Below are 144179 nucleotides of genomic sequence, written 5' to 3'. Positions count from 1 at the left end.
TGTCATGGATGACCTTGACCAGAGGGGCCAGCAGTTGATGGTGCAGGAGGCGTTGCTGAAAATCTTGAAGGAGTTGTCATACTTCTCATGATTCACACCCACTACAAAAATGGGGGCATCAGCAGAAGGGGCAGAGATGAGGACACTCCTGGCCCCACTCTTCAAGTGAGCCCCAGCCTTCTCTATGGTGGCAACAGCCCCAATAGACTCTATAACATTCTCAGCACCAGAATCACCCCATTTGATTTTGGTTGGATCTCACTCCTGGAAGATGGAGATGGGCTTTCTACTGATGACAAGTTTCCTGTTCTCACCCTTGACGGTGCCGTGGAATTTGGCATGAGTGGAATCATACTGGAACACGTAGACCATGTAGTTAAGGTCAATGAAGGAGTCACTGATGGCGACAATATCCACTTTACCAGAGTTAAAAAGCAGACCTGGTGACCAGGTGCCCAATAAAGCCAAATCTGTTTTCTCCAACATTTACCATCGGGTCTCCGGGATGCAGGTGGTACTGCACCAGAAGATGCGGTGTCTGTCAAATGGGGAGGAGCAGAGAACCTAAACCCAGATTCTTTAGTATGATTTATAAGACTGATAGAGATCCTATGTACAGAATGTTTTCCATAATTGAATTATGTCCATGAAAGTCTTTTACTCACAACCTCCCTTATGATATCATAACTTCCATAACCCTGCAACCAGAAGAGGTCATATGACTAGTTCTCAGCAAAAGCACAAGTGAACTGTGCTACTTGCTGGTTCAGACCTTAAAGAGAAAATGCTGGACATAGCACCCCAGCTTGACACATAGTTTAGACCCTTAACATGAAAGGAATCTGGCCCCTGAGCCACTGTCTGAAAAAGAGCTCCTAGTGGATCTGTAACACCCAACCTGGACTGTTATTAGAGGGAGAAATAAACCTTTGTTGTGTTTGAATACAAAAATGTGTATTAGATTTTGAGGCATATTTGTTACCATAGTTTAACCCCACCCCCATGCAATATACCCCAATATAAAATACCTTTTATAATTCAATCCCTAATTACATGTACAACTTCATCTTTACCGATTTCCAACCTCTCATATGTATCCTAAGTTTTACCCTTACCAAACTACTTAAAATTCCATAGATAAGTCATGCTCACTCTTGCTTTTATACCTTTGTTTTTGCAGAGTTATACCCTTTCTTACCTTATCCTTTAAGATTGCAGCAGATACTGCTCTTCCGGAAAGTGTGTCATTCTCTCTGGTATAGACTAAAGTGTGTTCCCCCTCCCCTAAATTCATAAGTTGCAACCCTAATTCTCAGTACCTCAGAATGTGATTGTGTTTGGAGATAGGGAGTTTACGGAAATAATTAGGGTTAAATGAGATCTTTAGGGTAAACCCAATCGGACTGGTGTACTTACGAGAAGAGGAGATTTGGGCACACAGAGAGACAACAGATACACTCACACCAAGAAAAGACCATGTGAGGACACAGCAAGAAGGAGGCTGCTGGCAAGCCAAGGAGAGAGGCCACAGGAAAAAGCAAACTTGCCAACATGTTAATCTTGGAAGTCAAACCTCAGAACTATGAAAAAGTAAATTTCTGTTGTTTAAATCAACCATTCCGTGGTATTTTGTTATGACAGCCCTAGTAAACTAGCAAACACTCCTTGAAGCAGGATGTTTTTTCCTCTGAAATTCGGGAACATTCTGAGATACCCCCTTTGAGCACTTATCATAGCTATTTTTCAATTGTTGGTTTACTTGTCTGTCTCCCTAACTCTTCTGTGAATCTTTGAGGAAAGCAGCTTTGCCTCACTTATCTGTTTCATTAACCGCTGATGATATGTTAGGATATTTGTGGGAAGTGAATAATCATTCTTTAGAATAGATTAACTTTTTCTCCGCAACTTGCAGCTTACCAGTAAGTAAGTAAATAAGTAGTTATTGGGGTTTTCTCTTGCTGTATATCCTCCCAACATATCCGGCCAGGCTGCCAAACATACAGCATTGATTTCAATACTGGATTTCCTTATTGGAGGCTCTGCCTAGCCATTTTTTTATATTGTTGTGTGATTATCACTTTGCATATTTGCTAAGGTCCAGAAGATGAAGATGAGTTTTAGAGAAAGAACAAGATCTTCTTTCAATAAAGTTGGTGGTGTTGTTGTAGTAGACTGCTTTTGGTGTTTTATCCACATTGCAATAGCTTCTTTTTTCCAAGAGCTACCCCTTTATGCAGAGGTTGGGCTTAATCCAGGCTGTGTACCACATTTGGTTGGACAAGAGTGGTCATCAGATCCAAGTCTGACAAATAAGATTGTATTTCATAAATTTTGAGGGTGAGAGTGAGATAAGGTATTTGGTCTTTTTTGAGTGGTTAAAACTAAGGAGATATAAATGCCAGAAGAGTTTATTTTGAGATGGTCATGTGCACCGAGAAACAGACATTTGACAAAGAATGAGACATATCCCAAATACAGAAGTTGTGCAGAGAAAAATAAAGACTAAAACATGGTTACAAATATAGATAGAGAGATAGATCAGTAGAGAAAGAGAGAGAGGGATATGGGGGAGGCCAGCTGTAATGCCAATTAATTTCGTTTCCTCATTTCAGTTCCTTGTGAGGTCCTGATACGTTCCTTGCTCTTGGATTCCATGAGGTTTTATAACAAATTCCATTTTGGTTTAAGCTAGTTTAAGATTGATTTCTGTTATTTGCAACAAAAGGGAACCTTGCTTGAATCAATTGGATAATATGATTAACATTTGTAATTTTTGATCTCCCAATTCATTCTTCTGAATTCTGGTAATAACACTTCAATCGTCCTATTTGGAGTAACTTCCCTTTCTTCAGGTCTGTAAGGTTCATTAGGGTCAACCCCAGGCCATAGTAATTAGTTCAAGAAGAGAAATATGATCCAAACACCGGGCGAATATCTCCATCGCCAATATTTGCTAGAACTGTTAAGAAGCTGTGAGAAGTTGGGGCGCCTGGGTGGCTCAGATGGTTAAGTGTCTACCTTTGGCTCAGGTCATGATCCCAGGGTCCTGGGATCAAGTCCCGCATTGGGCTCCCTGCTAAGCGGGGAGCCTACTTCTCCCTCTGCCTCTCTCTCTCTCTCTCTCTCTCTCTCTCTCTGACGCTCATGAATAAATAAATAAAACTTACAAAAAAAAAAAGAAGCTGTAAGAAGTTGAAACTTTTTTTTTTCCTACTGGAGTTACCTAACTAGTAAAGATGGCAGCCTGGAGCTTTTACTGGTCATCTTGCCACCATGAAAAGAGAACACTCCAGTGAATAAAACCAATGCAGAAGAAGGCAAAGAAAAAAATCCAGAAAAACCCAGATTGTCCAAATGTCATCCGAGCACCAAGATCCCAGACTCTTCAGTTATTTCAGCAATAAATGTCCTTTTCTAAAACCAGTCTGAGGTGCTTTTTGTTGTTGTTATTTACAACCAAAACATCCAGATAAGTCTGGCTATAATTTCTCTACATATCTTTGAGTTGGTCAAGTTTTATTGTGTATTCCAAGTCTTATTATATAGACCAAATGCCTAGCACTGTATCTGAAATACAGCAGATGCTCAAAAAAGTATCTGCTGGTACTGAACGAGGAAGACAAATGCTACCTAGTGTGTCATTTTGGGATATGTCTTTTTACAGTCTACCTCTTCATTTGAATATTCTGCCAAGTTGGTGCTCTATCATCAGTGGATTTTAGTCAGAGAGATTAAATAAAAAGGCTTATCATTTAAATCCTTGTTATTTCTTGCCATCACAGCCAACATTTGTTCTCCAAATGCCAAATCCTAAGTGGTTTTTCCTTCTCCTCACTCTCACCACCTTCATGAGAACTCCCCATCTGAACCAGTCTAGTTAGCATCTTGATTCATCCCTGTGTCTCTAGGCTCTTTTTAAAAATTTATTTATTTATTTATTTGAGAGAGAGAGAGAGAGAGAGAGAGAAAGAGAGAGATAGCGAAAGAGAGCACAAGCAGGGGAGAGGGGCAGAGGGAGAGGGAGAAGCAGGCTTCCCGCTGAGCAGGGTACCTGACATGGGGCTCGATCCCAGGACCCTGGGATCATGACCTGAGCTGAAGGTGGTTGCTTAACGGACTGAGCCACCCAGGCGAACCTAGATTCTTTTTTCTCCAATCCACTTAACACAATGTAATGAGAAACATCTATTTAGTCATGGTTTCTGGCTGTGGTTGTTACACAAATTACAGATAATATATATAAGGGAACTAACACTGTGCATGGCATATCAATTAATATTAAAATCTCTACCACTATGAAGATAGTATTAGAATATTAACAAGTACTGATTGTTTTAGTACTAACTATATACTTGGTGCTTTATCTAATTTATCCTTTACATTAACTCTTTGAGGTACTTTTGCAGGTGAAAACCCCCAAACTCAGAGAGCTTAAATGACACGTAGTTAACTAGTGGCTGAGATTGTATTGAAACCCAGGAAGCCTGACTTCAAAGTCTTTGCTTAATTTCCCTGTTATCTCTTGTATCTCTCTATGACACAATTTTTATGTTTTCTGAGCTGCAAAACAAATCAAACATGGCCCCTTCTAACTTGGAGAAACTGATAACAATGAAACACAAAAGCTGATTTTCGAAAATGCACCCCGACACCCTGCTGCAGATCCTTCATTTAATGTTGTCCTTACAGCTTTGCAGTTTTGTGAAAAGCAGCACATGAGAGATTTTGCTCTTGGCGTGGGATGTGGCCTTTACTACAAAATGCCTGATCTCACATTCAGACGGCATCTCTGCCCACCAGGTGTGTGCCCGTGCATACGAAAACCAGAGAGAATGACTCTAGTAGACGAAATTGGGATGCTTTCCAAGGACTCGGAGTCATGGGACAACAAATCTTATACAACCTAATCTGACTTGATTTGGCATAATAATGTTGTTTTTTTACAAAGCATTGACACTCTCATCTACTGATGAGACTGAGCAGATTTGGGTCTGTATTGTTACCTTTTGCTTCATGTTAAATTAAAAAGAGACATCGCAAAGCAGCTGTTCCTTCTTCACAGAAAGCTATCTTTATCTTTTAAAGTACTCGACTTATGTAAGTGCATGAAAAAAACCTGTAATGACCCTTGGAAGATCGCATGTCCTGTGTATGGGCTTGGGGCATTTGCAGAGATCTGTCCAGCACAGCCTGGGCACCTGGGTTTCTGCTTTCGTTTCCCTGTGTGACGGTCCTACTTCCACTAGGACTGAGGCCCAGACCTGAGTCCCAGCGCCCTTGGCTGGGGTCCTGACTATTTTTGCTCCAGGAATCAGGTGTGCGTGGTCATAGGTCTTATGTTTCAGGTCCTGCTACATTTTACTTTCATTCATTGATTTGCCCTCGTATGTCCTTGAGACGTTTTCATTCCAAGTGTAACGACATAAGAAGGGTTTCAGTGACCAGAAGTAGCATGATAAATTAGAAAAGGAATAAACTCCGGGGTCCCAGACCTGAGTTTGCTTCCTTGCCTCAGTAGTATGTTCTTGGGCAAGGCAGTTATCTGCTGTATGACTTAGTTTCCTCACTGGTAAAAATGGGGATAAGAATTGTGACTCTCAAGGCCATTGTTAGAATGAAACATGATATCATGTGGTGATATATCTAGCACTGTGTTTAAGCTAAAGTAGATGCTTGACAAATTTATTTTCTCTCACCTTCTGAAAATAAAGGGGAACATCATATGTTTAGAAAAATAACTCAAGTTGTGCATTAGACAATACACAGAGTCTCTCACATGGCTGGAGACAGGACTGTTGAGTTTCAGGCTGCATTTCTGAGACTCATTAAAGTGATGGGGTCGTGAATTGCTTTCATCAATGTTGAGTCCAGGCAACTAAAAGAAACAGCATGGTATCATTTAGAAATAGTTACACTCCACACACTTGTGTTTATTTATCTGTGTATACATGTTCTAAAAATTTATATTTATACATCCTATGGCTTGTTTTGTTTTGCTAGGATGGGTGATTGTTTGTGCTTGAGAATCCTAAGAAACAAAATGTTTTTTTAAAATATTTCATAGTCATCAAAACATACTGTAAGTGCCAGAGAACACAATCGTGGATTTCATCGGGGCTCTGGACATAGTGAGTGTAATGGAATAGTAGGCTTTTCCTGTAATGCCTGAGACAGAGCCTGGGGGGCCAGTAATGGCTGTTAGGCAAAACCAACACTCCCTGCAAAACTGAACATGGAGCTTTATATGTTACCATTAATTTGAAAATAGCTGTATACTAATTTACACTCAGTTTTGTGATATTTAAAGAAAGTGGAGGGACACGATCTAATCACCAAGAATGGAAACTGGTACAACTTCATATGCAATAGTTTAGCTAGTGTATCTGATCATTTTTTTATGTACTTCATTCCTGAACAGGATATTTTTTAATTATACAGAAACAGATGAGTATGTTTTACTGAAGCAGACCTTGCTTGAACTGAGGAAGAAAAATGATCAGAGGCATTTAATCTGAATTGTGAGTGATTTCTCAAGTCAGTCTAAATTCTTGGCTTAATTAAGATTATGAATTCTTGGTTCAAGTGTCTGAAAATTAAGATGAATATTCTGATCTTGGTCAAATTGGGATCTATTGAATGGGATTTGTGAAATCTTCATTATAGTTACTGCGTTTTTAGGATGATATTGCAACTATAAGTATATTAAGAATCTAAATTTTGTTTCCATTTTCTTATCAGTCTGAAACATGTGCATCAGAGTAAATTATCTAGTCTTGAGTAAACATGTCAGAAAAAGATCCTTGTACTTCTGTCATAAAGTGAAGACATTTCCTGCAGAAACTTTTGTCCTCGGTCTCTGTACCCCAAACATGGAGACAGGGAGATGATGAATAGACAGTGTAGGTGAGGTGTAAGCTCACGTTCGATATCAGTTCAAATGTTAGTACTAACATATTTTAGTACTAGGAGACATCTTCAGTGCAGGTACTCCAACTCTCTGGCATTCTTTGCTATAATTTGGCTTCGTCATTAAATGCTCTTAACCAGGTAAGAGTCAGGTGTCTATGCTGCTCCTGACAACCCTACTCTTGCTGTGGATGGTTCTCCTTCCCAAAGGTTTCCTCTAGCTAGAGATCACAAAATATAAGCAAGGACGTTTAGAGCATGGTTCTCAAAGGCTCTGCTAGTATTGAAATACTGTCTGAAAGTTAAATATTGGAATAGATTTAAATGTAGTTTGAATTTGCACCTTATCCTCAGAGCTCCTCCATTTTCTCTTCAGGTGTGGGGTATAGGGGTTAAGAGACGTTTTTAGTGATGGGAGTGAGTTACACACACACACACACACACACACACACACACATGCCTACAGATAAAGATACAAAATGTCTGTTTCTTACAAAACACTTGGAACAGTTTAAGTCCCTAGGGTTGAGACCTCTTCACTTAAAAAGCTTGGCATTTCATAATTTTCCATGTACAAAATACAGTTCCACATTCTCCTTATGCCCCAAATTGCTTTCTGATGTTGAATGATATGAATAGTCAAGCAACATTAAATTAGCCACACATTTCTAAGTTGTCCAAAGGGATTGAGCACCTCCTTTTAAAGTGTTCCACAGCCCCAGAAAGTACTTGAGACATTGATGAGAAGGGAGGAATATTCCAGACAAGGAATGGCAAGTTTAAAATTGGAGTCAAGAAATGTAAAGTAGTTGAGAAGAATACAGTTCAAGGGAAAGGAATGAAGAAGTTAGACAAATGGTAAAGGTCATGATGGATTTTGTAAGCCTTGTGAAAGAGTCTGGAAAACAACGATATGCACCATTAATTGAAAAGAGAAAAATGTCAAGGACATTTGTACTAAGACTTAGCTTGAGTTGTGTGGTCATTGATGCATGCCAATCTGGGCTGCTCATTTGTTGATCAGGTAATCATCTGTCGAAAAAAAACTGGTGGGAAGTCTAGTGAAGATAGGGATACTCCAGAGCAGATTCAATAGAACCTTCTATACTATCAGGTAACCACTAGTCACGTATGGCTGCTGAGAAATTGAAATAAGGCTCATGCAATGAGGATGGTATTTGCCTTTAGGGAAGTGGGTAATGGAAGAAAAATAGGGATAAGTTTGTGGGGGATTAAATGCTGGGAAATGTGGGCAGAACTCCAAAATTTATTCTGCAAATCCAGAGCAATATTAAGAATTTGGCCAACTTCAGTGACCTCAGGACACACCAAATCTAAAGAGTAAATGTGTCAAAGTGCAGAGGCATACTCCAGAACAATTTGGCAAGAGTTAAGGAGGAGGTCAGGATTGTAGGAGAGTCAGAAAAATTCTTCTGGACCTGATTCATTAAAGTAACATTGTTTCAGAAACACAAGGTGTGGTCTCCACTAGTTGATCTTTATTCTTCTTCTAAAAAAAAAAAAAAAGACTGAAATAAACACCCTGTAGCCAATGGAGGGATTATTAACCAAGAAGAAATCAAAACGAAAGACTCCTTAAGGGTCTTTCTTCTTGTGCATCTAGAACTGTTGGCTGTCCACTGGTAAATATTTCCCATCCCCAAACAGACACCATTTATAAATGAGTATTAGTTCAAAACTGGGAAGGATTACTTTTAAATAAATACTGGTATCTTTGCCTGCAGACCTCGCCTCTAAATTTATTCAGGCAACTGATGAGGAAGAACGGAGGCAAGCTTGTGGGACTAATTTCTTCACCTCACTGAGTCATAAGTTCCTCATACGTAAACTCAGGGAGTGGGCTTGTCCATCTTCCGGGGGCAGGGGGAGGAGCATGCTCTACGAGCAATCTCCTACTTTCAGACAAAATGAGACTAAAAACACGTAAGAAAGTCAAATATGCAAGAGATGGATATTAGAGTGGAATTCTGTTCCACAGAGAGAGACTGATATAAATTTCATAATTATGCCTAACCTTTTAGGCGTAATACTTGATAATAAATTCTAGCACTTCATGGTGTTCTTTAAATTTATTCTTTTCTTTTGTAAAGACATTATTAATCAATTTAATTTCAACATGTCCAAAACAACTAAATGTTAACCATCCTTTATATGCTTAATTGTTTTCACCTTTGCCTTAACTGTATTCTCACCCTGACTTTTTCTTTCCCAGTTTATGCATATTTATTTTTTAATTTTCCACTCATTTTTTAAATAATAAGAGAAAATCACAATAAAATAGTCAAATAATTTTGCAACACCACTGCTCAAGACAAATTCAAAGATACTGCATAACCTATAGGAAGAGATAATAAGAAATTTATTTTGTTAGCTGATTACAAATCTCCAAATTTGGCACAGGAAAGGTCATGTGAGGATATCAGTACATAATCCGCAAAAGCACAGATTTAGAAGAGACAAATGTATCAAAGCCAAGAGTAACCTCTTCTGTTCCCTCTATTTCACTATTTTTTACCTTTTAGTTTAGATTCCTAGGATGTTTCTATGTGATAAGGAATCATATCAGTGTCCCTCAAGCAGGGAGATGTAAAGAAGAGGTGTAGATTGATTGGACAGCCCTGGTAAAGAAAAAGGACCGGATACTGATATTTACTGAGCCCCACCTAGGTGCTTAAAGATGCACTGAATTATCTCACTTCCTCTTCACAACAACCCCTTCGCTCATCACACCTTCACTCATTTCTTTGGCACCTGCAATGTGCCAGGCTCTGTGCTTGGTAAAGACAAGGATGGACAAGATCAAGCCAGTCTCTGCTCTTGTTCAAGTACAGAAAAGAAAGAAAGAAGTAAACAAAGAAGGGAAAACAATTATAAATTAGGGTAGGCACTATGAAGGAAACAAATGAGCTAAGGTAGCGAATAATAAGAGGAAACAACCAGAGATAGGAAGCTTAACAAAGACCGCTTTGAGAAAGTATTTAAGCCATTAACCAAAAGAAGAAACAGAGCAAAAATGCAAGAAATAGGGGAAAAAAGTGGGATAGCATGTGCAAAAGTCCTCGGGTGAGTAATATCCCTGTGTCTACCTCGTAATGAATGGGCTGGAAAAAGAAGAGGAAAAATCATTAGGAGGCTATCAGTGGTGGTCTAGCTGAGAGATGAGTTTTTGCATGAATTAGGAGTATTCGAGATGAAGGGTAGTGAACAGTATAGAGATATATTTTGGAGGTAGAGCTATATTTTATGGTAGTACTTGCCACATGCACTTATTAATATCCCCCAAATTAACAGATAAGAAATAGCCTTAAAAATTAGGAAAGTAACTAAGGATCCTACAGGAAATAACTCCAGGATGGGGATATGAACCCTGCCTTCCTTAAAGACCTTTATATGCATTGCACTTCCTAGCTTTATTAATTCAAGGTCAATGTAGGTTTTACAGAATCCTAAAAGTAGAAGTTTTTACCAGTCTAATGATTTTGAATTAGAATGTGCTTTAATAGGGGAGCCTGGATGGCTCAGTTGGTCAAGCGTGGGACTCTTGGTTTTTCTTTGGGTCATGATCTCAGGATCATGAGCTCAAGCCCCATGCTGGGCTGGAGTCTGCTCAAGATTCTCCCTTTCCCTCCCTCTCTGACTCCCCTGCCCCAGCTCATGCTCTCTCTTTCTCTAAAACAGATAAATAAATAAAAATTTTAAAAAAGAATATGCTGGGCAGAACTAATAACCTGGACAGTGTACAGATGATCAGTTCACAAATCCATAGTCTGAAAAGGGCACCAAATTCTACAAGCCCTCCAGATACATCTGTTCTACACAAAACAATAAAACACTGTTGCATTTCTTCCAGAGATGTGCTGTGTTAACACCATGCATAAGAAAAATTTTCCACTTACTAAAGCAACAATGTCTAGTAATTGTGAACCATATGCTGTTAAATCTAAACTGGGTAATTTCCATGACCAACCTGTTTTTTTCAGCTTTGCTAAAAATATGCCTGTATCTCCTCATATTTAAAATGGTGCCAGTTGCTGAAAATCTCCCACCGTGCAAGTAAGTCAACACATGAAAAATGCTTAAAATAAGCAGGGCTTGGAACCAAACAATGAGCTGAAAGGGACCTTGGTTTCTAAACTCAGTACTCCTGCAGTTAATTTCTTCATTTTTATTCTATCTTTTCTGTTGAGACGCTGGGCTATTTATTAGTGCTGTTCACTAGTACTCCCACTTCTCCTTTTTCTCGGCACATAGTAGGATTATCTTCCTCACTCTCTTCGATTGGCATAGTCTGCTACTTGCTCTAGAAGTATGTGGGTGCTGCTCTATGCTCTGCTGCTCTCCCTTCCACCACTGCGGGGTCCAGAGATGTTGGAAGCCTCGGTTAGCCTGAGTCTCTGATGAGGATGACCTGCAACCGAGTCTCCACACCCAACTCTCAACAGGCAAGCTAAGTTAAGGCAAAAGAAGTTTGGCTGTTTTAAGAAACTAAGATTTGGGGTTTTATTGTTGTTGAGGCTGCCACTACTGTATAACGTTGTTTTCTTGCCTTGTAAAGCTTCCTTCACATTCTTTAGGTGAAGGGAAATACAAATTTCCAAATTAGGGAAGTATGATAGACAGTATAGTTGACAGAAGGTCAGGAGGTCTGCATTGAATGGACCTGTTTTTCTGTTTTTCATCATTCTCTGCACTTTGCCTGCTCTCTGATCCCTCTTTTTCTCAGCTGTAAAAAGGAGACAATAGCATAAGTGTGCTCGACAATTTGCCAAGTGCCAAGCCGGACGCCAAACCATAGATGTTGTTCAGTGACAACAGGCATTTTTGAGAAGGGTAATAACAAATAGACTAAAAATCTAGAAGAATATATCCATCTAGAAAGGACTGAATCTGAAGAACCTGCAGAAATGGGGGGATAAAACCTGCCATTTCTCCCCTCACTTCTCCTTGTCTCCCTGCAGACTGCCCCCTAGTCACGAGCACACTTCTCTGTCTCTTTCTGTGTGCCTGATGCTCTCTGCCCTCCTCCCACTCTGCTGTCACAAACTGCTTTCATTAAATCACTCATTAAAATAGCTGTGTTTTTGTAAGAATTAACTTATGTTAGAAGACAAAGCTCCAACGTGGTATTTTGAGCCTTAGGGTGGAGCGGGGCAAGGGGATACATTTCACCTGAACCCAGGATGACAGAGAGGATGCCTCTTAGCCTGTTAGGTCTGCTAAGCCAGACAGGTCTCCTGGTTAGTCTTTAGAGAGGACTCTGATGAAGCTGTCCAGAGTGTGTGGGGGTGGGGGGCGGTACCATGATAGTTCAGCAGGGTGTTCCCTGGGCTCAGGACCAGCGGTGCTAGAGTGGGGTGTCTGCGTGACTCTTAAAAATGTATAGGCACTTTCTGTCCGTCTTCATATCAAGCCTTACAGTGATCCTGCAAAAGGGCGTTAAGATCTTTGGTGCAGATGATGAACTGTAGCTTTAAGCTTTTAAGTCATTTACCAAGTTCACATAGACAGGAGGTGGAAAAGCATGTATCCCAAACGAGCACTTCTGATTTCCAGGCTACCACCCTCTTTCCCTTCACCAACACAGGACCTTCTACCTCTGGGTAAGGAAATTCAATACTGTCTCTTGACTTTAACAGCATATGCTATCACAGAATGCAGATGAAATTATGTTTTCTGCATTTATAAAATATAAAAAGAATTATAAAATGTTATAAATAAAATTATAAAATAAAATTATACAATATAAAAAGAGAAGGAAAAAAGAACAAGCATTTAAAAAAACTACAAATATATCATTGAAAATGAAATTGAGGTGAGGTATCCTGCACAACCCTGTGTTTTGGTAAAAAAATAGTCCCACAGCTTCAGAGCATTTTCACCTTCTCCTACATGAAGAGAGAAGGAGATGGGGAAGGGTGCTACATTTTTAAATCCCATCATTTCTTGAAGGAATTATGATTGCTTTCTTGTAGCTAACATAATTTCTAACATTTTGTCTATTTGCAGTCCATCTGGAAACATCTTGAAGGTTACAGTGAAAACACAAGATCTGTAGCCAAGCAAACTTGGGTTTGAATAGGAATTCCAGCATCTAAAGTTATAGACCTTGGGGAAGTGAGTTAATCAAGCCCTACTCTAGAGATGGGCCTCAAGTTTCTCACCTCTAAAATAAGAAGTTTGCAGTAATAATCTTGTGGGATGGTGGTGAGTGTTATATGGGATAGTGAATAAAGCACTTATATATTATAAATTTTAAAAATGTTACTTCTCCTTTCCTTTTGCATTATATAGATTCACATCATTCTCTAACTCCTATTCCCAAGTAACACACAATCAAGTGGATTTCAATAATTTAATAAGTATCTGAAGAAAGAAAGAAGGAAGGAAAGAGGAAGGAAGGAAGGGAGGGAGGAAGGGAAGGAAGGAAGGAAAGAAGGGAGGGAGGAAGAAGGGAGGAAGGAAGAGGAAGAAAAATCTTTATTAAGAACAATTCTAAGATGTGGTGGAGACATTTTCCTTCTCTGAATGATCTGATATTGTTCTATCAGCAGAGATTGGAAGCACTTGTAGTTACCCTGACCTTGTCCTCTTTCCCCAGAAGTGACAGAGAGATATAAAAACTTCTTGTAACACTTCTGATAATATCTTGAGAAATTGGGGCGCCTGGGTGGCTCAGTCGGTTAGGCATCTGCCTTAGGCTCAGGTCATGATCTCAGGGTCCTGGGATCAAGCCCCATGTAGGGCTCCCTGCTCAGCAGGAGCCTGCTTCTCCCTCTCCCTCTGCCCCTCCCCCCACTTGTGCTCGCGCTCTCTCTCTCTCTCTCTCAAATAAATAAAATCTTTAAAAAAATATCATGAGAAATTGGTCATTGGTTCACAAAGCAGAACCTCTTGCTTGAAAGACTTTTAGTTCTGTTTGATTTTTATCATCACTGAAATTGTTACAGAAATATATTTTAGGGCCACTGATCTCCTTTCTACACACAATTATACAATTATTTTTCAGACAAATAACCAGCTATCTAATGTAAACCCAAGAAACAGAGGAATTTCCCAATGCCCAGTCTAAGATTGGTCTTAACTAAACTTTTCCTGTTTATGGCTCCTCCAGTTTCTGTTTCCATCCTCGCCTAAGAGGAGAACATCAACAGGTTTGGACCACCATCTCCACCCTAAAGAAAGGCTCGTTTCTTTTATTGTTTCAGAGTCTGAAATGTGAAGTGTGAGATTATTAAGTACGTGGTGGGTGTCGTCAAATGGATCATATCAATGCAGTTCCTCTATTTCCTACCACCATTAGTGTATAGAGAAGTACCCTGGGTAATTATAAGCATTTATAATTAGGTTTTCATGGGGAACTGTTTCAAGAAAATGATTTATTCAGCTGTGAACCAGATTAGTAACAGCCGGTTGTTGGCAAGATCTCCCACTCTAACTGAAAACACAGCAAGAAGTTTTGATACAAAGAGAACTTTGGAACTATGCTGAAATTTGCATTATTTTGCCAAAAGCAATTGCATCACTTCCTTGGAACACAAGTATGTGCCTTATGAACCACTATTTAGCTTTTTTAAAAGTACAGGGGGGTGGTATGTAAATATATAGGGATGAAATAAAAAAGAACAGCCAATGGAATTTTATTGGCACAACCTTTAAGTCAGGATCGGATTAATAATATGTGCATCAGAAACAAAGGCCAAACAATGTTCAGTGATCATGGATAGCCTTTAGAGGCCTCCAAAGTTCCACCATGAACTGGTGTCAACAGTTGGACCTTGACATTAAAAAGAGTAGGAGAAGCAGTTGACCCTTAACCCAAGATGAGACTTTAATTAACAGATAAAGGAGAGGTATAATTGCCTGTTATGCTCTTTTGAAGGCAAATCTACATACAAGCATAAAATTGTAATTAAAAATCTCCAAATAAGCTAATCTAGCTCAAGAAGGCATTAGCTAGACTGCTATTACCCTCAGTGTTCACTAATAGCATGATATAACTATTTAAATGCCTCTTTCAAATGACTTTGTACATCCTTAATTATCCTCTTTTTTTATTTTTATTTTTTCTTCAGAGATTTTATTTATTTACTTATTTTGAGAGAGATTGCACATGCGAGCAGGGGGAAGGACAGAGGCAGAGAGACACTCTCAAGCAGACTCCACTCTGAGTGTGGAACCTGATACTGGGCCGATTTCATGACCTTGAGATCACGACATGAGCCAAAATCAAGAGTTGTACGCTCAACCAACTGAGCCACCCAGGCGCCCCTTAATTACCCTCTTTTAAGTGGGTAGCATCTAGCTTCCCTTAAAACTTCAACCTCTAGGTGAGTATATTGCTTTTATTTGGAAACTACCAGGGAAAAAATCTGACTGTTCAAAGCAATGAAATCAACTTGAGTTGATAACTTAAGTACAGTTAGTCCTACAACTTCCCACTCTTTCCAACATAAATAGAGCAAATTGACTTTAGTCTAATTTGATTGTTATAATCCGATACAAACAACACAAGTATCTTTCCTAACACTTGTTTATGAGTTTTGTATTGTTTATTTACTGGAAAAACTTCCAGATATTTCAGTGTCAGACATATGATCACTTTTGAATTATCTTTCCTAATCGGAGCCAGGGCTGGTATGCACATTGAGATTTTTATTCAATCCCTAAATCCATTAAATCCAGAAGCAACACCATTTTAGTTCTTACTATTTTGGAGTATACATGTGGCTTCCTCCCTAAATCAACCAACACATCTGTTAGGGGTTGAATTGTCTCCTTCACCCTTAATCAAATTCCTATGTTGAAGTCCTAACCCCCAGTATGTCAAAATGGGACCTTATTTGAAAATAGGGCCACTGCAGACCCAATTAGTTAACATGAGGTCATACTGCAATGGACTGGTCCACTATGACTTGTGTTCTTATAAAAAGAAGAAAATAAGACGTAAGACACACACATAAAGGGAACACTATGTAAGGTGATATGTCTACAAGCCAGGGAATGCCAAAGATCGTTAGCAAACCACCAGAAACTAGGAGAGTAGCATGGAACAGATTCTCCCTGACAGCTCATGGAAGGAAGCAACCCTACCAATTCCTTGATGTCTAACTTCCAGTCTCCAAAACTACAAGAAATAAATGTCTGTTGTTTAAGCCCCCCAGTCAGTGGTTCTTTGATATGGAAGCCTAGCAAACTAATATACCTTCTTCACTACTGTGCCAGCAAATAGTCTCATTGGCTCATTAATTATTCTTTTTTTTACCCCTGCTCCTGTACATTAAATGGGAATATTTGCATGTTAGGTGTGATCCCAGGAGTTAGCCTTCAAAATGATTGCTATTTTTAAAATGGACAATATCTCTAAGCAGTGCATTGGCCTTCCAAAGGATGAAAAATAGTGAGACTTAGAAGGAGAGCAAGACAGTTCGTCTTCTTCTTATACTTTCCTTTAAAAAATATTGTAGCAGCTCAGTCTGTACATACTAATAGTGAAAAACATTTTGATAGAACTATGAACATCTATCATAAATAGAGTCAATTGGGCTTTCAAACAATGTCCTTAGATGGGAGCTAAGCAACAGAAGGATTTCAAGTAAGAAAATAAATAATGAAGTACCATTGTATCAGGAAGGAGAAGGGGACATGGCTTTCATCATTTGGGAAACCAAATGAGATCCACAAAATCAAACTACTGCTTAGAAAATAGAAAAAAAGGGTAGTAATATCAAGGGAAGATCAACAGTCAGCACCTGGATTGAAACCATGACTTTCCAAGTCCTAGAAAAATTTGGACTAGGCATAATTCCTACTACTACCACTACACTCCCAGCTTCCAGGTCTTTGTTACCACCTTTGATATATGTAGTTCTCAAACTTTCATGTGCATGAGAATCAGCTGGAGGGCTTCTAAAACACATTTCTGGGTTCCAACCAATTTCAATTCGGTAGATCTGAATGGGACCAAAGAATTTCTATTTCTAATAAATTCCCAGGTGATACTCCTGCTGCTGGTCTGGGGATAATACTTTGAGAACTGTTGGACTATGTCAATGTTGTCAAGACTGTCTGATGAAAAGACTCATCTGGAGGAGGTTATTTAAAAAAAAAAATACAGAACCATAGGTCCCTTACCAGACTTTCTGACTCATAACTTCCAGAGGAGAGACCTGGAATTTCTATTTTAACAAACTTTGGATGATCAGTATAATTAGTTAAGTTTAGGAAATTCTACACCAAATCTCTGAGTTCACTTACAGCATCTATCATTTTCCCATGTGGTATCAATGGGGGGTTTTTGCAATATGGCGGTAATTGTATGATGAGTTAAGAGTAGCACAACTGGGTTCTGTAGCCCTAATCTATTTGCCCTGTAGACCAAACATAGAACCTCACTCCTTATTTTCATGAACAGATGGCCCCAGGAGACAGTCTTTCTTAATACCAACTGGCTCTGGTACCATGATGCAGTCCAGAGTCCAACCTGAAATAGGCCCAAATCGTGTAGCTTTTACTGGCAACTCTGCTACTTCTCTTCTGTTCCTTACTATCCCATAACCTACATCTTGCTCTGAATATTAATGGGGGCTCTAGCCTCAGGCTGTTTCCTCTTTAATGTCACAAGTACTTATGTGTGAGTTTTATTTCAAAACCACCTTCTCATTTTTTGCAGGAATATCCTTGCTGACACCTGCAGGGGACATCCCATTGGTTCAGCAGCTGGCTGATGGTAATTCAAGTTAACTCCTTAAAGGACAATTGGAGATTTGCAAAGAGCTTATAGCAAAATTGCCTGGGGCCCTATTATGCCTGTGTGCTGCTTTGGTGCACACATGATTCCTGTCTCTCTGATTCAAAGTCCAGCTGCTTACTCAAAATTGAGGTATCCTGTAAATGGCTTTCTTTGGGCCATCTTTTTACCTCTGGGGACTTACAGTGGTCTTAAGAATAATGGCCTCACATGTGTCATCTCTAATCTTTGCAGCAACTCTATAAGATGGGTGTTACTCTGTTTTACAGATAATGAAACTGAGGCTAAGGGAGATTAAATATAGAATCTTCAAGGTCACATAATTACCTAGTGTCTGTCAGGATTCAAACCCAGGACTATCCAACCTTAAAGACCGAGCTGCCTCTACAAGACTACACTATTCTGCCTTTGAAGAAATGCTGGATGAAGTTGGAAAGCAATATTTCAGTTTGTTTTTTCTCCTTGAGTTTCTAAGTTTGCATTTAAACTTTTGCCAAGTGAGATAAGATTGTGGGGCTCTTTCTCAGCTTTGTCTGTTACCTCCACAGAATCTCTGCCAAAGCCAAGTGTAAATATATAACTAGTTCTGTGACTGGAAAGCCAAGCATTGAATGGTTATTCAGAAAGTATGGCTAACTGCCTGCTTTAAGTAACATACAGATGGTTTGAATTATCCTGAATTACTGCTTTTGCTCAAACTCATAGCTCATTGTTGCACATATTCTTTGTGTTCTTTCTTTCACTAGCGAGGACTTGTTGAATGCCAAGTCTATGTCACACAACAGACACAGAGATGAGATACATATTCCCTGCCTTGTCCATGAAAGAAGATGGGTAAATAAGCCAGCGAGTTACAGCACAGACAGAGGTTTTATCATGAGGACTTCCTGAAAGAACTGATGCTTGAGCTGAAACTCATGAGAGGTGAGTTAGGTTTAATCACATAGAGAAGAAAAGGGAGTATCCAGCATAGAAGGCACAGCCCGTGTGAAGCAGCACAAAGGCGTGGGATGGCAGTCTGGCATTGCTGGAAAACAAGGCAGACATGAAAGAGGACACCAGAAGCTCAGGGGAGAGTAGACTGTAGAAAGTCCTACAGACTAAGTTGTTTTAACTTTATCCTGAAGGCCATAGGAAAATGTTAAGGATGTTAGGAAGGAAAATAACATGAACAGATTTTCATTTTATTAACAAAATATCACAATGGCAGCAACTGTGGGAGATAATGGAAGGGTCCAAGACCAGAGGTAGGACAAAAGTTACTGGGGTAATTCAGATGGGACATGATGGAGGCACAGATGTAGACCATGGCAGTGAAGCTGGAGAGACAAAATTAAGAAATACTTGTAGATTTAACAGAACTTAAAGGATGGTTAGATATACAGAAAAGAGATAACCTCAATTGTTTGTTTTCCTTTGTTCCAAAGTCTTATTGAAAATATATTATTATCTTTTCCCCAATCCCTGCTTATTCTCTTAGTATGACATTCACTTAACTTTGCTTGACTATCTCTTATTCTTCCCCAGCAGCAACAGCATCACCCACTACCACCATGGCAGCAATCAGCAAGAATTTATGGAGCACATATTACTGATCATACTTTGTCCAATCTTGTAACAAATTTACACCCCTCTGTTTTATTTCTGCATTTCTATGAGTAGTCTCTGTTTGGTTTAATCTTGTGTTTTTAATGGCATTGTGTTTTCTTGGTGTGTAATTTCTTTTTTTGAAAGATTTTATTTATTTATTTGACATACACAGAGAGAGTGCACGTGCACTAGCAGGGGGCATGGCAGGCAGAGGGAGAGGGAGAAGAAGGCTCCCAGCTGAGCAGAGACACCCCCCTCCAACGCGGGGCTCAGTCCCAGGACCCTGGGTTCATGACTTGAGCCAAAGGCAGCCGCTTAACCGACTGAGCCACCTAGGTGTTCTTCTTGGTGTGTAATTCCTTCTGCCCTTCCTGTGCTATAGCATTTCAGTGCTTAAGTTCTCATGTTTTCTGTATACACCTGCCATTTAAAAAATTATTTTCTCAAGGTAATGCCGCACAAATATTCCTTGTCCATTTTCAAAGCATTTAAAAGGATTCAACACTTAAGTTGTAAGTTAAATCAATAAACTGATGAAAACGATAATCAGCAATTACTAACTTTCATTAAGAAATCAAGTAAAGATGATTGTTCATTTACTAAGGCTCTGGTTTACTTGTTTCCAAAAAAGAGTACACTATAGTCTCCTCAAAGAATTCATAAGATGAAAATTTTCTACTGTCCTCATATGGGCAAATTGTGTTCATTTTACTTCACAGGCTATCCATTTTCAGCAATGCCTTAATTTATCTCTAGGTATAGAGTTAAAATCCAGCTCTATACTAAGGTAAGAAGAAATAACATAGCTAACTAAAAGACAAGTTATTTTATATGCAGACTTATATTTATCTCATTTATTCTTTTTCTAAAAGTAATCATCCCATACTCAACAAATATTTGCAGTTGTTTTCTTCAAGAAATATAAAAAAGACTCCCTTGTGCCACTCAAATTTACAGAATAGACAAAATGACATAACACAGACTCTTAACTATAGAGAACAAACATGGTTAACAGAGGGAGAGGTGGGAGGAGGGATGGGTGAAATAGGTGATGGGGATTAAGAGCACACTTATCATGATGAGCACTGAGTAGTGTATAGCATTGCTGAATCACTATATTGTGCACCTGAAACTCATATAACACTGTATGTTAACTATCCTCTAGTTAATTTTTTTAAATGGCATAATATCAAAGAGGAAGGGTAAATAGAGAAACAATTGTCCACCCTTACCCATAGTGCGCATACCTAGTTGTCTTAAGCATTACTCACATAGATTGCAGTCTGGCCACTTAGCCTCTCCATCAAGTTTTTATTGAGTAATTTCTATGAACTTAGTACTGTTCTAGGCTCTGTAGGTACAAGAGATACATAAAACATAAACATGGGTCCTGCCCACAAGGAGCTTACAATATGGTTGAGAACTTTGTTAAAGTATAAAAGCTCTTAAAAATACATTTTGTACAAATTATTTTTATATAAAAAGGCACTTCAGATAATAGAAAAAATAAAGCCCTAGAACCTGAATGAAATGGAAAAACACTTTTACCCATGGATGAGCTTAGGGATATTTTTAATTAACAAAATATTCAGTAAAAGCCTGGATGAATGAAAAATATGAGCACAAATATTTTTAAGACAGCAATTAAACATTGAAATAGTCATCGTCATTAAAAGTATATCAAGCTAGGTATATCTTATACAGATCCTTAAGGTACCTGAATAATTATCTTAGCAATAAGTTTCTTTTGAGTGTGCTTCCAACTACTGAAGATGTTGAAAAAAATTTTTTCTCTTAATAGTTTATGTGGCTCCTTTATAACCTGGTCTTATTATTTAATTTTTTTAAAGATTTTATTTATTTATTTCAGAGAGAGAGAGAATGAGAGATAGAAAGCACGAGAGGGAAGAGGGTCAGAGGGAGAAGCAGACTCCCTGCTGAGCAGGGAGCCCGATGTGGGACTCGATCCCGGGACTCCAGGATCATGACCTGAGCTGAAGGCAGTCGCTTAACCAACTGAGCCACCCAGGCGCCCTTATTATTTAATTTTTAAAAGTCATTCTTGTAGACAGTAAAAATGTGGAGTAATTCAACTCTGTCTGAATTTTCATATATTTCATGGACCAAAATCCACTTATAATTGTAAGACACATATACACATTTATATATAAAACATAACGACTCTAGTTTTCTCCTCCCTCCTTGGGAGAATTTGGATAAATGTAGCTTCTCACAGAAGCCTAATCCTCCAAACCTAATATTCCCTGTACGCCATTCCCTAATATGCCATTCCTCTACACAATACCCTCTCCTGAGAGCAGCATAGTTGGGTGTTTATTTTTGTTTGTTTGTTTGTTTGTTTGTTTCACACTGGCTTGTGGTGGTGCTGTAGGAAATCTGCAATCAGATGGAGGTGGGAGTAGGCAGGAATTCGTTCTTCCAACACAAAAGTCACAGGTCTAAAATTACACAGAATATATTATATGTGGTCAAGAACCAGGTCTGTACAACTCAGCTGCAAAGCATATTAATATCATGGATTTGTTTTGCATACATATTCCACAGAGCTCTACAGTAGGTACGTGTAACTTTGGCAGAAATTCATTTTATTTTGAGGGCTAGTTCTATTCTCAGTGTAACCTCATTACATAATTATGAGAATCAATGTTTATGGAAGATAATTTAAAAAATGAAGAGGAAAGCACTTGTTAAAAATGAGTGTGTTGCTGAATCATGATCCCGAATATTTGAGAACATATGTTACAGAACTTATTATTTTGGGTGAATTTAATGAAATGGATACATTTCTGTGGATTAAAAATTAAAGCTTCAAAAGTATTTTATACATACATATACCATCTTTCCATCAGATTTCAAACTAATTGGACAAAGATCATTCCTAATTGTGTGAGAAATATCTTTACCAAATAGTCATTATTTTTCTAACTTTTCTAATCATTTTATTACCTTATGACTTTCATCTATAGAGTTTTAATAAACATTATTATGTTAAACCACAAGTGACTATTCTGCCTGGATTAGCATTTTTATTTTTTCTTAAAGATTTTATTAATTTATTTGACAGAGAGAGAGAGACAGTGAGAGAGGTAGCACAAGCAGCGGGAGTGGGAGAGGGAGAAGCAGGCTTCCTGTGGAGGAGGGAGCATGATGCGGATCTTGATGCGGGGCTCCATCCCAGGACCCTGGGATCATGACCTGAGCCAAAGGCAGCCGCTTAACAACTGAGCCACCCAGGTGGCCCTGGATTAGCATTTTTAAATCAGGAAAGTTTAACATAAAATTTCCCAAGTTAAATAGCAACATGGAAATGAAAGGCTTTCTATCACAGTCATTTAAATTTGCAACTGCTAATATTGTACATAAATGTTACTTTTGTTGAGAATTTACCAGATAAGGAGCATCTTTCTTGGTGTCAAATACTGCACTAATGCTAAGAGACCTATGAAGAAAATATAAGAAAGGAGTCCTGTCCATCATGAAATAGAATTTTTGTTAAGGGAAAAGACATACATAATGAAAATATTTGAAGAATAATACAATAATCATCAAAATGAGCACTGTGTAACTTCAGAGTAGCATAGAGTTAAGAAGAGAAAAAAGATACTTTAATTGTTCAAGACCCAAGGACAAGGTCAAATTTGCACATGTGGGAGATGTGTAGGTTTTACATGGGGAAAAATAATCATGAGGTATTATAAGCAAGAACAGCATCAAGAGATTTGAAGTTGATTCTGTCCATGACATGTAAGCCTACACAATCAGAGAGCCAGTTTGTAGTTGAAATTGAGAACTCATATTATATTGCTGGAGATAAGTCTGGATAAAGAATTTATTGCAGTTAGTACTTACTGAGTATCTACTGTTAGACTCACTTTACATACATTATCACAATAACCCCAGAGGTAAGTATTATTATCTTTAATTTATAGATTAATTCATTGAGATTCAATGCAATTAATTAAATTTCTCAAGGTTATGGAGCTAGTGAGTGGCACAGCCAGATTTAAATCCAAGTTTCATTCCAAAACCCATGCTTCTATTACTACATCACATTGTCTTATGAATGGAATATTATTCAAACAGATCTCACATCCCCACTGTACTAGAAAGAAAATAAACCTGGAATCAAAGAACTTACACTGGATCTAAATTCTTACTTATATTAGCCATGTGACATTGGGCAAGCCCTCTGTAGCCTTGGGCCTCTTTTGTAAAAATAAAATAAAATAATATATGACAACTAGACAACCACATAGATGGGTGATGGGCAGATAGCAGTAACAGAAGCATGGGCATTCTTATGATTGCTGGCAAATTCTACTTGCTCAATAAAATTCATTGAATTTAAACCTGAATAAAGGGATTGTGTACAGCATCATCTTCGTATGAGTTACATAAAGCCATTTAAAATACAAGTTTGAATGAAAATAATTGTTGTTTCCAGCTAACCCGCAACTGATTCAACTATTTAAAGGAATGGCTCACTCTTTTGGTTTAAATCTAGTTGACGGGGAGGACAGTGGCGTCACAGTATAGGCTCCTATGGCAAAACTACTGATACCATATTATCATGTCTTCCTAAGATGTCCTTGTAGGTGACAGCATGGCCCTTAGTACGGTGCCTAAAGAAGGACACTCAATAAATATGTGTTGAATTAAGTGAATGAGGAGAGGAAAAGGAAGGAGGAAGGTGCAGAGTTGGGGAAGAAAGGCAAGAGAAAGAAAGATTGGTTGAATTTACAAACAGGTAAGGACATTAGCTGAAAGACATCCAATGACTCAAAAGTATTTGTAAAAAGTTCTCTTAGAATTGCTCTTTTCAATTCAGATAAAATAGATTCCTTTATTTCTCAAAAAGTAACAAAATATGATATTGAATAACTATGTCACTTATTAACTTTACCTTTTTTATGCCACATGGGAAGAAATTTTAAGAAATCCTGAACAGATAGTGGTAAGTCAGAGGGCTGTGCCTGGATTTGTTATTGCTCTAACACAACAGTTAATCATGTAGCCTCAGTATTGTTTCCTGTGACATTTCAGGAAAGCCCTCAGCTGCATCCACTACTTTCAGTCTTCAAAGACAAATAACACTTACATTGATTGCTGAGTTACACAGTGACACATAACCAGAATACAGACCTAAAGATGTTTAGTCCCAAGCTTAGCCCAGAGGGACACGGTATCTCCAATACATTCATCACATATCTGGCATAAATATCTTTTGTCACGATGCCCTCTTGCCTCCATCCGGCACCCTCTTCTATCCCATTAAAGTTTATGTCCTATTAATTGAATTCTTTCTCTCACAGTGTTGACTTTTCACTGTTGAAAGCGTATACTGATTTTTTCAGACTCATTATAAAATCAAAACTACCATAAAATGCAAAGATGTCCACACTGGTTGAGATTCAGGCAAAGGTTTGAAGTTGGGGGAAAACTCCTAGAAAATGGGTTTTTCTTTTTCTCACTTTTGCACCAATCATTATCTGTGCAATCACCCCCAGCTTCTTAAAAATGTCCTCAAAACCCAGTCCCAGAAGCCAATTTAACACTCAAAGGCACAAATTATGATCATAAACCTGGTTTCAGTGGGTATTACTGGCAAGAAAAAACATTAAATTTTTTAAAAAGATGAAAATGAAGAAACAATCCAAATCAAACATAAATTCTCCTTCTCAGATGGGAAGAAACACACAAACTCAGGGAAGCAGGAATTTCAATAAAAAGTCAGCTCCGTTCTTTCATTATCTGTTAGAATAGAGAGAGAAAGATGTAATAAGCACGGGTAGGGATACTTTTTTTGTATGGTATGAGGAGAAAGTGTAAGTGAGAAATACATATGTCTTAGTGAAACATTCTTGTTTGAAGTAATTACACGTATGTTTTGTAAATAAAAGCAGTTTTAATAACTCTGGGATTTTGGATCACTTAAGCTTCTGGATTATTTAATTATGCTAAGTATATTTTTTTATGAGCAATTTTTCTGGTTTCCAAATTTGTAGTCCGGTAGAATAATCAAATCATGATGCTGTATCAATTGTAGACACATTGAGCGGTCAAATAATCTTGCCATAAAAACAAGCCCCAAATCAGTGTATAACTATACCCTAGAAGGGATAAAAGGAAGAAAGCAAATTGAAATAACTATGAAATACAATTTTTCTCCTATCAAACCAATGGCGTGTGTGTGTGTGTGTGTGTGTGTGTGTGTTTTAAAATAATATACAGTGCTGGTTAGGATGAAGCAAAGCAGAAATTCTACAACATTGCTGATGAAATTTCAAATCTCTCTAGTTTCCTGAAAAGCAGTCACACTATATGCATCTTTAAAGAATATTAAAAATTTACATGCTATTTATTTCCTAAAGTAAACTTTTGATAAAAAACAATCACAATATTTTTAAATTGCATTTCAGTCTTTAGGTAATGATATATTTCCATTTGTTGTGGTGCCAAATTTGAACACAGATTATGATTAGTAAACTACAATGTATTCTTTTAATAGACTCATGTAGCTATTAAAATTACTTTTTAAAGAATTTATAAATAGTCTGGGAAATGTTTCTTTTATGTTAAATTAGGTAAAAACAAGATACGATATGCACATATAATATTATCCTAAGTATGTAAAACAAAATTAAGGAAAGTGCAGGGGGAAAGGATGAAAAGGAATTTACTAAAATGATGGTGAGATTTTCTTGAGTAGTGGAAGTAAAGTTTAAGAAGCTGCTTTTCTTTCTAATTTTCCTTATTTTGCAAAGTTTCTATAGATAGCCTGGCTTATTTTCATAATGAAGGGAAAGGACAATAGAATTTACTTTAAAAATTAAAAATGAAATTAGAATGAGCCTGCCAATAAAGAAATGGGAACTGGGTATCTCCCTTCTTTTCCTTTCATTTGTTTTCCAAGGAAATCTGTGTTTACAGAAAAAAAAAAAAAGTGCCCAGAATAGGTAGATTACATGCAGATATTTAAGAGAAGGATGTAGGACCATTAAGGTGAGTTGAGTAAAAATTTTATTGGCCCCGGGACTTGAGCTATGTTCCAGAATCACCCAGCTTACTGGTATTCTTTAGGCATTGTTGCATGCTACATCTCTATTGAAAACCCCATTTTGATCTGCCCCTGAGAGACAGAAGTGATTATCTTTTAGTTACTTCAGTCATGGGAGAACAAATGGCCAAAGACATTGAGCTGCATAAATGTCCACATCCGTCTTAACAACTTACATGGAGTAGTGGAGTCATTGTACCCAGGCTCCCCCAGGGAATGAAGTAAAATGAACATGCTGATCTGTCCATTACAATGAAGAGTTCAACTTATTGAAAAGCCAAGTATGCTATCTTTGAAAAAAAATAATTAAAACTTTTCATCTTCTCTCATTAAAACAAAAAAGATCACACAGTAGAGTAATACCCAGATGACCATTTAACCCTACAGTCAATAACAGAAATATTGAAATAAGGTGTTTGGGGGAGGAAGCTAATGTTTGAAATTTAATATGACCAACTATGCATCGTATTTGGCATCATGTTCTGCTTTCTAGAGTGTCCCTTCATTGAAGTACAAGTTTTCTACAAAGCAGGTCTAGTCAAAGGGCAAGCAAGAGTGTACTGACCATGTGGGAAGTACACTGAGCTCTGATGTCTAATCAAAACAGGGTAGCTTAGCCTTAAAATCCTCCTGGACACTGTTCTTTGTATGAAAAATCAGTGACATGCAGGATCTTTTACTACATGAGACTTGACCGGTCACAAGATCAGCCTGGAGCCAGTCTGAGAATCTTAGTTGGAGGAAATCTAAGTGAAGTTGTAAAAACAACTCCTCGAAGGAATCTAGTCCTCCTTAATCAGATGTGTGTGCTTAATTGGCGCTCTGGTTCTTAGAGATATTCTGTCCCTGTCGCATGAAGGCAAATCAAAGCAAAGATGGGGAAAGGCTATGTTGTAAATCTAGACAGCTTCTAAATCTCACCTTTCCAACTGGTCACTCCACATCAAGGTTGAGGAGCACTGGTGGGGTAAGGAGGTGGAGCTGGAGGCATAGTTGTTTGTGTGGTGCCTGATCTGTGAACAGACAGAGGGTTTCAGTGGACAGAATTATTGATGATGACTCCTTTTGTCAGATGACTCTTCCTTCAACATTCTTAAAGAAAAGCAGAACTAAAACTCTATACACCAACTTGCATTGGCCATAGCCAACTAAATAAAGATATTTTAGATCTTATCTTCCCAAACTATCTCATTTCTGCCTCCAACCTTTGACACACCCTCTCTTTCCTCTTACAATCTCACACCAGATATTACACAAGGGTAGAGACCATGCCTAGCATGACTTCTAAATCCCTAGAGCAGTTATCACAGCACTTGTTAAATATTGAATAAAAACTCACTGGCTTCAAATGATTGGTGTAGGTAAATCCAATTCTACCACCTTCTAGCTTTCAGTGACTTTCTGTTGCTCTTAGGATAAAGACCAGAATTCTTAACAGGACCTCAAAGGTCTTATTTGATCTAGCCTCTGCTACAACTCCAGCTTTGTTTGCTCAGACTGCACTAGCCATCTATGAATATCATGAACAGTGTCATCCTTCTTCTTACTGCAGGGCCTTTGTACTTGAAGCTTCCGCTGTCTACAGTACCCCTCCAATTCCCTCACCAGCTGGCTGACTCCCACTTGTCCTTCAGACCTCAACTTGGGATATCACTTCTTCAGAGAATACCCTGTTGACTAGGACTGGTCCCCCACTATGTGATACCCACTATTTTCTTTTCAGGAGTTCATTGTAGTTTGGAAACAAAGTTATTTTTGTGATTATTTGTTTAGTATTTGTTGCTATCTCTAGACACAAGTTTCATGAACACAGGGGCCTTGCCTAGTTTTGCCCACCATTGTGTCTCCGGCACCTACCACAGTGCCTGGCACGTAGGTCATGGACAGTCAGTATTTGCGGCATGAATGAACAACGCTGTACTATTGGCTGAGGCCCATCCCTGAACAATATTCTCCAAATAATAGCTTAAATACATTGGATTCAATAAAAAATACTAAGAAAAAAATTTCCTTGGTATACATTTTTCACTAATTCTCTTACAAGACGTAGCAGAATGAAATTAAATTCTCACAAAGAAGTGTTACAAGAAAAAGCAGAAAGAAATCAAATTCAATGTTTCCTTAGTCAGTCTTTTTTATTGGATTCCTAGAGTATTTTTTCCTTCAAAAGTTTAGTTACATCATTTTAAACAGCATGCCCATGCCCATGCCCATTTCAAATAGCATAAATGATATAAGCGATCCAGACAGACATGTAGTTCTCCAATTCCTGATTGTGTTAAGCAAATAGATAATTTCTGTTTTGGGAAAGCAGTGTTATTTGAAAGACAATGAAATGACATGTCTTCTTTGCAACACAAATTACATTTTGGCCAATTTCTCTTTCAGCACAAACAGAGGAAGTTCAGTGACACTTTTAATAGAAATATTGAGCACTACATCTGATACTAATGATGAACTATATGTTAGCTAATTGAATTTAAATTAAAAAAAACGGAAATATTGTGGCTCTGCAAGAGTGGTCAGAGTTGAGGTCAGAGTAGGAAAAAAAAAAAAAAACCAAGGATTTTCTATTTATTCTCTGAGACTTTCGGAATCCGCTGTGTGTCCCTGTTAAAGAACAATCTAGTTAGATTGGGTAGCTGCCCTAGAGGACCACTAGGTTTTTCTCTTCCTGCTATTATGCTACTTAGATTATTGTTTGGAGGCCTGCTTTAACTTAGTACTTGGGGTTGCATTATTTGTTGGTTTAACCTTAAGAGCAGATACAACTGTAGGAATCTGGATATCAGATGTTTGTCCAATGTCAAGTAGCAGAAAGAGGGAACTGAAGGGGCACCTGGCTGGCTCAGCCTGTAGAGCATGTGACTCCTGATCTCAGGGCTGTAAATTTGAGCCTCATGTTGGGTGTAGAGATTATTTAAAAATAAAATCTTTGAAAAGAAGGAACGGAAAAAATGAGGCTCTGCAAGGTAACATGGGATAGAGCCGGGAATGGGAAGCATGGTACGGTTCCCTATTGCACTTTCTAAGCCACTCCTCCAGTGGGCCCTATTTCCCTGACAAACACCCTGTGATTCACTCCATCATTCTCAGAAAACTCTGTTTTACTGTCACACCTAACATTTTGCAGCTGACTCTGGCCCCACAGCCAGTGGATCGTTCCTTTCATGCCAATTTTCTCTCCTATGTGTCTCTTTTATTTTACCCCTTCCCTCCAGTCTTTGTGCCATTGTTCAGATTCTCACCCCCGTTCTTGGCTAGCAAATCAGTTTGAACTATATGAAATGGACATTTCTGTTGGATCAAAAATGGTTCAATATTGGAAATTATTTATGATATAACCTAGGAACAATGTTTAACTAATTAATGTTCTGACCCAAGTCTTTCTCCTCTTGAACACATCCTTCATATTCTTTTTTTTTTTTTAATTGAGAGAGAGAGAGACTGCTCAAGCAGGGGAAGGGACAGAGGCAGAGAGAGAGAGAGAGAATCTCAAGCAGACTCCACGCTGAGTGGGAGCCTGACTCAAGGCTCGATCCCACAACCCTGAGATCATGACCTGAACCAAAGTCAAGAGTCCCACACTTAACCAACTGAGCCACCCAAACAGCCCTCATATTATTTCTAAGGCAAACCTTGGCAATCCTAAATATCTTTGAATGTTCCCCAATGCTACAAGACAAAGTTCTGGAGTGCCGAAGACCCACAGCTGAGTGGCTCCAACCTGTATTTCCAGATTAATCTCTAATCTCCTGCCTCTCGCCTTTATGGGAGCCTTGCTTTAGTCCCTAAACTATGCACTCTGAGACTTGCCAATGCTTTTTCACACCTGATTACTGCGGACTTTGCTCTTGCCTTTCTAAAGTTCTCTCTCTAGTTCTGTCCAAAATTCATTCTACTTATCCTCCAAGCCCCAGCCTTTCATTTTCTTGGAAAAGTGTTATTTCTTTTATTGTATTCCTATAGCATTGTACACATTAGTCAAATTATACTTAGTCTGTCAGTTTCTCAAACTCTAATTCACAGTAGGAGCCAAGTAAATGTTTGCGAATAAATCGATTTCTAAGTAACCGACTGGCTCTCCTCAATGGTCAACGGTATGAGACAAGGACTGATCGAATTTTTCAGCACCCACAAGAACCTACTCTATGTATGTCACTTTTTCAGGTGTGATAATATGTTCATATATTAAAAGTTTCCCTTGGCTTAGAAATGGGTAATTTCTATATCCCCCACATTTCCCTTAAGAGTATCTATTGTTATATTTTAATTAACTATATATATTGCTCTTCTTCCCAGGACTGGGAAGAAGACACTTAGGCACTCCGTGCACAGTTTTGAATGACTGACTGAATGAATGAGTGAATGAAATGAGGACTGTCTTAGGCTGAATACTCCCAGAAGCAGAACCTAGGACAAGGATTTGTATGCAAGTGACTTATTAAGAATGTGCTCCAAGAAAAAAAAAAGAAGACGAGTAAGGAAGTGGGAAAGTAGGACACAGAGGGAGAAGCCAAGCAGGAGTGAAATTTTAAGTGATTCCAGCCTCAGTCTGAACCTTTGGGAAACTCCAGAGTATAAATTACATGCAAAGTTTGTTTCACTTATAAACAAGGGGTGTAGGCTTCCCTACTCCCACATCCATCAGTCATTGTTGCTTTGGGGGCAACAGAACTCTTAGGCCCTTCTGGCTCTGCCCTTGTGTGAGCCTCTGAAGGTCACAGTGTGAACAGTTAGCAAAACAAGCAGAAGCTGGGAATGGGTACATAGAAAGCTGTATGGTATCTGAGAGGTTCTGGGTAGGACTCCAGTTTTGTGGGATACACTACCAGCCACATATTCAGCAAGTTAAGTTTAGGTGGTGGTAGTGGAGGAGGCTGCTGCGTGCCTAGATTGGAGAACTCTGGAAACGTTGTCCTGTTGAAAATAATCTTCTCCACTCCTGCCACTGATGCCTAGGATCCCTTTAGCTAGGGACAAAACTTTTTAATCTATACTGAGAAGCGATATTTTAAACAAGAATTCCCTTGGGTGGCAGAGAGAAAAGGTTAAAACCCTATGTAGAACCCAATATACCTCAGGCAATGCCAAACTTTTTTTAATGTTTTACCCCTTTAATACACTGGCTTTCATCCACATTCAAGTATGGGTCTTCCTGATTGTGTAGGATGTACAGGCCCTGATGTGCCTCTCTTAACTATTTTACCCCTTGTCACCGTGAAGATGGTGTCCTTTATGCTTCCCAAGATTTTCCTGCTCAAAATAAGTCCTCTACCTCCTGTTTCAGCTAAGCTCATAGCTCTGTGTGTTCTTCCCAAATTACCAAATATGTATGATACCCAATGTGCCAACAATGCCCTCTCTCTGGAGAGGAGAGCCCAAAGATTTCAGTTAGAGCAACTTTATTTTCTAAGCCATATTACACGATATTTTTAAGGATTCCAGTTAAGACAGAAAAGACTCCTCTTGGGCCACATTATGTTCCTGTGGAAATTGTGATAAAAACATTGATGTGGAAGTAGCCACCCCACAGATACCTGAACACAGCTAGTTGTTTTATCTCCTGCCATGGCTTGCTGGTGGCCCCTGGGCCGTCTGTGGTTTGGCCGCAGATGCCTGACACCTGTGTTCCCAGAGCCGCCCTGCCTCCATTGAACACTGCGGTGGTCTGTCTGTGAGGCTCCTTCCAGAATAACCCCGCTGTCCACCAGGGCTATAGTTCCTTTTTAGCATGTCATTAGAATGTCCTCGGATGAGACTCTCACCCCACAGTAGCTCACTAACTTCTCCCCATCCACTGCCTGTTTCTGAACAGCATGGAAGTCTGCACTGTTTTCTTCAGGATTTCAATGCCAGATCCATAACATACGGTAAAGATTGGCTGGCTGGCTTTCTGAGGAACCCAGATAACTATTCGGTAAGTGCTTACCTCCTATCACCTCTAAATACCTGTGTTCTTGTTACAGATCATCCCGCCCCCACAGCCATCCCTCCCTTCTTCCATCTTTCTGTTCACTGTCTTTGTTCCAGCCACCTTCAAATATTCAGACTTCCCTTAGCCTAAGAAATAAAAGACACAGAAACACCTGTGCTTGACTGCCTGACCTTTTCCTTTTCCTGTGCATGTGATCCATTTTCTCACCTCCCTATTTACCCCTAGCTTCTCTATGTGCTACATCTGCTACTCCCACTTCCTCTCCCTTCAACTCTCTCCTAAATAATAGTCCCAAATTATAAATTACTTTCCATTTTTTCAGGCACTGTTCTAAACATTTTATAAATATTAATGAATTGTATTCTTTGAAGTTGGCACTGTGATCATCTTTTCTTGACAAACGAGAAAACTGAGACACAGAGAGGTTAAGCAACTTGTTCAGGGTCACCCAGCAGCATGTGGCAGAGTTTGGATTCAAACGCGGGGAGTCAGGTTCCAGAATACATGCTACCTACAATCCATGTGGCCTCACTGTCTCCCACCTCCATGACAGTAAAACTAGTGTCTTGGAAACTTTGGGTATTTATTGTCATCTCCGGTCTAATATTTATAAGAAAGATCTAGTATTTATAAGATTGTTATACAAATATAATAAAACTTCATTAATCTAGAATGAATAAATTATTCTGATGGGGGCTGAACTAAATTTAATTTTTTCCAAATTTTCTATTTTTATGATATGTAAAAAGGGAGTCATTGGTCAAAGTAATAAGTAACACACATAAGTCAATAGGGACAGAATTTGGCCTACTTGAGAGGGGAAAATAGAGATTATTTTAGATTGTTGAAATGCAGATCTAGGCTTCTGAGATCAAATGAGTTTCACCAGATTCAGACCGTAATATGTACTATGCACTTTTTAATTCCTACCTTGGTATAACATAGCAGGAAAACAATTGAAATAACAAGAAAAGAGAAAATGGCATATAACCACACTCCAGAGTATAACATGGTGACTCTTGCCATCATCTTATTTGTTGGAATTTGCAACGCATATCCTGAGACCAAGAGAGTTCTCAGTCACCATTGTGATCCCTGTAGGAATAAACAAAACTGCACATTTTAAAGCTAAAGAGATCATGCAATCTAACTCTCTCATTTACAGCTAAGGATATGAGTTAACATTATGTCTTATAGTCACAGAGCTTGTTTGCAGCAAAGTCCCATCTAAATTTCAGCTTCCTTATTTCTGTTCCATCATGAAGCCCGACAATCAATTTACAGATTTGATCGACTTATAAATACCCTTATTGTATATAATAGCTATTCAGCAAATAACTAAGAAAAGGAAGGAAGGAAGGGAGGGAGGGAGGGAGGGAGGGAGGGAGGGAGGGAGAGAGGGAGGGAGGGAGGGAGGGAGGGAGGGAGGGAGAAAGCCTGGCCCATTATACTAATCAATGAGCCCCACAAGGACTGAGATTTTTATCTGCTTCTGTTCAACTGATGCACCCGCAGTGACTAGACCAGAGGCTTCCACAAGACAGCTTAATTACTGTTTGATGTTTAAATGAATGATTTACATAGAGTGTCTCTAAGCAGGTTGATATTATTTCCATTTCATAAGTGAAAAAAATTAAAGCTCAGTAAAGTGACTTTCTCAAGTGTAGATTTGGAACCAGGACTAGAAACTAGAACTTTGGCTCTTAATTCATTACCTGACTATAAAAATATTGCTTTCTGATTAAAAAAAACAATTAAGGAATTATTTTGTATAAGAAATAAAGATAAATATGTAACCTTCAGCAAAGTGCTTAGGAAATGCATACAGCTGGTGCATCATCTATGGTCATTATGCACATGCTGACCTTCACCATGTCTACACTGCGTCCTGCTATTGCACACTGCCAACCCAACATGAAGAAACAGTTCTCCCTTCTTACTCTTCAAAACTGTCCTTCCTGTTCCTTTTTCTCAGAGGAACAAAAGAGATAGACCCAGGCCCTCCCCTCTAATGACTGTTCTCACGGTTCTCCATGAGAACCATGGAGATTTGTATTTGTATGTATTCTCCTCAGTGGAACTTCATCTTTGGGGTTTTTACAGCCTCCCTGATCAACAGAAATTACAGTGTAACTAGGCCAGGTGACCTCTAATACTTTGATTTAAACCTGGTCTTTTGAAGGCATTCTATCTTTTCTCCTTTTTAAAACATTAAAATGCATTCTAAAGAGAATATACCTTAAATACAGTTAACACTGTTTTCCTCACCGTAAGACAAATGGTAAACACCCCAAGAATTCAAGAGAAGGGAAATAAAAGTGATTTAGGAGGGGTGTGGGTTTTCATCAAGAGGTATAGGGTGTGAAAAAGAAGAACTAAGATTGGGTAGAGCTGCATAGCAACGGGGGAAGCAGGATTGCTACCCACTCAAAGAAGTCTAACACATGGACACAAGTTTTAGAATTACAAACTGATAATTGGTAGCTGGGACCTAATGCAGGAGGAAGGAGTGTAGGTTAAAAATAGGCTTCTGAGAGCAGTGTCCCAGACCCCACAGACAGCAATAGGTGATTTAGCTTCTGGCTCTCGTGGAATATTGTTCACACCTCTGCCACATCTATTATAGCACCTGGCCCTCACGTTTGTCTCCCGGGGGGACTCTGAGGAGCTTGAATATCAATATTGAAGGTATAGCTCACCCAGAAGTTTTCTTTATTCCATGCTACAAAGTAAGAGGGGGCAAGTTTTCCCTTCAAAATTCTGACTAAATTAGAAAAACCAGAGTTTCTCAACAACCTAGTCTAACCAGCCTTTCGTGGGGGATATCTAGAGGCAGGGACATTTTCACGGTGTGATACTTCTCTGTAAGAAAGAATGTAACAGTTTCTTCCATAGCACTTGATAAAGTCTTTAGATACTGTACCTTCAAACAGTCAATTCATCATTTTTCCACTGCTAAGGAATTTTAAACGTATTCTCCAATTTGTTTTTTCGTTAGGAGGGCATGTATAATGTGTTTCATTTGAATATTTATTTCAAAACTCCTGTTCCACCTTAGCATCAAACCCAAGTGGCTCTTGTTTTCTTGTGCATGTCTGAGAAATCCTCTCTTTCCTATCCATTCTGCATTTTTTATTTCCTCTTTTACTGTCCACCACTGCATCACTGCAACCCACTTTAGTCCCCTAAGTGATTTCTCTGTCTCTAGTCTCCGCTACAAACCAGCCCTCCTAATATCTCAGATAAAATCTCACATATGGTGTAGAATACAATGGACCTTGAAACTACTACGTGGCTAGAATCCAGGTTCCACTAGTTATTAGCTGTGTGATCCTGAGCAAGTAACCTGAACTTGCTGGGCATCAATTTCCGAATCTTCAGCTAAATGGGAACAATGTGAATTATATAGGATTGTGAATATATAGTAAGTGCTTAGAACAGAACCTGACACAGGGACAAAGAGGAAGCTTTCAGGAAGTATTAGCTAGTATTATTTCAGTTATACTGAGCATGCCATTCATTACGCCAGTCACACCTACAGACGCTCGTAAGGGAAATTCCTCTGCACAACCCCTGTTGATGGGGCAGCCATAGGCTGCCATATTTTGTATAAGGAGTCTATACATCCCAGGCATACCCAACTGGAAAATGTATACAAACCCAAGCCATAGGCTAGCCATTGATCTATGACTTTGCTAGTCAAGGAGCAGTGAACTGACAAGGCAGAAATTTCCTCTCGGAGAATCTGAATTTTGAAATGTTAAGAAAATGAGGACTGGAGCAGGACCAGAGCCCCGAGGAAGCAGATACTGTAAGCAAGCAAAAATTATGGAGTTAAGAACATATATTGACAGCAGAGAGACTTGGCAGTTGGTAATGGAAACACAGTCAAGCAGGTAGAAAATAGCTAGGTCCAATGTTGGTGGAAGACTAGTGTGAAAATCTGTTTATTCCACATGTTGAGTCTCTGGATCCTGATCTATCCTTCCACCCAAGACTATGTATGCCTGCCCATAATATTCAATACGATTTTATTACAATAAACCTCCCCTTGCTTGAGGTAACCTGAGAGGTATTCCATTTCTTATATCCCAAAGAACCTAAATAACTAAACCATCGCCCTGTGGACACCCTAGATAATGAGTTGGGGAATCAGATTCCATCAATCAGTCAACTCAATGCCTCCCAGTTCACCCCATATACTATCCTTACAGTCCTCCTCACCTCAAATGAGCTCTCATTCCTTTTGGCATATACAAAACTTAATTTTCCTTCAAAAGCTAGTTCAGATCTGACTTTCTCCATGAATGCCTGGGTACTATATCAGATAGAAGTGGATCCAGATTTTGAGGAACGTGAAGAGTATACAATTTTCTTTAATAAAATGAATATGAGCCCAGGCTCCAAAAAGCCCATGCGAAGGATGCGCTTTGAAGCTTCAGTTTCATTGGCTTTACCCTATGTCTGCCTTTGATGTCAACTCAGGAGGAATCTTTCCTCCATAAGATTATCTTACCAGGTATTTTACAGCAATGTGTATAATCACACAGACCTGTTAGATAAATTATCACAGTATTATTTTTTGCCTCCAACTTTGGGAACATCATTTGTGACTGGGCTGCAGTATTCCTTCTTCCTGGGGCTTTGGGAAGAAATTTTTGATGTCTAATAGATCTACATTTGTGTGGGAAAAAAATCAGTACATACTACTGTTCCTGTTCATTTAGCATCTAGCATATGCCACCTGATATCATTAGCTGAGCCATTCTCCACACAGATGCTGATAAAGAAAACCTTGTCATTAATACACATACATTCACAATTATGCCCACACATGTGCTTCATAAAATTGCTTGTCATTTGCTTGTTATTTTCCTATGATCTTTAGTATAAAGGCCAAAATCAATTTTATGGCATACAAGGCTCTTGTCCACCTCTCAGACTTAATTTATCTCTCTCCTTCTCCATGCCTCATCAGTACCTGCCTTGCTATTCTTTGAATGTTGTGCCTCCTGGAACCTTGGGGATTCTGCATGTGCTCTTCCCTATATATGAAATGCTGTTCCCCATATGCCTGCTTCCCACTATCCAGCTACTTTTCCTCCAGAAGACTTATCCATCCTTCTGGTATTGGCCCCCCATAAGAAGGGGATGCCACATAACATGCCCTCACATCCTTCCTGGCCTCCCCTTACTTGTGCAGAACACAACAAACTGAAGACATTTCTGTGATACAAAGGTAGCAGTGGAATTTATCTTTGGGGGAATTCAGTTCTTTTAGTTTGGGAAAATACTTAGACAAGCCTTTTGGGTTTTGGAAAGGTGAAGCCCATAGCCACGAAGGGAAGGGTTAAGACAGAGGCACAGAGTTGCTCTGTAGACCGCTGTAAAGGGCTGCCTTTACAGAGTGGACAGAGTGGTGTTTCTGGGTGGTAAAACAATGTTTGGCTTCCCTTTTTTGTGAGGAGGGATTGCTTGAGAGCTAGAGCAGGTTTGGGGGGGGTTACAGTCCTGGGACTCTGAAAGAAAGTCTGAGTGTGACCCACACAAGAAGCATCCGCAGAGCTGAGATAGATGGCATCCATCTGTGAACAGCAATGCACATTAAGGAATAGTTATCTCTCGTTTTAAACTCTGTTTGTTTGTTTTCTTCACTTCTTCCCTCTCCACTCACCCCTTCCTCAGATGAAGCTCTCAGTAGAGATTCTTATAAAGAAGAGCTTTACGTGCGTGCGTGAGACCTCGGATAAAGAAGGAGAGGCTCACAGACAATCCGGAGGTGAACACTGCAGGGAGCGGACATCTGCCTAGAGAAGCCAAACAGAGAAAAGCCGAAGGGACCAGCAGGAATGCAGAGCGCCAGTCCAGAGTGAGACCTGCCAAAGTGAAGGTGGAACGTGAAGGATGCCTGGAGTCATCAGAGGGTTCAGGAGGGACCGCACCCGCGGAGGCTCCCCAGAATGTGCTTGAGTTCTTTTATTTGATAGGAAAGGAAAGGAACTCCATATGGCTAGAACTGGGGAAATTTGGTTACAGCCAGAGTCACTTACTGAATACAATATTACCTGATTTGAAGCTCCACGGAAGCAAGGTTCCTATCTATTTTGTTTCTGACTTACCCCCACAAATCACAGTGCCTGGCTCAAAGGAGGAACTCAATGAATACACATTTGCTGAGTGAATGAATGATCTTTCCAACAAGCCTCTAGCTTTAAAATCAGGGAATGTATTGTAAATACTCTCTAAATTCAAAGAGCCCAGCACGATGTCTGATGCAGAATGGCACAAGTTAGTATTTGTTGGCTGATTTACAATGCGCTATATATAGAGAAGGGAGATTTTTTTTTTAATCTTAGTGATAACCATGCACACCTGGTCAAATTCACAGCTTGCCTTATCGCTTATGCTCTCCTTTTCTGTTTAAGGTAAACAATGCAAAAAGAAGAACAATTGATTGGTATCCACAAGACAGTACACTAGAGACTAACCCTTTCCTGCACCATCCTGGCTACTCTCTGACTCACTGAATTTGGTTGGTTTGTTCCACATCGGAGTTTCCTCGCTCTCAGAAGCAGGAGGCTACAGCCCCATCCCGAGTAGACTTTAACCTGAGCCAAGTTTCTAAAAGATCCCACACTGCAGGGATTATCATCATGGAGAACTTGAGCTGGCCAGAAGCCTCTTAGTGCCCATAATTGTTGGGTTGAGTAATGAGAACTTGTCACTGGATATACAGCGGGTATGGCTTGGCTATTGTGGCTAGCTCTTATGCTGTTAATTGATTTAAATTATAACATTGTTTAGATGGATCAAAATGACAAAATTATTTTAACTATTCAAGATTACTAATAAAAGAATAATGGTAGTGTAGGAACACACATTACTACTTATCAACTGAGAGGAAAAAATATTTTTAAATGTATTTTTCCACAGATGGGAAAGAATGAAGTTGTGCAGTTCAGAAGAATAGGTAAAGCATTTTAGTAAAACAATGGCAATATCCTTTAAATATGTAAACACTTCTTAATTAGTTGTTGGGTTGCTAACAGTATTGTTTCGGCCTCCTCCCCACACCTATGGCAACCCAGCTCTCATTATAGCCCCAGGGAAATGGGCGAGTGAGTGCCAAAGAGAAGGAGGAAAAGCATGGAGGGATCTATGCAGGCAAAAGCCCATCTAGTGCTGGGACGAGGGGACAATGTCCTTACTGCTCCACAACTGTCTCAGCATCAAACTCCGGAAGCGGAAGGATGACAGAAAAAATAGAAACCCCAAATGGAAAGAAGGGATGGCTATGAGCTTTTGAGGACACAGCCTCGCAGGCTGGCTTGGCACATAAGTGTGGGCACTTTCAGAGAAGGGGAATGGCAAAGAGGCCATCATCGTTCTGAGTATCCCCAGGCTTTACATGGTGGAGGAGGCCCCCTGGGGTGCATAGAAGAGAAAGGAAAGCTGAATGCCTGAGGCACTGCTATGTTAGGGCCATGTTCGTTCCTAGGGGTTAGACAGCCGAAGCCAGTGTCCAGAGGAAGGAAGTGTCAGAGCCTTGAGGGTCTACTGTCCAGTAAGAAAATAATAGGGCCAAGCCAGCAAAATAGGACCCCAGGGCTCAAAATGTGCTGAGGAAACCGTTCACCAGATTCACTAACCCTGAGTCAACCGGGATGTCAACAGCTACTGCACAACCAGGAAGACCAAAGTCAACTCTGGGGAGAATGGTGAGACCCAACAGATAGGATCCAGGCTATGTGTAGACAAGTGGCTCTGCTCGTCTGCCCCCACTATCATGAGAGGACATAAGCTTTCTCCCTCACATAGATGCTGTCTTGGGTAAGGGAAGGGGCAAGTGGGAGAAACCATTAAGCAAGAACACTTCCCTCCAAGGCACTGAGTTTACACAGACTGGGAAAATCAGATGGACAACACACCTTCGACTGTAAGCTGAAGAACACATCCTCTACTGTCCCACCTCCCAGCCCCTGCCTCAGCCCTCAGAGAATATGGATTCGTGATGAATTTTTGTTCTGTATGCAAAATTTGTAAAAAGAAATTTTAAAAATATCTAAGTTGCACCCTGTACAACTTTCACCCTAGCCATTACAAAAGTAGAGGCTCTTAATAGCCAAACAGATGCCTATAGCACTTAGTAAATGTGGTTACTACCTTCAGAAATCTGATTATGAGCTTTTTGTTTTTCAGTTCAATGCATTATAATGCATTTTTACATAAAGGTGACCAGGAAGGAAAATGAAACAGTGCCCAAGATGACTAATAAAAGAAGGCCATCCTAATTCCAAACAAGTTAAGCACATATGTCTAAAAACAAATTAAACCTTATGAAGGGTGTAAGTTTTGTTCTGTTGTATAACTTATAATCGGAGACAGTCAGTGGAGGGTCTTACTGCAATTTTATGTCTGTCCACGCTTCAAAAGGTTAATCACAGGACATACAGCTCAGATAAAAAGAAAATAATCGAATGCACTCCTATAGTATATTACCAAATCAATATTGAGTGAGATTAAAGACGATGGTAAATATGGTAATTGCGCTGAGTAATGGATTTCATAATAAATTAATCCTTATCCTCCAGGGCAGAGCTGATTTGACTGATCTCTATGCATTTCAGTACTCTGGAGGATTTCCTAGTCCCTGATGCTGCAGGTGTGATCACTGTCTAAGGCAAAACACTTACCTAGCCAGGAAAGGACTTGATTCCCTGTGGTTCCATCTATCCTCAGCAATAACCCACAACCACCAAGTACAATCAGATTAAATCAGAGTCAGTGTAACACTAGTCATTAGACTAGTGATTGAATACTAGCAGAAGCTATCAAGTGTCTTTTATCTCTCAGGCAAATAGAATCAACTGAGTAGTGGAGGTCAATTCAATTTAGCATTCATTGATTATCTATCTTTTATGTGTAAGGCACTGTGTGAGGCATTAAAAGAAAAACTTGACTCATCACCAGTAAAAATGTTATAAACTGTGTATAATTAAATAGTATTCATTATGTTGTGTACATATCTAATTGTTATGATAAGCCAAAATCCTCAATGCATTCTCATTTCTCTACGTGACAAGAACAAAGAAAAATGATGAAAGTCCCATTAGTCACAATTTGGCCATCTGGAATCTAGATCTTCTAACAAAATAGTTTGACAGTCAAGTTACTTACATACAAAATAATTTAGCCAAGCATTTATTATTCAGCTTCTCTTGTTCTTAGTAATATAATAGTAATATAGTATGTAATAACATAATATAATAACTATGATCCTTAGGCAAAAACTTAATAGATTTTCTGACATAAAATACAGAAAAGACATTTAAAATGTCATGGGATACAACTATGAGAAAGGACATCCTGCCATTTGTGACAACATAGATGGACCATGAAGACACAATGCTAAGTGAGATAAGTCAGACAGAGAAAGACAAATATGATATGATATTACTTATATGTAGAATCTGAAAAAGCCAAACTCATAGAAACAGAGAGTAGAATGGTGGCTTGGCTCTGGCCTCACACTTTAGAGCTGACAGTCCAAGGGAAAGTGTGGGAGAAGAGCAACCCGTGTGATGGATGCCAGACGTTCTGCTCCCTACTCCCTTCTTGAAGACCCACCACCCTGCAGCTCCCGTCAACAAGGCTGACTGGTGGGACATCCTCTCTCCTGCCCCCTCTCCAAACTCTCAGTCTTTCCTTATAAACTTGCTTGATTTCTCCCTCTTTTCACTGCTACCTTCAATATATTACCTAGCCAGAAAGTGAGGGAATGGAGAATGTGTTTGGAGTGAGAAGGGAGGAGAGAAATGACGGGGAGGGGCTCAAGGAGATCCTGGCACCGATCCTTTCTAGGGGATCTATGAAGACTCGTTCTGTGCCTCAGTCTCTGATGTAGGCACAGAAGAGAATTTTGAAAGTGGCCACTTTTGTTTCAGGCATGTTTTATCTTACCACTACCTTTCCTCCAGATTTTTCTCCCTTTCAGCTTTCCCCCTTTCCTTAGTTTCTATAAAGAAATCCTATCCCCAACTCCACTAAAGCTTAACTATTCTATGTCTCATTCTTATAAGGCCCTAGTGGGTAGAGCTAACGGAAATATTGTTTCTGGGATATTAGAGAGGGGCAGTGCTTTACTGTGCAATTTTTACCCAGAAAATGCATTTACTTTCTAAGAGGAGCCTTCCATGTCCTTGCTTAAAAGAACACTAGTTCTAGGATTTTAGGTCTTACGGTGGGTACCATAGGATCAGGAGAGATTTTCATAATCTTTGAAAAAAGAATAATAATAGCTCAACACATTTTTTTTTACTAAACATCAAGCACTTTTCTAAATGTTTTACATATTTAACTCATTCAATGCTCTTAACAGTCTGAGAAGAAGGGTCTACTAATACCCTGACTAAAGATTAAGATACTGAGGTATAGAGAGGGTAGGTAAAGTACCTACAGTCATACAGCTAGTGAGTAGTTGAACTATGATCTGAACCCAAGGACTGTGGCTCCAGAATCCCTGCTTCTAACCAACCATCTAGATGGCTGTCAGAAAAACCACCAAGGTTGAAATTAGCTTGGGAAGAAGGCATGAGTACTAGTCTGGGCTCTGTCTCTAAGAAATTGTGTGACCTTGGACAAGTCATTTCAACTCTGCATCTCAGTTGAACTAAATTTGTGGTTTATATTCTTATAATTTTTGAATACTGTGATATTGTGATATAATAAAAATAGATATTTTGGTCTTCATCCCCAGCTCCTGAGATAGTTCTGAGTCATAAAGCTATTGTTATAATATTTGGTTTTTGTTCCCAGTTCCTGAAAAAGCTCCAGAAGGATAGAGGTGAAAGGAGCATCTTTTGTTTATTCACAAGAAGCCCCTTTCAACCTCATTTGAGTTATGTTAATGAGGTGACTTTCGGAAGCCCCTAAGATGGGGGGCTATTTGCCAAGGGAACTACCAATATGATTAGAGGATTAGAACTTTCAATCCCACCCTCTGACCTCTGGGGAGAAGAGAGGGACTGGAGATGAGTTAATTACTAATAGCCAGTGATATAATCAATCATGCCTATGTATTGAAGTTCCATAAAAAACTCTAATGTAGGGGGTTCAGAGGTTACCACACTGAGGTGCTGGGAAGGAGGTATACCCAGAGAGGACACAGATGCTTTGTATCTCTTCTGCACACCTTGCCCTATGCATCTCTTCCATCTGGCTGGTCCTGAGTTGTATTTTTTTATAATAAACTGGTATCTAGTAAGTAAACTGTTTTCCTGAGTTCTGTGAGCCATTCATGCAAATTACTGAACCCAATATGAGGGTCCTGGGAACCTCTGATATATGGCCTGTTGGTCAGAAGTCCGGGAGGCCCGGACTTGTGATTGGCATCTGAAGCAGGGGCAGTCTTGCAGACTGAGCACTTAACCCGGGGATCTGCACTAACTCTGAATACTTAGCATCATATTTGAATTGTAGGACACCCAGCTGTTGTTGAGGAATTGGTTGGTGTGGGGGAAAACCCTACATGTTTGGTGTCAGAAGTCTTGAGAGTAGGGTGTAGAAGAAACAGTGTTTTTCTTTTAAAAGCAGACCCATTGATACAATGGAATATTATGCAGCCATCAAAAGGAATGAAATCTTGCCATTTGCAATGACATGGATGGAACTGGAGGGTATTATGCTGAGAGAAATAAGTCAATCAGAGAAAGACATGTATTATATGATCTCACTGATATGAGGAGTTCTTAATCTCAGGAAACAAACGTAGGGTTGCTTGGAGTGGTGGGGGGTGGGAGGGATGGGGTGGCTGAGTGATAGACGTTGGGGAGGGTATGTGCTATGGTGAGCACTGTGAATTGTGTAGGACTGTTGAATCACAGACCTATACCTCTGAAACAAATAATACATTATGTTAAAAAAAAAAGAAGAAGATAGCAGGAAGGGAAAAATGAAGGGGGGGAAGTCGGAGGGGGAGACGAACCATGAGAGACTATGGACTCTGAGAAACAAACTGAGGGTGCTAGACGGGTTAGCCTGGTGATGGGTATTAAAGAGGGCACGTATTGAATGAAGCACTGGGTGTTATACGCAAACAATGAATCATGGAAAATACATCAAAAACTAATGATGTAATGTATGGTGATTAACATAACATAATAAAATTAAAAAAAACAGAACAATTTCTTTAAATGAAATTCCAACTAGAAGCCTGATATACATGACAGATAAAAGGGAGATCTTGAGCTCAGGCTATACTAATACTGGCTTTGTACTGTTCAAAATCCAACCCATCACCCTTGTCCCTAAGTCCACTTTATACACACACACACACACACACACACACACACACACATCAGTTTCTGCAGATAGGGCTCCGTTGACCCCAATTAAAATCCTCCTGACTCAATGGTCTCTACTGCCTCTTCCAGCAGTAGGATTCTATGTAATCAGTGTTTTAGACACACCCAGGAGTAAAATACCAAAATATGACCTCCTTTCTAATGTGCCCACAAATGCACAAAGAGCCTAGCTTAGAGTCAGAAAAGAGCAAGGAAACAAGTCATTCTTTCACTTGATTTCCTTTAGGACTCAAAAAAATAAGGAAATACTATTTGGAATCCTCACCCCTGCTATGAATCCCCCTCAAAGAAGCAAGAATAAGAAGCACAGCTTCTAAGCACTTAGCACAGTGACTGGCATCTTGAAGCATCTGGTGAATGATCACTGAGACTGAATTGAATATTATAGCAAAAACATGTCTGAGACTCACAACATAAATAACTACATTATTTGGGCAGAACTCTTTGAGACTAATTCCATTAAATAGTTGAAAATAAATTCCATTGACCTTATTTTTCCTCTGACTTCAATAAAAGTACATTGAGGCTCCTCACTGTTAAATTCCTCCCTCTTCTAACACTAAATGTGGATAGTAGAGCTGGATGTGCTTACTTTCTTCCCACATCTAGATAATCTCTTAAAAACCTCATCCTTCCTTTTCTGCACACTGGAACACATTCATCTTTAATTCATTTACTTTTCAGTATCCTGGTCGCACCTTGATATGTATTCCCCGTAAAACACGAGGTATAACAGATGATGTCCTTCTTAAAGGGTCTAGAGAACAAGAAAGATCCCCCAGTCTTTAGTTTGCTCTGTAACACACCTGTCAACACACGGGATACTGGTGAACACTCCCCTGTGACCGGGGGTGGGTGGGGGGGTGGGGGGGAGCTCTTGATACCTGAGCTAGAGGACCCTAATGCTCTGCTTACTTTCTTAGGAATTCACTACATACTAAAAAGTGAACTGGTGTAGGCAGAAATCTATATTTTGTAACTTAGGCTAAAATATCCGACACGTTAGACTCTCCTCTTGCTGCATGCAGTGCATTAAACCCGGGGTGATGCTCAGAAGCTTTAGTGGAAGTATGATCTGCAGGATCTGAAGGGCTCAGAGAGGAGTCTTCCAGAATGACTTGGGGAGGCCGCTCAGGGGTGCTTTTGAGTTTTTCAGTCTTTGAAATGTGTTACAGTGCATGCTTTGCTCCTGGAGGGCACTTTGTATCCCTGTGTGGCCCAGCATAGTAAGGGCGGATAGAGCAGCCAAATACAAATGGGCTGAGTGAGTGAATGGAAGATTGAGTGAGTGATAACTAGAACAAATGGGGAAGCTGTGGTCCAGTGAGTGATAGGAGCACCTGACAGGAAGCGGGAAAGTGTTTTCAAGTGTTAACCTATCAAAGCCTGGGAGCTCTGTTGATAGTTCTCTGTTCAGCTTCCTTACACGTCAAAAGGAGGTGGTCAGAATTTGTTTCTTTTGAATGCTCTCAGTTCTTGGAAGGGAAGTGTTTTTTCCACTCTATCAGCCCCTGGCTCCACAGCGGTGTTGCTGAAAGAGCCAGGAACATGCTTGTGGGATCCCAAGCTCAAGTTATTCAGACCTTGTGGCCAAAGGCAGTTCTGCTCCTCAGACCATCCTGCTAACCACAGCTGCCTTCTCTTTGCCAGCCTGAAAGATCACCTCATGACTGCCCACCCCCTACCCAAGGCCATCCCACAGACATAGGAATCAACGCAGACAAGATTTTCCCTTCACATTACCTTATAACCTTAAATGACTGTAAAAATTGTTGCATTCAATGAGACTAATTTAATACTTTTAAATTAATAATTTAATGCTCCATCCAGTTTAATACTTTGTCCAATGATGGCCCAAGGGACCTTCACTGGGAAGGGATAGGAGGCATTCTGAGTGACATGGATGTCAAAAGTTTGGACGCCGTCATCTCTAATGTCAGTCTAATTGTAGTTAACAACTCATTGCTAAAATACATACTGTATATCTAGCATTGTGATAAGTTCTGTAAGTCTTAATTTTTTCAACCAGAACCCCTCCTTGGACATCTCATATTTTTTATTCATATTATTTTTACTGCAGTCATTAAAATAAATGGAGAAGATATTTCTACATCTACTATGTGTCTATATTTCAGTCTTCCTGGCTTGGAGGCTGTGGGGAGGAGAGGAAATGGGAGGGTCTGGGGCACTAAGATTAAAAAGATGTGGTCTCTCATTCAAGGAGCTAAGAGCCTAGTCGGGGAGCTAGAAACATGTGCAGCTGACTCTCATACAAGTCAAACAGTGAGAAGTAATCACAGAGGCATAAATAAATTATCACGGATGCACAAGGGGGCAGTTGTTAATTCCAAACCAGGCTTTGGCAAAGGATTCTTAAGTAGGTCTAATTACAGTGGGCCTTAATGAATGAGTAGGATTTTCCCAATTAAGAAGAACATTCAAGCAAAGAAAACAGTAGGAACAGAATTATGGAAGTGCATAATTGTGTTTGAGGAAAGGACTCCCAGAGGTTGGGATCTTGTCTATAACACTGGAAAGGTAGGTTGGGACCAGCCTACTGAGAGCTTTGAATATGTGAAGAATTCAGACTTTGTGCAGTGGGCACTGGGAAAACACCAAAATTTTCTGAGGACACCACTATTATGTCCACTTTCCAAAGGAGAACACTGAGGCTCAGAAGGGGAAGAAACTCACTCCCAGTCCAGTAGAGAGCTGAACTTTAACCCCGAAGTCCAATCACTATGTCTAGTTTTTTTTTCTTTTTGAAATACAATTAGCATATACCATTATATTAGTTTCAGGTGTACAACATAATGATTTGATATTTGTATATACTGTGAAACGATCACGATGGTAAGTCCAGTTAACATCCACCACCATGCATAGTTACAAGTTTTTTTTCTTGCGATAAGAATTTTTGAGATCTACTGTCTAGCAACTTTCAGATACACAATACTATTAACTGTAGTCACCGTGCTGTCTTTTACATCCCCACGACTTACTTATTTTACAACTGGAAGTTGTACCCACCTAGTCTTAGTCTTAGTGCTTTATCATCAAAATTTGAATAATCACAATACTTCCTTCCCTACTTGAACAATTCAATCAAATAAAACCACAGATAACAAAATGCCTTAGAAATTATCAAAGAATTCTACAAATGTTGATTATTAGATACTAAGTTATAACATTTACAACTAATATTACCCCTGAAGGTGGTATTAATGTCTTTTTGCAAAGGCAAGTAAGGCTATTTAATGTTAATACTGGCTATAAATGATTGAGTTTCTACTGTACTTTGTACATTTATTATTTCCTTTCACTACCTTGAGATATAGGTATCATTATTTCCAATTTAAAAAAGAGTAAACAGAGTTAGAAAGAGATTTAAAAATTGCCCATTTACACAGGTAGTACATCAAGAACCCGGTTGCAAATCTATGTCTTCAAATCCCCAGACTCTTCCACAAGGCTACCCAAAGCTGCCTTCCCACTGATGATGTTAAAAACTCTCAGACTGCAGTGGCTAACGTTGTTCTTCAGAAAGCAATGAATGATGCCAATTTCAACACTTCCAGCAAGGACGTCAGTGTCTAATTCTGTGTTTCAAAAGAGAGGTAACTATTTCTAACCCTTTTAAGGATTATGTTTATAAATCAGTAGCATTATTTCCTTTAGGCTTAATTTAACTGGAAAACATGACTCATTTTGCCCCACCCAGTGAAATGAAAAAAAAAAAATCTTTCTTGAAGAATAATTCCACTGTTGATTAAAAAAAAAAAAAAAACAGAACAAAAACCCATACACAACCCCTCCCTATTTATGTAATGATATTTGTTCCTTAGAGTTATTTCAAATTTTAAAAGCCTCCTTAAACATTTACTGAAACATTTGTTTCTGTATTTTAAAGTATATTTCTTTTTTCCCTTGGTCATGAAACAAATGAAATAGAGTTGGTAATGTACAAAAACTTGATAAATATTATTCGTGCTGGGTTTATTCTCCTAAAATATGTGCTTTAACATGGTAAAACATGATCAGAATAGATAAAAAGCTGAGTTTGACCAAATTCATATTCCTGATGGCCTTTTATAGTCAGTGAGGACAGTCAGATACCCCAGCTAATAAAGTCATTGCTATGAAAGGCCACCAGATATTCTGATTTAATTGGAAAATAATTGCAGTAGCTCTTTTTGATAACATTTTTGCAGTTTTTCTGAGCAGAATTTTCCAAAAAAGTTATAAACTGATAAGATGAACATAGAGACCTTGAAGCCTGGCTTTCAGATTAGATCCAACAACAATTCAGTTAGTGTCACATGAGACAGAATATAAACCACATATAAAGGGGTTTAAAGCAGGGCACTAAGTTCAACAGCTAAATTCAGCCATCTCTTTACACCATCTCAAATACTGTAGCCAATTTACAACTGGTTTGATGCATAAAATCATAGAACTTTGAGTTGGAAGAAGACTTTCAAAAGATACTTGTAGGGGCCCCTGGGTGGCTCAGTCATTAAGCATCTGCCTTTGGCTCAGGTCATGATCCTAGGGACCCGGGATCGAGCCCCACATCGGGCTCCCTGCTCTGCGGAAAACCTGCTTCTCCCTCTCCCACTCCCCCTGCTTGTGTTCCCTCTCTTGTTGTGTCTCTCTCTGTCAAATAAAAAAAATCTTTTAAAAAAAAAAGGCAAAAAACAAACAAAAGATATTTGTAGTCTTTGCTTCTACAGCAAACTCCCTAGTGGGGTTCCCTAATATTTTTCTGAACATTTGCAGCCATAGGAAACTCATTACTTTCTAAGATAGGACTTTCCACCTTAAGCATCACTGATTTTGCTTCTTTTTACATTGGGTCAAAATCCTTCTTTCTGTAGCTACTTCCCATAAATCTTAGTCCAGCCTATAGGACATATCACTTCATATTTCATGTGGTACTCCTTCAAACATTTGAGAGAATCTCACCATAATTCTTAGATGAAGGTAGGGTTGAGGAGAAACTTATAAAGACAAATATTTGAAAGGATATTAATCAAAACATTTACAGTGGTTTACTTTGAGTGGTAGAGTATTAGGAATTTTCCTTTGGTCTTTGTGTTCTTCTGCACTGCCTGAGAAAAATATTAAAGTCCTAAATGTAATGAATGAAAATTGATACGTCACTTTGAAGAGTCAGAGAATCTTAAATCTGGAATCTGATAAACATCAGTCTCCCCAAGACCTAGACCCACATGGTAGGGTTTCATTAAAGATGCATCAATGACAAAATAAATCCAGCAAATTATTCATTTAATCAGTGATCAAAGTCTATCAAAATCCAATACAAATAGTCCGATCCTCATTTCTTTCTTGGAGATATAGTCATCACCAGAAAAGTAATGGTACTAATGACCAAGTTGTTATTGTTGTCAATCCAAGTACTAAGAGGAAAGAGAACACCTCCATCCTAATTTAAACTGATTTAATGTCTTTTTTTTTATTGTGTGTTTTCCCTTATGCATCACAGTCCAAAAATTCTCTGGCAGTTCCTTTTTCTACTGACTTTATAGCTAGAGAAAAACAAATGACCTGAAGTTACCCAGAAATAAATTATTGTTCTGTCTGGACCTGGGGAAATTTATGAGGATTTTGTATATTAAATGATGATTATGATGATGGAACATGGCATGTATACTGTGAAAACTGATACTATAATGGAGTATCCACTCCATTATACTCCACACTATAATGGAGTAGGAAGGCCAGAAAGGGGAACTCTCATGCCATACCATTCAAGGTCAAGAATTGTCAATTACAGATGCCAACAGAAGAGAGGTCAATAGGAAAGAATCATCAGTCATAGGCCCCTACAGGAAAAGATGCGCATTGCATCTCCTACAAGAATTGACTACCCCAGCAACTCAGATAATGAGAAACAATCATCAATGAACTGTTGCCTTTCTCCAATGGAGTTTTGTTCAAAGAAACCCCTCCCAACTTCCTCCTTCTCCATAAAATAACATTCAATTCCTTTGATGGACTAGCCTATGGTTTTTGCCATAGTTTGCTTGCCCTGAATTGCAATTCTCTGCTATTCCCAAATAAATCCGTTTTTGCCAGTAAAATGACTGTTTTATTTTTAAAAGCAACAATACCAAGTGGTTTGCCTACAGCATCTCTTCTAATATTTACAGTTACCTTATAAACTAGAAATTATTACCCCCAAGGTCCTTAATAGATCAGGAAATTGAGGTGGCAGACATATGTTACACTAATCTACATTAAATAGTGGTAAGAAAGCATTCACTGATTTGACCAGATCCTATTTTTTGCTTTTTGGACAAGAACTACTGTGCGGAGATTCACTTTTCTGCTTGTATGCCTTATTATTTATTTTTCCTGGATTTCACTTGAAGGCATTATCATAGGGACTTTTCAAAATACCTCTTCTGGATTCCTCAAAAAATTAAAAATGGAACTACCATATGATCCAGCAATTCCACTTCTGGGTATATATCTGAAGGAAACAAGAAGAGATATCTTCCCCCCATGTTCATGGCAGCATTATTTACAATAGCCAAGACATGGAAACAATCTAAGTGTTCTTTCCATATATATAATGGGATGGAGTTTATTCGTCCATGAAAAGAAATAAATCTTGCCACTTGCAACAACATGGATGCACCTTGCAAACATTATGCTAAGTAAAATAAATACAGATGAAGACTCTATGATATCATGTATATGCAGAATCTGAAAATACCAAACTCATAAAACAGGTAATAGACTGGTAGTCGTAAGAGGTGGGGGGCAGGACTGTGTGTGGAGGAAATAGGTAAAAATGGTCAGAAGGTACAAACTTCTAGTTATAAGATAACTGAGTTCTGGGAATGTAATGTGCAGCATGATGACTATACTTAACAATATTGTGTTGTATATTTGAAAGTTGCTAAGGGAGTCAATCTTAAAAGTTCTTATTATAAGAAAAAAGTGTAAGTATGTGAGCTGATGGATATGAACTAGACTTGTAGAGATCAGTTTGCAATATATACATATATCAGGTCATTGTGTTATACAGCTTAAATGAATACAATGTTCTATGACCACTATATCTCAGTAACACTGGAGAATAAATAAATAAGTAAACCACAAAACCTCTTCTGTGCTACTGGAACCATTTCCTTATCTCACAAAGACATACACTAAGCCATAAAGAAAACTTAAATTTCTTTATTTTGCTGTTTCTTAAAAGTTCTTCCTCTTCCTATGAAGTTGACCCACATCCTTATTTTCTCATCCTAAGTCTTGAGAAGATTGGATAAAATTTGTATGCTTGTGAGGGCATTCAGCCTCAGTTAGAAACTGAGTCGACTTAAGTCTTCTGAGCTTCCTTTTAATATTAATGACAATAATTTATAATAACATAATAACATCTATTGAGTCTTATTAATGTGTCAGGCACTAGGTAAGCATTTGCATGAAACATTTCATTAAATATTTGCAAAAATGTGTTAACTTTAGATAAGATTATTATCTTCATTTATAGCTAAAGAACTAAGGTTTAGAAAGGTTAATTTTTTTTAGATGTATTTATTTATTTTAGAGAAGGAGAGAGAAAGAAAGGGGAGGGGCCGAGGGAGAGGGAGAGAGAATCCTCAAGCAGACTCCCCGCCAAGGGGAGTCTCCCCGCAGAGGCCGACTCAGGGCTCCATCCCACCTTGAGATCATGACCTGAGCCAAAACCAAGAGTCAGACATTTAACCGACTGAGCCACCCAGGGACCTCAAAAGGTTAAGTTAATTTGATTAAGGTCAGTCTACTAACAAATTAACAGAACTAGGCCGTGCCACCAAACGTAGTCTTTTTTTGGTTCCCATCCTCTCAAACACAATATGCTCGGGTCTCCCAACATAATATTAAGGAATGAGCACAGGGATCGGGGTGTCTTTTGCCTCTTTACCAATATTGTTTATAGATTCCGCAAGCAATTGACATTGCCACTGTGGCTGCTATTATCACTACTAATAACAACACCAATAACAATACCCCCTACACATTTATTGTGCCCGTCACTCTTCCGGAATATTTACATATTTAATCCTCATAAAACTACCCTATAAAGTAAGTGCAAAAATCCCAATTCTTCATATTCAAAGATCATAAAGAGTTTAAGGAATTACTTTCAAGTTCCACAAGTATTAAACCAAAGTTTGATCCCAGGTCTGACTCTGAAACACATACTTTCTTTCCTTTTTTTTTTTTTTCTTGAAGATTTTATTTATTTACTTGTCAGAGAGAGAGCACAAGCAGGGGGAGTGGCAGGCAGGGGGGGAAGCAAGTAGAGGAAGAAGTAGGCTCCCCGCTGAGCAAGGAGCCCCACGTGGGACTTGATTCCAGGGCCCTTGGATCATGACCTGAACCGAAAGCAGACACTTAACTGACTGAGCCACCCAGGCGCCCCCAAAACACATACTTTCATAATCTTACTGGTAATCTGACCACAATGCTTATCTTCTTTGTTTAAGATTTATTTATTTACTTACTTATTTAGAGAGAGAGAGAAAGCACAAGAAAGTGCAAGTGGTGGGAAGGGCAGAGGGAGAGAATCCTCAAGCAGACTCCCTGCTGAATGTGGAGCCAAATGCCGGGTTCAATCTCATGACACATAAAATCATGACCTGAGCAGAAACCAAGAGTTGGATGCATAACGCACTGAGCCACCCAGGCACCCCACAGGATACTCATCTCCTGAAAGAAGATCTTACTTATCTAGCTGACATCTTAGTTGTCTCTTGCCTTTCTTCAAGAATATCCCTCTATCCCTTCCAAGTAGTTGTCTTGGGCAATTGAGAAAGATCCCCTAAATTTGACAGGATCATTCTTCATCCAATGAAATGGAGAATGGTGTTCCCCATTAAGGAATTTCAAGTAATGTATGTAATTATTCATTGTTATTTTAATTTTTTCTAAATGTATTCTCATATTAAAACTTACTCTCATGAAATGAGGTCCATAAATTACTACATTATTTTTTAAATTATATTATTAATAACAAATCATATGAAAATCTGCAAGCTCCATTTCTCAAGCAAATTACATAAAAGATGGCAGACAAATGGGAATTTACCTTTCAAACATTTGCCCTAAGCATTGATTCATTTGATTTGGTTTAATTAACCCATTAGTTAAAAAAAAATATTAGGTAAAGATTTACATGTAATTGGGTTGAGCCTATTCTGAATAAATGTTCATTGATCCCTGAGATGCCTGAGAATTTTTGACTACTGTAATTATGTTGAAATAGTAGAGATAACATGCAAGATTAGACCAAAGATAAACTGCAAGATGTATCAATTTTTCAAATTATACAGCTACTGGTGGGTTGCCACTTGAATCCATTTCCTGATAACAGAATTCAAGTTTTGGAGATGCCAAGATTTTATTCCCTTGAGCAAAATATTCTGCACCCTTTCTAATCAGTCTGACCGGCTCTGGGGAAATCAGGGCAGCTAGTTGAAGAGAATATTGGTGAATGAATAAAATGTCAGATATACCAAATAGCTTTTGCCTGCTAGCAACAAGGGAAGAAAGACTCAAAAACAGGGGGCACCTTTTCTCGTTCTTAAAGACAAAATATTCTCCACTCTGGAACTGTACTATATTGTGCAGGAAGAAGTTTGAGCACACCTCAAAATTAAGCAGGGGAGATGAAAAACAGAAGGGTTTAACGCCTGACAAAGGCCTGTTCTCCCTCTCTTCCATCCTGAGTTGTACATAGTCTTCCAGGAGGCCCCCTGTAGTTAGGAAGCTTCTCAGTAAGGCTGCTCCTGAGTTACCTTATAAGCAGGAGAGGAAGTATGGAAGGAAAAAACCACAACAAAAAAGAAACCAAAGACAATGGGGCTGAAAGAGATGTATACTTAGTAACTTACATCATGATAAACTGGCATCCCCCAACACCCACAGGCCTGGAGGGAAGTGCAAAGGCAGCCTTTCTGTGCAGCCATCGACCAGGCAGCTGATACTCCCTCCACTGCAGGAGCAAATCCATCTCTAATAAGGAAGGGTCAGAATGTTTGCAGGCTTGTGCACATGCCCAGGTTGGGCATATGGACGTTCGGATTTTCGCTGAGAATCTCGTTAGCTGACTCTAATCAGTAGTGTTGGAGAAGCTGCCTCCCTACTTCTGCCCAAGATTGTGGCTGTTTGAAAATGCCCAGGCGGCACAATAGTCAAAACCTTTCTTTCGTGGGGCTTTCGTGGAGCCCTCAAAGATAAACTTGAAGCTTTAGAAAATAATCACAGTAGTAATTCTTTGCTCAGGGATCATGGGTCAAATATATTCTAACCTGAAAGCAGGTGAGAGCCCCAGCTTCACTTCTCACTAGCTCGGTGGACTTGGTGGAGTGATTTATCCTCCTTGAGCCCCAGCCTTTTCACATGGAGATTGATGACAGTAACAACTGTCTTGTGGTATTGGCATGAGAACTTGATGACATATGTAAAGTATAGTTGCTCATAAAATGATTTTTACCACTATTGTTACTATCACCATTATTATTAGTGTTTATGTTTACTTAAGACCATTCTCTTTTCTAGGAGTTTGATTCTTTTTCTTTTCTATTAAAAAGCCCATTTTAAAGCAGGTGTGTTCAAAATCAGTGAATAATTCAAGAAATAATTCCAGACACAGGATCTAGAATATTTGGTATCTAATTTAAAAAAAAAAAAAGAGGCAAAACAGTCAATGGCAAGAAACCCAGGATTCCAAAGCGGGTAAAGATGATCAGATAGACTTGGGCACTTGGAAAACTTTAAGGTTTAGTTTTGGGCCCAAAGAAAGTTAATAAGCAAGTTTAACTCGGTAAGTTCCTAACTCTAGAAAAAAGAAAAATGTGTCCCAGAAAGTAAACGTGATCGCAGTACTATGACTCAGCAGTGAGGGATATCTGCATTTAGAAAAAAGAAAAATGTGTCCCAGAAAGTAAACGTGATCACAGTACTATGACTCAGCAGTGAGGGATATCTGCATTGTCAGAAAAATGCCAACACTGAATACGGATTTAATAAAAATTGTGTTATAACTATAATGGGAAAATGGGTGAGGAGAGAGCTAAATCCAGCAAAATAAATCAACATACAATGTCTAAAATTGATGAAGCAAGAGACAGCAACACAAGTACGTTACTTAGAAATACGATCGTATATGCTAGAAGAAATGTTGAAAAAAAAAAGAGGAAAGTAGAGTGCTAGGGGTTGGGATAGACTGAGAACAGAGTCTTTTTACACTATCTGACCTTTTAAAGGGATGCACATAATATTGTGATTAAAAAATAAAATGTATTTAAGAAAAGAAACACACATTTCAACACCCAAAACCCAAATAATCCAGTTGAAAAAATGGGCAGAAGACATGAACAGACATTTCTCCAAAGAAGACCTAAAGATGGCCGACAGACACATGAAAGGATGCTCAATGTCCCTCTTCATCAGAGAAAGACAAATCAAAACTACAATGAGATACCACTTCACTCCTGTCAGAATAGCTAAAATCAACAACAAAAAAACAAGTGTTGGGGAGCATGTGCAAAAAAAGGAACCCTCGTGCACCATTAGTGGGGATGTAGACTGGTACAGTCACTATGGGAAACAGTATGGAGGTTCCTCAAAAAATTTAAAATAGAATTCCATATGATCCAGTAATTCCACTACTAGATATTTACCCAAGGAATACAAAACACGAATTCAGAAGGATATATGCACGGTTATGTTTATTGCAACATTGTTTACAATAGCTTAATTATGGAAGCAGCCCAAGTGTCCATCGACAGATGAATGGATAAAGAAGATGTGGTCTGTGTATACAATGGGATACTACTCAGCCATAAAAAAGAATGAAATCTTGCCATTTGCAACAATATGAGTGGAGCTAGAGAGTATAATGCTAAGTAAAATAAGTCAGTCAGAGAAAGACAAACACCTTATTTGGAAACAAAACAAATGAAAACAAAATGAAGGAAAAAAAAAGAAGAGAGACAAATCAAGAAACAGACTCTTATCTATAGAGGACAAACTGACGGTTACCAGAGGGGAGGTTGTGGGGGGGTGGTTGAAACAGATGATGGGGATTAAAGAGTATACTGACATGAGCACTGAGTAATGTGTAGAAGTGTTGAATCACTGCATTGTACGCAGGAAACTAACACTATATGTTAACTACACTGGAATTAAAATTAAAAACAATAAAAAATTTTTAAAAAGGAATACACATTTGAGATATAACAGACATCACAGATACAGACACAAACACACAGACACACACACACCACTGATAAACCCAAGTGTATGAAAATCTACATCACCTAATCTTTGTGATATTTACTGAGCCAAAAATAAAGAAGTAAATAAGAAGACCCCAAAGAGCCAGAGGAATGTTGAAAAAGAAAAGCAAAGCTGGCGGCATCACAATTCCAGACTTCCAGCTCTATTACAAAGCTGTCATCATCAAGACAGTATGGTACTGGCACAAAAACAGACACATAGATCAATGGAACAGAATAGAGAGCCCAGAAATGGACCCTCAACTCTATGGTCAACTCATCTTTGACAAAGCAGGAAAGAATGTCCAATGGAAAAAAGACAGTCTCTTCAACAAATGGTGCTGGGGAAATTGGACAGCCACATGCAGAAGAATGAAACTGGACCATTTCCTTACACCACACACAAAAATAGACTCCAAATGGTTGAAAGACCTAAATGTGAGACAGGAGTCCATCAAAATCCTAAAGGAGAACACAGGCAGCAAACTCTTCGACCTCAGCCGCAGCAACTCCTTCCTAGAAACATCGCCAAAGACAAGGGAAGCAAGGGCAAAAATGAACTATTGGGATTTCATCAAGATAAAAAGCTTTTGCACAGCAAAAGAAACAGTCAACAAAACCAAAAGACAACCGACAGAATGGGAGAAGATATTTGCAAATGACATATCAGATAAAGGACTATTATCCAAAATCTATAAAGAACTTATCAAACTGAACACCCAAAGAACAAATGATCCAATCAAGAAATGGGCAGAAGACATGAACAGACATTTTTCCAAAGAAGACATCCAAAAGGCCAACAGATACATGAAAAAAGTGCTCAACATCACTCAGCATCAGGGAAATCCAAATCAAAACCTCAATGAGATACCACCTCACATGAGTCAGAATGGCTAAAATTAACAAGTCAGGAAACGACAGATGTTGACGGGGATGTGGAGAAAGGGGAACCCTCCTACACTGTTGGTGGGAATGCAAGCTGGTGCAGCCACTCTGGAAAACAGTATGGACCTTCCTCAAAAAGTTGAAAATAGAGCTACCATAAGACCCAGCAATTGCACTACTGGGTATCTACCCCAAAGATACAAATGTAGTGATCTGAAGGGGTATGTGCACCCCGATGTTTATAGAAGCAATGTTCACAATAGCCAAACTATGGAAAGAACCAAGATGTCCATCGACAGATGAATGGATAAAGAAGATGTGGTATATATATATACACTGGAATATTATGCAGCCATCAAAAGGAATGAAATCTTGCCATTTGCAACATGGTTGATGGAACTGGAGGGTATTATGCTGAGCGAAATAAGTCAATCAGAGAAAGACATGTATCATATGACCTCATTGATATGAGGAATTCTTAATCTCAGGAAACAAACTGAGGTTTGCTGGAGTGGTGGGGGTGGGAGGGATGGGGTGGCTGGGTTATGGACACTGGGGAGGGTATGTGCTACTGTTGAATCACAGACCTGTACCTCTGAAACAAATAATACATTATATATTAAGAAAAAAAGAAGAAGAAGATAGTAGGAAGGGAAAAATGAAGGGGGGAAATTGGAGGGGGAGATGAACCATGATAGACTATGAACTCTGAGAAACAAACTGAGGGTTCTAGAGGGGAGGGGTGTGGGGGGATGGGTTAGCCTAGTGATGGGTATTAAAGAGGGCATGTACTGCATGGAGCACTGGGTGTTACATGCAAACAATGAATCATGGATCACTACATCAAAAACTAATGATGTAATGTATGGTGATTAACATAACATAATTAAAAAAAAGAAAAAATACAAATAGCTTTTCTTCTAAAAATGGCTTTTCATGGATCTTCTAAGGGAGAAGACTCCAAACCACTGATTCATGATAATCGACTTGCAATTTTATGCACACCTCATATAGCTGTCCAATTCATGTACAAACACCCAGAATGTAGGATGGTTTGTTATCAAAGAGTTGTTTCCAATAGACAAATACTCCAGTGCTTTAAGATCTCATTTCCATCTTCCTCAATAAGGCTAGAAAAATGCAAAGATAGATGTCATTAATTGCTCTAGACTTTTCCCTGTAGAGAAACACAAACTATAAACATCAATACAGCATTTTACTAATAGCTTTAAGTTTTGGCGTAAAGCGTCATTAATTTTACATTTGTAGGAAGATCTGTAAGTGTATGCCTTGCATTCTCACTGTAAGGATCAATCAATAAGGTCATCCTTGCTGCCTTCCTTCTAAATTGCAATGCAAAGAACATGCAGAAGTGTAAATGTGTATGTATCCATATACACATGTAACATAACAGAGTTATTTAGCAGAAAGTAACAGAAAGTTAAATTCTAACCATTCAGATTTTTTGTGTTTAGGTAATTGTATTTTTCAGGCGGGGTGATTTTTTTTATTGACTTTTAAATAGCTTCATTTTAAATCTCTTGTTGGGTCAGCACAAGGGAAAACTGAAACAAGCTCTTTGTTATAAGACAAATGCATCACTGAATTACTTGTAGTTAAAAAAAAAAGTACTTTCGCTTTCGACCTGTTTTTCGTGAGTAGCCTATGCGGCCCCTCTTCTGGTTGGGATTGTGTTATTTTCTTTTACCCGTGTGATGGCAAGTTTTTTGAAAAGATTGCAGCTTCTCTTTTAATAATTCTATCCCTGATTATGTTGCTTTACTATTACGGGCATATAATGAGATGTCAGGGAATTTTGGCATTCACAAGGAAGTAATTCTGTTGACTTAACTCCAGTTTTAGATTTTAGCTTTCTAACCAAACATGGAAAGCCGTGAAGTTCCTTGAATCATAAAGACTCTCTCACAGTGAGAATTCCTAACCTGTGTCCATAAATTTCCAAGGCGTCCACAGACAGAACTCAGGAGGGCGGTACAGTCTCTGACACTGTGTAAAAATTGTCTGTGCTTTTTGTGAGGAGGGGATCCATACCTTTCATCTGATTGCCAAAGGGGACCCTAATCCCAAAGTGATTAAAAGCCAGTGTTCTATCAGGTACGTTCTAGTTAAATCTTAATTTGAAAAGACCCCAATTGGTGGTAATTGTTTCAGAATTATGTTCTTCCCATGTTCTTGTCAAAGTGAAATTCAAACAACCTTATATATTATATTCAAAGCCTTCTTTTAAAAACTGCATAAGAATATTAGGCATAAACACTGATTATCCATAGACATTTCTTACTTGGCCTCAGAAATTTACAGTAGACCAATGAGTACCGTTCTAACTTTTTTGGGTCAGATTTGGGGTTTAAGTTTTTCAGCTTCCCATTCCATACAAACCACAGGTTTAAGTGTTACAGAGATCGTGAGTTGAACTTTGTCTTCAAAATGTGTGGTAATTGCTCTATACTTGAAGTACTGGCCCACTGGCATGAGCTCAGAAAAACACAGGCCAATAAAGAGACATTTGCCCAGAGTTGGAACAGCTCTTTGATAAAAATCATCTTTCAGATTAAAGCTGCTACAGCTCTGTGACACTGACCAAATATGCCAAAATCCCACAAAAGACAGAGTTTGGTAAACTAGTTCTCTCCTCCTAAGGCACGTGTCTGGCAATGTGAACTTAAGAGGAATTAAAACAGATTTTCAAACGTCCTGGGAGAAATGGACTCATTCCCTTTAGATTTCCCTTTGAGAGACATATAACTCCATGGCTTCTTATCAAGAACAAAATAGGGATTAGAAACATCAATAGAGAGGTGATACTTTCTAAGAAACTGTACCTCCTCATTTGTGGATAGGTTTATGTGATTACAGAAGTGGATCAGGGCCCGTGATGATCCGGGCGTTGTAGTAGTGGTAATGCCACATTTTTGTGCAGTAGACACAAACTGGCATTCTAGTGCCTGCCACTTCGGGAAATGCCAGAATGGTGCCTCTCAGATCCAAGATCCCATAGATGGCCTTTTCTGCAAACCCTCAGACACATACAGCACCTTCGCGATGGCCATGGCCCTTGCCCTAAGGCAGGGATTCTCAACTGGGAGAAGTTAGGTCCCCCATAGTATATTTGGCAATGGCTGGGAACATTTTTTTGATCGTCTCTGCTAGGGAAGTATGACTCTCATCTAGTGGGTAGGGGCCAGGGATACTGTTAAACAGCCTACAATGCACAGGACAGCCCCCATAACAAAGAATTATTTGGCCCAATATGCCAAGGGGCTGAGGAGAAATCCTGCCCCAAGGCCATGCCACTTTGGCCCAACCTGAGAGGCTATAGATATATGCTCTATTTAGACCTATACTTCTCACAGGGCCCCTAGAAGTTAGTTAGCTTGAATGCCTTGGAAATGATAATTTGGGACAGTATGAAGTGAAAAAGTATCCCAAAATGCCCTCCCCTTCCCAATTACCATCCATTCCTTTCTCCAAAATGCAGGTTAACTCTCATCTTCTACAGGAAATGGTTTCCTACTTTCGCTGTACGCTTACTCTAAAAGCAGTTCTTATCAAATTATTTCCTCTTCCCGACCAGATTATACATTCATTGAAAGCTGATTTTTTAGAAAAAAATCCTTGTGTCTTAACACCAACCAGAATGCTTGGCACATAATAGGTACAGCAACAAATACATGTTGAAGGAAAGAACAAGCCCAGGGGACTGGCTTGGATTCTGCATACCCAACCTCCAAACTGGATTTGCTCAAAACTGGTATGGGTGAGCACAACAACCCCCCAAGAACATCTAAGGATGTCTGAACCTATGTCCTCCAAGGACCTGAAACTGAGCAGTGTCCTATTTTATGGCATATAGGTTCAACAACATCATAGTGGTATTTCTGGTCTACCAGAAGGTACCACCATGATGTTTACCTGATGCTACAGAGCACAGACTATAAGACCATAAAAGCTGGTTGGGAGGCTAGGACCCCAGGGGAGAAGGCATTGTCAGAACTCTCCCTAAATACCTTTTCTTAGGAGGAAGAAGGGCAAGCCTGATGTGCTACTTTTATTAAGCTTGTCTTAGCAGCCTATATTCTACAGAACATCTCCCTTCACTAAAGAAGGAAGAGGCAGATTGACCTGAATGAACACATAGAACAGGGGATTGGGGCAGCCCAAAATGTGTCTCTGCTAGTAATCATCTCATACCAATACCCAGGTACAAATCTATCAAAGGGTCTGACTATAAGCAAGGACAATTCCTTGGTTGGCTGTCTATAGATTACACTAGAACCCACAAAAGAGAGAATTAACTAAATTGAGAATAATTTATAAATGTGCTTTTGTATTAAAAACAAAAAATCTGGGATTATAACATGAATAGATATCATGTTGAAAATGGGAAAAGAGCCCCTCAGATCTACAGCAAATCAGTGATAATTTGTACCGTACACAATCATGGAATGTAAAACAAAACGGTATAATCATCCAGCTAGCAAAATGCTGTTGCATATTACATTGTGCTGTTATTTGACAAAGCGTGTCAAGGAGAATTTCAGCAAAATATTTAACACATTTATAAATAAAATATTCCTGACATGAGTTGGCATCAGGAAAAAAAGACAGGAACATTTCAGAACATTCAACTTTATTTTCCATTGACAAACACAACGTGAAAAACATACATTTATTAAATACACAGACTAGCTATGACTTGAATGCCATCAAAATTTTGATGTAGTTTTCAAAGTCTCTTTTACTCTTTGCCTCCACAATCCTGAAGACCAACCTTTAAAATATACTGGAAGATGTGTTTAACTATGCTTAGGATAACTCCGAAAAAACTTTACACAGAGATGACAAAAGTATTCCTTCCCTTTTAACCAAGGGTGTAGGGATAGGAGGCTGAATAGGAAAGATGGAGAAACATACGCTTTCTATGCTGAGCTTTACATTATTGGTTAAAGTGCCAATGGTTTCAATTCTTACTTAAATATACCACATAAATAGTACTTACACTCATTTATTGTAAATGGATGAAGATAATCTGTGCCTATTTTTAACTTGTTTGAGTAAGAAATGTTCAACTTTACACTATTTGTACATAAATATTTGGTAAAAGAAGAGGGAGAAGTAAAATATTTCATACAAATTCCATATACATATATATATATATGGAAGGAAGAGAATTTAGTAGTCAGTGATGACTTGAGTGAATTTAACACCTGCTCTTAGAGAAAAGAGAAAACAAGGCTACTGCTTGTTTTGCCCTCCTGACACATGTATAAAGATAAATGTGGTCCCTTCCTCTCTTTGATTCTGTGGAATGGCCTAAAAGGATGAAGAATTTTAACAAGTTGGAAATGTACAAGGTGCCCTCCATGTCTTTCTTTATGTTCTCTACACCCAGGCCCCTCGCCTACTTCACATAGTACCTTTTCAAATGTTGAAAGAACACTGGAGCGTATCAGTAAGTCATATGCGTTTTTCTCTGTTTGACATTACCACTTTGACTTCTACACAAACAGAAAATATATAAAGAAACTATTTTCAAATGACTATTGAAATTTGGTGATTGGCTACCTTCTGTCTAGATATATGGTTCACTTTAAGAGGCCAAAATACTCTGTTTTCTAAAGCAATTGACAAAAGAATGTAAGAGCTGAACTTTTGAAAATAACTTTAGAGGTGGAATCATCTCCAAAATGCTCAAAAAGCTTGAAAAGTCTGATTTTGTTCCTCATGATGATCTCTTTCCTTCCTATCTTTACTCCCATAATAAAACTGTTCCATCAAAACAGACTTACTGAAAAAACAGACTCAGTTCTGTTTCATATATTAAGGCATAAGCATGCTAGAAATACGAAGCTGTTCTCTAATCCCAGTTTCACCAACAGTAAATATTTCTGTTACTTTCTCTCTGTTGAGAAAATGAATAAACAGGTTGGAGGCAAGGGGCTTGGGGTCACAGTCTCGTTCCTAATGAAGAAATATGTAATCCAGTAAATATTTAGGTTGTTGATAATTAAACTGATTGATTTAAAACTTCTGAAAATGAAAGAATTCTGATTCTCAATAAAGAAAATGAGTGATATATAAATGAATATGGTATATATCTGAATGAATTGTTTTTCTAGAGAATCAAAATGTACTCAGTTTATGGTATCATCATGCAATGGTTTACAATTCAACTTGTATAAATTATAAACCTTTAAATAAAGTCCTCATTTTAGGAATTATAAAATAGAGAACATATAAAATAAAAATTCTTTGCTCTTTTGTTCTTTAAAAGAGTAGAGAACAGGGACAAGTGAGAAAGAAAATGTTAAGTAGCATGCTTTGAAGATATCTTTCCATCTGACTTTAACATGAATTGTCAATCTCCTCGTTAAAAAAAAAAATCATTAATTCTAGAAGACTTGTTAAAGTCTTTCTGAGAGAGGCACAATCTTAGTTTTCCCTTTGTCACTTTAAGAACAAGGTCACTCTGCACTATCCTTTTTACTTCAGTTTTATTCAAGGTGGACTCAATCCAAAAAAGGCATTCAAGGAAGACATGTAAAAGATTTTCCTTGATAACTATAGATACAAATTTCTAATAAAATTGAAACCTTTTGGGTGGGAGTAAGTCAGCTGAATATGAACTTTCTTATGAAATCAGTATCTATATAAATGATGCCAATATAATGGAATTTTAATTTTAACATTTTCCCTAATTCTCTGTTTCATGCTTCATATGTAATCACCACCAGTTCATTGTCTCGGAATACTGAACTGATACAGCTCTTTAACAAATGTGCATGTGAATTTTAGGTTGATTTTCAAATTTTGTGAATGGGCTCTATCAAAACCTAGGTTAGGAAACATCACAGATGTATGCCACCTCTTATCAGAATTTTATTGCAACTCAGATAGCAGTCCTCTGGATGTAGCCACAGTATTAAATAGTCTTCACTTTTAAAATGATATAATTTCAATTATGTGCACAATTCTGCACATTTATTTAAACCTAAATTCTAGCAGATTTTGAGACATATGCAAGCACAGAACCAGTAATAAACAACATCTCTGAAGATTTGGCATGGGTGATGGTCTAACTTTCCACATGGGTAAATCATAGAAATTTTAATTTTTTATACATTAAGCTTTTAGTATGCTCATAGGAATAAATACCCTGCAGTCTTTCTGTGTTCCTCATCTTCCGTTATCCCGTTTATTTCGAGAGAAGCTTTTGGGGTTAAAGTATTAAAAAATAAGCAGAAATATATGTGCTTAAAATTTCAATCATAAAAATTTTTCTACTTTCTGTCTCTGATTTAATCCCAATACAAAAGAACCATTAAGTGATTGTTGACACGGGAAGATTGAAACTAGTCACAAATTAGTACTCAACACCAACAGATATATAAAAAGTATCAATGAATAAAAGGTCTAATTCACTTGAAAATCTATTATTAGAATATTGCCACAGACTGACCACCTTTGAAAAATACTGTTTTGTCTTCAGAGTTTCTAGTTGGTCCATTACCCAATGCCAGCCCCGGTCCCAGGGTCTCTTGCAGTTAACTTTTACACGAGCTTCCACAATTTTATTCTATAACACAGTCAAGAGATCTTTTCTATGATAAGAAGTGTTAAGTAGAAATAGATGTGCACTTTTTGATTCATAGTCATTTAAACCTGCCATGATTAAACACATCTAATAGATTTGTTAAATATCTTGGTATACAGCATTAGGCAAATTTTGGTAAAACTTAAGATAACATATTTTGTTTCTTCCATTTAAAATAGTTTTGAGATATCTGCTGCACTGATTTTATTTGAAAAGTAAAATATTCTTACCGGAGAGCACATCATCCTTCTCTTCTATGACACAGCTTAGCTGCATAAATTCATCATTTAGAAAATCAGCATTGCTATGTACAATCTACAATAGCTGATTGTACCTTAATTTCTACATTGTACTCACTCACTTCTTCCCATGTGGTTTCCTAGGCCTCTATTTTTTTTAACCAATACTGTCAGGTTAAGAATCGTCATAATTTATGTGCACATCTTCTTTTCCTGCTCAGACATATACGTAGATAAACAAAGTATATGAGAATGAATTTAAAAACCAATACACTTAAACTTGGATACACAGATTCTTCTGCAGTGACTTCAGTGTCCACTTCCTGACCACATCCAGGGCCTCTGCACAACATCTCTGAAATCTAACTTCAACTATCATCCAAATGCTGAAATCATTTGGGACTTATATTTCTTACCAGGTTTTCCCTGGATGAACCAATGGTTGCCTGGGTAAAAAAACCCATGCTATTTACGTCATTTTTCCTTCTCCACTTCCCTTTCAACCTTGTTGAAAAACTGCCATGTATCCACTCCTGCCATGTATCCCTGGGCAGAAATTTATTTTGTACTTAAGGATAAGTTTTGGGCTGTTTTGTCTTTCTGTATTTCTGTGCTTGGATGAAAAGTGGTATTTCTTTGACAGTAATCTCCATTACCATTTGGAAGGATCAGTCTCTTAAATTATTAATACAAATAAAGCACTTTGTTGTACAGCAATATGTTACTACACATTTGACGAGAAATTCATATTTCCGTAATTAAATAAGCAGCAATCATTCACCTTATCAGTTTGATGGACTATAAGGGCAGGTAGCCCTTCAATCATATGGCAGGCACCTCACCGATGCACACTCGATTTTGGCAGCCATTCATTCATTCATTCATTCATTGAATAAATACTGAACTCTTCCTACTTTCAAGTGTTGTGCTAGGTCCTGGGAAGGATAACCCAATCACACTCATACCACTTAAATCCATACTGTGTGTGCGTCTATCTGATTATGACCTGGGACCAGAGGAACATTCAAGAGGTAAAGCCTCTTTGCTGTAAGGTCAGTACTTATAAGTGCACTTTTTTCTTTTCTTCTGGAAAAAGGAGGTAGCTTTGTCTAATTCTTCATGAGGTGACCTGTGGGATAATCCAATTCTATAGCATAGAGAGATTTTGTATCGGGGTTTTAGTATTATGCTATATATCATTTTTTCTAAAATGTAGGCTGTGGAACCATCATGAATTACATAAGCACTCTTAGCAAACCTTGTTTATCCACTCAGTTTGACATGGTTATTCATAATAATAATAATAATAAACATTGATTATTCCTGACTGACCTAGGATGGCTTATATATTCATCTAATAGACAGATTGTACTTATTAAAGTCAATTATTCCTCAAATGCCTACTAAACACAGGGGGAAAAAGTAGTCACTATAAAGAAATATAAAAGAAATCTCAAATTTTTTAAAACTAGGAATGCAAAAGGTAAGCTGTAAATTAAAATCTTCGTGAGAAATGTTACTGAGTTTGCAAAATGAATGCTCCAAAGGATACAAAGAGCATTTTGTGTAGGTCTCACTTAAAAGATTGCTATGTTTGTTGGGAGGTTTTCTTTTTTTTTAAGTGCAACTCTCAAAACTTAGTGTAATAATCTACTTGTGCCAAAAAGATACCAAGCTTAGCTATCAAGGTTTGTACACATGTAGAGTATAAGAAAAGCAAATTAATAATAAATATTTAGATATAGAGCTACTTTGAAGGGAGAACAGAGAAAGTGTTATGAGCGTTCAATACTATTAATTTTCTTATTCTATAATAGGCCAAACTATGCAAAGTCTTTATGGAACTTTCAAAATACTTATTGGTCTTGAAATCAGAGTTAACATTTAAATATCCAAAAGACTAGAGAATACTTTTGGTGGAACGATCAGGGAAGATAATTAACCACAGTACCTATATTTAGTTCTCAAATCAGTTCTTAAATAGTATTTTGAAAAATCACTCTACTGACTCTCAAGATCAGATTCATGAATCTTATCCGGCTTTTAGGAATTAAAAATGTATTCAAAAAGAATAACATATAGTAATTTGGATAGTCACGAATCCTGTCATATTTCAAATAAATGCATTTGGCTCTATTTAGATAATGAGTAAATCTAATTACAGACACAACGAAAACTTAAACTTTATAAGTTCAACAGATAATTTATGTATTGAGCAATATTTACATCAATACCACTGAACATTATGGATACATTATATTTTTTTATCCTAATGCAACTTTTTAAAAAATATAAGGGGAAAAGAGTGACATGGAGAGAAAGAAAGAAAGAGAATACAGAAGACCAAGGTCCTTGAACAAAAACAAATTTTTGTCTATCTCTGATGATCTATGGATTCAATCCCCCGTGTACTCGGTATACTGGAATATTAACTTTCCCCACTCCATCCCCACCACAGACCAAGATCATTTATAAAAAAGTGTTTTCATCTCATAAATAATCACATATTCAGCTACAAATGGCAGAGACCCAAAAACACTAGACTGTTAATAATATATTTTCCTTTGTTTACTTTTGGCACACGGGGGATTATCTATGCCTCTGAGACCATTTAGCCTTATATCAAAATTCTCCTTCAATGCATAAACAGTGGCATGCCAGAGATGCCTAAATTCACAGTAAGGTTTATGGCTACTTGTTACCAAAAGCTGTGAACATGCAAGTTGATTAGGTGTTCTCTTTCATGCTCCTGTCTGTATTATTTCATTGGATAATGAGATAGGCTGCCCTTTCTGTCCATCATTAGAGCAGCTGGAGACAGCATTTGCTACCTGACAAAACTTTCGAAGAAGGATCTTTCTTAGCAGCAGATAAACCCAGGGATCCAAGATCTGGTTCAGTGAAGCCAGGCGAACAGCTATTAAGAAGAAGTTGCATTCTTTCAGCTTTTCAGTGTGAGTCTTGCAGTGCTCAACTGATGTCTGATTGAAGATCATTTTCAACATCATGATCTAAGAAAGAAGGACAAATAATTGTTCCAAATATTAACAAGGTCACATGCATCTCCTCTATACAGTACTTTGCGCATGGTTTACAGTAAATTGGTTGTTAGATTGAAATGATTAATTCAGGCAAAATTTACATTCACAGGACACAGCCATGAATGAATACAAGGCATTCCTACAGATTTTCCCACATTTTTGGCATTTGACATGATGTAGCTTTTTAAAAAGTACACGTTCTCAGGCTCTTGGTTCTTGGGATTTAAGACTCTTGAAATCTCAAAAACACATCTCAAAATTAGCTAAGGTCATCTGTCGTGTCACAGAAAGTACCAATAGGCTGACACCCTGATGAAAGCCAACACCTCAACAAACCAAAACATATTTAAACTTCAGAAGTTCTGAGAAGAAATTACAGAGAAAAAGGAGAAGCAAAAAAGGGGGAAACGATACTTATTACTAGCATTTTCTGACTCCTTACAATTTGCCAGAGCTGTGTCAAGTTCTTCATATGCACTGAATGAACAATGAAGATAGTATTATTACCATCTCCTTTTTATAATTGCAGAAGCCAAGTTAAGCCTTGACGTAAAATGGCTGAGCCGGACTTAAACCGAGGTTTGCTAACAACACTTGACATATGCTGCTTCACTTTTTAAATTGTTTTTGTCTCTCCCTCTTCACCATATACACACACTAGAATATAAACTCCTGGAAGGCAAGATTTGGGACTATTTTTCCTCCCATGAGTATATTCCCAATACCTAGACCAATACTTAATAGATACCACTCAAAAATATTTGTGAATAAATATATAATGTGACACATATATGAATATATGACATATATCTAAGTATATTTATATTTGAAAGAATAAATATTTGTGATTTCTATAGAAATCTATAGAAGAGGAAAAAATGAAGGTTCATATACTTCTGAAAAGGTCTTCCAGCTCATTAAGAATCAGAAAAATGCAAATTATGAGGAAATGAGAAACAATTTTACACCCACTAGCTTGACAAAATGAATAAATGAGACTTTTCCAAATGTTCATGTGGGGGAGGAGCAATAAGGACTCTTTTCACACCATAGCTGGCATGTATACTGGAGCAACCACCTTGGAGAATAAAGTGAGCATCATTTCACCTACTACCTGCCAGCCATCCTAAGCCTGGGAATATGCCATCCTCAAGGCCTGCGCCAGGAGTTCTATATATGACTGTTCATTACAGTGTTACTCACAACAGCAAAAAAAAAAAAAAAAAAAAAAAAAAAAAAAAATCCCCGGAAACAAGCCAAACACAGGTTCACATTTACAAGCAAAGAAAGGTGCTGACTTTATAACTGGCTCCTAAATTCATCTTTCTAATTGTGCACGACCATGAAGCACTTGAAATGTGGCCAGAACAAACTGAGGTGTTGGAATATATAATGACTCTATAATGAAATGTTAAGATTTTAGATATATTGTATAAAATAAAATATACTATTAACATTGGCATTGTTTCCTTTTTTTTTGCTTTTTAAAAAATGTCACTACTGGAAAATTTAAAATTTTAAATGGGGCTTGCATTTGTTGCTCACAGGACATTTTCATTGAACCCAAGGTCTCTCTTGAGGCCCACACTTATTTGGATGTTTGTCCTTAGGTCATATATCTCAAATTGAAGTCAACATCCCTGAACATCCAAAACACCCTGGACCACAAACCCATAATCCCAACAATGGCACTTGCTTCTTATATAGTCAATACCTGAACAAAATTATGGTTCTATAAACAAATAAGAAGAGGGGAATGTGTAGACAACCTGAAGATAGTCATATATTCTTACCCTATAAATTTCTTTCAAAGGAATTTTTTCCCTATTGAATAAAAGCAAAAACAGCTGTATAAATAAGTCAATGTTCAGTGAAGCATTATCTACATTAGTAAGAAACTGTAAACACATAAATCTCTAACATCAGCAGTAAAACTTAATAAAATATGGCCTATTTGGATAGAAGTATATCTAAGAATTGGGTGAAAACAGAATATAAGATAGTTCATATATATAAAGCTATATTGTTATATAATTAAATTATGTGAAATACATAGACTTGTGGAAGGCAATGGAATTATTACTATTAAACAATAACTTACCATTAAACAATCATTAAATTATTTTAAAAACTGTATATACATAAAAACATTTCAAACAATTAGTGAAAGTTTTATTTAAAAGAAGTTGATGATAATTGCCTTCATTAATAAATATGAATTATTATACACCAATTTTTAAAAATAAGTCAATCTCCATCAGTATCTTCTGATGCTGGCTCATAGTCCTGTGAACTAAACGCTACCTCTCCCTGTGTACACAGATGGCTGCCAAAGAGATCCACATCTCAGTTCCTAGAACCTGTGAATACGTTATCACATGTGACAAAAAGGACTTGGCAGATATGACTCAAGGTAAGAGTCTTGTGATGGGGAGATTTTCCTGGATTATCTGGGTGGGCTCCATGTAATCACATAAATCCTTAAAACCTGAGAATTTTATCCAGCCGTGGTAAGAAAGAGGGAGTCAGAGAATACAATGTTGCCGGTTTTGAACACAAAGGAAGGGAGCCATGAATTGAGTTAAGGAATGGAGATGGCTTCTAGAAACTGAAAAAGGTAAGGAAATAAAAGTCTCCCATTCTCCTCCAGAGCCTCCAGAAAGGAATGCAGCCCCATGGACACCTTGATATTAACCCAGTGAGATTCATGTCAGACTTCTAACAGAATTGTAAGAGAAATTGGTCTTGTTTTAAGCCACTAAATTGATACTAATTTGTTAGAGAACTGCAGTAGAAAACTAACTAACACACCTACAGACTGAGCTCTCAACAGATGTGGCAAGGGGATGGGGAGGAACTTGCTTGAAAATGATTTACCATCTCTCATAGATAGAACATCTCAGCAAGCTTGTTTACTTTGTTCACTTTCTTAGGAAACTTTTTTTTTTTAAACATAAAGTAAAAGTAAACTTCATCTTAAATCCTGTTTAAATAATCTCAATTTCTAAATTTGCAACATGTAAAAATGAACTCTTGTTACTCTAGCAGCATCAATTAAAGTTCAGTGTGTTTGATTAAAAGGTATAAAATCATATTTTCAATAGGTTTCCCTTAAGAAAAACATGTGTCTATTAATTCTTTTTTCTTCCTTTTATAAACTATTGGAAAGGTTGTATTTTGCTCTTTTAACCCCTCACCTCATCCAACAGTTAAATATATTTGACTGCCTACCATCTTCCAGGAAGTGCTCTGGGCCTGGTCTAGAATGATCTAAAAACTCAGGAGTATCTGAGTAGCTCAGTTGGTCAAGCGTCTGACTCTTGATTTCTCAGGGTCATGATCTCAGGGTCGTGAGATCGAGCCCTGCATCAGGCTCCACGCTCAGCGTGGAATCTGCTTGAGATTCTCTCTCTCCCTCTGCCCCTCCTCCCACTCGCATGCTCTCACTCTCTCTCTCTCTCTCGAATAAATAAGTAAAATCTTAAAAAAAAAACCCAACAAACTCACTTAACTAACATTTTCATTTTTTAAATAAAATAAAGTATGGAAATTCTCCAACTTTTTATAATCAGGAAAATTAACAAAATTGCTAATTAAAATGGGATTTCAGTCATTTTACACAGTTTTCCTTGATTATTTTAAAATTAGTTTTTATGAGCCTAATAATTTTAAATTATTATTAGGCTAATATAGGTTTCATATGCCTTACATTGATTAGTTTTCTGTAATTTCCTAAAATTTACTATGGACAGTGCTGTGATTATGAAATTATGAAACCCAGCTCTGTAACCAATAGCTGGCGCATGGGGAGAGACAGTCTAGCTTTTCCCGGAAATCATGAGACGCGAAATATGACAATAACTAGAATTAAAGGCAGTAAGCATGATATTGTCATTTCCAAGTGGCAGCAGGGATGGAAGTAGGACTCCCAAATCCATCTAATCTTGAACATAAATGCAAATTAACATCCATCTGTTGATTTACCAATACTTAAGGAGCTAAACAGTGATTACAATTTTTGCAAATATTTTTCAGACATTCAGACTTTTAGAGAAAACCTTTGACGTGAATATGTAGATTTCTAATAGAAATAATTTTTCCTGTTAGTCCAATTCAATTCCCTACACAAGGAAAAAAAGGACAAACAAAAAACAAGGTGCTTGGACAGCACAGAGGCTACTTTTTTAGCAAATGCATGAATACTCTTCATGATAGCTGCTTCTGACCAGCCTCGTATAGTGATCTGGTCAAGGGAATGGTAAGATTAATTCTGGTTGCCCTGAGATGCAGCTTTTCTGACAGCATCTTCCCCAGGCTCCACGTGACTCTCTGAGGCCTCTTGCCTCCTCCTGGTTATGAGCAGGAATAGAGAGCTCTTTTTGTACCTGTGATAACCAGGAACACAACTATACCAGTGTCCCCTAAATTCTCCATCCCTGTCTAGGGTCAAGGGCAACTGCTTTGTTCCACCTAAAGGAGAAAAAGCGATCTCTCTCTTTTCCAGAGATAATGATCTTTTAAATCCGCAAAGCACTAACCAAGGAGACAGTTCTCAATATTCTGCATTTGGATTTTGTTTTATTGCAGCAGGATTTATAACTACACATTTAAAAATCTTTGGTACTTGACTTCTTAATTAAAAAAATGCCTTGAGTTATAGGTCATAAATATCTATTGAAGATGATAAATGAATAAACCCAGAAAAATTAACTTGTGGGGGAGGGAATAAAATTGCTTACTTGTCCTTAGACTCCATTTTGTAACTTTTATGCATTTCCAGTTTATTCCTAATGTAAATGTGTAAGAGAACTTTCCTCATAGCCAATTTTTATCTATGATGTTTTATTTTTCATAATCCTCTGTTGTTAGGCTAAGGGAGAATAACCTGCCCTACTGGAAATTCCCTCTATCGTTTGATAAATGTACTACATTATAATACACTGAAACCAGTCTGGGCGCTTTAAATCACTTAATTACATAATTTGAAGGATTATCATGGGAAGAAGCTTCACTGTAGGTTTAAGAAATAATTGCAGTCTTTCCAGTCTAGTTACGGTGTTGTTCTCCAGTTGCCAAATCATCTCAGCATTCTATGCTCTACTGTTTCAGAAGTTTCTTCTGCCTTATCTAATCTGAAAGCTGAAAATAAACAGCTCATGAACACTAAACATGTTACTAGATATCGTGTTATTTCATCTTTACTATTACATAATTTTATAAAATTTTTCAAAACAGTGACTGCTGGCTCTGCCGTGATGTGTAATTTTAGGCAAGCAACTTACTCTCTATGCTTTAGTAAACTCACTAGCACAAAAAAGGGCGGGCCCAGAAGGCCTCTTACATATGTATATATGTACCTCTATGGTTAAGTTGTTTCTTAATAGTTCTGTGGCAAAGTTCTGTGGCAAAGCCGGAAAATGAATAAGGATTTAACTTGAAAAAGAAAAGAAACCAAAAGGTAAAAGGTATAAACAAAAGACAAAAATTCCTCTTCAGGAAAACCCCAAGTGTATCTTTTGGAAAACTGAGGAGAGAGGATAATTACAAAGTTAGAAAATGGGCAGATGAATAGTACTAGGGACTAGATTCATAAAGCTTTTTGGGAAGATTTTTTTAGAAGTAGCTGACTTTGGCAAACACCAAGAGTTAGAGACCCACCATAAATCTGACTCAGCTCTGCATCTAGGCTGGGGACTGATTACCTAACTTTGGATCTTAATTTCTCCCTTCTCTAAAACATGATTAATACATGCTTACCGAATATCTTTCCCATCTAGTAATGGAGTTGCAAAAATTAAAATGAGATGAGAATAATTAAGGTCTTCCATATACAAAGTATACCTGTTCCCAAGCCCCAGGCTATTGCACGATTGTATATGCTTCCAGAAGAGAATGCTCTGACGTTCAGGGTTAGACCAGTGGATGCTTGAGGAATACTAGGAAATGAATGTATTATCTATATGTCTGCTTTCCTTAAATTTCTACCTAATAGAGTATATTTTTTAAAGAAAAAATTTAAACTTTCAAGATGTTTGGTAATGCAGAACCATTAATCGATCACTGCATAAAGGACCTTCAAATCATAAAAGAAGCCTGCAGCCTACCACCACTTTATTTAGTACATAAGAATTACCATCTCCTTTCAAATAGTATGAATTGTAAATTCTGTGTAAGTTGGCTCAGTATAGCTCATTACGTATGTTATGCCTAGATAGATACCTTTCTATTAGAACAGTCAAAAAACGTCAGTAACTATGTAAGTATTCAAATTCTGGCTGAAAGGGGCAAGGCAAAACCGACTGTATAAAAGTATTTATTCCTTGGATTGTAGAAGATAAATTAGCTTTGTGATATACATGTCAGAAGGGCTATCTTTATTATATTTCACACCTTTATATCTCAGGAGTCAAGTGAAAGTCTAGAAAATATGCCTTTGTCAAGGTTTAAAGAACATTCATCCTTGCAAATATTTAGATTTAAGATAGTTTTCTTTTTCTGTCAAAATACAGTTTCATTTAAACCCAGAATGTTGAATCCTATCATCCACTCAGAGATTCACCGTGTCAGTGACAATTACAGTGTTGTATGCTGACAAATGGTAACTACACCTGTAGTGAACACAGCATATCCTATAAATTTGTCCAATCACTATGTTGTACACCTGAAACTAATGTAACATTGTGTGTCAACTATACTCAAAAAAACTTTTGTTAAAGAGTAGCTAAATGATTAAAGAAGGAATCAGAGATGTAGGCTAAGTTTTCTGTGCAGAGATATTCACCTCAAAAGAAAATTAGGAAAACTGAAAAGGCCAACAATAAGGCACAGGGCACAGTTTAAATTATGGGACATCCACTGATTTGCATAATATATATGTATTTCAATGGTGCCATTTAAAATGATGTTTTTGAAAAATATTTAATAACGTGAAGAAATATTCAGGATGTTAAAAGTAAAAACAAATGTTTACTACATAGTATAATCCAATTTAAAAACAATCTCCAGGTGGGGAATTAGGGCAATTTTTATTTTCTTCCCTATTTTTTCTTTGTTTTTCAGATTCTCCACAATAAACGTGTTATTTGCACACTTACAAAAGAAGCATTAAATGCAGAATAGTTGGAAGCTTCAATATAAACAATAACCTATTAAATAGTTTATTGGTAAAATGTTTAATGTCACAGTCCATCCTGGAATCATCACATGGTCATTTGTTTGAATTCTTAGGTAGTCGATGTGTGCATAATTTAACAACCAACAGGTAAACAGTCTGACACTCTATAATTGATCAAAACATTTAACTTAATCATCAATTCATTATGGCTTATTAAAGGGAATGTGATGTGTAGTGGTCGGTTACTGGCTTCTATGATTCATGGACAGTAGAGCCACCACATGCCAAAGAATCCCTCCCTGTGTCACATCCTGTATGCAGTGCAGGCTGATCGTGGTTCTACCCTGATTTGATAAATTTTTATTTAACCTGATCTCATGTCAAAATGACACTCTCTTCTGGAGCTATGCCATGGGGGGACTGGATCTCGTAGGGGGATCCACATAGACACATCTTGTACTTGGGATGAACACCAGGTGAATATGGGCAGATTGGGGTCTCTCTCCATTCATGGTCCCCAAACTTCCGACCTTGTCTCACTCCCTAGTCACATCTCTCTCTCTCTTTCATTCACCACAGTAGCTATCTCACACATTCTCCACTGTCCTTCACCTCAAAGAGGAAACAAGCTGTTTAGGGGTCTCTCACCTTCTCACCACCAAGTTCAGCATCTGTAGCTAACCATTCTTCCTTGCCTCTTGCTCAAACAGAAGAGGTGTCCCATCTCCTACCTAAGACTAATGCTCTATCTGCGCCCTGGATCTTATCCATCATAAATGTCAAAGGCCTTATTTTTTTCAATTATCTCCTTCTTTTATCTTTAACTTTTGGCCTTTTCCCAGTATCATAATAACATATCTAAATTTCTCCTATCTTGAGAAAATAAAACCTTCTGCAGAACTCTCACCTCCTTATATACACAAGTTACAGCTGAATTCTCAAAAGAGTTGTCTATCTTCCATATTTTCAAATTTATTCTCAAACTTACCACAGCCTGGCCTGAGTGCCCACAAATCCTCAAGAAGCACTGTTCCCAAGGCCACCAACAAGGTTTCAAAATCTGCTAGACACTTACAAGTCTTTCTTGAAACATTCTCTTCCCTAAGATTCAGGTTGCCAAAGGTACAGGTTGCCCCTTCCCAAATATTCCCAAATATTTAAGTTGCCATTTGATTTGAATTTCTCATTAATTTCCCTGCTACCCCTCTGGGTGATCCTTTACAGTCTCTTTTATGGCTCCTGTTTCTCTACGCGTCTTGAAAATGTCAGCATTTTGGGGTTCTATCTTAAATAATGGGAGGTTGCCTCCCCTTCTTGCTGTGGGTGACCTCTTCGTTATTATCCTCTTCAAAGCTGCTTCTCCACCAATCCTCCCTATTTCAGTGAACCCAGCTCTCTAAAACGGAAACCTAAGAGTTATCCTTGCTTCATCTTGATTCATTTCTCTCTGTCTCTTTCTTGTGTTTCTCTCCCCATTCCGCCTCATTATCCATATTCTTCACATCCAATCAATCACAAAGTCTCCCATTAACTTCCTAATATATTTTTTTAAATCTATCAATTCTTTTATATCCACTCCCATTGGCCCTAAACCCAGACCACCACCATCTCTTGTCTGAACTACCACAATAGTCTACTACATGATTTGTTACCCTCCATTCTGCCTACAAAGGATGCTCCTAAAATGGACATTTTACTGTGTCATTCCATTTTGAAAAGTTCTTCAATAGCTTCTCATTGCCCAGAGCCTTTAAATGAGCATTCAAGGCTCATCACCACTCAGCCCCTGCTGAGCTCACTAGCCTCACCACTCTTTACCTTCACATCTATTGATGTGAAGTTCACCTTGAACTTCTCTGAGTCCTTTATTTTTTTTAAAGATTTTATTTATTTGAGAGAGAGAATGAGAGAGAGAGCACATGAGAGGGGGGAGGGTCAGAGGGAGAAGCAGACTCCCCGCTGAGCAGGGAGCCCGATGCGGGACTCGATCCCGGGACTCCAGGATCATGACCTGAGCCGAAGGCAGTCGCTTAACCAACTAAGCCACCCAGGTGCCCCTTCTCTGAGTCCTTTAAAAGTTCATCTTGCTTCTGAGCTTTTACACATGTGGATCCCTAGGTTTTATAACTCTTATTTCCTTCTCTACTTGACTAATTCCAAGTTATTTTTTGCGTAGACTTGAAATGTCAATTTACCTGGTGTTTCCCTTGCCAAAAGCCTAGTGGATAAGTTTTAATATGGACTCCCCAAATTCTTTACTTCCTTTATCATCCCTAAACATTTTATATTGTTGCTTGCTTTTTTATTTTCAGTCTTTCTTAATAAACATTGTTACAAGAGTAGAGATTATTTGGGCCTTTTAGGTGTATCAGAGAAAGCACCTAACACAGAGTATATTACATTGTAGATTTATAAATATTTTTTAATTAACCAATGAATGAGTGGTGGAAAGCATACCCCTTCCCATTTGGGGGTACCAGATTCTAGAATTTCTATCTAATGTACAAATCCACCAATATTTATCCCTATTCAAGTCTTGTTGTTGTTGTTGTTGTTTCTGTTATTATGATAAGACAGGATAACAGCTTCAATTTAGGTACTAATGGGCTATAAGTACATTTTCTTATCACTCATGATTTTAAGTAGAATGTTATATTTACAGCAGTAACCTGGAATAAGCTGGAGAGCTGGGTTGTAGAATCAAGAGGAGAAGCAAATATTTAAAATAAAACATATTGACTCTATAAGAAGGGAAGAATTCTTGTTGTGTATTTAATAACAATTTTTCCAAAAATACACCTCAAGACAAAACCAAAATAAAACATGCATATCAACACAGTCTTTAATAAGGCTATTTTCTATCAGTTTATAATACATCGTAAGTTAAAAGTTCTTTTATTATTATAAAAATGTTACATAGGATTTTAGTGCTCCTTGCTTATAGAATTCTTGCCCACAAATATGAGAATGTATCTTATATGTATGTTATAATAAGTATTTAAAATACCCTTCAGAGTCTAACAGATAACACATCAATAATAGTTTAATTTACTTGTAAAATTCTCTGTCAATGTTAGGCTTCTAGTTAGTGTCAGCACAGGAACTTTCTAACATTATGTGTAATTCATTTTCCTTTTCCCCAATACAAAACACCTCCTCATAAAATTTACCAGCTTTCTTTATAGTTAACTCTTGTGGTGCTGACTGTAAACAGGGCCTAAGTAATTGTGCAGTGCCAGATCCACAACGGGAGGGGCTTAACGCGTCATGCATTGACATCGCTTTTTCTTTGACATTAAAAAGAACATGCTGCGATTTCCCAATCATGGCAGGTTGGTCAGTAGCCAATGCCTCAACATTTCTAAAGAGAACTGTGCTACTTTTACTGCTTGTGTGAAATAGCTGCCACCAAACATTTCTGCTGACCCTTTTCCCTTTTGGGTCTACCAAATAGCACCATTGAAGACATCGGCTCCTGCATCCCACTCAGCTCACTGCTCGGCTGTATCAACAGGGATGAAGGTATATACTAAATGGTAGAACACTCAGCTCTATTGACTTGTACTAAGTACTATGTAAATATTAGTTGTTATGTTTTTGTTATTCTTCTTCAGATTGAAGTATTGAAAGGAAGCATAAAAGATCCCCTCACTGCTGCCTCCTAAATACATGGACTCTGATCGAGAAGCATGTGGCTAGGACACCACAGAATGGTAACTTGCTATGTCCACAGAGACACAGCTCTTTTTTTACCCCTATTATTCCTTGAGATTCATGTAGCAGCCTCGTAATATGCCTTCACAATCACTCCTTCCTTTCATGCACCATGTATGTGGCTGGTGAGAACTCTCAAGTGCCGTGTGTTATTTGAATGATAAATGATAAACTTTATTTTTCAAAATGTTCTTCTGAAGAGACTGTGTTTTTTGTTTTCAGAAAATCAGACTTTACAGATCACTTAAAGTACAGTTAAGCACTTACAATTTTGTACCAAGTTTGAGGAAAGTTTAAAGAAGACTGAATTCACATTACACGGGACGTAAGAAAATGGAAACTTGTAACATGTTCATCTTCCATGTTTTGTCCCCTTGGGCTGCTTTTGTCTCCTCTGTTGGTTTAGTTGGATTCATACCATTTGGTCCAACAGCACAGTAACTAATAGGAACCAGAGGAAAGCAAACATGAGGAGGAAATCAATTTTTCCCACGACTCAGAAGCCAAACTCCTAGGAGGACTACACTTTCCTAAGAGAAGGTAATAAAATCCCAACAACTGATCCCATCAGCTCCCTCTCTCCTTAACGTGTGAGTTCCACGAAGGCATTTTTACTGCACTATTTAGCTTCCGAAGGAAGATCTTAAGCAAGTAATTATAAAATTATTCCTCTTACTATCTGAGGGACTTTTATTGATTTCATGTTAAAATCTATATTTGATGTAACTATTTTCATAAATGTTTTTGCAGGAATTGGTGAATAGATGTTTATGGCATTTCCAGCTCCCTACCCCACTGGACCAGAGCGGTTCTGTTTTTGTCTGTTTCTCTAAAGAAACTTTTTGAAATAGTTTCTCCAGCTGAAACAATTGGAAAGTCAATGGCCTAATGCAGCTCTGTCCAAAAGAAATATAATTCAATGAGAGCCACACATATGCTTTTAAGGTTTATAGTAACTACATTTAAAAGAAGCAAAGAAACATGTAGAATTGATGTTAGTAATATATTTTAATTTACTAAATATAACTGAAATACTATTTCAGTATGTAATCAATACAAAATTTATTGAGATATTTTACTTTTTTTGTACATAATGTTCAAAATCTGATGTGTATTTTACACTCTCGATTTGGAGTTACCGCATTTCAAGTGTCCAGTAACCCATATGGCTAGTGGTTACCACCATGGACAATGCAGGGCCACTGCTTTATACTTCTTTTTTTTTTTTTTTTAGAGAGAGAGGGAGTGAGGGCACACGTTAGGCATGACCTGGGAGGGAGGGGCAGAGGAAGAATGAGAGAGAAAATCTTAAAATCTTAAGCAGGCTCTACACTCAGCATGGAGGCAATGCAGGGCTTGATCTCACAACCCTGAGATCATGACCTGAGTTGAAATCAAGAGTCCGACACTTAACCAACTGAGCCACCCAGGCACCCCTAGGGCTTTATACTTTTTGATGACCTTTCACATATATTCTTTCAATTAAACTGCATAGGTCTCATCACTGTAGTGTCTACTGTTGGCTGCCTGCCCAACATCCATTCTTCCATCTCTCCTTCTCATCAGTACATGTATTTTTATTGGAGTCTGGGTACTCCAGAGCTGACCTCATTGCTAAATACTAGAATGTGTCTGGATCCAGGAGGATGATGTGACCCCCTACTAGGCAATGAGGTCCAAGAGGAAGTTCCCTGAGGATATCTGGGGAAAAGTTTCTACATTTTTAGGAGTGAGCCATAAAAAAACACAGCTTCTTACTCCTGCTAGAAGTGAACTAGAAAGCATGTACACTAGTCTCCAATAATAAATAGGGGATACATTCCAAGACACCCAGTGAATACCTGAAGCCACAGATAGTACCAAACCCCATATATACTATGTTTTTCCATATATACATACCTATGATAAAGTTTAATTTATAAATTAGGCACAGTAAGGAATTAACAACAATAACTAATAATGAAATATAATAATTATAACATACTCTAATAAAAGTTATGTCAATGTGGTCTCTCTGTCTCACAGTATCTTATTGTACTGTACTCCCCCTTCATCTTGTGATGATGTGAGGTGATAAAATGCTTACATGATGAGATGAAGTGAGGTCAATGGTGTAAGCATTGTGACGTAGCATTAGGCTACTACTGACCTCCTGACAATACGTTAGAACGAGGATCATCCGATTCCGGACCACTGAAACCGTGGACAGTGAATCTGTGGATCGACGTGGGGTTAGGTTGCTATACTACCAACCATCCTAAAACCTGTGGGGAACAAGCCATCAATAGGATGAGGCCAACATGGCAGACTGCAAAAAACAGGACAAGCCTTGGTCCTTCATGACAATGCTAAACTTCTGGATTAACCAACTCTGAAGGCTGCCCTAACTCTGGATTTGCAGTTAGGTTTTATTATTCTGAAGCCAGCATATTATATCATCTCTCATTACAACTGAGAGCAAAATAATTATACTGAAACTTTTGAGCATCTTTTGAAGGCTTATTTTTCCCTTTCTTTGTTATTTTTACTGTTTCCCTATTGTTGCTAAAATTCCTCATCGTTTCATTGTTTTCCCCAGGGCACCTTCCTAAACATCCTTTTTTGTTTTTTTCTGCTTTGGACACCAGACATTAGAGTAACAGTTTCTAATGCTTCCACCCACTGCTTCTAATTAACGTCTCTCTCCCATTACAAAAACAATGTTGTGTCTCCCATTCTTGTCTAACCTGAAGGTAGTTTTTAATCTTTCTAAGGATTGTTATTACTAACAACAACATGGAAACAATAAAAGTAACACATAAAGGAAAAGGTATGTTTTCTAAAATGCTCACAAGTTGTTCTGCATAAATACTACCCAATATTCATTAGACACAGCTGTCTTGGTGGCTCTGGCATCCAGAATACTTGGGTTTGATTTGCTCAATACCATTTGCAAACTCTGGACCTTAAAGCAAGTTGCTTCCCCAACAAGTGAAAAAGTAGAGTAAAATAAAATAAAATAAAGAGATAGATAAAATCTACCTTGAAGGATTTATGTGAAGATTAAATCCATGTAATATATGTAAAACTCTGAGGACCAGGATTTACATGTCGATTTTCTGATTCCAAATCTAGTGTCTTTTTCACTTCATTACAACTTCATTTTTTTCATTTGTCCCATAATCATTTATTGAGTGGCTGCTATGGGCCAGGAAAATTGATAGACTAATAAGGCAAAGGCTCTGTTCTTAAGCACTTTACAGTGTACAGTGAATCAGACAAATAATTGAATATTAACAAGAGGGAGGCCATACAGTTTAGTCACTTATCACATAGGCTATAAAATCAGACAAATCTGGATTTGAAAGTCAGCTCTGCTTTTTTTAGCTCTATGATCTAGGAAAGTTACTTAACATCTCCAAACTGCTTTCCTCATCTGAAAAAGGAGATAGCAGTATCCTCCCAGAGTGTTGTTGACAGAATGAAATGAGATGATGTCTGTGAAATGCTTAGCACAGTGCCTCCTGTAAAGTAAGCATTTGTCTACTGTGGACAATTGTCTTCAGTGCCATAATAAATATTATGACAATTGTAAATACAACTGTGCATAATTAAGTGATCAGGGTATACACAGGCACTATGGAGTATGGAGTAAGGCATTTAAATCTGTCTCTAGGATCAGGAAAGCATTGCCCCCTAAAATAGCAGATACTTCTGGAGAGTTTTAAGAGACAGAGTTCCTACTGCTGAGTGGGAAATTGTGTAGATCATCCTAGGAACTGCAGATTGATCTTGATGACTGAAGGTAAGGATGCTGGGGGAGGGGGAGAAAGTGAGTAGTAAGTGTGGCCAAATTCAGGATCTCAAGGATTCAGCTAAGGAATCTGAAGCCTTTTAATCTGGGTGAGAGGGTGCTAAAGAGTAATATGCCTGAATTCCTCTAAGGGAGTCCCTGTGAGCTCACTGAAGTTCGTTTGCTAGGGCTCTTTCTCTTCTCCACAATTGTAAGAAAAAAAGACGATGAAAGCAGGTTTGCAAGACTCCCAATTGCACTATATCATGCTGCAAGTTTTAAAACTGTCAAAACAAATTTTCTAATTGTGACTGTAGTCAAACACTTTCCCACTAAGCAAAGAGAACTCAACAAACAGTTTTATTTGTTTTATAAATAGTTCAGTGAAAAGAATAATATTTGTGAATTTTACTAGCTGGAAAATGTTTGCCTAGTAAAACTTTATCACTGTATGTGAGTGTGCTAAGCCTGAAAAGACAGACCACTGGATGAAACTGATGTCGCACCTTTACAGAAAACACCTCCTACATTGTAGGTATTGTGTCGAATGGAAACTTTGAAGACTTTATTGTAGGACAAGTGAAAATTCTCATCTCTGTGGGATTTGCACAGTATTCTCTAGAAACCCAAGCTCCTCAGAAGGCCAGCCAATTAATGGGTCAATGAGATTCTGCAGGAAATCTTTAATCCCTGTGATTATCTGACCCAGCCGATTTGTGTGATTTTTTTGACTGTTCTCATTCAACCTGTTCATCTTTTGTGCAATTTCAATGAATTAATAGGACAGTGTTTTAGTAAACCAATAAAAGCAGAAACAAAACATGATAGCACAAAAAAGCCTTGTGTCTACCAATTTCTAGGGGTATAGTTGGGGAAAGTTGTATAATCCTTGGACTCTTAGAATATGCAACCTAGAAACAGGGATGAAGAACACCACACTGATAAACTGTTGTGAAGATTAAATTAGATAATATCTTAAAGGGCTTAACACAGTAATTCTCAAGTACTCGCACGTAGCAGGCATTGAAGAAATATGTCTTTTTGTTTTGTGCATCTCTTTGGCTTCCTGTCCTTTGGTCTTCTTTCCACTCCAACTCAATAAGTGACAGGCACACACACACACACGCACATGCACCCACACCCATGCAGGCACACACAAGGCTTGAAAGATAGAGTGCTACTGTCACAATGTTTCTAAAAATGAATTCAGTGGCAACAATGAACCCCTGCCTGTTCTTATTATTAATACCTCAAGTATGAAGAACTTTTTCTGAGTATTCTAAGTGGGAGAGAAATCCCAGCACTTAACTTCCCACTCTCACCTCCTACCTCAAAAATAAGATGCTGCAAGTGCCTGATCCTTCTTCTGGTGACCTCTTGATATAGCCAGTGGGTAAAAACTCTAAACTATAGCAGTCAGGTTTACACCCAGCACTCTGAGTCTTGAGAGAGTGAGACAGGAAAGGGAGCTCTGAGATGGTGGATTCATCCCAGCGGCACGCAGCAAGCTGTCTTGCAGCACGATCTTGGCAGTGTGGTCTGATGCTCAGTATCCAGAATAGCCTGGGCCCTGCCTGTCTTCCAAACCTGGCCTGCCAGCTTCTTATGGACCCCATGAGCCCTTGATATCCTTTTCGTAATACGCCCCGTATGCTTGGAGTCAGAGTCTGTTGTTTGTGACCAAGAACCAAGTTTAGGGAGGGAGGAGACTAGAGTTCTGAAGTCAGAAGATATTCCCATGCTTCCTGAAACTGATCTATGGCATAATTTAATTAGAAATAGATGCTACAGAAAAAAAAATTCAAAATGTTCCCTAATGTCTTTTATGGAACAAAAGCTAATATTTAGAAATATACTTTTGGATCCAGGCAAATCCTCAGTCTATTCTTGGAGGAAATTACTACCATGAATAAATTCAAAATCTGCCACCCAGCATGTTGGACATTAGCACATCTATTCATTTATAAAGAGAAAGTTGCCAGATTAACATCAAACCCAGACTACAACTCACTCTTTATGGCAACATCAAGAAAGAACTATTTTCTTCGCTGGTCATCTCGCTACAGTGTTAATAGAGAGTGAGATTTCAGAGCCTCATATGGCCACCTCTGTTCCATTGTAAATTTCACATTGCCTTCTTTACTCACTTCTGGAAAATTTTCTGAGCCTAAATCTTTAACTGTGGCTTAACAAAATTTACATTAGTCTTTGAAGATGAAGCAGGGTCCTGAGACTTTATGTCATGTATAACTGTTTCTTGTATTTGCAAAACAACAAAAAATTATAATAAAAAAATGTTGAAACAGTGTTTTGAGATGACATAATCACTGAAATATTGTATTGCTATGAAAGCGAAATGAAAACCCCACATGCAGACTGTAAATATAAACCTATTAACCAGAAGCTTTAAAAAACAATAAAACAGCATAGGACTTTGCCAGTGAGCTGCAAAGCTATGCCTTAAATTTATTCCTTAGAAGAAGAGCCTGAATTGGGGATTCTGACACATGGCAAGAAATCAAAGATACAGAAAAGAGACAGTCCTGGCTTTAGTCTTCCAGAGGGCCACCTCTAACCTTGACACTCCTGCAATTTATGTGAATCAAGCAATCCCCTCCCTGTCCCTCTCTCTACTTTTAAGCTTAGCTTGGTCTGGATCTTCTTCTGGGGATCAGGATTCTTATGACATCCTATTATTTCATAAGCAAACTTGCTTACTTCTCTTTCTCTGTGTGACTACTCTGATTTACGTCTCAGGAAAAAAAAAATAGCACCCATTAGATAGAATTTAATCCTGATTCTGCCCATTATTAGCTGTGTAAGCCTGCAGTAGTCACTTCCTTGTTAAGGAGCCAAAGGGAAAGCTTTTTGCAGACAGAGAGCCACCTTACTACCGAGGCCCAGAGAAGAAGAGAGGACCCTATTTCTTGTCAGAGTCACAGGGCAGGGATTAGAGACATTTCAGAATGTCTTATAAACTCTGTCTTCAAATCCCTTTGTGTGAATACATCCGCTTCTCCAGCCCAACCACAGCTGTCATTGTCTCTCACCTGGACAACTTCAGCACCTTCTCTCTGGTCTCCCTGCACCTTACTCTTGCCTTTTTGCACTCCAGGACCTTTCAAAAACATAAATCCAATAATGCCACTCCCATGATTCAAACCTTCTAGCGTTCTCTTAAAATAACATCAAAACTTCTTAGTATGGTCCGATCCAGTCTGGCCCCCGGCACCGTCTCTGATCTCAATTTATAGCACTCCACTCCCTCCTTCTCACTTCCCTTCAGCCACTCGAGCCTTCTCTCTCTCCTTCAAACACCACCACGTGAGGCCTTCGCTGTTCCCTCTGCCTAGAATGCCCTTCTTGTAGATCATCCATACCTGGTTCTTTCCTTCATTCAGGTCTCAGCTTAAATGCTACCTCTCAGAGGTATTGTTCCCTGACAATCTATAAAAGTTCCCTAGGCTTCCTCTGTCACATCACGCTGCTTTATTTTCTTAGCAGTGTTTATCACAATCTGACTTCTCATGTACTTGTGGATTGACTTTCTTGTTCTACTAGAATGCATGTTCCTTGAGAGCAGGAAACTAGCCTGTGTCATTACTATAGTTTCAGCATCTAGTACTGTGCCTGGTGCATAGTAGATACTCAACAATCACTGAAAGCATGAATGGATAAATGAATTCTAGATGGTCCTCAGCTTTGATCCAATGTTCAAAATTGACAATGGAAAATAATACTGCTTTTTTAGTCACAACCTCAAGTGTCTCTAGGGAATCATTCAGCAGACAACACATCCCTTGCATTCCTTGAGGAAAGGGCATGCCATCATTCTGTCGGGTTGTAACCCAGTACCTGGCACACAACTGATATTCAACAAAGTGTCACTTAAAATAATTGTTACATCATGGCTTCTGCCCCTGACATTGTCAAGATAATTTCATGCTGTTTTGCCATTCATAAATTTAGGGGAACTCCTTGATACCTAATACAGAAGTATCATATAACCAAAAAAAAAAGGTCTAATTAAGTTTAATCTTGTTCCATAGAAGCCAAGGACTAGCGTTATCAACATTCCAACTCAACCAACATAAGGGAATTGAAATTTTTATAATAGAAAGAGCAACTCAAGATGAATTGAGCTATCTGAGCACCGTGGCTTGGAGAAAAGGGCTCATCCTTTGACTCCCAGCTTGGCCCCTTACTAGCTCTGTGATCTTAAATGAATCACTCAACCTCTTTCAGCTTTCGTTTTTTCATCGTCTATAAACTGGAGCCAGTATGCCTACCTCTTAGGGTAACTGTAAGAAACTGAAACAAACAAGTCTTCGTAAGATAGAGCCCAGCATAGTACTTGGCTATAAGAGAATTCTTTGTGCCCCATGGAAAGCAACTAAATTCCTGGATGTAAAGGTGTTCAAAGTTTAAACAATCTCACCAAGAATATTCTAGAAAGATATCAAACATTAGATGAGCTGTTTTACTAAATGACCTTCATAAGGCAAGAGATTTTATAACGTGAACCCTCTTATTTTACAAATATGGAATAGGAGTATGGAAAAGCAATACAACTTGCCCAAGATGAAATACAAATTCCTATTTCTAATCTTCAAGGCAATCTACAAATGCACTTCTCTCTCATCCTTCAATCCCTTTTGGCTCATAACATTTCTTAACATTCTCAAACATATTTCAACAAAAACAGATTTTCTTACCATTCCTAGCACACCTGGTTCAATTATTTTCCTCTGTGCATCTGCACAGACTACCTCCCCCCGCTCCCCCAACCAATTCTGTGCCAAACTATGTCCATCTCTTCTTTTCAAGCAACACTAAGGGGAAAGAAATTTTCTTTACTAATGACTCTACCTCTCCATCTGACCTTAGTACCGGTGGGCTCTGACGCCCTGCCTCTCTAATGCAGGAAGCAACAACAGAGCGATATTTCTTTTTTTTTTTTTTTAAGATTTTATTTATTTACTTGGCAAAGAGAGAGAGGCAGGGGGAGTGGGAGAGGGAGAAGCAGGCTTCCCGCCGAGCAGGGATCCCAATGCGGGGCTCGATCCCAGGACCCCTGGGATCATGACCTGAGCTGCAGGCAGTGGCTTAACCAACTGAGCCACCCAGGCGCCCCGCGACATTTCTTAATACATAAAGTATATCAACTCGCTCCCTCACACAAACCTCTTAGTCACTTTCCATCATACTTAAGATGAAAATATAAACACCCAAACAAAACCCACAGGGCTCCGCATAGTTGGCCCTGCCCACCTCCCTGGCCTCACCTTGAAGGCTCTCACTCCATTATGTCCACTGGCCTTCTGTCCATTCCTTTGATGCTTCCACTCCTTCCCACACTGATGACTTCCCACACTGCTCCTTTTTCCTCTAAGTATCATCCTTCAAGGTTCATCATAAGTGACATTTTCTCAGCAGACCCTCCTTAACTACCCCACATGCCATCAAGGGTTGAAGAAGGCGTCCTCTTTGACACTCTCCAAAGCACCTTTTTTCTTGCCTTCATAACATGCTTATTGTTTTAGTAACATATGTAAGGGGATGCAGAAGCTACCCCCCATTTCTCTATTCAGGTGGACAGAGCAAGTCACGTTGGAGTAGACCTCACAGAATAAGAAGCAATTGCTTTGGTAAACGTAGAATGAACAGGTTTACGTAGTGGAAATTGGTGTAACAAGAAAATCCACAGAACACTCCTGGTACACACCACTGATTGCTTAGGAAGAGGTAAACCATCATGCTTTCTGGAAAGAAAGTGGGGGGGTTGGGGCTGACAGACTCACCTCTTCTCCCAAGATTTGAAGCTAAGGAACCTGGGGTAAAGTGACTTTGGCTACATTCAGTGGTGGGAAAAGACATGGAAAGTCTTAAAAGGAAATTCATTGGAAAGGAAAAGCAAACTTGTCAGGAGGTGATCTGAAAACAACCCAGAGACTAAGGACCCAAGAAGCCTGGTTCCAGACGGTATGTGGCCTGAGGCCAGCCACCCTCTGGGTCCATAAACTGTAGCACAGTGGTTATCCTCTGGGTAATTACTGCTGAGCTTTGTGGTTGTAGCTAGGGGTGTGAATTAATGTGCTCTCTGACAATGGAGTCCAAGCACAGGCCTACTACAGCCTGGATGGGGACATGCTTCAGCAGGGCCTCAGAGCTGCAGATGACCAGTAGCACTGCCCTTCTGCCCAGGCAAGGCCCAACTGCAGCAGCAGCACCATGTGGCAGTGAGAGCAACCATGGTAATGAGCCATCAGCCTGGTGACATTTATTGGAATGATTTTTCTTCACTGTCTGCTACTTCAGGAGATTGAAAGCTTCACGAGAGAAAATTGTATAGCACAGATTGCACACTGTTTAAGAGTGTCATTCACCTAGAATGTAATGTGAACAGTGCCCCCTAGAGTTGCGTAACTGCTCAACGCGTACAATCATCTGAGTCAGCCTTGGTCACTACAGTACCACCCGGGTGAGCAGAATAGCAGGCACACAGCAAGCCCGCAAAAAATATTTATAGAATGACTCTATAAAAGAATGTGTGAAACACTTTGTTCACTTGCATACATTTCCTCTGCCTCTTCCGAGGAAGTCTTTGGGTGTTTTCTCTCACGCATCTAATACCGTATGTCCCAAGGGACAGTTTTATCTATTTCAAGCCACAGGAAGTCAGAGCTGAAAGGAAAGTTAGACTTAATAATAGTTTTCATTTTACTGATGAGGAAGGGAAAACCAGAAAGATAAAGTGACTTCTATCATGTGGTGGTAAAGCCTAGACCAGGATGCTGGTCTTTTGCTCCCTAGTGCCTTATTCTCTCTGTGGCCCTCACCTACTTCTCTAGTCATTTTCTTCTGTTCTAATGAAGCAGAGAGGAGTGCTCATGGGGGCATTTCATCACTAACTGCCACTCGGGCCTTAGGACTGTTGAGGCACAGGAATGCAGATGTGCATGTTCTACCAGACCCACGCAAGGTGGCTGGTAGCAGGACATTATCAGGGAAATTTCCTACATTGAGACCATGGTGAAAGCTCCACCCTACTGTCGGGTGAATTCCCCCACATGTTTTTTATGTTTTACATATGTTTTACACATGTTTTATGTTTTATGTTTTACAATCTCTCAGCATTTTCCATAATAACAATATATTTCTTTTTCCAAATTTTCCTGAGTCACACCAACAGAAGCATATTCTCAAACACAGAAAATGACACTTATAAAGTTCAGAAGGTAGGAAAAAAAGATCAAATCTACTTTCAGGAATCAAATATTTTTCAGAACTATCAAAAGATTAGTGAAAAGTATATCTTTTAAATTACACTTGATTTTTTGGAGGGTCAATAATTCTTAAAATAAGTAGGCTTGGGACGCGTGGGTGGCTCAGTCAAGCATCTGCCTTCAGCTCAGGCCATGATCTCAGGGTCCTGGGATCAAGCCCCGCATCGGGCTCCCTGCCCAGTGGGGAGCCTGTTTCTCTCTCCCTCTGCCACTCCCCCTGCTTGTACTCTCACTCTCTCTTTCTGTCAAATAAATAAATAAAATCTTTAAAAATTTTTTAAAAAGTAGGCTTCCAGCTCTAACTTGACCTTCTATTTTTGTATTTTCAAGATTGTAAAAAACAGTACAGCTATTTGTACTTCTATTATATAACTTTTGCCTAAATTAGCTAATTTCCTTCTTTCTAACAGAGTTAAAGTGTGAAAAATCAAGCCTCCTCTTCCATCTCTGCCACTATCTTTCATTTTTAGATTTATGGTTCTTCAAATGCCTATCATAAAAATCGGTACTGGTAAAGTAATATTATACATGTTTAATAAGTGCCAAAATCACTCAATGAAATTTCTTTCTTATGAATGTTGCCCAAGGGACCATCTAGGAGGGCCACTGGATGGGAAAATCATACTCTGTGCTATTTATAGACCACAAATAATATTAATGCCTGTCAGGACCTGGTCAAATTGTGAGACAATTTACAACTCTGCGATTCTCACGCTTGGGCCTCATTTAAGGATTGTGTAAACTCAGTCTTAGGCTGTGAGCCTAAATTCTGTGTAGCTTCAACATTAGTGATCACTTGTGAAGAAAGGAGGACAACTGAGTCGCCAAATCTACCCTTAAGAAGTCTGCAGAACAAACTGACCAATGACAATAACAGAATGCACAATTAATTTGACTTAAACATTTATGTGAGGACAGGTAGGAGTATACAAAGGAGTCTCCAACTGGAAAAACAAGGGGGCACATTATGGACCTGTGGCAGAGGTCTTCAGAGGGCAAGGTAGTGGTTACACCTCCACATTTAGGGAAAGGGGAGATGGGACCCAGAATGTTTTAGATTTAGAGAGCTAATTAACTGGTAGCCATGAGGGGAAAAGGGTTCCAGAGCTGACACGATGGTGGCAGGGGTAGGGGAATTATAATACCTTGTAAAAATTTATGCACTTGAGATGGACCATTTTTCTTATTTTCTTTTTTTATGAAAAAAAAAAAAACTGCACTGCACATTTTCCTCCCCAGTGAACTATAACTAATCGAGCTGTAAAGACATCACTTGTCTTTTTTCTTTTTTTCTTTTTTTTTTAAGATTTTATTTATTTATTTATTTGAGAGAGAGAGAATGAGATAGAGAGAGAGCATGAGAGGGGAGAGGGTCAGAGGGAGAAGCAGACTCCCCGCTGCGCAGGGAGCCCGATGCGGGACTCGATCCCGGGACTCCAGGATCACGACCTGAGTCGAAGGCAGTCGCCCAACCAACTGAGCCACCCAGGCGCCCTCACTTGTCTTTTTTCTTCAGTTTCCTGGGGGAAAGGTTTATCTGAACACAAGAAATCAACATTATTATCCAGTAAAACATCATAGTGGTGTTCATAATATTAAAGGGATATTCCTAATTATTCTCACATAGATTTACGTTGGTTTTCATTACAGTCCTGTGAAATGGGCTGGGTAGGTGTTTTTATTCCTACTTTGCCGAAGAAAAGCAAGTAGTTCACAAAGATAACAAGTAAATTGTCTAAAGTCACACAATTAATTGCTTATGTAACTGGGACCAGACAGTGTCTTCTGATTTGGGTGCTTAGATAGTCAAACAATAACCATATATTGGGCATACCTTGTATGGCATGCAGTTATGACAATTCCAGGGAAAAGAACAAGACAACAAGACAGATAATGTACCTGGCCTCAGGAGGTCAATTAACCAATATGTCCGATGAAGTGTGACTCAGACTATGACTGGGAAATGCAAGGTAGGTGCTATGGAACCAAATGGCCAAAGCATCCGACCAAATCTAGAGAGGATGAAGGAAGTCTTTTCCAATAAAATGACTTCTAACTTGAGACCTTAGGCAATCCAGGAAGGGTGACTGCTCGGCAGCTATCAGTTGACTGCAGGGTGAAGTGGCCAATGAAAAAATGGAGAGACAAGGGTTCTGATTAAAGAACACAGAAAATTTCTTGCACTCCAAAAATGCCTCTTCTGTGTGTGTGTGTGTGTGTGGTGTTCCCCTTGCTAAAGAAGTCATTCATTGTCCAACTGTCATTTTTGCATATGAATGAATTACTGTAAAATATTGGCATATATTTAAGCTTCAAGATAGAAGGGGAACCCCAAGGAACATCAGGCTCCTTTGGTTATCTTCTTTAATCTATGGAAGTTGGAATTTTCTAGGGAATAAGGTGTACTTGAGAGGCCATCTAATAATCCTCAAGAAGAATGGTGGGCGTTGAAATACAAACTTTCTACTTAGCTCTATGATAAGGAATTGAGGGAAATGGGGGAGTCAAAATTTGACATGTTACAGTTTTAGACCTTCGAGACTTTAGGCAGGATAAATGTGGAACAAATGTGGGACACCTGGGTGGCTCATTCAGTTAAGCGATTGACTTGGTTTCCTCACTTCATGATCTCAGGGTCCTGAGATGGAGCCCCATGTTGGTGTCCATGCTCACCCGGAGTCTGCTTGAAACGCTCTCCCTCTGACCCTCCCCTGTTCTCTCTCTGTCACTCAAATCAATAATAAAATCTTTTAAAAAAAATATTACACAAATGTAATGAGTTTAAGGGAGGACTTCCCTCCCAAATTCCCTGCCTCGCAAGGCCAGAACTGAAAACTGAAACATGACCCGGAATCCTTCACTGCCACCCCACAGCACCATAGGAGGAATCACTCTCTGTTACAAATGTGTGCAACACATATTCCTGAAGGTTAGTCCCAGAAAACTGAACCCATGGAAACTTTCATAATTGATTTCTTGACCTTTACACTTTCAAAAGAGAAAGGCCAATGAGTCACAATTATGTTACAACTCTAGACCATCTGAATTTCTTCAAATAGAACGGCTTAAGAGCTGTTTAATTCTTGGCTCTCTCTCTTATACTCAAAATAAAAAATCTGTGTTTTTTAAGGCCTGATTTAATCTTCAAGTTATATTGGTTTCTAGATATATCATTTAGATAATCCACCATCACCATATGTACTTTGTCTAAAACCCCAGTGACTCAGGAGCCTGTTCTTACAAAAAAACAATTGGCCATCCAGTCTCCTTTCCAAATTTCCCATTCCTGTTCATTGAACCATCATTCTTCCCAGTAAGAGAACTTGAGAATAACATAAATGGGAAAAATACCTTAAATGTCTATTGGTCCTACCTCCGTACTTTACAGATAAGAAGATATATAAGTTGCTCAGGGCCCACTATTAGAGCTAGAATTCCTGTCCTCTATCTAAGCAAAAACAAACAAATCAACAACAACAAAAATTGAAAATAAATGAAATCTAGTTCTAATATTCTTTATACTTGTGTTCTTTGAATGATGTAAAGAATAGTGGCAATCTTACGAGATGCAGTTAAATGGGATAATGGATGTGAAAATATTAACTGCAATGAAGAGGATAGATGCAGAAGAAATACTTGTCAATCAATCACTCCTTAAATCGACCATTTCTGATAACTTTAGGTCTCTATTACCTTTCCTTCTCTGACTCATCTCTTCCCACTGTCTCAACACTAAAGCCTTAACTGACTTGCAAAAGCACCTCATAACTGATCTCTCTTTCCCATTTTCCAGCCCAAATCTATCCACACACCACAGCCCTATCAATCTTTTAAAAAATCTTTCCCCTATTCAGAAACCCAAAATAGAAGTCCTATGGTTCCTGGCAAAAGAATGTTGTCCTCATCCCACGTTCATCCTAACAACCTCAGTCTGATCCCATAAACCTTTTCAAAGCATTTTCCCATGGTTCTAGTGGACACGCTCTGCTCTGGCTCCTGGGCACACTCACTCTCAGCTGCAAGGTCAAGTTCTGCCATCCCTCCTCTTCCCCGAAGTCTACACTGCTAAAGACAGATGGACATTCTTCCCAGAACCAAAGGCACTAATTACATAAAATCTTGCAGTGTTCTCTAATTGTTTCACTCATGAATGTGGGGGTTCTGCTTCTCTGAACAGATTGTAGCTCTTTGACCAGTTTTCGATAATTCTACTTAATATCTCTTCCACAGTGCCTAAAGTATATTTTAATAAACAAAAAAAACCAAAAGTATTCTGAATAATCCCAATTCTTATAAAAACCAGTTAGAGAAGATTTTTTCCTATAATGCCAATTCACGTGTGTAATCATTTTCCCTCAAGCAACATCCTAAATAAGGGAGAAATTTACAGGCAGAGAAAATTAACAATTCCATAGTACTTTTCTGTAGTATAAACAGGGTTACCTCTATAAATAGTCTATTGCATATATTTATCACACATGGTATATTTAAAGCAAGTTTCATTTGTCACAATGTATCAGTGATTCCTTAAATTTAAAAGCAGTCACATCCACATTGTGAAATATCTTCTTGAATTGAAGCATCCCTCTTTGCATTTGTGGATACTGAGGAGAATTCACAGGCTCAAGATTAAAGGCAAAAGCTTCAACGGCTGCTTTTATCCAGTTCCAAAGTTGTAGAAGAGAAACTTTGTTCCTCAGACCTCACTTTTCACAATGTTAGTTTTATATTTACTATTTTTTTAAAGACTTTATTTATTTATTTGAGGGAGAGAGTGAGTGCACACAAGAGAGAAGGAGCAGGGAGACGGGTAGAGGGAGAGGGAGAAGCCAACTCCCTCCTGAGCAGGGAACCTGACCTGGAGCTCAAAGTGGGACTCGATCCCAGGACTTCAGGATCATGACCTGAGCCAAAGGCAGACGCTTAACTGACTGAGCTACCCAGGCGCCCCATATATTTACTATTTTTAAGAGAGTGACAGTGTTAGCCACATTCCACCCATTTGGGGAGGGTCAGGTTTACACAAACACAAAGTGTGCTCATGGCTTTTGGTGAACAACACCCTGAGGTGATTCCTGTTTCTAGAAACTTGGCTATCATGTCTAATAACTGGACTAGTTGGTGAATTTGGGTAAAAAAATAAAATAATAATAAAAAGTCAAATAGATTGCATTGCTGAGTCAACTGGCTGATTCCAATAGGATTTGATGTCACATATAAACATAAAGCGACCATCATTAGTAGATCATCTATCACAGTGACATCATTTCCCACTGTATTTTCAATTTCACATCTCACATTGTATTTTGTGAAGTTTTGGGGAAAAAGAAAAAGTAAAAAAGTTTTGTTTACACCATGGATAAACCTCTATTTAAGTATTTATGTAACAGAAACTTGTTGCAAGTTAGACATTTTCTTATTACGGGATCTCTTCTCTGCTAAGTTTTCCAGCAGTAACATTGAATATTATTATAGTTGTGATAGTTTTCAAAATAAGATATACTCAGGGTCCTTTTAAGTAAGGAGTGTGAATAATTAGATTAGTATCCTACATCCAACTCAACAAAAACTAATAGGGAATCTATATTTTTCTGTAGTTTAAAACAGACGTAAAAAAAGATCTTTCCCTTCAACATTAACACATTAAAAATTCAATTCACTAAGTTCTAGTGTTTTTATTCTTACAATTCCCTAGCCTATTAAGAAAGCAGTTTTCCCAGTTTCTTTTCTTTGCAATAACTTTTTACTGCAGATCTTTCTGAAGATAGTTGAAGGTTTATCTTCGACGGTGCACAAAACAGAAGACAGAACCATTTCCTTTGGTTTAAGAAATACCTACTTTGGAAACCATGAATGTCTCCTCTTTGATATGATTACATGTTGAATTTATTTCATTTTAAGTTTAATGTTTTTACAAGAGCTGAATCAATACAGTGTCTGCAAAAAAGTTGCAAACCAGTTAATATTTTTTGAATGCAGAAATTAAATAGGACTAGTTCCAAATATGTCTTTCTTAAGAGAGTGAGTTTTGCCACCCTAGCTTACAACTTTCAAAACTGATCTAAATTCTTAGGGCTACCAATCCCACGGCATTAGAATCAAACTTCTGAAATAAAAATACACTACTTAGTTTCTCTTTGTCTGGTTAACTGTAGAGGTAAGCATTTTATTCATATGATTTAATTGCATTTCTTTTATGATATAAAGTGTGTGATAAGAGCAAACTTAGCCTCAAATGATAGCTGTGAAAAATTCAGATACTCTGTTTGCCTTTAAAGTTATGTTAATCACCATATTAATAAAGTGTTTATTTTTTAGAACTCTTTCCCCCTTCTGTTTGGCCACCTATATATCTCCAACCATAGAAGTAAATATGCCTAAAATTGGTGTTGGTCTTGATAAGTCATGGTGATGTCATCAGCCTGAATTTCAGCTCCTGGAATGCAGAACTGTGACCACACAGTGACTTGTGAGCAGCTAGGTCCTGACATAACTCTCCTTGTCACCACATGTCACTGATTTGGAGCCCAGACTTGTACTCTAAATATACTACATCAGTTAAACACAGGTATTCTGGAATATCTGCTTTGTCAAATGCAAGGGAGAGTGGGAAGGAAAAAGGAACTAAGGTTCTGTTTTTAAATACAAGGAATTTAAATGTGGTGCACAGCAAGGTCAGTATACTTAATACCACTGAATTGCACACTTAAAAATGGTAAATTTCATGTTATATATTTAATCACCACAAAGAAAAACAATATGAGAGTGGTTCTGAAAACCGTGTCCATGGGTTTCAGAAGTTTTTCACAACTGTCTAATAACGTTCCAGGTCTAATCTATAATCGCCTATAACTCTGCCACAATGACCAAGTCACTCTTTCTGCCATACTTCCTTAGTAAGCCAGACTATTTAGAACCTAAACAAATATTCATTCATCATGTATTTCTAAACAACACTTGGCCACAGAAATCTCTAGCTAAAAGTACCACAGAAGAAAATCTGGAAAGTACCAGGTAAGATTGGGTGTTACACAAGAAGCAAGTGTAAGCATCACGTCCTCCCAGGCTGTGCCCCTCTGTGAGGAGCTAGGAAGTGCGAAACCCCTACCATCCTATCTCAGGACTGGCCTTGCCGCAGCGCTGCATGTTCCGCACCAGGGCAAGCACAGCCTGTTCCCAGAGCACAGAGTTCCCAGGCCTTGGGGTCCCTCTGACGGAATGTCGGTTCAAACACTTCCTAGAGGGTACAGCACCATTCCAAAGGGCTGAGGCAGGCTGCAGCGGCAAAACGTCTCTTCACTCTCCCGCTTCCAGTCAAGAGTAAGCCTGCAAGAAAGGTGAGCCCAGCTCTGCTGGAGTAGCGCACACAACCTCATAAATTTCTAGACGTCTGTGCCTGCCTGCTGTCGCAGGTAGGGTACTTCCGCAGACTGAAAATCGCTTCAGCTTGCAAGAGGTATTGAAACTAAGGAGAAAACGCATAGCACCAGGCTACAGTTGTCTCAGCCATTCAGCTCCCACTGCACCCATTAGAAACCTGTATCCCTGCGCGAGCACTGAAATGACAGCTGGGCATCCTCCTACTCTCTCCGATTAGAATGTGAGCAGCCCTGTAGTCTCCGGTTGTGCATAAACAAAACTTAACACGATGCCTGGCACTTGAAAGGTGCTCAGCAAATAAATGAAGAGCTCAGCTCTGAAGCCACAATCAAGATGGGGGGGCAGAAGCCTCTCCAGTCCTCTGTGGTTGCAAACACACCCCTGCAGAAGCTGCCACATCCAGAGGTTTCGTTTGCCCGCCGCCACGCACGCCCACCCTGACCTCCGCACTCGCAGGAACTACGTACCAGCAACGGCGACCAGCAGACCGACAGCACGCACATGATCCCCATGAGTTGGATGGCCGTCTCGGTGGTGATCCGACCCCACTGGGCGCCGGACTGCGACGCCGTGGCCTTGGCCCGGCAGCGGGACACCAGGGCCTTAATGGTGGCCAGGTTACAGGCGAAGGTGACGGCCAGCGCCGAGAGCCCCAGGAAGGCAAAGGTGGAGGCGAAGAAGAGGTTGCCCCAGTTGTGCGAAGTGCTCGTCCCGTTGCCCCCTCCTCCGGTGCTAATGAAGCACCACGTCCCGGGCCACTGGATGGTGTACTGGCCTACGCCCAGCACCGGCAACAGGGCGAAGGCGAGCACCGCCAGCCACACGCCGAGCAGCACGGCGCGGGTGGCGCGCGTCTTCATGTGGCTCGCGTACCAGTGCGGCGCCCGGATGGCCAGCGCCCGCTCGACGGCCATGGCGCTGGCAATGAAGAGCGAGGAGAGCCCAAAGACAGTCATGGTCAGACCGAAGAAGGTGCACAGCCTCCCCGACGGGTCGAGGTGCTCCCAGCGCTGCTTGGACAGGTACACGACGATGACCACCGGGCTGGTGAGCAGTTGCCCGACCAGGTCTGTGAGCGCTAGCCAGCCGATGCACAGCAGGAACGACTTCTTGCGCTTGCTCTCCCGCCGCCGGTAGCTCCGAGACACGAGCAGCATGGCCAGCGCGTTGCCCACGAAGCCGGTGATCAACATGGTGATCGGGAAGGCTACCGACACCGAGCCGCAGTCCTCGAGGGGGTCCCGGGAACCGGTGAAGTTGCCCTGCGCCGCGGCGGAGCGCTCGGGCGCCCACATGCCCGGGTAGGAGTGGTTGAGGCGGGTGCAGAAAGGGGCGCTCCGGTCGCCCCGGGTCTCCTTCATGTTGGCTTCGAGGTGAGGAGAGGACGGCGCCCGGAGAGCAGCAGCGGGAGCTGGCGGACCGGGCGCGGGCGGCGGCGAAGGTCGGTGTCCACCCGGACTAGGGCTAGGGCTGGGCTGCCCTCCATGATGCGGGGCGTAGCCGCCGCCTCACTTCTTTCCTTTGGCCGTGGCGTCTGGGCTTTTAGGCAGCCGCGCCGTCCGCTCGGGGAAGCCCGTAGCTCCGAGGCGCGCGAGGTGCGGGCCCCTTCTATAAGGCGGCGGAGGGCGGGGCGCCCGGGGGTGTGGGCACAAGTGCGCTGGGAGGAGGATGGAGAAGCAAGAGCGCGCGACTCTTGGCTGCTGCGTAACAGCTGTCCTGGCGGCCTGGCCTGGAAACTCCCAGGAGGACTCCGTGCTCCGACTCCTGGCCGGAGGGGACGCCTAGTCAGTCCTCCCTTCGCTGCGCCGCGCCTCCTCCTCTTCTTTGCCAGAGGAGCGGCCGCGGGCGGCCGGGGGTAAAATGTCTTCCTGCACTTCCAGACCCCAGGCAAGTTGCCAAGGCCGACCTGAGCGCCCGCCCCTCTCCTTACCCACCCACCGACGCTAATGTACGGACCGGATCCTCCTCCCGAAGCTCTTTTGTAACCCTGGCAAGTGTAACTCACCTGTCCCTAAGCAATCCAGGTCGACCACACTCTGCATAGTTGAATGTGAACTTTTCCCCCTTTCTGTACTTGGGGACTCCAGAATGATCATGAGCCGACCAAGCTGCTCTGTTGCCAGGGGGCGCTCTGAAAATATAAAACTAATAGTGCCTTGCGACAAAGGGAATACGTAAAGAGAAGCAAAATCGGAGAGTGGATTCAAAGATGAAATCTCAGCTACCGCTCTCCACCTAAAATCTCCCCCCCACCCCCCACCCCCCACCCCCCACCCCCGTTAAAAAATTAGCGAGGGCTAAAGTGGCTAGAGGCAGGTGTCAGCCACTTGCCTGTCTGAGATAATGAAATCAACTGCCGCCCGCCAGCCTATGGGAGCTGGAGGGACTGGGGTGCGGAGAGAAGCACGCTCTTCCAAAGCCTCCAACCACTCTCCGACCCTTGCCCATTCTCATACAGTTAGGACTAGAAACTGCAGTTAGATGTTAGGAAAGTCTTCACATTTAGTGAAAATGGGCCTAATTGTCTAGTAACATCTTTTACTAAACCAATATTTAGTGTGTTTTCACAAGCAGTTTTCCGTTTGATCAGAGATCTTCCAAGGTCCTGTTGCTATTATTACCCTCTTTGACGATGAGATACTGAGGCTCCATTAAGTTAAAGGCTATGCGCAAGGTCTTCCAGCAATTCTCCAGCCTCCATCTTTACAGTGTCGTTTGCGTGGATACCATAACCACTCTTAGCAGGTGAAGACCAATAGTAACATTGTTCCCACATTTTGGAAGGGTCTGGTTTTTCTGCCTCTTCACGTTGTCCAGGAGATGAAAAGATTTTAAAATATTTGTAAATTTCATTTTTTCCTCATATTTAAGAAATTAAACCGGATCATATAGCTGTATGAATACCATTACTCAGACTTCCGATTGACTTCTGGAGCAAGCCCCCTTAGTTCCTTTGCCTGTCCTAGCTTAGTTGTTATCTTTTTTGGCTGTAAATGAATGATAGGTGATGAGAATGGAGTATATTCTCACATTCTTTCTGTGCTGTTGTATTGATTCTGTATGAGAGCTTGAAAAATAGGATTTATATAGTTTTAATTTTTTAAATATTTTATTTATTTTTGCGAGAGTGCAAGAGAGACAGAACACGAGCAGTGGGGGAAGGGGGTAGGAGCAGAGAGAGAAGCAGAAGCCGACTTCCCGCTGAGCAAGGATCCTGATGCTGGACTTGATTCTGGGACCTTGGGATCATGACCCAAGCTGAAGGCAGACGCTTAACGGACTGAGCCAACCAGGCACCCGGATTTATATAGTTTTTATTTTTTTAAGATTTTTTTATTTATTCATTTGAGACACAGAGATACAGAGAGAGAGAGCATGAGGAGGGGGAGAGGCAGAGGGAGAGGGAGAAGCAGGCTCCCTGCTGAGCCAGGAGCCCGATGCCGGGCTGGATCCCAGGACCCCGGGATCATGACCTGAGCTGAAGGCAGATGCTTAACCATCTGAGCCACCCAGGAGCCCCGAATTTATATAGTTTTTAAAGGAGAAAAGCAAAAATGTAATTTAAACTTCATTTTAACAACATGCATTAATGACATTATTATTCATTTTGTGTTTTGATGTCATTTAAAAATGTTTACACTTTTGAATTTTCCTTAATTTTTTTAAACATTATTTATTTATTTATTTATTTGTCAGAGAGAGACAAAGTACACACAAGCAGCGGGAGAGGCAGGCTGAGGGAGAAGCAAGCTTCCTGCTGAGCAAGGACCATGCTGCTTGCTCCACAGGACTCGATCCCAGGATTTTGGGATCATGACCAGAGCCAAAGGCAGATGCTTAACTGACTGAACCACCCAGGCGTCCCATGAATTTTCTCTTTTAAAATATTTCTAATGAGAACAGGAGCTAGGAAGGAATAGTAAAGTGGTTTACTTTTTAAATCTTCCCCAAACTTTTGTCTAATTCAAATTAATCTGAAACCCATAATTGTGAAAGTTTTTTCTAAAATGTCATTTTAAAAATAAAATCATAATTGATGTTATTATTAGATATATACTTTATCTAAAGCATTTGGATGAAAATACATATCAAATTTAATTTTTCAGCAGTGAGTCTCTAGTGTAATTATATATTTAAAGACTTAAGACATTTTCATGACTCATACAGCAAAGAAAGTGAAGTTGATGTTTCCCAGTTACATCAAAAATTATTCTCATCTTTATGAATATTTGACTTGAAATTTTACTTTCCCAATTGCAGTGCATGTTGTAGCTAACTGGACTTTGTAAGAGTAACAAGCATCTCATAGTATGGAAGAGTTAATGTTAGACTCTTTTTCAACTCCATACCAAAGCTCTAAATGTGTTGCATTTCAGATTTTTTTTTTAAGATTTTATTTATTTATTCATGAGAGACACACACACAGAGAGAGAGAGAGGCAGAGGGAGAAGCAGGCTCCCAAGGAGCAGGGAGCCCGATGCGGGACCCCATCCCGGGACCCTGGGATCATGACCTGAGCCGAAGGCAGACACTCAACCATCTGAGCCACCCAGGCGCCCTCAGATCTTTTGTGTAACACTTCCCTCCTTTCAGCGATTTGCTTCATCTTAGAATTCTAAGTTGTCTGCTTTGTAGTTATTTACCTTATAAACTACTGATTTAGAGACTCTGAGGAGTCACAGAATAGGATGCTGCCTGTTGGATTCTGGTTGGCACCTTTTGGTGTCAAAGCGGAGTCTGAATTGTGTTGGTCTGAAACACCAGCACCCCCTAGTGACCAACCTAATAACATCCTGTATGCCCTAACAAAGAGACTTTCTAAACGACGGTATTTGCTTTGCTTAAGGAACCTCTGATACCTTTCTTAGAGATTTACTCAATAATACATAATTATGGTCATTTTATTTTCCTTTGAGGGCACAAACTGTCATATCTTCTTAATCAATAGACCAGTGAAGTATTAAAGTTAGAGTCAGATCATTGAAAGACCACATATTCAAATATGTTTTTTAAAAATTTCAGTATATATTCACCCATTATCTAATTTTAAATTAAATCCTTCTCTAGAAATGATTCTAATCTACATTTATTGTTTCCCCCGTATCTTACATTTTTTTAAAATTCACAACATATATCAATATTTAGCTAGTATTGATTAATTTATTGGGCTGCTTCTACTGAACGTGTATTAAGAAATCTTAAAATAGACACGGTTACAAAAACAAGATTAATAAACGGGCCCTTGATTACCTTATCATGGATGGAAAATATCTGCAATTCTTATTCCATAGATCCAACTGCTAATTTCAGCATGTTTTTTAGTCATTCATTCATTCAAAAAATATTTATTGGGCCCCTATTCCATGTCAGACACTGTACTAGTTGTTAGGGATATAAAAGAAATACATAGAAGTCTACATTTATGGAGTTTATATTTTAGGACAAAATTCTTGGTTTTTAAAATCTGAAATAACAGAAGAAAGGAGTGCTAATTTCAGTGGTTTTTGTGATTTGCCATGGAGGTAAGATCTTATATAAAATCCAATTTAAAAATTTATGTACAATTTTCATGAAAAACTGGAAAAATATGTACAGTTTTCATGATCAAATGAGATTTATCTCAGGAACCCAAGGTAGATTTAAACACTCAAACATCAATCAATATAATTGTTATTTTAACAAAATAAAGGAAATCCTTGAAGTCTTTGCTAAATCAAACATCTGGTACACTGAGTCCCTTTGTATTGATTGCATTTTCTTCAAACTTCTCTTCCCTGTTTCTTTATATTCCTAGTAGTCTTAGTTGAAGACTGCACACTGTAGTTAATATACTGTAGTGACTGCAGATTCTGTTGTTTTCTTATGAGGATTATTGATTTGGTCTGGGGCAGGAGGTGCGGGGGGAGGGGTGTAGAGGAGGAGGGCAGATGGTGCAGTCATCCATCAGGTGGTTAACTTGCCTGAATTTAGATTGCCAACATTTCCTCTCTTGTGGTATAAAGTTGTTTCTATCTCTGCTCTGTTCTCACAGTTTCTCATGGCTGGTCTGTGGGATGATCTACCCTATACTACATAATTTGTTGGTCACATAATTTGTTGGTCAGTTAGTGATGGGGACCACCCTCTTTGTGTTTTTCCTGACTTACAGTGATTCTCCTCTAATTTCCAGCTTCTCTGCCAGGCTTGGGTTGTGCTCTGACACTTCAAGCTTGTAAAGCTTCAACTTTTTGCCACCTAAGGTGCATATGATGGGGAATAAACTCATTTAAGAAAAGCATCAAAGTCATGGACATAGCCTTGAGTAGTTTTCTCTCTCTTTTTTTAAATTTTTTAAAAGATTTTATTTATTTTGACAGAGAGAGAGAGAGACAGTGAGAAAGGGAACACAAGCAGGGGGAGTGGGAGATGGAGAAGCAGGCTTCCCGCCGAGCAGGGAGCCCAATGCGGGGCTCGATTCCAGGACCCTGGGATCATGACCTGAGCCAAAGGCAGACACTTAACAACTGGGCCACCCAGGCGCCCCTTGAGTAGTTTTCTCTTTTAAGACTAGATTCCACTCTGACCTCTGCTTGCTTTTTTACCAGGCTTCAGGAGGATTCTCTCTCATGCATAGTTTAGCTGTCAAACATATATATATCATATATATATATATATATATATGATATATATATATCATTCTTTTTATGGTTCTTATCATTTGGATTTCTTACTTAAATTTGAAGTGGTCTTTTCAGCCTTGAACTCCAATCTCTGGCACTTTTTTGCCAGTGAGACTGATTTTTCCACCACTGATATCCCACAGACATAGTCATGAGGGTTGGGCATCACCCTCAGTCCTAAACGCCAGTAACCCTTAATTCTTACCCCTTTTAGTTGCAGGGTTTTGTTGTTTTTGTTGTTTTGAGATTAAACTCTTCTCCAATTTCTGTAAGCTTTTGAATGCTTTCCAGTGAGTTTTAGTTGTTTTAAAATTTTTAACCAGATATTATAATTGTTATCTGTAAGGCAGTGTGATAATAACATAAAGATACATCTGTTCAATGAAACAGAATATTGTATCTACCTACCTATATCTATATATTTGTATTTATACAGGTAGATATATATGGCTGTGTGTGTGTGTAGACAGAGAGAGAGGTAAAAGAGAGGTTATACACACATCTGTCCACACATATAAATTCAATTAATTTTCAATAAAGGTGTTAATAAAGTCTTTTCAACAAATGTTACCAAAAAAAACTGGATACCTGTATGAAAATAAAAATGAACATAAACCTTATCTCACGCCACACAAAATGGACTGTAGATTAAATGTAATTATACTTAATCTTCTAGATTAAAACAGGAGAAAAATCCCCGTGACTTCTTTAGCCTCCAATCATTACTGGAAGTACTCTTGCAACTTGTTTTTTGTCTTTTGTTTTTAACATTTAACAACATCTGATTATCCCTTTTGATCAGTATTCATAGAAATTCTTCATTCTTCTTAAATACCACAAATAATCCACAAAATCCTTTGTGAATGTTTGGATTATTTACAATTTTTGCTATAAGAAACAATGGTCCAATAATATTCTTGTATATATTGGGGTGTGTACTTGTATGACTTATTTTTTACATGATAAGTCTTTAGAAATGAACTGCTAGGGCACCTGGTGGCTCATTCGGTTAAGCGTCTGCCTTCAGCTCAGGTCATGATCCCGGGGTCCTGGGATCAAGCCCCGCATCAGGCTCCTTGCTCTGCAGGGAGCCTGCTTCTCCCTCTCCTCCCCACTTGTGCTCTCTCTCACTATCTGTCTCTCTCTCTCAAATAAATAAATAAAATCTAAAAAGAAAATTAAAAAAAAAAAGAAATGAATTGCTATACACTAATGACCCCCAAATTTATATCTGCTGTTTATATTTCTTTGAACTTCAGCTTCATATATCCAACTGACTGTCATTCCATTTGGATAGCCCATAGACCCCTCAGTGTGTTCAATTGGAACTTCAAATTTTCTTCCCCACTCCTGGTTCTATGAGTCTTCCCCATCTCAGAATACTACAGTACCATCCACTCGCTGAAGCCAGAAACCCAATGGCCATCCTTGAGTCTTCCTTTTCCATCAGCTCCGTCTTCCAATCTATCATCTGGTAATATTAATTCTAATTTAAAATACAGCTCATATACATTCACTTGTCTCTCTCTCCACATCTACCACCTGGTTCAGGTCACTACCATCTTTTAATCTACTGCAATAGTTTTTTTTTTTTTTTAAGATTTTATTTATTTGGCAGAGAGAGACACAGCGAGAGAGGGAACACAAGCAAGGGCAGTGGGAGAGGGAGAAGCAAGCTTTCTGCTGAGCAGAGAGCCCAACGTGGGGCTCGATCCCTGGATCCTGGAATCATGACCTAAGCTGAAGGCAGACACTTAAAGACTGAGCCACCCAGGTGCCCCTAATCTACTGCAAGTTTTTTTAATTGCCTTGATTTTATCATTTTAAATTTTATTATAACAAATTAAGCTAAACAAAAAAGTTTAAATAGCATTTAGATATTTTAAAATGCTAATAATATCCTCTTCATCTCTCTTTTTCACTCCCAAAACCAATATTAACAGATTGAGATGTATTCTTTCCAATTTTTTTCTATGCTCGCGTGAAAATATTTCTCAAAATATTGTGATTTTCTGCTTGGTTTGCCAGCACTGAACTAGTATTGCTGTCTAAAATATTTACAATCTGGGCACCTGGGTGGCTCAGTTGTTAAGCGTCTGCCTTCGGCTCAGGTCATGATCCCAGGGTCCTGGGATGGAGTCCTGCACTGGGCTCCTTGCTCAGCGGGGAGTCTGGTTTTCCCTCTCCCTCTGCCCCGGCTTGTGTTCCCTCTCTCGCTGTGTCTCTCTCTGTCGAATAAATAGATGGAATCTTTAAAAATAATATTTACAATCTGATGGGCGAAATGTATTTTAATTTGAATTTCCCTACTAGTGAATTTAAATCCAACTTCACTAGTGAAGTTAAATCTATTTCCATGTCTATTAACTTCTTTAATTGCCTTGTGCATTTTCCTATTGGATTGTCATATACTATTAATTTGTAGGAGCTCTTTGTACAGTTAGAGATATTGCCTGTTTCTCATTTTCCCACCTTGTCATTTGCCTTTTTTACTTTTTGTGTTGTGTCTATCATATGTAAAAAAAAAAAAAAAAAAATTATTCAGAAAAAAATGCTCATTTTTTCCCTTATGTTTTTGAGGATTCCTGCTTAAGAAAGTTAAGGTCTCAGGGGCACGTTGGTGGCTCAGTCAGTTAAGCCTCTGACTCTTGATTTCAGCTCAGGTCATGATCTCAGGGTCGTGGAATCGAGCCCTGCATCAGGCTGTGCACTGTGTGGAGTGTGGAGTCAGCTTGTCTCTCTCCCCCCACTTGCCTTTCTCTCAAATAAAAAGAAGTATCAATCTCTTCTTGATGCCTAAACCCAAATTACATTCTGAAATATTTTTGCTTTAATATTCATATCTTTAACCCAATGGATTTACATTTTTACTTTGTAGCAAGTGGTAAAGAGGTGGAAGAGGTGGAAGTTTAACTTCCTTTTTGCAGGACTACTATGGAGGGAAATTATTAACAGATTTGCCGTAATTTTGTTTCTATGCTTGGGGTTATGTGCTTCCTGCATTTGTGGAAGTTTATTTTCAGGCATGTGCTATTCATGACTTATCTGAAGACTAGGAGGACCTACCAGGGATCTCCACCTTTGCACTTTTCCTATTACCTGCCATATGAATGTTTGTGACTTTGTCCTTCCTGTCCTCCCCACTCCATCTCAGGGAGTCTCCACCCAGGAAACTCCTGTGATGTATCCCAGAAACCCAAAGGAGTAAGGTGGCAACATTCAATAGGTTTCACCTTGTTTCCCTTTACCAGGTTATCACTGTCTTCCATTCTTTTTGTTCAATGTACTGCAGAATCCTGTTCAATGTATTGTTCTGGGTGGAAGGGTAAACCTTGCCAGGAAGCAAGTTTTCTGCTTATTTTTTTCTTTCTACTTCGTGTTTGATCTATTTTTGACATGGAAACTTAGATACTGGCATACCTTTTTTCCTAATATATGCTTTCAAAGTTACACATTTCCCTCTAAGCCCTGCTTTAGATGAATCTCACTGATACCTTAAATTTCCATTGTCACTTGTTCTTTGAGATATAGGGATGTTAAATCTGAACTACTTTCTAGTTTTGCTGAGTTCTAGTTTAAGCCCACTGGCCAAATATGTTCTGTGCTGTAAATCCTTTGAGAATTGTTATATGGTTCAACAGTCTATGCATAAATATTATGTGCAGTTGCTCGAAGTAATGTTTTGCAATTATCAATTACACCAACTTGATCACGTTTATTCCACACGCTTAATGCTATTGTTACTTAGAAAGCTATCATGATTTCTAACTGCACAGATCTATTCACCCTTTCACTCCTAACATTTTGAAGTTATTTGACTTTGATATGGAGTATTTATGAGAAGCCTGGGCTTAAACTCACTTCCAAGTTTTTGATGATCATCTTAAGTGTTAAATTGACCTTTTTATCGGGGTGCCAGGGTGACTCCGTTGATTAAGCAGCTGTGTTCGGCTCAGGTCACGATCCCAAGTGCTGGGATCAAGCCCCACATGGGGCTCTCTGCTCAGTGGGGAGTCTGCTTCTCCCTCTCTCCCTGCTTCTGCTCTCTCAAATAGAATCTTAAATATGCTGAGCAAAATAAGTCAATCAGAGAGACATGTATCATATGACCTCACTGATATGAGGAATTCTTAACCTCAGTAAACAAACGTAGGGTTGCTGGAGTGGTGGGGGGTGGGAGGGATGGGGTGGCTGGGTGATAAGACACTGGGAAGGGTATGTGCTATGGTGAGCGCTGTGAATTGCATTAAGGCTGTTGAATCACAGACCTGTACCTCTGAAACAAATAATACATTATGTTTAAAAAAGAAAAAGATGGCAGGAAGGGAAAAATGAAGGGGGGGAAATTGGAGGGGGAGATGAACCATGAGAGACTATGGACTCCGAGAAACAAACAGGGTTCTAGAGGGGGAGGGGGTGGGCGGATCGGTTAGGCTGGTGACGGGTATTAAAGAGGGCTGAATGGAGCATTGGGTGTTATGTGCAAACAATGAATCATGGAACACTACAACAAAAACTAATGATGTAATGTATGGTGATTAACAATAAAAATATTAATATCAACATATTGGTTAGTATTTGCTTGGTATCTTTTTTCCATCTTATTTTCAACCTATGTTCTTATTCTGAATGCATCTTGTAAGATATAACGGGATTTTGGAAATTTTAATCCAGTGTGATAACCTATAATTGGGATGTATAATCCATTTTAATTAGATATAGTTTAGCCTGATGTATTTCATGATTTTAAGAAAATCTTTTTCAATTACCAAATTTTCATTTTCCTATTTTTCTTACAACTTTTTGTTGTACCTTCTTTTGTGGTTACTGCAGAAACTGAAATATGCTTTCTTGACTATTAAAGTTTACCTTAAATCAGTATGAAATTTTCATTTCTTGAGGAATGAAATTTTAAAGTGGTTTAAAATCACTTACCTCTTCCTTGTGTTATCTTACTTCCAGGTTTTAAGCCCAACACAGTCACATAACTCTAAATTTAGGACTGTTATTATTTTGGTCACATGAAGGCTATAACTTTAATCTGCTTAGGCAAGCCTTCTCACTGTTCTTTTCCCATAAAGTAGGTCTTTCTAATGTGTTCTCCAAGAAGCAGCCAAAGTTATGTTAACGCTAACTAGGACTATTTCAAACCTTTCAATATTTCCCAACTGTTTTTAGAATCTAATTAAAATTCTTTTCTATGGCCTAGAGGCTTTGCATGATGGAGTCTCTACCTCTACTACATTTTGTGCTATTTTTTTTACTCATTAAACCTTACACCACCTTCACTGGCTATCATCTTAGAACAGACTTTGCAACTCTGGTACAGATCTTTCAGGAATTATTCTCCCAAGGATAATTTGCCCGACCTTCAGGTCTTCTACCCACTACTCATTTCCTTCATGGTACTAATCAAAATTTGTTAACTATTGTTTTCCTAGTTTTGATAGAAGACTCATTAGAATACCTTGGTGTTTCCCCATCTAATCATTAACTAGTTTACTGCCAAGCATGCAGTAGCCTCAATCAACATTTGTAAATAATTGAATAAAACATAATGCTTCAGTATGTTCTAAATATTGACATTGGCAAATTACCCTCTAAAAGGCCTGTGCTAAATCATTCAATGATAAAAAAAATTAAGGATCTTAAGATGAAGAGGTCATATTGATTCGAAACGCACCAGCAAATACAAAATGGCACTAATGACAAGTGTGAGGAGGTGTTAAATGTTGTCTTTGTAATCCTTGAACAAGTCTTTTACATGTCAATTACTTATAAATCCTGCTATTTCCTTTTCTTTCCTCCTTTGCTGACATAAGAAATCAAATGTAGAGGAAAGTTTGCTACATCCTAAATGGCTTACCAAACTCACAAGTCTAATGTTAGAGTTCCTGTCAGTCATTTGCTTCAAAACGTGGTTTATAATGGTCAGATACTTGATTTAGATCTTGATTATGAGATGCTTTATGAGAAGCCCCGATTTAAACCCATCATTAAACGGGGGAAAATATAAAAACACAACTATTACAAGTAAAATGTCCCAATCTGTCTCAGCACTTTTCCATCCTAGGGTTTTAGTACTGCAGACTCTGCAGCGCTGGTTACGTAGCCTGGGAAGCATTGATGTGGTCTTCCTGGTAGCTAATTGAACCACTTCTTGACCTTTCCTTTTCTGATTCTAATGCAACAACAGCAGTTTTAAAAAGTATGACATAAGGCAATGCAATCTTGTAATGCTAATCACACCACTTACAAAGGTGCAAATAATTTCCTATTCTCTGATCACTAATATCACATTAAAATTCTTTAACCTACAATTTTTGATTACAAGAATGCTGATGATTTATTTTCTCTGCTCAGAATTCTGATATAAGTATTCAGGCAACATTTTCAGGTTTGAAGCCAACAGGTAGATTAAAGAAGTATTAACTTAACCAAGAAGATTAATATAAAGACTTATTTATATCACTTTTTTTCTACCTATGATTTAACACTCCCATTTTATATTTATATTCATGTTTTCATTTCACTAGTGAGCAAATAACTCATAGATCACACTTTCCTCATAAAAGCCAGTGTTATGTAAGAGTCCAAGAAAATGTTCAAATCATTTTTGCCAATAAAATGTACTTCAGGGATGTAACTATCAAGCAGTGATATGTTCTATGCTATTTTCCACTAAAGTTTTTAAAGTACTTTAAAAAAAAGTATACTTACTAAGTTTGGTTATACATAGTGCATGATATGCCTACTGTTCTAAAGACCTACATTTATAATATTTTAATATACACAGAATCATTTTTAATTCTATTTAATCTGCTCTTACATCAGAATAAGGCAAACTACATTTTAAATTATTTTGCAAATGATGTACCCCATTACACTTAGTTCAATGATCATACACTGCAGGAACACAATTTACCAATTTATAGCAAAGTTGCTCAGGTTAATATTTTTGCTGAGACATGTTAGGAATAAATCAGTAGCTGACCAAAAGATCTTACTTCCAGCTTAGTATTTTTTTAGTGCTTCTGTCATTAAAAAAATCTTAAGATTTAAAATTGGTACCAGTGAGGCTGTTGTTCTCAATTTTATCTTGTTTGCAAAAAATACAAATTGCATCCTTTAAACACAACACTGAGGAAAACAGCTTATTTACATGAAATTTCTAGAGATTCTATACTCTCTAGAAAATGAAGCATAGCTGCATTGGTAACTTCAAAGCTTTCACAGCTTATGAAGAAATGGTCTTATTAAACTTAAGTAGAAAAAAACCTGGTCTTGAGACTTAAGTTTGGGAATTTTCATGCTGGTTAATCTTGCAAAGATAGAACTTCAGAAAAACTCCAGTAATCAAAGAATTATTTTTGGTAAAGAACAAAAACTTATCCTACATTAATAGTGGAAAAAAGACAACTAATCAAAACATCTTAAGAAACGTTAACAGCTATTAACGGACTCCTTTGTCAAACAGTGAGTGCTTGCCAGGAGAAAATGTTGTTTAAAAGCTAGGAATACTGGGTAAAGACAAGGCCTCACAGGAGAATCATGTAAGTGCTGTGGAAACTCAAGAGGAACCAGGAACAGCAACCTAGCATTCTTAATTGAGTCATGAAGGCCAAGTGAGAGAGTGATAATGGGGGGGGGGGGCGGAGGGGGTGTACAGGGCATTCTATGCGTAGGAAACTTGTACAATGATGAAAATCCATCACAAGTGGTTCAGCATGGCTAAGGTGGCTAGTGCCTGAGATGCGGAGGAAAAAAGGTGTGAATACTGGAAAAAATAAATGACTTCTTAATGATACGTGAAAGGATTTTAGTTTAATTCTGAAAGCCAGGAGAAGGCACAAGTTTTAAGCAAAAGAAATGACAAACAGAATTGCTTGATTTGAGCATTAGTATATATGAAATAACATTAAGTAGGGGGAAAATAAAAACCAGTATTTGCAGGTTGGAGATACTCAGCCTTTGTGATGACCCTAACAGATTACAGCTGTTTCATCTTTGCAAAAAGCAAAATTCTTGCTGAGTACAACACTAAGATCTTTTTTTTTTAAGATTTTATTTATTCATGAGAGAGAGAGAGAGAGAGAGAGAGAGAGAAGCAGGCTCCCAAGGAGCAGGGAGCCCGATGCGGGACTCGATCCCAGGACCCCAGGATCATGACCTGAGCCGAAGGCAGACGCTTAACCATCTGAGCCACCCAGACGCCCAACACTAAGATCTTAACTCATCATTTGTTTTCAGTGTTCAATGTGGTCCAGTCTAATTCTGACAGATTATGAGGTTCCTCCTTTCTCCAAGTTTTCCCATAGTTTTGGTACCCTTAAAAGCATAACCAAAACTTGAGCCTTTCCAAATTAGCTCACATTCATTATAAACTTCTCCTTCAAAACTATTTGGGTCAAGAGTTTTGCTTTCATTCAGGCAGAACTAATTCTTCCAATATTCATCACTTTATTTCTACCATTAAATATTTTACAGGTGCTCCCCCACTAAATTAAGATAATGGGAAAAGGCTGTCCTATGTATTTTTAGTTTCACACCCAGTCCTTTTTACATTCTTGAATACTATGTAACTTTTCTCATAATCTTAGGTATATTATTTAGGAATTTACCTGGTTGTATTTTTCTTATGCTAGTACCTTTTATTTTGCTAAATATGTACGTTTAGGAACTATTATTGTTTTTTTATAAGTGTGTGCAATGCTATGTAAAGAAATTATATTGTTTATTGGTGACTCTCAGTGACTACAAACTTGGTTCTAATGCTACCTGGATCCATCCCTCCTGATAATTATAATTAATTGCCAAGGCTCCTTTTTAAGGTCAAAGTGCCCTGGCCCCTGCCCATCACCCCACCATGATGAATCTGATCCCATTCCTTCACCTATTTGATGATATCTCTCCAACAATTCTTCCCTCCCTCCTCCATCATCTACTTTATGTTCTACTGGAAGAATGGAGGTATGTCAAAAAAACCACAGGAGCCAAATCTCAAAGAACTTCCCCAAGGCCAAAGCTGGAACAATTTTTGAGCAATAAAATAACATAGCACTGGTATAAAGGAGATATGCATGAGTCCATACAGATACAACGGGAGAGCTTTTTTTTACAGAATTCCAAGTGAGTAGATCGCCTTCCCCAACAGGAGTTTAATTCCCCGATCTTCACTCTGAAGGCGGACTATACTTAGTAACTTGCTTCCAAAAGATGGAGTAGGTTAAGGGGCAAATACTAACTACAATGATGAATTTGGGCAAATCCAGATATTATGTACCCCAGATATATGATGAAAAAGGTACTTTTCCTCTAATATTCTTTCCAATTTCCCCTTCTCCCAGTCTAATCATCAGAAAAACCCACTAATTCAGAATGGGAGGTATTTTCCAAGATACCCCGTCAGTACTCCTTAAGGTTGTCAACGAACTAATGAAAAACTGTCAGACCAGAGGAGAACCGCAGAGATATGACAACTAACTGCACTGTGGTATCCTAGACTGGATCCTGGAACAGAGTAAAGGAAAAATGGAGAAATTCACATGAAATCTGGATTGTAATGAATAGTAATACATCAATGTTGGTTTCTTAGTTTCGTCAAAAGTACATGGTAATGTGTTAATGATGGTGAAAACAGGGTGGGGAGGGTATATTAGAACTGTGCAAATTTTGCAACTCTTCTGTAAATCTAAAGTTATTCCATATTAGTGTGTCTGTCTATCCACCTACCTACCTATAAATGACTGCAATTAATACCCTCTTACCAAACCACTAAGAAACACCTGACCATTCTGACTTAACATTTATCTTCTGAGACAAATTATCCGGTTATTAGAGGTGATACAGAAATTTCCCATCAGACTTGGGGGTAAATCCCCATTTAGCCATCTTGTGGCTCCCTTGGACAAGTTTTAAATTTCCTTAAGCTGTAACTTTGCTTTTTGTAGAACAGTATGTAAAGCTGACAGGGAGAATCTATCTGCCTGTGATTTATTACATACCTTAAACTTTTAATTAAAACTGCTCAATCTATTTTCCAGTTCAGGAAAGGTACAAAGTTATCTCACAACTATATCAAAAACAGAGGACAGAGTGGAGAAATTCCCTGCCTTCATACCAATACCTACACACTGGCTGTGGATGCCAGAATACAAAAGATAAGAGGGGAAGCAAAGACTTGTTTTACTTTTATAATTGTGCCTAAAGATGGTCTTGCGTTTAGAATTTGCCCTGAACTCAAACATTATTAGATACCATTCAAATACTGTTCAGATAAAAGGATTCTAAATGAGAACTTAAGAAAATTTAGCAGTTAAAAGGGACAGCTGTTCAGTGTTAAACAGTCACAGTATTTTAAAAGTTAATTCAAGCAGCACACTATGCAGTGCTATTTTACCACATGAAAGAAAGTGTGTGATGTTGTAGTAGGAAACATTCAACGAAATTTGGGTATTCTCCATTAAAAAGAAAGTCACAAAAATTTTGAGTATCCAAGGTTATATAGTTGATCATGACTCTGGTATGTTTTAAACCAAGCACTCCTATATAAACATAGGGTGATGTTATACAAAGGTAAAGGAATATGAAGAATTTAAAATGCACAATCAAAAGTAACAGGACGGTAGTTTAAAAATGAACATTAACTTGGAGCTTAAAAATTCTAATTTATTTCTCACAAATGCCACTTGATGCTTGACTCACAGCTTTATTTACATTTGTCTACAGCATCATTTCCTCATGAAATGAACTAGTACAGCTTAAACCAAATGAAATCATAATCATCTGAATTGTCTGTAAACTATTAGCTAAATTTATAACCTTGCATTTGCTTAGTACAGCCAAAGTTTCAAATACAGAAAGCACAAGAATAAACCAATGGTAACATGTAGACTCTAGAAGACCATCTGGGCAATTTAGAAGGTGGACTTTCAAGAAGTCTGAGGCACAATTACAAGAGAGTAAAGGTTCTTGTGCAACCTACAGTAAACGTAGCAAAGAAAATTAAGACATAAAAAAACAAGGGGAAGTTCTTTGTAAAAATATTATCAAAATACTTCTACATAAGGTATTTTGCTTTCATCTTTAGGTTAAGTTGAAGAGAAAAATCACTCATTTAAAAATAAACAAATAATTTTGTTTGGTCTACTGAACACCTTAAAACTTTTAAATTTTTAATTGCAGTAGACAATAACTTAAAATTAAGGAAAAAAAACCCAAAAAGTGGGTACTGACCCCCATGACAAAAAGTCCCCAGCACACTGTCGATTTCCCTTAATATACTTACCTTGCATTGTCACTGAAGATACTGCTAAGAGAAACCTTTCTGTTTTTAAGCCAGAGGACATAATGGAGCTCAGGTGACCAGATTTTAATTTTGAGAAATAAAACAAACTCTGAAAGTATTTTAAGCCATAAGTAATTTCAAGTGAATAGGAACAATAAGTATTTTCTGCGCGTCATGCAGAAATAAGCATTCATTTGTTACTCAAAAGAAAATTTTATGCAGTGTTTGAACATCTCAAGGCAAATAAATGTTCACTTAAATTCACATCTCTGTTGGTCTTTCAACCAGAGAAATATACTTCTGAAGCTTTCTTTGTTCCTCATTAACTATGATTTAACTTTGTCTGCACTACCATATGTGATAACTGGGTTTTTAAAGGATATCACATAAAGCTTCTTAAAAATATTAAGATAAACATCTCGAAATAGATGTTTTTCTCATCAGTAATACCAGTAAAGGAACTGGTTTTACATTTTTGCTCAAAATCATGTGTCAGGCAAGGAGAAATGAGTAACACCTCTTTCCTTCTGCAATTCACAAGATTTTTCTTCATTAAACGTGGTGGTACAGAAAGCAAAACTGAGTAAGAGAGAGAGACAAAGATTCTAAGGCACCCTCAGCATAGGGAATTTCAAAATAAAAGTTTCCAGTTGGCTTTTTCAACTAGTTTTACCTTTTCTGATTAAGAATCACTTTGACACAGATTAACATAAACAGGTGGACTCCTTTTCCCAGAATAACATAAACAGATTGTTTCCGACTACTTTACCACAGTCTTGCCTCCATGCCCAAAGTTCAGGCAAGCCTAGGTTATCCTGTCTTCAGTCAATAGACAGTTCATATTCGGAAATGAAAAAAAAACAAGAGTTCAAATTAGGAAACAAAGTACTTTGTCATAGCTGAAATGGTTTTAAGTGAAGCAAATGGTTGTAAATAATGAATGATAGAGCATATATTTTGGGACATTATGGCTTAAAATACTATTTACTTCTAATTTCACAAATAAACACAGCTGTATTGTTCTGAAAAGCAATGAAAGGCATGCACCTCTACTAGCAGATTTAGCACTTCTGACCAAGTAAGACACCAACTTCTTAAAAAATATGCTTCATGCACTGTACTGATTTTTTTTTAAGATGTAAATTTTAATACATTATTTCTTTTTTGAACTTGAACGGGAACCAGAATGGGATGATCCAGAAGATGACCTGTGGTGCCTGTAAGACATGAGGAGAAAGGAGATAATCTAGTAAGCTAGAGTTGGTTATCCAGCATTCATTCATAAGACTGTGAGAACATAAAAAAATAAAACCTCATTATGCTGGCAAAAATAATTAAAATATAAGATACAAATGTATACACATAATAACTAACTAGTGTTTAGATGTTGGATATGAGCCCAGTAATAGCATAACCTTAATTTAAAATTCTCTATAATTTACAAGTATCTTCTCTTTTCAAGATATAGCCACCTCTCAATTATTTAAGGTAATGAAGGAAAGCCTTGCAAAAATGTGTAAAATTACAGATAATATACAACAAAGGCATATAAACTTGGTAATGGAAGTGTGACTTAATCAATCCCTGTGATACACTGTAGTGTGGTAAGTCTATATGTAAAACAAATACAGCAAGGCTTCTGATTGTGTATGAAAGTATATATTCATAAATAATTACGTTTGGAAATCTAGGTCACACAAGATGATTGTACAATTAGTTATAGGGTTATATTCATGCAGCTAATATGAATAAGTCAATATATCAACCTGGGTAAAGTAGTGGTGTTCCGAGGGGTTGGCCCTGGGCTCAGGGTTGTTTAGTGTTTTCACCAATCACCTGGCTTATGGAATAGAGAACATGTTCATTAAGTTTAGATGACAACAAACTAGGGGGATTATATGTGGCTAAGATAAAAATTTGCAGAGTGGTAAGAAAGCAACAGAATGGATTTCATTCAAGTACGGAGTAATTTTTTTTACAAAGGAACAAATGCACAAAAACAACACTAGTCGTGTGTAAGCTTAATATCTAAACTTTAAAATGTGAAGCAAAATTAATCATTCTGTACAAGAAGGAATCATGAGGTAATCCTACCACTGAACCCAGCAATAATTAGATTCTACTTAATTCTTATTTTCACAAGCTGAAAGGATATGGAAAATTTGCAAAGACTACAAAGGAAATCATTAAAATGCCTATATAATTTGACATTGAGAATGTAGAGAAAGTTAATGAAACTGAGTAATTAATTAGCCTGTTGCAGAAAAGGCTGACAGATGACACCTGCACTCTCCAAATTTTAAAAATGTCAATACAAGTAAAGTGATCTAGTAAAGGTCTTTCTCTTAAAAAAAAAAGATTTGGACTGCAAGATGAAAAATGTATTAGCTACAAGAACAATTTCCTTATATCCTTATAGATGGGCATAAAACAATAATTTGCTGTGGAAAGGCATTTATACATATTTAAATGAGAAAAGATTTCCAATATCTAAAATAGTTAATTTTTTTTACTAGAGGCCCCAGAATTCTGATTTCTAATATTTAATGTAAAATCAATAACATAAATACATTTAAAAATCAACTTCGAAATTATTTCTACATACAGCCTCTGAATTACAATCTTAAAAGACAGAAATAACCGAGAGTTGGCTATAATAATCATATATGAAAATAAAAATTTAAACAATAAAATGACCAGATAGTGGAAGAGTGGTTTGATCTACAACTTTTCTAAGCAACCTGATCAAAGCACACAGGATAAACAAAGTAATTAATGGTTTTGAAATTCAAAGTTGAAAAGTGTAATTTAAAATTGGAACAAGGAGATAATGAAAATCTAATCCTTGACTAGGAAGTTTGATCTATTAAACACACTTAAGAACACCCATTCTTATTTCTACAGAAACCCAAACCTTTCGGGTGACCGTGATCTTGTTCGTCTTTTTTTGCGATCACCAGATGAAGAAGATCTAGAACGACTTCTCTTTCTGTTCCTCTCAGGAGATGATGATGAACTTGAATAAGATCTTTTTCGTGGGGAAGAAGAGCCCCTGTGGGACCTGGAGCTGGATCTTCATTGATTGAGAAACAAATCAAACATTTCATTAAAAGAAGAAATGAGGCAGACCATTTAGTTAACAGATAGCTCCAAAAATAAACAGGATATACAACTGAAAATTTTTTAAGAAGGAATACTTACTGCATACTCAACAGAAGACTTCTGGTTCAACCATGAAAACAATTCTACTTAAGTACAATTACTTTAATTTAATCTTTTTAACATTCTAAGTGTTCATCACTTATAATTAAAAACCAGCTTAATAAAGAAGAATTTTTTTTTAACTTAAGGCTTTCATTTTAAAGTATACATAAATAACAAAACCAAAAGGTAAACACATTTGCATGACTCTATGTCTAGAAAACATATTCCCATTTGGGAAACAAACTTGTATGTTATATACAACTTCCTGAGGCAAATAAACATAACAATTCCTTGAGGAATTATGCAACTTATTAGTTAAGTTGCTATACAAAAGGCAGGGATAAGGGACAGCAATGAGAAAGAACTATTAAACTACCAAATAAAGAAAAATAAAATGAATTAACTTTAAAACTTTGATTTATATTAACAATCTTTATTTTTATGAAGGACTACTATTCATGAAGTATGAAGTGTTGACATTCACATGTTTCAGGTAGAAGTAAATGTGCAAATGTTTAAATGCAAATTTTTTTCTTCATTTACATATTTTGGTTGAAGGAATTTAGCTCAAACTTCCCAAAAAATTCACCTTTGGGCTTAAAATAAAATCAGAAAGCCCAAAAGGAGAATTCTTTGGAAAGTTATAAGCAATGAAAAAAATGTTTGGGAAGAACATGAAGGCTGTTCTGTAAATCTGAATTCTAGTACTTCCCAAAGGGAACTAGGACTTAAGGATCTTCACCTAAGCAGCACTTAAATAAAAGTACTAAAACATTGATAATAAATAACAACAATAAACTCACTTGCTCTCCATTTTGTATTGGCTTAATACAAGCTTGCGTATCCTTTCTTCCTTTAATGTTAAACTGCAATTGCCCTCTATTTTTACCAAAAAACTATCATTAAACTTCAGTGTGAATTTCCACACAAGTGGAATTTTAGTCATTTTCAATTCTTGTTAGATGCTTTAAATAAATGATCAATAAATCAACTTAAAGGGCAGCGTATTCTGACCAAATTTAGGAAAAAAACTTCAAGTAAACACTAATGTTTCATTTGCTTCTTCACAAACTGTTTCCCTCTACAGGTTGGACTAAATGCAACCTGAAGTTAACAGCAATGCTTACTTAAGACCACATCCTACCTAGACTAACCAACCATACGTATTTTTTTTTTAACCAACCATACTTCTTGATTTAATTTGTAAAATTTAAGAGGAGTGCTTGTTCTATATATATTTATGCATAACATTTTATATTCATAATTCTATAATATTTTGTACAATATTACCAAAAAATGGAAACATTCCAGAAACTTTATCTGATATAAATGACAAAACAGTTTCTGTAAATACTGAAACAACTGCCCTACAAAACAAAATCTGTTTTTTTTTTTTTAAAGATTTTATTTATTTATTTGAGAGAGAGAGCACATGAGAAGGGGGAGGGTCAGAGGGAGAAGCAGACTCCCTGCAGAGCAGGGAGCCCGATGCGGGACTCGATCCAGGAACTCCAGGATCATGACCTGAGCCGAAGGCAGTTGCTTAACCAACTGAGCCACCCAGGCGCCCAACAAAATCTGTTTTGAGGCAAGGTTAATTTTCTTCCTTTTAAGAACATAGTAAACTTTTTCTTTTCTTTGCATATCTCTAACTTTATCTGAACTATTATTGCAAACATGATTTTTAATGGACTAGAGATCTGGTGATAGGACTTGGCTCCATCTTTCTATTTCATCACATTTTAGCTAACACAAAAATAACAAACCTTGCATTATGCAAAATAGCAACCTTAATTCAATCATGGGAATGTCTTGGCACACTGCTGGCAATGGAAACATCTCATGGTGAGAAAATTAAGCTGAGGCAAGTGCATTAGTTTTCTAATGCTAAAATAAAATTGACAAATAGAAGCAAAATAAGAGGAAAAAAGCAGCAACGCCTTCTGCAGCCTTTAAATATTTTTTCTCTCTGCTTTACAGAGAGATGCTACCTCATTCACCTTGATTTCGACCCACGAGATCTCGAACGTTCTCTGGAACTGGAACGAGATCTTGACTGCGAACTGGAAGAACTTCTTGAACGGGACCTGGAACAACATGGAAGGATTTTTTTTTCCAGGACCACTTAAATGAACTTTGTGAAATGAACACTGAAAGAAAAATATATGTTAGAGTTCATTTTCATATAAAAAGACAACTATTTGAGATATATATTTTCAAAACACAGTATTTTAAGGTAACTAAACAAAATGTTTAGTTTTAAACATTTTGTTTAAATATTTATGCCCAAAGTTAATTAAAAAAAATCAACTATCACTTTCCAAGTTTGACTAAATTACTCCAAAAATCAAATTGTACAAATAAAAACACTAAGCATTATCTCACTACATTAATATTGAATACTTTCTGTTCACAAATAATTTTTAAAGCAACCCAGGACTTACACAACCAGGAATACTGAATGATGCTGTTTATAATTTAACTTCTCTGATAGATCTCTATCAATTTCCCTAATAAAATTCCTTCTGTTTCCTTAGTCTCTAGCTAGTATGACACTTTAAGTATGACATGTGTATGTTTGTTTAATTGCTATGTTTTTCTGTCTACTCAAAGGTTAGAGAGTTAAAGAGAAAATACACTAACAATCCTGTCATTGTCTTAGGTAATTATATTATTGAAAAATGATACAAGGGGAGATAGATATGGCCCACTTAAATTTTAACAATCACAGAGGAAAAAAAATTCATGGGGCGCCTGGGTGGCTCAGTTGTTAAGCGTCTGCCTTCAGCTCAGTTCATGGTCCCAGCTCAGTTCATTGAGCCCTGCACTGGGCTCCCTGCTCCGCAGGAAGCCTGCTTCTCCCTCTCCCACTCTCCCTGCTGTGTTCCCTCTCTCGCTGTGTCTCTGTCACATAAATAAAATCTTAAAAAAAAAAAAAAGAAATAAAATTCACTTATTAACCTAATATATACCATTAATTTATCCCTTAAAATACCTTGTAGAAAAAGATTACTATTACATTTACATCTTAAAATTACTGTATTATCACTCCTATAAGCTTTCAGGCTTTATAGTACTCAAACAAAAATTATCTGTTAGGTACTCAATTAGCTAATATTTTTATCCCTAAATACCATTAAAATTCATGGCCCATGGCTTCACTGCATTGTGAATAGAATTCTTCAAGGGAACATTGTCTATATAAGGTACTGCTTTTGCTCACCTAAAATTTTCATTGTTGACTATGCAATCAGGTAATATTTATTAAAATTTTACATTACCAGCAAAATAATACTCAAGTACAACACCAACTAAATGCTTTTTCCTGGATATCTCAACACCATGAGCATTAAGCCAACAAACTAATATGTCTGAATTTGCTCCTTTACTCAAAATACCTCTATCAAAGTAAATTATTAAAACACTACATTAAGCAATTAGTGTCTAGAAAATTTCTATATTAGCCTTTAACATGAGTGAAAATATAAATCTTCACACTTTAAAGTTCCTAAATGTATACTACCTATTTACATAATTAAGCATCACTGTATATAATGGTTTAAATGAATTTTTTTAAAGTCTATTTAATAAAAGGCATGGTGCTAAAAATGGACCAAGGAAGTTTCACATTAAAACTTTGCATTTCTGAAAATACTAGACAATAACTTCATGGCGCTAAGAAAAAATTATTTTGTAAATGTGGACTTGAATGAAATCTCTAAAATAAAAAGGAAAGCTTATTCAGTCAAGAAAAACAAAATTTATAAATAAAGAAGTTAGATACTGACATTTTGACTGGTGTTACCCTTGACCTGTACCCGTTTACCTGGACCTAGACCTTGAACTTGAGGGGGAGGATGAGCGTGATGAAGATCGTGAATGTGAAGATCGAGACTTTGAGCGACTTCGTCTATTAGATTTCTTTTTATTACTATCTTCTTCTTCACTGGCATCAAGATTATATTTTGAGAGATCAGCATCATCTTCATCCTCATCCTAATAAAAATTCAATTATGTAGACATTTGTATATTAATACTATCTACTAGGAATGATGAACAGTTCTGTGTACTGGACATCTCCATATGGATATACAGTATCATCAACAGATGTATGGTATCATCGACATCTCAGCAAATTCTCAATCCTAAAATCTGCCTACTATATTTCTCATCTCAGCTAAACAGACTATCTTAGACTTTACAGTGAAGTAAACCTAAAAGTCGTACCTATTTCTTCTTTTTCTGTCACAATGTATCACCAAATAAGCTGTAAAGAATTTTCATTTTTATCCCTTAAAAGTCCTTGAATCCCCCTTTAGTCTAAGTTCACAACTTTGCTCTTTTCTCCCATATATTACCGTATAACCTCTCACGTAGTCTCCCTAACTCTAGTAATCCATTCTGCCTCCCTAGTATCTTAATATATTGACAGTCACCACTCTGAAACAGATCAGATTTGTTTGATCTCATTAAGAAACAAGCTTTAAAAATTGTTCCACATTTATTTGTTTAGTTGCATTTGAGGACTTCTTATGATTAGACCTCAAGTGTATCCTTAATCTGGATGTATACATCAGATCATAAAACTTTATACTCTGGACTTAGAATGAACACCCCCTGACCTGATGGTGGTGTTCATCCCTCTCACCACATTCTCCCCTCTGCTCTAACATTTATGCATGATTTTTTGATGTTGCTTGTTTCTTTCCTATTTAAACTTTTACTTGCTGTTCTCTGCCTGAACGTGCTCTGACCACAGCTCTTATGGCCAGCACCTAATATCATTCTATCATTCAAGGTCTCAGCTCAAATTTCACCCTCAGTAATCTCTCCATCCACTGAAACCAAAGTAGCTCTGCTCATGATCTGTTATCACATTTATCTTTACAATACCATTGCTATCTAAACTGTCTTGTTCATTTATGTCTTTCTCCTTGAGAATTGAAGTTCCATTAAAAGAAGGATGGCTCTGTCTCCATTATTATTGTATCTCCAGAGCCAGAAGAGTGCTTGGCAGAGTGAAGCCTGAAACCTTTTTGAGAACAAATGAATACATAAAACGTATCTTCACTATTGGACAAAGACCATTGGAAAGATTCATGTTATATCATAGCTCAATTAAGGCCAAAGGGAAATAAGACAAGGAAATCATTTACCTCATCTAATTTATATTTAGAAAGATCTTCATCCTCATCCTCTTCTTCTCCCTCAGATTCTTTATCTTCAACTTCCTTTAAAATAGATGCAGGACCAACTGCCTTCCCTCTGTATTTTTTCTTTTTACGTCCAAACTAGAGGAAAAGTTTCATATTTCTGTTAGCTGAAAATGTTTTAAAATTACTACTTTTTCTAAGAAATTACTTTTATATACTTAAGTCAATAAATATTTTCAAGTTAATTGTAACAATTATATATTTAAGTTAGGACTTCTTAAAAAATGGTAAGCTGCCTTAAAGAATACAAAGTATACTTATAAAAAATACATTTATTATCTCTTTGCATGTAAGATATTTTTTACATGTTTTCTAATTTGTGTTCAACCTGCACACTAATGTATAGCTTACCTCATCATATTCACCATCAGATTCTTCTCTTTCTATATATTCAACATTTTCTCTTTCATTAAAACCACCACCATAGCCTAAAAAGGGAAGAGGCATAAACTGTTACCCTATGACAATTCATTAAAATAACAAAAACATGTCAAAATCACCTCCAAGCAACAGAAAAAAAAAAAGAAAAATCTCATAAATGACATTTGCCTAGCTAGTAAATTACTAGTTTTAAAAAAGCATACTAAAAAGTATCACTACAGAGAACAGTGTCAAAGTTACATACTTTGGCTGAAAAAGTCCTGCTGCTACATTTCTAGCTCTTCTCAATTTTAAAATGTCCTGTATGACTTAGACTATGCATGCAATACATGGGTGGAAAACATCTCCTCAAATCTATGCTATAACCAAGTTCTGAAACAACTTTCTTCTGTACTTTATCGTAATTCTTCTGAGAGGAGTGGGCTCAGTAAGAACTAAGAATCAAATTTCACTGATTACCAGCTGTAGACCGTAATCTTTTGATATGTTGAAATTTTGCTGGAATAAAATGTAGCCAATGTTCAGAATGTTCCTAATCATATAAATACAATGACATAATAAAGGTCACCCAAACTGGTTTTAATACAACTATTTTTAATATATTGTTCAAAGTAGGCACTAAACTTTTAAACTGAAAATAGTCTATTAAAAAGTAGTCAAGATCAGCAAACCACTATTCTTTGATATCACAACATCTATAATTGGATTGACCGTTTTTTGACACAAGCTTAAGAGAAACTGGAGTTAATTTTAGAGAAAGAGTGAGATTTTGAATAAATCTCCCACTGAAAAAATAATAAGACATTATGTCAGCAAGAGCAACATTATCTAACTACTACTGCACATACTGTAGAGCAGTATCAGCACATAAAGGCAGTGATTCCAAGATGTAAGGATTTCATAAACGAGCAAAACACTAAATATATTTATGAACAAAAAAGTATTTTTAAAGAACTTAGGATATGTGTCTTTAAAATTATCAATCATGGGCTTAAAAAATGATCAATTACCCTATCATTTTATAAGAGACACAAATAGTAGAAGGAATAGAACTATCCCAACAAAATAATGTAATAAATTTAACTTTCTTAAAAAAAAATCACATTCATCTTATCTTCATTAGAGTTTGTACCAGTGAAAACTGCAATGTGTAGGTGCTTATCCCTGAAATACTTGCATGTGATCCCTTTCTTCCTTCCTCCTCCTACCTTATTTCAGAGACAATATGGATTTCAATTGTGTTATACATGAATTTCCTTTTGCTTCTGTGAGTGGATTAAATAGCAGTAACAACTTTTCCTTACTAAAATCTTGGCTCTAGCTTTTCAGAAATTAAATATAAAAAGAGAAAATCAAGTACAAACATGATGAACCTCAAGGAAACGGCTCATATTCAATGCTAATTTTAGATTACAAATACTGTAGAAAAGTTATAATTCAATGTAGTTTGTTACCTCTAGATATGTTTAATGTTATATCAGTATGTCCTGGGATTAAGGTATGAGTAATGTAATAAACAACAAATTTTGAAAGATGACTAATAATAAAGAGCTAAGCTTCAAACTACGTAAAAGTAGGAGAAAAACAAAATTTCACAGGATCTAGATGGAAAATAAGTCATTTTAAGAGATGATTAATAATAAAGAACTAAACTCTAAAAACTTAAAAGGAAAAAAAACTAAAACAAAAACAAACCAAAAAAATCCACAGGATTTAGATGGGAATTAATTCACATATGGGGGGAAAAAAAAGGACAGTGAACAAATATAATGCAAAATCATGACTACCTTCAGGTCAGTAGTACAGAAAAATGCCTGATAAACTAGACTGTTATATGTGAAAATGTGTAAAAATATTAAAACAATCCTATTTAAATTCAATAGTTGGGCTTTTAGAGTTCTTTGTTCACGTTTAAGTAACTTGCAGCTGAAAAATGACATAGCAAATAAATTAGGATTTAGAAAGTGAACTGTAATTCACAAGTAATTTTGCACAGCCATGTTAATAAAATTACTTTGTTTCAAAAAAGATTTTATTTGAGAATGAGAGAGAGAACACGAGCCTGGGGAGGGCAGAGGGAGAGGCAGACTCCCTGAGCAGGGAGCCCGATGTGGGACTTGAACCAGGACCCCAGGACCATGACCTGAGCCGAAAGCAGCCGCTTAACCGACAGAGCCACCCAGGCGCCCTGTCAATTTACTTTAAAATGAATATCATAGCAAATACAAAGCTAATCTCGTGTTCTCATATAGGCTACAGGAAAATGAACTTAATTTTTGACAAGAACATTACTGAAGTATTTTATTTGAAGGGATAATGCAGAAGTCAGCAATCTTTCAGTAGCACATCAAGTTTTCTTTTACGCACAGACTATCCCACGTTTAGGAAATGTTCCCCAGAACCTCGGACTTCCTTATTAAAAATAGTAGAGACACTGGAGAGCAATGCTCTAGGTTATTTCACACCTTCAACTGTGACAACTAGTTATAGCCAGAGAAGTGGGAAAGGGTCAAGACACCAGAATCACAGAAGAAAATACTGAGTAAAGGAAAAGTGAGAAGACCTCAAACTTTGAAGACTTCAGTTGCTCTTGCAATAGTGGAACTTTAAAGGAAGAGTCACAAATGAAGCTTTTACTTTGGAAAACAAAATAAAACAAAACATCTCTGGCTGCCAACAGGGCAGGGAGGCAGAATATGTACAGACACCAGCTAAGGGGCTAGTTCTCCAAGACAAGATATAGTGGTATTCCTATCTAGGGGAGTGGTGGAAAAGAATTTTGGAGGGAATAGAGGAGAAATGAAGGAGTTACTAAGCACATCTAGATTTCTGGTTTATGCAACAAGCATATGGTGGGTAGTACTAATCATGAGAAAGAGATCACTAGAAGAGCGCCAGGTCCTGGGAGAAAATCATGCGGTCAGTTTGGATATAGTAAGTTTGACATTTACATGATAATGCTGAATAGGCAGCTGAATATATGGCTCAAAGAAGTCTCAACTGAAGACATACATCTGAGTATTATGGTGTGCCGAAAATTACTTAAACTTAGGGCTTAGAAAAAAATGCCTAGAAAATAAAGGGCAAAGAATTAGAGACCGGACCCTGAAGATACTCAACAAACATTCTGTGGCCAGGCAGAAGACGATGAATCTAAAAAGGACACAAATAAACTACCAGAGGTGTGGGGAGAAAAAAAATAAAAATTAAAACATATACTTTAGAGGTGAAGAAAGGAAAAAAAAAAGGGAGACTCTTATTAGAAGGCCCCAACCTACCCAATTAATATAAAGGCTAAGAATGAGAAGAGTGGGGTAAGATTTGAGGATTGAAGAAAAAATATCTAGGACACTGGACTATAATCTCACATGAGAGAATATTATTAAACAAACAAAAAACAAAACAAAAACACACCAAAAAATGGGGGGAATAAAAAAAGAATTTCTGTTGCAGTTTTGAAGGGCTAGGTCCAGATGATTCTGGAAGGGCTAATGGGTCTCATAACCGCAGAAACCACACAGTGGAAGTGATCTGAAGTTCTCAAGGAAAAGAAAACAGGGAAGTAGTTTAGTAAGTCTAAGTCTGACAATGATAACTATATATAGAAGAAAGACTTTGATTATATGATGTATGAGTCGCTACATGATAAAATCAGATTTGATAATGTGGTTGAGCTAACTGTTGATAATGAAAAACTATATTCGATTAGGTAAATATTTTCATCTCACCACAGAGAACACACAAAGCCAATGGTAACCTATTACTTAGACCAATGGTTACCAAACACCATCCTAATCACCTACAGATTTTTGGGACACACACCCAAAGAGCATTCATAGGTCTGTTTTGAAGTCTGTTTTTAAAAAAGTTTCTCAAATGACACCAAGACACAGCCAAATTTGGGAATTCCTGCCTAATCGTTAAGACAATTATCTTAAAAGGTGCCTCTCTGCCCTTCCTAATGTCACTATTTGTTAGCATAGGACTCTGTAACACTGTACTTCGTAAACTGTGATACTATTAAACAAGATGACCTTTCTTGGGTATGAAAAAATATCAAGATAAAAACCTAAGGGCAGAACAGACAGAATCCTCAACTACTATGCTCTTATAAGAGAAGGTGATAGAATTGTTAATTAATTTTTCTTTCTTTTAAAATCATTTAGTTAGAATGTGATTGTATTTTACCTGTTCTTTCTTCTAACTTAGCATACTTTGGAGTATTACACATGTTACACTCTGATCTTCTGGCCCAATTCACATTACTGCATCTTTAGAAGAGAAAAATACCAGATTAGTAGTCTATAATGCAATATAAGAAAAAAAGTAAATTTTTAGACATTCTAGAATTTTAATAAAAACTAGGATGAAATCACTACCATAAAGCAATGTTTATTAAGAATACTGCAAAGAAAATGTACCACTAGCGCACATTTTCTAAAGAGAAAATATGGATTCCGACGAAAGACTGAACTATTTAAGCAGAGAAGCAAAAGCTATACAGTTTGAAGAGTGCCTTTGTCATTTTTTCAAAAATGAGGCAAATTATACCTACAGAGATTTTGATGCTTTAGAGGGAAAATTCATTTTAAATTAAAGGTTTCACTAATTTTTCAGTCTCCAAATTCACCTCAAAGAACAGTAAAGTTATACCTTCCAAATAAAGTTAAATTTGTTTTTGAGGAGTAAGTGCAAGGACTGAATTTCACAGCATATCAAATCCAGTGATTTAATCTGTTGGAAAATTCTCCAATAGAAATTTAATATCTACAGGATCAGAAATTTATGAAAACCCTCTTCTGATTCAGTCCTTTTACATATATGTGATTCATCTGCACAACAGAAAAGATAGAAGTTGGAGAAAAATCTATACAGAACTTGAAAATCAAAGTATTATGGAAAAACTACCTAACGAGAGATAGTTATAGCAAAGTTACGATTCTAAAACTATTTTGTAAACAGGCAAAATGAATTTTGTAGTGTATTTTCGTATTAATGATAGAGGCTGAAAATTTTTGACATTTTTCAATAGAAACAAGTAGGTTTTGGTAGTTTTAAATAGCCTTTTTTTTGGGAATGCAAGCTTACCTTAAGCACTCATTAACTACTATACATAATCCATCACAGTAAAAACTAATACTATCATTAAAAAATGAGAATTTAAAAATTCTTTATACTTCTCTATCAGATACGGACTAAACAATCAACGTATCTTTGATTTAAAAGGTTTCCTTGGTTTGTCAATGTGACTAGTAAGAACTGGAAATATTAACAAGTAGTGGCTAGACATATTATTATGGAAGAAAAAGTGGATAATTTAAAACACATACGTTTTGCACTGCCAGTCATTAGCACTAAAAAGGCCTCGGCTCTTTTCTGCAAGTGTCTTCCCTATTTCAGTACCCCCAGCTTTCATCATCTTAGCCTCAGTTGTTTTCTCTGAAAATAGAGGAAAATAATGCATTATGAATCTGGGGAAATTAAAAAAATAATCTGTATATAGTCGTAATAGAGCTTCCTTAAATGCTTACCCCGACCACATCTATTACAGCTGGTTCTTCTGGCAAAGTTTACATTTCCACATCTGAAAATAAAGAAAAGAAATACAGAGATATTATTTAAATCTACAGAATTTTTTAAAAGTTCTATATGCACAACTTTTAATGTGTCCTTACTATACACCTATATCCAGAACTTCTAACGCCATCTCAAATTACAAACAAACAAAAACAAAAAACCAACCCCCACCCCATTCTCGCAATGTAGGTGGAAAAAATGTAAGACTTAAAATCACAAGGACAGGATAAAAAACTCCAATCTTTCACTAACTGGTTAGTCATTTAGGATCTCTGTGTTTCAGTGTTCTATTAGCACCTATCATTGATTATAACAAAATCCCCTTGGCAAAGGTGACGTAAGATAGGATTCCACTTCAACAATTTTTTATTGAGAGGCACTGAGAGTTAAAACAACTTCACAATAAATCCTAGTATAGAAAATAAGAAGATATATACAAAAATGTGTTAAGTAGTATAAAAAATACATAATCCTAAAGATGGACCAAGGGGTAAAACAAAGATAAATCAGAGACGGTTTCATGGATCTTGACAAAACAACAATCTTTTTACAAGCTGGAGATAACAATGTAAAGAAGATAGGTTATACTAACTAAAAATATAAATAGGTTCAATAATTACAAGGAAATGGAGTTTTCTGGGGGTATTTATCAAACCTCTGAAACCTAGTTGAAAGAAATAACCACAAGCAATAAATTCAACATGGTGCAACACAACACAGTATGACTTGTTTATATTCAGCAAACTTAATTAAAAACAAGAAAATTATCATGTGCACTAACAATGATAGTCTTAAAAATGCATCTGTATATTGGTAAAAGCATGTTAAAAGCTCTGAATGACATGCAAAGCTTAAGTTTTAAAAAGTTGATTTCTTTTAGGTGTTATAATAGCATGAAATAAACATGTGAATTATGGAATGGGTATAAAGTGAGCATTCCATATAATTTTTAGATTTTTTTCCCCATAAAAAATATGCCTTGTGACCCAAATAAGCATTGAAAATATATCAAATATATCCTAAACATACACACTGTAGAAATAATACTCTATTCACATAATTGTAAGGGAGTTGAATGTACTCTCTTAGACCTACTTCAAATACCTGCATATGCTGTCATAATGACACCATCAAAGGCACATCATTCTACAAGTAACCAACAACACAAAAATCACAAGTTGTTTATCTTTTTAATGTTTTCAATAGTCTGTATCACTTAGAGCAATGCTATTCATAGCATATGAATTTGTTCTATTCAATACTGTCAGGTTGACCTGATCCTTCAGTTCATCTCAATCTTTACCAAATGAGCCATCCATTTATTATGAAATAAACGCAACAATATTTCATTTAAACTACTTAAAGTGTGGATAGAAGTCAAATTTTGGGGAAATACGGATTTAATGTCCTTTAAGGACAGTAAGTGATTTAACTTTTCTAAAACTACTACTGATAGCTATCAGTTAAGAGTATTCACATTTGGTATATTTTGTTGCTCTACACACTATCTATACTATCATGTATTCACTAAAAGGGAGCTATTCTATGCCAGTCTTTTAGTAAAGTTAAATAACCTACTTACGTGGTCTGTAAGCAATAGAACTGGAATTAAACCCACTTTTGTTTGCTTCAGAGTTTCTCCTCTTTACTACCATGAACTCTATACTTGTGGCTAGCTTAAGAAGAAATCAAAACATTTTTATTTGAATGTGAGTTGTGCATTCAGTTTTTTGGACAATTACTTTTCATGCTCAAATAGGTACATTTATTTGAACACCCTTCAAAAGAATCTGGCAATTTAATAGAGCACACTGGCTTCAGCAACAATGTCAAACAGCTCAGCCACTAAAACACGTGCTTCTCTGCTGCAGTAATCTCCAGGGCTGAACAGCCAAAAACACAGGCCTCTCGGCTCTAACGAGGCGATATTGTGGGGAAATTAAAGATCAATAAAGAGAAAAAAGTCAAAATTTCCTGAATCAAAGAAGGGCAGTGTTTGGACGGGGGGCAGATACAAACAGTAGGGAAGAAAGCTGAAATTAAAAACTAAAAAACCAAGGCAAATTATGAGAAGCAAAAAGACGAGTTCGAGAAAGCAGCTTCCCGCGAACGAGAGTAAAGTTCTGCAGGAAAAAGTCACGTGGGGCATATCCAATCGCAAGCTGGCCTCGACTCTGGAGATTTCCTTATCGCGGAAACCTGGCCGAGGCGGGGGTGGGGTGTGGGGGCAAAAGGTAGGCCATCTCGCTCTCGAAAAAGAGGCGCTGCCTTGGAGAGACAATGTCGAGGAAACGTGGAGACATACTCAACACAAAGGCTCCCGAAAAGAGCTCATCGAGAAGAGACCGGAGTCTCCTTCCCGCCTGGAAGCTGGCGGTTCGCCGCCTCAATCCGGCTTGAGGTACCGGAGACCTTAAGAACGGCAAACGCCGAGCGAACCTGGGAAAGCGTCTACCGATAAACCCTTCCCCAGTTCAGGACCCTTCATGAACTCACTTTTTGTCAGGGCAAATCCAGTCACCGTCACTGACTCGGAAATTCTTCGTCGACATCTTGGACGCCGCCACCACAACCACCCGCAGCTACGTCTTCGCAGGAGGAAGCGGGCTGGGGACTTTCGGCACTCTGGGGCTGTCCCCATGACGCCTGACTCCGACGCACCACTGCACCAGGGCTTGATAATGAGGACGCTCGGCCGAGACTGAGTGTGAACGTTGTAGTCCAGAGTAAGATGCCTGTGCGATTGTTTCCTGGCCGAGAGAGTTATGGTGCAAATGTATTCTTTGGAGCTAAAGTAACAGGCGCCGCAGGGTCAGCCCAGGCTGGAGGCCTTCGTGGCACTGGAAGCCTCAGAGAGCCCCCTACAGGCGGGAGGACCCGAAAGGAAAATACTTCCGCTCATATGGGCGGAGCTAGGGAGCCTAGGCGGAAGTGACTGTAATCAGGTTTGAGTTTGGGACCGCGGGTTGCTCAGGCTAGGTGTAGAGGGTGAGTACGGTGGGCTAGTCAAGTATTTGTAGAAGCTATTTTAATAAAGGATTCAGAACTCTGTTCTTTAATTATGCACACAGCGCACGGATACCATTTAGAAGTTTACTGTTTTTTGACACGTAGATAAAACAGATAAGCAATGTACACGTGGGAACCGACCAGTAGTTTTGAACTAGGATGTTGCCAATATTGTTGAAATTATCTGTGTCTTTTATCCCTTGCTTCCCTCCAGGGGTAACACTTTCCTCTATTTTGGGGTTATTCTTTTGCTTTTTAAAAATTTATGTTTATAAACTGTTGAGCTTTTACAAGGATAGTTGGTTGTTACGTAATTTACAGCCTTTTTTTGTCCCCCCACTCAACAGTGTATTTCCAAATTCGTTTTAGGTTGTTGCATATATTTCCATGTGCCTGTAGTTCCTTAATTTTACTGCTGTATAGTGATAATATTTCTTTCTGTGACAGCTTATCCCTTCTATTTACCAGGTTTGTCGTTACAAACAACGCTAGTATAAACATTCTAATGCATGGATTCCTGTACCAAAATGCAAGAATTTTTCTAGAGTACAACATATACCTAGAGAGAACATTTTAACTACTTCCTAGTTATAATAACTGCTCTAAAATCTGATAATTTTAACATCTTAGTCATTTAGGTGTTGGCAGCTGTTGATTTTATTTTTCCTTGAGAATTGGTTATATTTTCCCACTTCTTTATATGTTGATTAATTCTCTGTTGAGTAATTGTAATTTTTGTCTTGGACATTTCGAATATTATGTTGCATAGACTCCGGATCCTGTTAAAAGCCTTTGGGGAATACTGGTTATTTTGTTTTGTTTTAGGAGGCGGTCAATCTCAGTTTGGTTCAGTTGCACAAGTTCAGTCTCACTTTCTGTGTGTTCTGGTCCCTATCAGTTAAGTTTTCAAAAGGCTTTGTTATTCTGCTTTAAGTTTGTCCTATACGTACGACACTGGGGGAATATTTTGGAACTTGGGCAGTACCTTAGTTCCCCCTTATTTGCAGTTTTGCTCTCCCTGGTGATCAACTATGAGAAGCAGATGATTCTTCTGACTTATCCTCAGGTCAATAGTAGCTTAACACTTTGTTACAAATGCCTATGTCATTCGCTTCACTTCATCTCCTCCTATAGGCATTTTATCATCTCACATAAAAAGAAAAGGGTGAGGGGTGCCTGGATGGCTCAGTCGGTTGAGTGTCCGACTCTTGGTGTTGGCTCAGGTCATGATCTCCAGGTCGTGAAATGGAGCCCCACACTAGGCTCGGGGCTCAGCATGGAGTCCGCTTGAGATTCTCTTTCTCCCTCTTCCTCTGCCTCTCTCCCCTGTTCGCACATGCTCAATAAATAAGTAAATAAGTAAATAAATAAAATCTTATAAAGGGTGAGTACAGTACAAAAATATATTTTAAGAGTGAGAGACCACATTAACATAACTTTCATTATAGTATATTATTGTAATTGTTCTATTTCATTATTAGTTATTATTACCTAATTTATAAATCAAGCTATAAATTATCATAGGAATGAATATATAGGAAAAAACAGTTTTATCTGCAGTTTCAGGCATCTGCTAGGGGTCTTGGAACATATGCCCTGTGGATAAGGGGAGATTACTGTAGTTTAAATTGTAGTTCAGTTCACATACCTTTTGCTATACAGCTTTGTGTCTTTCCTGCAGTTCAGGCATGAGAATAGAATTTATGTGAGTTTCTGCATAGAATTAGGGGGTCCCCTTCTACAGCTCTTTTTGATAGTCATCTCAGGCTCTTTGTTTTGCAGGGACCCCTCTCCCTGGCCCTCCTGCCAAAAATAAGAGGTTTTTCTTGGAGTTCTAGCTGCCTTCCATAGCTGCAACAGCTGACTAGGCCCCACACTGGGGCAAAGAGGTGAAAGAAAAAAATGTAGATTCCCTCCACACCCTTCATACCACAGAGGCCTCCTTTCCCAGTTCCCTTGTTTAGAAAGATAGGGTTTCTCTTGGTCTAAGCTTAGGCCCCAACTCTCAAGTCAAAGCCCAGAGGAAGAAAAGGAGGGGGAAAAAAAGCCAGGTATTCCCCCTCTCAAACTTTGGCTCACAGAAACCTTTCTCCAACATGCTTCATTTTTGCTGCCTGTGCTGCCATTAGTTTTACTAGAGGCTAGGCCTCACATCAAAGCTGTGGGAGAAAATAGGAAAAACAAACAGGGTATTTCTCTAACTGTGATTCTCCCCAGTCTGCCCGTTTTTGTATACTTTTCAGAGTTCTCAGGTAGTTGCTTTTTGTATTTTGATCTGAACTTTTAGCTGTAATCAGCAGGAAAGAGTAGTGGTCTTACTTCATCTTGGCTCTGGCAGTGCCAGCCAAGGAAATACAAATTACTACTACATATTCATCAGAATGATTAAAATGAAAAATTCAGGAATGCCTGGGTGGCTCAGTCGGTTAAGCCTCTGCCTTCAGCTCAGGTCATGATCCCAGGATCCTGGGATTGAGTCAGCATCGGGGCTCCCTGCTCAGTAGGGAGTCTGCCTCTTCCTCTGCCTGCCGCTCCCCCTGCTTGTGTTCTCTCTCTGACAAATAAATAAAATCTTTAAAAAAAATTATTAAAAAATTAAAAATTAAAAACTCAGACAATTCCAAGTGTTGGAGAGGGTGTGGAACAATAAATTCTTATACATTCTTATACATAGTGGAAGTGTCAATTGATGTATCTCCTTTGAAGAACATTTGTCCAGAATCTATTAAATCTGAACATATATATACCTTATGACCCTGAAATTCCACTCCTAAGTATATTCCCTACAGAAATGCACATATGTTCATCAAAGATGTATATAATAATGTTTATTGCTACACATTCATAATAACCCCAAAGTAGAAATTCCCAGTTGCTTATTAATGAAAGCCTGAATAAATTGTCATATATTCACCCACTGGAATATCATATATAGCAATGAAAATAAATTGCAACTACATTGAACAGTGTGGCTGCCACTCAAAAGTATAATATTGAATTGAAAAAGCCAGATACAAACTAGTACATTTACATGAAGTTCAAAGGCGGACAAAACTAATCTAAGATAATGATTACCTTAGGACATGGGGAGGAAATAGCAACTGGAAGGGTACATCGGGCCTTTTGGAATCCTGGCAATATTTGTCATGATCTGGGTTCTGGTCAGGTATCTTCATTTTATAAAAATCCATTGAGCTGCACACTTATGACTTGGGCATTTTTTAAGAGAAAAAGTTTAAAAAATACTTATATTTACCTATCTCACCTATCCCCTCATTCAGTAGATCTTGTTAAATATTATACTAACTTCAGGGACAGAGGGTGTGATCACACACCCACTTGTGACATGGTGAGTATCACTGGTAAGTGGGTACCTTCTGGCCCTAATAATGATTGAGCTCTCTTACAGTTGCAATATTGAGTCTACCATAATTTCTATTAAGGCATATTACAAGTCTATTAGGAAAAGATCTATTCTTGGTTCTAGAATTAACTGAGAGTTTAAGGTGGCAATGATCCAGTCTCTGAGATTTACATTTGTAGATTCAAGGAGAATTTTCTGGAAGTACAGATAAATCAAGCAGATCTTGTTTATGCATGTTCAGTCACATTCAGAAAAAAAATCCGCTACTCAAAAACAATGGAAAATAACTTTTTATAAAGTTCCAAATCACTAATTCACTACAAGAGTCATAATTGTGCTATATTAAAATAACATTTTTTAGTTGATCAGAATTTTTTCCTTAATTATGGTACATAATCCTTGTGTTATAAAGTATCTGGAATTGCAGCTTAACAAGCAACCATAAAAATGTTTGCTCTTGAAATAAATAGGTCTTACTCAAACAAAAGAACAAGGAATTTAAATAAATAAATAAAATAGTCAGTGAATTTAACTCTCATACCTAAGAAACTCCCTAATTTTAATCTGGGAACTTGTGGAAAGTAAAATTTACTTCTTAGGTCATGAGGACAGCAGTGACTTTAGGTGAAGTTGCGGACTATGTGAAGTTGTGGCTGGGTTTAGTGCAATCTGTGCAGATATTGCAGGATAGGGGAGGGTGGCTCTCACCTCCAGAGAGGGACTCAGAATTTGGAAATGGAGTAATAAAATACCATCATTTAGAAGTGAGGTTGGAAGGATTAACATGCAATTGATGAAATCAGCCTTCTGAAAATAGAATTATCTCACTCTAATATCTGATTTGTGTTTGTAATGTGAACAAAAATCTAAAGCCAATCCATATTCCTGAGGGAATTCTTTTACAGGTAATGATAGCTACTATTTATTAATCACTATATATTCAGTAGTGTGCTAAGAGCTTTACATTCATTATCACATTTAGAATCCTACCAATCTTTAGGAAAGATATTGTTAGCATTGTCTATTGATGAGAAATCAAGGTTTAGAACTGTAAGTACCTTGTGAAGGGCTGTAAAATGTAACATATGGTGACTCAAGTCCAATTTCTTGGTTTCCAATCCCAACTCTACTACGTTAACTATGTGACCTTAGGCAAATTACTTGATCTATATTTTCTTTCTTCACAGAGGAAATAAAGATGATAATAGTACCTGTATTTTTATTTATTTATTTTTTAAGATTTTATTTGTGTATTTGAGAGAGGGTAACAAGATGCAGGGAGGGGCAGAGGGAGAGGGAGAAGCAACTCTCTGCTGAGCAGGGGGCCCGATGCAGGACTTGATCCTAGGGCCCTGGGATCATGACCTGAGCCAAAGGCAGACGCTTAACTGACTGAGCCACCCAGGCACCCACTAGTACTTGTATTTTAGAATTGCTGAAAGCATTAAGTGAGATAACTCACTTAAGGTGCTTGATAAATAGAACTCAATAAATAAAGGTAATTATTATTCTATTAAAGGCTAGAGCTGGTGAATAACATCCAGTTAATACACCAAAAGTCAATCAAGTGTAGTTAGTAAAAATTTTCTGTGAGAATCACATGTCAACAGAAAGATGATTTACAATAAGTCTAAAACAACAATGAACGAAACATAAGAGTAGATCTGGTAATGACCAGAAGAGAAGACTATTTGTGTTCAAGGATTACAACTAACTTTTCAAAGACAAATATTCCTAGAATAGAAAAGGAATTTCAACTATCCCAACTTGAAAGGAAAATCCCTCACGCCTATCCATTCTCTTTCTTCTAATTATATGCTCACCAAACAACCCTCTGACTGATCATTTTCTCTCCTGAGTACATTTAAACTACCATGGCAAAATACCCAGAGTGAATTCTCCATACACATTATTCTTTTAGATTTAGCTGTCTTTATGGATTGATAGATTGACATTCTGAGACACATACCAGTTTCTTATAGGTCCTCTTAACGTGTTGATTCCCAAGAGTTTAACAATGGTGGAACTGAAAAAGGCGAGCTCCTGAACCTACAAAGCTAAGAATCTGGTTTCGGATCTATTGTACTATAGCTATTTATACTGGCAAGTAACAAAAATCACAATAAAATGGCTTCAACAACAAAAAAGGAGGGAGTTAAAGAGGAGGTGTTTGATGGAATAGCAGGGCAAGACTGCAACGTAGATTCAGGAGACTGAAAGAAGCACCCTAGCACTCTTCCAGTAGTCTCTTGTCACTGCCTCTTTGCTGACACATCGTTCTCTCCTTTCTGTAGACCAACTTTCCCCTGCTACTTCATTCACGGGACAGACAGAAGTAGTACGTACTGACTTTAGAACTGAGCAAGTGAGGCTCGTAACAAATCCTGTCCTCCCGGGAGTCCCACCCATTGGAGCACCTTCTTCAGATATTCTAGGTCCCCTCTGGTGCTCTGGAGCCAGAACCTAGTCCTGTGCGGGTCTTGGCAATGAAAGTCCTCAAGTGTTCTGTTGTCGCTGGTGGTGGGGTTTGGCCTGGTCAGCAGGACCTTCTGGGCGGGATAATCTAACCCTGGGCCTGGACCTTATTGGCCTCAGTTCTTGTTTCTCCCTCGCAGAGTCCTCTCGACAATAACCCCCTCTCACTGTGACTGGAGTCCACCAAGTGCTGGACAAGCTCTGGGGCTCACACCTATGGGTGTAGGTCTCGGGCTGCATGGCCTTGCCTCTTCTTGGTAAGCCAAAGCTCCCCCTAGCCAGGGCAGGATTCCTTTCATGGGATTGGAACAAGTTTTAGCTGCCAGAATAGGGCTGATTCACTGACTTGGGGGTGATTTTCAGTAACATTGGACACAGGACAAGTTAAAGACCTTGGTTACCCACTGTCCTCCATGGGCTGCCTGTGTGAGGTGGTACATGGGTGCTTACCTATCTGTAAGCACTTCGTGCTCTTACCTGGCACATGGGTGCTTACCTTCAGACCTAGGAGCCTCCTGGTGAGGAGCAACTGTGAGAGGTATGAGTAGCCCACAGGTCTTTAATCCTGGGGTCCCCCACCCCTAACCCATTGTCAGTGCCCAGGGCAGTCACACCACCCTTTTGCAAGCTATGTGCTGTATGTCAGGTAATTCTGGTCATGGCCATTCTTGTCCCCTCCCAGAGCTTTCTGGACTATAGCACTGCAAAGGCAGTGGCCCCTTGTTATCAAAGTAGTTTCTTGCCTTTAATCAATGTGGTGACTTTCTGCTATCCTGGGTTGGTCTTAAGCCCTGTGGGACAAGAGATAGATATGGCTTACCTGAATGCAACTGCCCTTCTTGCTCTGTCCAGGGCCCCTCATCTAGCCTTACCACTGGTAACTGGTATGTGGAAGGCAGGGCTGTGGTCAACATTAAAAAGGTCACATTCTAGCAGAGCAGTGATCAAGGCTTAGTTTAAGAGAAGACATGGTTGGAAGATGTGTTGTTCTATGTTAGTGCCCTAAATTCCATAAATAAATGCCATAAACTTCTAAATGATGATTTAACATGGCTATAGAACAGAATAATTGTTGACATTTTCCTGCATCTTCTGGCTAAGACTTGCATTTGTGGTCATCATCCACAAAGCACATTAACAACATTTGAGAGTCATTGGAAACCATTATTCAAGGGAGTACAATGGATGTTGCTTTGAGATGAGTGATGATGTGATCAGAATTCAACAAATGACATTGGGGAACTGCAGAGGCCAGGAGATCTAGATTGTTTCAATTTTAAAGGTTCCAAAGAGCCATAGCCTTGTGAATAATAATAGCGTTGCTACATTTTCCTTGCAGTGGGATATATGAAATTCGCCAGGAATGATATCTTTGACAATAAATAACACAAAGAAGTAGATCCTGGAAACTAGGAGAAGTTTTCATGTGCATTGATTGGATAATAAACATCTGTGTCAGTACCTTTTTCTTGCCCTAAATTTTTACCAGTAAATCACTACACCTCACATGGGCTCATGATTTTTGTAATTACTTTTATAATCAAATTGTTGCTATCGATGGGTCCCATCTGCACACCCCCAAGTATTTCCGCAGGGCCTTGTATACCCTAGAGGCTGTGCTGGACAGAAGACAGTGTTAACAAAGCTTACACCTTTATATCTCTTTTCCATTCAAGAGATTCCCAACTGGAATCTCTCGGTCCCAACTTCAAATTTCCAGACAAAGGCTCTGCTTTGCTAGCTTGGTCCCATCAGCTATGTCAGGTGGTCAAGGGCATGATGTGGTGTACAACCGAGACTTCTAGGAGGAAAAGGGAAAAAGGATAGCACCCAGAAAAAAGAAAAAGCAGTTGGTTCCTGTATTAGTTTTCTAGTGCTATGTAACAAATGACCACAAACTTAGCATCTTAAAACAACCTATTTTATTATCTCTCAGTATTTGTCAGTCAGAGGTTTGAGCCTAGGGTCTCTGCTTAGGGTCTCACCAGACAAGGATTAAGTTATCCACTGGGCGCACAATTCTGTCTGAGGCTCAGAGTCAATCTTCCAAGCTCATTCAGGCTGTTGACAGAATTCAGTGCCTTGTAGCTACAGAGTGTCATTTTCTTGCCGGATGTCAGCCAGGGCCAGCTCCTAGAGACTGCCCTTAGGTCCTAATCATATGACCCTCTTACAACATGGAGTTTATTTCTCCAAAGCCTGCAAGAGAATTTCCCACAGTCTATTCCTGCTGCTGCTGCTCCTACCACCAGTTCTTTTATTATTACTTGCTATGGCTACCGCTACCGCTACTGTAGTCTTATAGAATATAATATGATCACTGGAGAAATGAATCCATCACCTTTGCTATATAACATAACCAGATCAAAGGATTGGCATCCCATCATATTCACAGGTCCTGCCTGCATTCATAGGGGGAGTATAATACATGTATGCCAGGAGGAAGAATCTTGGGAGCCATCTTGAAATTCTGCCCACCATGGCTCTTAAATAGGCAAATACTCCAAGAGAGGGCCAGTACCGTTGTCTCCATCTTAAAGCCCTGAGAAATCTTTAAACTGACTGTCCTCCTTCTTCTTCTCAATGTTCCTTAAAGAACAACATAGTTTATAATAGTGCTTTGGACGTGTGTGAATATTCATAGAACTTCAAGTCTCATGTACCCCAAAAATACATCTCTGGGAGTAATTTGTCACACAGATCTCTTTATCTACAATTCAATGATGAATTATTAAACATTGTTCACTTAGTACACTTACAGTTTGACATTCTTAGAAATTCAGTGGATTAAATGTGAGTATACACACACGCACGCATGCACACACGCACGCACGCCTGCACACTTCACAAATCCCCTATGACTTAAATTCTCCTTTGTTTTGTGCAGACCATTAATAGGGAATTTTTGCCAGCTGGTGTTTCAAGTTCTTTATAAATTAATTATTGTATTTACTAGCCATGTGGTAGTGGAGAAGTCTAATTGGGTCAAGGAGGCTGGCCCTGCTGGAGACTGAAAGGCAAAGCATGTATAAGGTGTCACTTGCAAATCTAGTGCAGTGCTTTTTTTGAACACATGTTTAAAAAAAAAGTGAACAATACTGAAATTACATGCAAATTTATGGGAAGATCACATCATAGTTAGAATAAACATGTATTGAAATTTGCCATCAATCTCTGGCAAAGACAAAATATTTTAGCTGACATGGGACTTCACAGGTGTTCATGCCACAGGAGGAATGGGCTGCTTAATGTTAAGAGCACATTCATTCACTCATTCTCTCACTCACTCAAGGGGACAGGGCTAGATATTACAACAACAAAGAGGACAGTGTCACGGCCTGATGCTCACAGAGTGCTGGCCAATATGGATGTGTAAAGGATAGAACAAAGTGTCATAAGTGTAGTATAGGCATAATTAGAGAATACTCTGCGCATCCCTGGGTGGAACAACCCTCCCAGTTCACAAGTGGGGAAAGGAAACCCATCAGGGATAGTTCATTGCAAGTAAAGAAACCAAATCTGGTCAAACTTGACCTTTCAGTGCTAGGACAAGAAGGAGCAAAGCCAGGCACGTGGGGTGTGAAACTTAAAGAGGTAGTCTCACAGCTGCTGGGCCTGGAGGTGTCATCTGAGAGTGAGTGTCTCCTTAAGTTTTGGGGGTAGACAGCTGCTCACTGTCCTCTGGATCCTGATTTGTCCTTCAGTCTTACCAGCTTAGTCAAAACTTTTTTTTTTTTTCCTGGTTTTCTGTCCAATGAAAAACATTTGAGAAACTCATTCACACTGATGTAAATAACTAAAATCAATTTAGAGTTCACATTCTTTTATCCTTTTTTAAGATTTTATTTATTTATTTATTTGAGAGGGAGAGAGCACACCAGCGGGGAGTAGAGGGAGTCTCAAGCAGGTTCTGCAAGCCTGGAGCCCTCCTGAGATCATGACTTGAGCTGAAATCGAGAGTCGGATGCTAAACTGACCCAGCCCTCCAGGCACCCCAAAGTACACATTCTTTTAAAAGAACTTTCAGCTTAGCAGAAATCATCAAGCCCTTAAACATGGCAGAAAACCTCAAATGTCGACAAGGCCAGACAGTAGCAGGAATGAACGATGCAGGCCTGTGTAAGACGTTGGGCAATGAGGGAGATTGTAATGGGCTTTTCAGAGACCTTCAAATTCAACCTAAAAATAGATACTGTTCTGGCCAAACAAAAAGTACCTCCTAGACTATTAGATCAGTAGAATAGTTGTTTGTATTCCCTGCCTTAAGTTAAAAAAATTCAGTTGCTATGTCAGAATTTCTGTAGACAAATCGTGTAAGGACATGACGAGAATTGGATGGAGAATACCTACTTGGGGTATTCTTTCTCTAACTAAACTTTCCTTGTGAGACTTTATTAAACATTTCTTTGGCCTAGTTATTCCCACTTTCTGCTGTCACAGCTTATTGTCTTGCCTGTATTCCATGAATCACAAGACATAACTGGAAAGTTTTTCACAGCTAGAAACTAGAGAGAAATACATAATGTTTAGGAAAAAGAAAAGTTGCAGTGTCACTAGAACTCTTAAGAGTCTCTTGTCTAGACAGAGGTAGTATAGGAAACAAGAGTAGCCAAAGTTTATATATGTCCAGAGTACTTTCCTATTACCTCCTGGTGCTTCTGAGGGGACTGTCAATCATGGTGCTCCCCTTAACCCCAAGAACAGGTTGGGATTTTTGTCCCAAGCTGTCCAATTGGAATACCTAGGCTCTTGAAAGGGAGGAAGGACCAAAGCAACCAGCCTGTGATCCATTCACTTCCTTTATTAGAGGGACACCACTAGGGGAAAGGAAAGAAGTGATACGGTCTAATCTTGTCAACTGGATGTGAGGCAAATAGAATAATGATTTTGGACAGAAGGAGGAGGCTTTGTCTACAGAATGCCCTTAGCGGGATCTCCCTTCGTAAAAATTGCTTTCAGTAAATAAACGTGGAATCTATTGATTTCTGGGACATGGCTTCCTGGGACCATGTCATATAAGCTA

At 38.3% G+C, this 144179-nt stretch overlaps 2 protein-coding genes and 1 pseudogene across 4 annotated transcripts; all 3 read right to left on the bottom strand.

Moving 5' to 3' along the window:
- The window catches only part of LOC114208487 (glyceraldehyde-3-phosphate dehydrogenase pseudogene), a 1004-nt pseudogene extending 511 nt beyond the window's left edge, over nt 1-493 (bottom strand).
- Nucleotides 494-27259: 26766 nt separating this feature from the next.
- On the bottom strand, nt 27260-99348 carry PTGER3 (prostaglandin E receptor 3). Its single transcript, XM_028102585.2, has 3 exons — nt 98455-99348; nt 68512-68691; nt 27260-27355 (listed from the first exon to the last, which is right to left on the bottom strand). The coding sequence occupies exons 1-3, from the start codon at nt 99346-99348 to the stop codon at nt 27260-27262; spliced, it is 1170 nt and encodes a 389-aa protein (XP_027958386.2).
- Nucleotides 99349-115293: 15945 nt separating this feature from the next.
- ZRANB2 (zinc finger RANBP2-type containing 2) lies at nt 115294-132896 on the bottom strand. Of its 3 annotated transcripts, XM_028102487.2 has the most exons (11): nt 132805-132896; nt 130263-130315; nt 130062-130170; nt 128920-129002; nt 124702-124778; nt 124294-124428; nt 122964-123133; nt 121138-121224; nt 118848-119006; nt 117700-117773; nt 115294-117150 (listed from the first exon to the last, which is right to left on the bottom strand). In XM_028102487.2, exons 1-10 carry the CDS (start codon nt 132858-132860, stop codon nt 117740-117742), a joined length of 963 nt encoding a protein of 320 aa, XP_027958288.1. In that variant the 5' UTR covers nt 132861-132896; the 3' UTR covers nt 115294-117150; nt 117700-117739. The 3 variants fall into 3 exon arrangements, with proteins under 3 accessions (XP_027958288.1, XP_027958287.1, XP_087878514.1); XM_028102486.2 differs by lacking the exon at nt 117700-117773; XM_088022388.1 differs by lacking the exon at nt 115294-117150 and having other exon boundaries at nt 117700-117769.
- Between the last annotated feature and the right edge of the window lie 11283 nt (nt 132897-144179).

The sequence above is a fragment of the Eumetopias jubatus genome, unplaced genomic scaffold (assembly GCF_037043125.1).
Source record: "Eumetopias jubatus isolate StellerSeaLion01/CBP00866 unplaced genomic scaffold, mEumJub1_p1.0 scaffold_4, whole genome shotgun sequence".
NCBI lineage: Eukaryota > Metazoa > Chordata > Mammalia > Carnivora > Otariidae > Eumetopias > Eumetopias jubatus.
This window is presented reverse-complemented; position numbering and strand designations above follow the sequence as displayed.

What these genes read in the sequence shown, in the direction of transcription:
- PTGER3 (XM_028102585.2), bottom strand. Translation starts at nt 99,348, where the DNA reads ATGAAGGAGACCCGGGGCGACCGGAGCGCCCCTTTCTGCACCCGCCTC. An exon ending in TCTGCTGGTCGCCGTTGCTG is followed by an intron (nt 68,692 to 98,454) that starts GTACGTAGTTCC and finishes CTTCTTTCTTAG; the next exon opens with ATCATGATGTTGAAAATGAT. An exon ending in TTCTTCGAAAGTTTTGTCAG is followed by an intron (nt 27,356 to 68,511) that starts GTAGCAAATGCT and finishes GTCTGTTCACAG; the next exon opens with ATCAGGCACCACACAAACAA.
- ZRANB2 (XM_028102486.2), bottom strand. Translation starts at nt 132,860, where the DNA reads ATGTCGACGAAGAATTTCCGAGTCAGTGACGGTGACTGGATTTGCCCT. An exon ending in CTGTAATAGATGTGGTCGGG is followed by an intron (nt 130,171 to 130,262) that starts GTAAGCATTTAA and finishes CTCTATTTTCAG; the next exon opens with AGAAAACAACTGAGGCTAAG. An exon ending in AATGACTGGCAGTGCAAAAC is followed by an intron (nt 129,003 to 130,061) that starts GTATGTGTTTTA and finishes TCTCTTCTAAAG; the next exon opens with ATGCAGTAATGTGAATTGGG.